General features: G+C 40.1%; 7 protein-coding genes across 7 annotated transcripts; 5 read left to right on the plus strand and 2 right to left on the minus strand.

Moving 5' to 3' along the window:
- Window positions 1–303: 303 nt before the first annotated feature.
- On the minus strand, window positions 304–3,415 carry LOC139475976 (uncharacterized). Its single transcript, XM_071259198.1, has 5 exons — window positions 3,203–3,415; window positions 2,744–2,869; window positions 2,158–2,337; window positions 1,347–1,389; window positions 304–497 (listed from the first exon to the last, which is right to left on the minus strand). The coding sequence occupies exons 1-5, from the start codon at window positions 3,413–3,415 to the stop codon at window positions 304–306; spliced, it is 756 nt and encodes a 251-aa protein (XP_071115299.1).
- A 10,352-nt stretch (window positions 3,416–13,767) lies between these two features.
- LOC139474750 (uncharacterized) lies at window positions 13,768–24,710 on the plus strand. The gene is made up of 8 exons (XM_071257868.1): window positions 13,768–13,948; window positions 17,440–17,561; window positions 18,120–18,186; window positions 19,517–19,630; window positions 19,856–19,949; window positions 20,221–20,309; window positions 22,569–22,679; window positions 23,995–24,710. The coding sequence occupies exons 1-8, from the start codon at window positions 13,778–13,780 to the stop codon at window positions 24,169–24,171; spliced, it is 945 nt and encodes a 314-aa protein (XP_071113969.1). The 5' UTR covers window positions 13,768–13,777; the 3' UTR covers window positions 24,172–24,710.
- Window positions 24,711–28,291: 3,581 nt separating this feature from the next.
- Window positions 28,292–36,368, plus strand: LOC139474253 (uncharacterized). Its single transcript, XM_071257181.1, has 8 exons — window positions 28,292–28,470; window positions 28,761–28,882; window positions 29,541–29,607; window positions 31,903–32,016; window positions 32,381–32,474; window positions 32,720–32,808; window positions 34,130–34,240; window positions 35,041–36,368. The coding sequence occupies exons 1-8, from the start codon at window positions 28,300–28,302 to the stop codon at window positions 35,215–35,217; spliced, it is 945 nt and encodes a 314-aa protein (XP_071113282.1). The 5' UTR covers window positions 28,292–28,299; the 3' UTR covers window positions 35,218–36,368.
- Window positions 36,369–38,725: 2,357 nt separating this feature from the next.
- LOC139474252 (uncharacterized) lies at window positions 38,726–47,037 on the plus strand. The gene is made up of 8 exons (XM_071257179.1): window positions 38,726–39,139; window positions 40,540–40,661; window positions 41,230–41,296; window positions 42,288–42,401; window positions 42,635–42,728; window positions 42,979–43,067; window positions 44,244–44,354; window positions 45,597–47,037. The coding sequence occupies exons 1-8, from the start codon at window positions 38,816–38,818 to the stop codon at window positions 45,771–45,773; spliced, it is 1,098 nt and encodes a 365-aa protein (XP_071113280.1). The 5' UTR covers window positions 38,726–38,815; the 3' UTR covers window positions 45,774–47,037.
- Window positions 47,038–50,986: 3,949 nt separating this feature from the next.
- On the plus strand, window positions 50,987–59,680 carry LOC139474254 (uncharacterized). Its single transcript, XM_071257182.1, has 8 exons — window positions 50,987–51,557; window positions 52,036–52,157; window positions 53,062–53,128; window positions 56,713–56,826; window positions 57,136–57,229; window positions 57,482–57,570; window positions 58,332–58,442; window positions 59,273–59,680. Exons 1-8 carry the CDS (start codon window positions 51,387–51,389, stop codon window positions 59,447–59,449), a joined length of 945 nt encoding a protein of 314 aa, XP_071113283.1. The 5' UTR covers window positions 50,987–51,386; the 3' UTR covers window positions 59,450–59,680.
- Window positions 59,681–65,303: 5,623 nt separating this feature from the next.
- LOC139473721 (mitogen-activated protein kinase kinase kinase 4-like) lies at window positions 65,304–114,537 on the plus strand. The gene is made up of 25 exons (XM_071256440.1): window positions 65,304–65,377; window positions 69,083–70,446; window positions 77,329–77,432; window positions 79,101–79,430; window positions 80,020–80,277; window positions 81,010–81,168; window positions 82,522–82,679; window positions 84,927–85,097; window positions 85,443–85,542; window positions 87,558–87,641; window positions 92,062–92,346; window positions 93,395–93,544; window positions 94,274–94,435; window positions 95,088–95,221; window positions 95,934–96,015; window positions 97,707–97,782; window positions 98,690–98,875; window positions 100,854–101,051; window positions 102,083–102,153; window positions 102,805–102,921; window positions 104,240–104,399; window positions 104,622–104,741; window positions 105,506–105,612; window positions 106,289–106,468; window positions 107,157–114,537. Exons 1-25 carry the CDS (start codon window positions 65,304–65,306, stop codon window positions 107,184–107,186), a joined length of 4,860 nt encoding a protein of 1,619 aa, XP_071112541.1. The 3' UTR covers window positions 107,187–114,537.
- Window positions 114,538–119,643: 5,106 nt separating this feature from the next.
- Window positions 119,644–143,475, minus strand: LOC139475845 (uncharacterized). The gene is made up of 5 exons (XM_071259050.1): window positions 143,453–143,475; window positions 135,340–135,390; window positions 130,175–130,282; window positions 123,615–123,665; window positions 119,644–122,744 (listed from the first exon to the last, which is right to left on the minus strand). Exons 2-5 carry the CDS (start codon window positions 135,377–135,379, stop codon window positions 119,644–119,646), a joined length of 3,300 nt encoding a protein of 1,099 aa, XP_071115151.1. The 5' UTR covers window positions 135,380–135,390; window positions 143,453–143,475.
- Between the last annotated feature and the right edge of the window lie 704 nt (window positions 143,476–144,179).

Raw genomic sequence — 144,179 nt, forward strand, 5'->3', positions numbered from 1 at the left:
TCTGATCAAAATCAGTATTTTCTATTAAAGTCTCCTCTCCATATGACTAAGAAAACCAGAAAGGCGTGTTTAATAAAATATAATGGCATGTATATCAAAGAAACACGAATTCCCAACTCTTCCCAACAATAATATATTACTCGACCGCAAGTGACATGTTTTAATCATCCTTCGGAGTCATAAATTAGGAAAATTGAAGCTAGAATGGTATCTGCTTAATGTTTTTTGAAGGGTCGGATTATTTCTTACTATCAATCCCCAAACACTGGTCCCCAACATCATCTTACCTGTGTACGTGCAGTATCAACACGACAGCTGTACGCCGAAATCTAATAACTTTAATGGAACATTCGTCCGGTTTACAATATAGTTGAGAGCGGGTGTCCAGTCCTGTGTGTAGCCAATGAGGAAAGCAGACACCATCCCCTGTACAAACTGGCGATACTCGTCCAGCCTCGAGTCGTCGGTCGTCTTGCAGAAGTGGATGGCATGGCAGCCTTTGAAATGAACCACTTCATAACTAACGAAGCTGACAATTGTATGGCATCAATGCTAGAAAAGGCCAACAATTGAAAGGGTTATAAATACTAATTCAAAAATTCTTGATTACATCACAAAGCTTTGCACTCGTTTTTTTCCAAAAAGTGCAAACTACAATCCACGCCCATTCACCCTCAACCTACCAGGCCATTGCAACTTACGACAAGCATGGGGTTCTAGAGAAAGGAAGACCGCCTCCGTGGTCTAATGGTAGAGCGTCCGCCCGGAGAGCGGAAGGTCCGGGGTTCGATCAAAAGACGTTAAAAGATGGTACTTGTTGTTACCCTTTCGGGCGCTCGGCATTAAGGGGCTAAAACAAGGACTGGTCGGCTCGGAGTCAGTATACTGTGTCTGAGTGGGGTATTCATGTTAAACTGAGGCATGGTATCTCAGTGAGCTAGCACTATAAATCGGCATCAGCCCGGACTAGTACAAGCAGCCACACAAACACACACACGTACATGCACGTCGCTTTATAAGTGCAATAATCTTGGACGCGACGTTAAACCCCATTTCACCTCACATCTAGAGGAAGGGGGCGGTGGGGTAGCAGAGCGGATAAAGCGTTCGCCTGTCACGCAGAAGGCTCGGGTTTGATTCCGCACATAGGTACAATGTACGAAGCCTATTTCTGGTGTCCCCCGCCGTGATATTGCAGGAATATTGCTAAAAACGGCGTAAAACCATACTCTCACTCGCGAGAAATGCACAACTATCTCATATATAACGTCCTCGCTTAGATAAAAAATCAAAATGTTGAAAGATGTCGTAAGTATATTAAATTAAAGTAACTTTGTTGAACCTACCTTCCCATGGAACAGGGTCAAGGATGTCACAGTGTCCAAAATCCTGGAAAAATGCATCTACTGTCATCCATTACTTCAGAGTATACTGTGATCGTCCAATGTTTGTTTGTTTGTTTGTTGTTTAACGCCTGACTCAGCAGTATTCCAGCTATATGACGGCGGTCTGTAAAATAATCGAGTCTGGACCAGACAATCCAGTGATTGACATCATGAGCATCGATCCACGTAATTGGGATCGATGACATGTATCAACCAAGTCAGCGAGCCTGACCACCCGATCCCGTAAGTCGCCTTTTACGACAAGCATGGTCGCCTTTTACGGCAAGTATGGGTTGCTGAAGACCTATTCTACCCCGGAATCTTCACGGGTCTGATCGTCCAATGACATGTATTAATTCAACAAGCCTCTTTTGATATTACTTGTTGTGTATAAACTCAAATTGACATGTTTAAATCTACAATAATACATCGAGCTGACTTGGTTCATACATTGGCTCGATGCTCATGATATCAATCACTGGATTGCGTAGTCCAGATTCCATTACTACGAGACCGCCGTCATACAGCTGGAATTTTGCTGAGTGCGGCGTTTAATAACTAAAACCAATCTGACTTGGAAACATGGTAGCTTCAGAGTAACGTGTCATGACAATCAAGCAGGTTACACAGTGTTGCCACCCAATCCACATGTAAGTCGCCTCTCGGGACAAGCACCGGTCATTGGCCATATAAAAGTAGCCACTCAAAGTGAGCCACGTGGACGATGTACTGGTGACATGAAATGTACAAATCTACTTTCTGATATCCTCACCGCCACTTCCATTTTTATCTTTGGGCACTGCCAAATTTCGAAGAACTTTTGGTAATCAAAGCCCCGTATACAGCACGTGATCACTCCTTCCTCCGCCAGCTGGGTGCCGTACATCAAGGCCGGGAGCGTCACGTTGATTGGTTTAACGTCAAAACTCATGGGCTCTAGAAACACTGTAGCCTGAAAAGGTACAATTAAAATACGTAAAAAAAGTAAAAGAATATTCCGCAGCATTCAGCCTTATTCTTGCTTAATATCACGGCGGCATGTATTGTGTTTGTTTGTGTGTTGTTTAACGCCGTGCATAGCAATATTTCAGCTATGTGACGGCAGCCTGTAAATAATCGAGTCTGGACCAGACAATCCAGTGACTAACATCATGAACATCGATCTACACAAATGGGATAAGATGACATACATCAACTTAGTCAGTGAGCCTGACCACCCGATCCCGTTACTCGCATTTTACAAGCATAGCCGCCTTTTGTGGCAAGCATGGGTTGTGGAGACCTATTCTACCCCGGATCTTCACGGGTTGGCCTGTAATTCCACAGGGGAGTTTTAAAGAAATTGGCGACCGACCAACCTGAAATAAGGAGCTGTTCATCCGTATCATCCGAATCGTGACGTCACATCCGGAGGAATGACACATCAGAGATGTCTGGTTCCACAGAATATTTACTTGGGTTAAGTTCTTCAGGTGTGCTTTCAACTGAAAAGTATCGAGTTCAATTCACTTCATGATTCGAATTTGTTTCTAAAAAAAACAAATGACACAACGAATACAATTATATTTCTAACAGAAAGAAATGTCCCTCTTGTTAGGAAAATAACTTATGCATAACGCTTCACTCGGGTGCTTTTTGCGTGCTTGGAAACCCCTCAATGAATGCCAATGTTCAGTGTGAAGTCACCGCGTGAAGCCCTTGCATGTCGTGCGTGTGAGCAATAGACATGCGCATTACTACGAAACAGAAGCTGCAGGTGTTCTCCAAATCTTGAATTTAGGGGCGATAATTCATATTTAATAAAGAATTCAACAAACCCAAGTTAATTCGTCGAAAAATTTATTCAGGTCCTGACCAAGTTCTTCCTTATGTTTAAGAGATGAGTTTCGCAAGACGGGGAATTTGTAGTCGACCCCAATGACGACAAAACCATGGGAGGCGATCTTCTTTTGGACGATCTGATATGCTTCTACAATGACGTAGCCATTAAGACCTCCCACGAAGAACACGGGTGAGTAGTTCCCCTTCATCACGGGAGAGAACACTGAACACACGTAAAACAAATAAGAACATGTGGCATACGTATATATCTGTTTGTTTTCATTTTATTCTTTAAAAAATGTTCCGATTTTGTTTTTTTATTATTTGCTAAGGCGAGTCACACAGTATAAATACAGACAACATAAAATTCTGGTATCTTTTCAAATATCTTTCACAAAAGAATGTTTTGTCAAAATGTAATAGTAGGTATATATTTGTTTAAGCAGGGATGTGTTTAGAGTAAGACAATATACTTGTACAAGTGTCGATCACGTATTCGTTTATCGCATGTTCTCCTAATTTTTTTTTTGATATTTCACGCCACTCCTGAAAAATCGCCTTTGTCAGGTCACTCGATGCGATAAATATGTCATTTGAAAAGAATCTACAACTCCCCTCTCCCTATATGTACTTAGATAAGCTTCCCTTCATCATAAGATATGGGACCACCTCCGTGGTCTAGTGGTAGAGCGTCCGCCCGGAAAGCGGAAGGTCCGGGGTTCGATCCCCGGCTGCATCATACCAAAAGACGTTAAAAGGTACTTGTTGTTTCCCTGTCTGGCGCTCAGCATTAAAGAGCTCAAACAAGGACTGGTCTGCTTGGAGTCAGTATACTGTGTCTGAGTGGGGTATTCACTTTAAACTGCGACATGGTATCTCAGTGGGCTAGCACTATAAATCGGCATTAGTCCGGACTAGTACAAGCAACTACTTACACACACACACAGATGCACGTCGCTATGTAAGTGCACTGATTTTGGACGCGACTGCGGAGTATACCTTTCGCATGTAGTGGGGAACCGCCTCCAGAATTTGAGATGGTCTGCTCTTGTATTTTCAGAGGTCCGTCATGATATGGGTTGCCTTGATCTTGGTAGCCACAAGTTCCTGCAACAGATGGACGATGTGGATATTCATATAATAAAGTACTTACATATTTTGTAGTTACGTATTGACAGTCAAAAGAGGGGGGATATGTTTTTATTTGTATCACGGCCGTTACTTATTCGTGTCAAAAGCCGTTACGTACCGGTGTCACTTCAGTGCTGCGTCATTGTATGAAATAATTTTAAAGTTAGGGGCTGAGGGAGTGAGTGAGTTAAATTTTAAGTCACATCGGCAATATTTCAGCCATATCGTGACTATCAAAGTTTAAACATTATAAATACTTTGCCAATAACTGCCAACGAAGGACAGTAAAATAACTTGACTTATCACAGACAAATATTTGAAACTAGTATGGAATCATAAAATGGATATTACGATACATAACAATACATTATAAAAACAGGCTATTGCTCCCCAACAACTGAAGCTTAATTAGGGAACAACCCTTTAACTTTCAGTGGGGATAATAAGCGGGGGTTTGGCGCTGTTTTGGTTTGACAAATGCTCAAAAATGGTTTTTTTAACTAATAAGTAAAAATAAGAAACTTTATCCGTTGGACACATGTCTGCAAGAAAATGACACAATATTTTCCCCCTACAATGCGGTTCATAGATATATTTGCTCCCAGTTCAAAAACGGGATGAAAGAACAACCGTATCCACTCTTCGGGTTCTCTATGATATAACAAATGTTATTTAGCGTAAACTCATACATTCTAATGTGAAAACTCAACACCTTGCAGAAGTGAAATAACCAGGAATACCAGTAAGCATTTGCTCTGACAACTATATGGTCATACTTTCAACCCAAACCATATTTCTAATTTCAATATCACATACAAGTCATAAAAATTGTAAACAACGAAATAATTCTTCAAAACATATTGTACGAGCAGTGCGGTTTTGAATAATGATAAATTGCACAAAATAAACAAAACGTGAAACATTAAACAAACTTTTTCAGATCTGAAACATACGAATGTAAAACTAACTTACCTTCCCATATTACAAACACACAGTAGAGGGAACACAACAGCCTTGTCCAGCGCATGTTGATGGTGAGTTTCCCCTGCACAATGTCATCTTAGAACGGGTTGCTTGTTTTATAGATGAGAACTCGTGTCTCAGTTATCTGATGTGAGATAAATGCGGAGTGGCGATAACACACTTTCGGCAAATGTTCAACGACCTAGAGAACATGGTGCCAGGTTGTTCAGCAGACAACCATTAGTCTGTCTACATCTTATGCAAGATATCGAGTGTATATAGGGTATTATTAAGTTTTCTATTTCACAAAGAACACAGGGACAAATATATGTCTTCTCAAGTCTATGGAGCGATACTGCTGACATATGACAACAGTAGTACCGTAACTAACAACCAACGGATGAAAATTGTATGTGATCAAAAACTTACTATTACACAGCAGTGTATTTTATGTTTAATAATGATTGTAGTCGTGTTATAATGTTTGTATTGAGATTCGGTAGATGTTCATTGCATTGTATTAAGGTAGTGATCAGTCGTTAGGAATGTAGTACTATTTATGGTAAGCAGTTGTCAGAACGTTACTATATTTAGTCTTGAGTGGTGTGGTAACGCCTGGAAACGGCGAGACTTGTCCAGCATTGTCTTGAGCATTAAAGCATTGTCATGAAGGTTCTAGGGAGAAGCTAGGTAGGTTGTATATAAGGAGACGGGAGCGTGTTTACGTATCTCTCATACATTTCATATATCACGTATTTCATCGCTTTGGAACCAGCTTTCATGTGAAGATCGCCCATCTTCCTGATTCCCTGCTTGGACATTCACGGAAGCCTGACTACTGTCGCCGCTGGATGAATATATATCATTACCACTAACGTTTGCTATCACCACTGTATTCTTGTATTTTATACTGACCACTGCCATCATATTATATACTGTCATTGAATATAGTACTACCACTCTATTGTGTACTGCCATTGTAATTACCGTGCAGTAATTTGTATTGATTTGTAATCCTAGTTAATGTTAATACATTTGTTGATTGAGACCACTTGCTGGTTGTGTGTTGGTTTCACACTAAGTTCTTTTATGTACAGAATTCTAGATTAACATATTGTTTCAACTTTGAATCGACGCGTAACACATACACATGTTATCAAATAGTATCAGGCTGAAATACCGTCGCCGAAACACAGCAAACGTAAGGTCGAAAACACAGCTATCAGCGTATCAAATACATCACCATCGAATAACCATTTCTTGTTTGTTTCAATTTTAGCCATCAAACTTGGGAGAATACTTTCTTTTGCCCGAGTAAAAGCTGTGGTGAACCTGTCGCCAAGGGTCAAGTGGCCTACGGCGATGGAGTCAGGATACTTTGGTCGTAGGTTCAAGAATATGGTCCTCGTATACAATATCTGTGCTTGCTTCTTAAAGTTGGGGAGCGTTAACTAACTGGGTAATTTCCGTCTTACTCTGAAATGCAATACGTATTGCGTATGTGTAGCGGTAGCGAGCACTAAGGCCTTATTACAATGTGATTGCTACTATCTTCAGTATCTGGTTTTGAATATACAACCAAGTGAGCTATTATACTCGGGGGCTATTTTTTAATTAGCTTATCAGTGGTACCATTAACATGGTGGAGGTGGTATTTTACAAATATTCTATTACGATACAGGCGATGTATTAAGGATTTGGTGTGGTCAGAAAATGACATAAATTGTGAAATACGGCAATGGTACGAACAAATCGAACCGATTCTTAAACTTAACTGTTAAGTGTCAAATTGATAACCTTTTCCACAAATGTCTCGGTCACCGTATATCTGTCGAAATAAGTGTAACTTAATTTCCCTGTAACAACGTTATAACCACTTTAATCAGAAAATTAAATTATTTCCAACAACTAGAATAAGTATAAACATGGACGATAGTCGTCCACATGTCACTCTGTGGCTGACTAATAAACTCCTGTTTATTCTGCAGGTCTACGAGGAATGGCAGGTAACCTGTCCCGTGTGAATGACTTGTATCTGCCCCGAGCTCCACCAAGGGTGTTTTCGCGAACACCTGGTACCATCACAATTTGATAGTTATTTAATAAACACATGCTCATGTTATATCCGGAATCGTACCGTCGACTCTGCTCTTTGCAGAGATCTGTTGGATGTGGAAAGTGTTTTGTCGCTTTATTAACAACGTTAATTCACGAGGGACAATTAACCGCTTCTAGTGAGCTGTTCTATTTATCATAACGAGTTTTCAATGCGATAAACCCATCCTATACACGTCGTATCAGGATCCAATAAATATGCAAATGACGTCATCTAGGAACTACTTTTAAAAAGCTCCATGCATCGATACAATGTCGACCTGCGTTGCCTCCCGCCCCCATTAAGTTTAGACAGGTGTTTAGATGTTTAGATGTTTCTGTACACAAACATGGCTTAAAATCATTTTCTGTATGTGAGTGATAATTGGGGCGGTACTGACATTGACACCCATGTGCGGAACTCGATCTGGTTCTTCAGCGTGACCAACCAGCGATACAGAATTCCCTACCAAGAAGTTGTCTGATGACCGCGACCTCAACATGGGTTGGTATGCACATTACTTTGTTAGGGAATAACATTCTTTCCCTTGTAAAATACCAACTGCCACTGACTGATACAAGATCAGACTTTAAAGGTATTCTCCTTCATAGGAAAATTCGACATTCGTATAAAAGATGCCATTTATCACACGATACTATCATGGAGATAAATCGGGCATTAATAAAAACGGAATTCCCTTAACAGGTATCGACTTTAATAGCTCAGTCAGAATAGCTGTCGACGAGAATCCTTCTGCACATATTATATAAAGATGCTGCTGCGCACGCAAACCTTTGAAAGCATGGGGTCATAGAAAAGGTAAGGGCATTAATGTAGCCGGGGCCCAGGTGACGAATGGTGACGCGCGACATCGAATGTAGATGTCAATTAATCAATTATTTTAATCAGGTGACTAGGACGAATTGGTGCATGTATATAGACACACTATTTATATATAAGCACATCAAACTACATGGGTAAAAAAATCAAAACTCCGATATATGACTTAAGTCTTTAATTGCGTGCAAACAGCGTTCCACGCATAAGTATTATTGCGTGTGGGTTGCGTGTGAGTTGCGTGTGGGTTTCCTATATATCCCAAGATAACGTAAGGGTGCATGTGAACTCTACGCCCGTTTGTCCACAGTCTGTCTGGAAGTTACGTTATCTGTTCAAAGCTGTGAGATGTAACAGCCAGGACGGACGCATGTTTATATGCTGCCAGGATAGACAAGGACGGAGAATTTATCTTGTAGTACGGTGCATATGAACTGTCGGCAGCACCGACAAATGTGGGACTGTCTGTACTGAAATAGATTTTGTCTGTTATACAACTGACTCTTTATCGGGAGCTATAGCTAGGTACATGTTGTTGACCGATGTGTGTATACTCAAATTACCTTATTTGTACACATATATTTCCGAGACACGTTTAGTCACCATGGGAATGAATACATAACATATTTAGACAACCCTAATGACACCAGTATACACTTTTATATGTAACAGAATTGTGAATCATCACCAGTAAAATCTATGATTTAAATGTAATAAAGATGTTCTAAAGATTATGTAGTTTACTCAGTTACACAAGAGGAGGTCAAACAAGTGTGATGCAGATTGTGTCGACCCGGGAGACAACGATAGAGGATCATGTACCTATATCATGTATTTACATAACACAATGACTTGTAAAATATTTAGTGATCAGCCCGAAAACATATTACAGGAGGCAACAAAATAAATATAAATATAACACGGACTAGATTACAATGACATCAGTCTGTAAATAATCTTTTTAAATCAATGGATACCTTTTCACTTGCAAACCAACGAACATATCCGATCATTGATAAGCAGGTGGAGACTGGAGCTGTTTTAAAATCAATTAAAAGTGTCAACAGATCAACTGAACGTGATATTTGCCTGTATTTGTGACGAATGAGTGATTGGGTTTAACGCCGGTTTGAGCAGTATTTCAGTTTTATCACAGCGTGTCAACTTGATGTCATCTTCCCGAGGCAATGCAGTTAACTGTCTATAAGTCCAGATTCCACCCTTGCCAAAATAGGCTGGAATTTCTGGGCTCGATCGTAGCGCCACCAGTGGCTATTACGAGTTATGTACTTTCGATGTCCCTCCTATTGACCAATCAGATCCATCTCTCATATCAATTGCATTTGCTTCAAACAAAATGGCGACGCCCATTCAAGACGAACTGATCGATAATCAAAATCTAAATGATAAAACAGGTCTACACGTGCTTTGCATATCCAGCAATCGGCTGAAATCTGGACGGCAGTTGACGAAACGGATGTTTATTTTGTTATGCGATTTTGATTGGACTATGCATAGCCTCGTTAGTTCAGTCAAAATATAATTCCATAATTTTTGCCTAGTTCGGCAAGTGTGGAAACTGGACTTTTATACTCCCGAGGTAACCCCGAAGTGAAGACAGTCTCATACGTATATACCACTTTGGTATAACCCGCGAGCACGGGTATGGTGCTGATAAACCTAGAAACATAATCTGGACGAACCGGGATTCGAACCCACGATCATAGGTTTCTGACGAGCCCAAGTAACACAACTCTAGACAGCGAATCGCGGCACCCGAGACGACTGGGCCACCCGTGCCCCCGTACTTGGGACGAAGTCAAGAATTGTCACTTGAACTAATCAGTGTAAAATATATGGACTCCCTGCTTCTTGGTATTTTCAACATCCCTCATATGCATCACTGCGTTCACAACACGTTCTCTCCGTACCCTCCGCTGCTGCATGGTAATCTCGACATACAAGACATACAGAATTGTGTTAACAACGCATTCTATCAAAACACCCATTGGTTCTTGGTGTTTTGAACATCCCTTATGTGCAGCAATTTGATTCTCTCCGTACATCTACTGCTTCACCATACGCTCAATATGAGTATTTAGGAGTCAAGAACAAATAAGACATTAACTGATAGTGGTCCATAAATACATGTTTATGAAACAACTAAACTAAGACAATATTTCTTTGTAACAACATACCGGGTATATGAATAATTACGTCGCAAACACCAGTTATCACCACTATTTGATAGTGGCTCATAAGTACATGCTTATGAAACAGTCGGAATCGTACAATGCACTCTGTACAGAAAGGTGAACGACATATCATGTTTGTATATGGGTCAGGGACAATATCCAAATATTATTGTCATAGTAGGTTGAAATGTGAATCGTTCATTGTTGGTCACTCAAAACTGATGCGATACCCCAACCTTCTGTGTAGGTGTCGCCAATCTTCACCCAGAGAGAATCCTATGGGAGTAAAATATCTGAGTTTAATGAGATTGACCACTTGTCTGAGGTATCGCACTTTCCTCTGCAGAGGTCTCTCCTAAGTCATGACTAGTAGGTTCTCACCCCCATCCTTTATTGGAAGACAGGGATGATTCATGCCAATGCGTCAATATCGTACAGAAATGGGTTGAAGACGACAATCTCATAACTCTAAACAAGGGCAGTCACACACGTCATGACCATGTTCACAACACATGGAGCTGAATTGATATCACAATTGCCACCAACAACCTTGCCTCACATTGATAATGGCAAATCCATGATGGTACTTGGGGAAGCGACCACCTTGATATACTCACCTGTATAGGTAGTCCACCTCAATTAGAGGAACATCCCAATCCTCAGCTCAAACGGGACTATCTAAAAGCAGATTGGCCTAAATTCAGGAAGGAATGTATATTATTCAAATCCTCAGAAATTGACACGGATAAACCTTATCCTTTTTGCCAAAATCTGACCTCAACAATTACTGCCGCAGCTGAAAAATCAATTACAAAATGCCAATAAAACTGACAAAACTCCGGTACCATGGTGGAACAGGGAAATAGCAAAAGCTTGGAGAGTGACAAAGAAAGCCCCTAATAGGTCAAATCAGCCTTCGTCAGAGCATCCAGGACAGAACTAAGCCAGCTCATAGACAATTTAAAAAAAGAGTCATGGCAAATTCTTTAAATCTCTAAATGTTAAAACAAATTCTAAAACAGTCCGAAGCAAAATACATAATCAGAGGTAAGGGTAAACCTACAAAAGTTCCCAAGTTAGCCAACGTCAATACAGCCAATAAAAAGCCAACATTCTAGCTGAGGACTTTTCATCTGCCAGCAGCAACAACAATTGCAGCAAAGAATTCAAACAGGAAAAAATGCTTATGCCTTAGATATCAAAACAGCCGCAAAGCAAGCATCTGGTATACAATATACCATTTACTGTGACAGAGTTTGATGATACAATACAACATAAAAAAGGCACTGCACCTGGTCTAGACACAACCAGTTACGAGATATTGAAAACCCTACCTGATCAAACAAAGAGCTTACTCACTGTGTTGCACAACACGATATGGTCCACATTAGAAGTCCCCAAAGCACTTCAGCAAAGCCTTCGACATTGTATGGCATGACTCCTCACAAAACTAGAACACAATAGAGGGAACATGGCAAATGTCACAGACAGCTTCCTGCAAGACAGGTCGCTATCAGTTTAAATAGGGAACAATCAATCTGATCCTATGTCACAGGACAATGGCACGCCACACGGCAGCATTATAAGCCCAACCCTGTTTAACATCATGATCAATGATCTATTTGATCATATCAACTCTCCTAAAGAGACTTGAGACCTGAAGGAAACAGTTAACTTTACACCAGGAAATGCTTAGGTATTTAGAATTGTTAATTGTCAGGAATATGCCAGAGAATGTTACTTTTTGCTCACCTGACCGAACGTCAAGAGAGCTTATGTCATGGCCCTCTTGTCCGTCAGCATCTTGGTAAAGATTGCTCTTCTTCTGAAACCGCTTGTGCTGAATCTAAGCATTAATGTTACAACACTGATGACACTTGAATTGTTTCAAGATGTTTAAATTTCATTTTCAATATGGCAACCATCTTTATGGCCGTAACTCGGAAATTGTATTTCGAAATGAGGTGAAATAAGAATAAGAATAGCTTCTTGTGGGTTCAACATATATATGAATTCGTTTTTAGGCAATAGTTTGAAATCTTGACCTGTAATTTGCACATACACATATAGTCTACAAAGCTGAAACTTTGAGTGAGTATTTATGGCTATAAGAAGAATAGTGTTTGTTGAAGGCATTCAACGTTTGTGCGGCATACAATGTTGCAAAAATGCCCTCCTTTCTCTTTTTGTTTGCACCAAGTGTTCTCAGCTGAAATGTGTGTAGGTATAATTACATTGGATTGTTATAACATCATCATGTTTAATAACAATGGAAAGGAATGAAACCTTCAAAGTTCTCAAAATCAAGCTCTTGTGTTGCTTGGTCGTGCCAGAAACTTGTTATCATGGGTTCGAATCCAGGTTCGTCCTGATTATGTTTCTAGGTTTGTCAACATCATATCCGGTACTGTCGGTTTCACCAAAGAGGTAATAATCTCCGACCTGCATCACCTCGGGCTTTAATCCCTTATAAAGCAACATTCAAACAATATCACAATATCACAATACTGAATCCATGTGAGGAATCGAACCCAGACCTCCGGCGTAAAGAGAGAACGCCGTAACCTCCAGGGTACCTCAACACCCTAGGTCTTTAATTTTGTTGCACCAAGACTTCAAATTGTCATCTTGCTAACATTATAATATTAAAACTACATTCTATATAGGACAATGTTTGCTAAAGGTCCACTCTGACCTACGAGGTATGCATAAATTACGAAATGAAATATGGCACGTTCGAGACAATATTAAAGACATCAGTAAAGGATATTTTAGAAGTTTTAAACAAGAATGCTTTTGAATGTTTGAACATGAGCAGTCTTTAGCCCAAGTTGAATTTCTCAGGCGATTTATAAACAGGTATGGTGAATGAATTATCTTTGGGAAAGGACTTTTTTACAATTAGATTTATATTTAAAGTTGCGAAAAATCGGCATTTTGTTTCTTATTGAGGCCATACTAATGAATGGCATAAGTGCAAACCATGCAAGCGTAAGAAAGACAAGTGTCTACAGGTCAGCCGTATGAACATGTCTGATAATTATCATACAAATATTTCAGGCTTCCGCAACTTTGTGGACCACATAGGGCACTTATCCTAACACAAGCCTTTTACGTTTCTTTGCAAATTCGTGTCCAGTTGCTAGTTGACACAGTATAATGTTGTTCTATTACAGGCGTGGCTGGTGGATGTCAACGTTCGTCTCATTTTTTACATGAATGCAAACAGTGGAACGATCTTAAGCCTTGTCGAGTTACCATACCTTTAAAATAAATTAAGGTCGCACAGCCGTCACATATTTGCCACTTCACCTGGGGGAGTTGTCAGTTGGCAATCGAATCGGGCGGCCATGGCGACGTCTGCTATTCCAGTTGTTGATTTCCAGAAGTACGGACTGAATGTAGCGGACCCTACATCCGTGGCGAGTGAAGTTTTGGAGACTACGGCCAGGGAGATATATGATGCCTTCAGTACAATTGGCTTTGTGTACCTGATCAATCATGGCATTGAGCAGAGGCAGGTAAGTAACATGTCCTGTGTTTATACAGGTTAGGCACACTATCCGAATGTTTTTGTAGTAAAGATTATGAATCATATTTGTCTACAGGAAGGCCGAAATGCCTCATCAAAGATTCTTCTTCTATTAGAAGTTACGTCCCTTAGTTGTGATAGGATTTGCGCGATCGTGGGTTCGAGTCCAAGATTGGTACTGATTGCGATCGTTGTTTCACCAAATTGTTAAGTGTCAATTATCTGCGTCACTTTGGGCTTTTCTCTGACAGTGCGATCACGCTTTTATCACATCTTTATTTGAATAGCAATCTAATGGCCCTGTCACACTACAGCGTTTTAGAGTAACTTTTAGAGACAGTTAGTACGCTGTCATACGTCGAGCTTTCATCGAAATACCATGGTTTTGGCGTATCCATAGCATATACATAACGAGTTCACCGTATGTGAGTGAGTGAGTGAGTGAGTGAGTGAGTTGGGTTTAACGCCGCTTTTAACAGTATTCCAGTCATATCACGGCGTTCACCGTATATGTAACACATGTCTAACGTATGAGTAGCCTATCACCGACTTAGACATAACTGAAGAAGAAGAAGAAGAAGAAGAAGAATATTTTATTATAGTGTCACCCGCTGTACATATAAAATGACAAGGCAAGAATGTAAAAATTCAGCGGCCGGCCAAAATGGCCTACGAGACACTAAAAGACTCATAAAAACACTATTTTATATATGTACACACCACATTTAATAGCAGTTATGAAAATAACATTCATAATATTATCCCCCATACGAACATCCTATGTACACACAACCACATCCATTCCCACATCCAGGTCTTCACTCACAGCAGCTTACGCAAACCACGCGAACACACCCGCACATTCAGACACACCCAAACCCTCATTAACATCACTTCAATCACATCCGAACCCTCGCTCGAACCCTCACCGTCACACATCACTCTCACACACACCCTATTTCTTAGACACACCCTCACCTGTATCCATTCCCGCATCCACACCAACTCCCTCATCCGCACCCGTCAACCACGTCCTCACTCGCATCCACATCCCTCCCCGTCTCCACGAAAAAGAAGCACCAACCACGCACAAAGACACCAACAAAGTAACAATCTACCGCCGCATACACACACTCCCTCCCAACGACGGCCCCCCCCCCCCCCCACACACACACACACACCCACACCCGCGACAACATGAAACAAGCACCCATCACAGCCCCATAACTAATGCCGGCGTGTGTCTGGCGTGTTCAAGGTATGCCCAGGGTATCAGTAAAGCATGACTAACGCGCTCAGCGGGCCGTATGGCCATATGTGGCGTTTAACGAATGTAGAGTCATCCACTAACGTATGCCTAACGTATAATTCATACGTTCGTACGTTTCCATACGCCGAAAATGTTTTGCATGCACAAAAATGTTTTTAAGCTTCGGCGTACTACAACGTATACCAGCGTGCTTTTAACGTATACAACTTACACCTTTTGCAGAGCGTGTTTCAGCGTTGCCGGTGTCCCGGTATAAACTCTCCCCCGTACAAATTCTCCCCCCGGAGATTTTATACCGGTACAGATTCTCTCCCGGAGAATCTGTTCTGAAATACAATCTCTCCCAGAGAATCTGATCTGAAATACAATCTCCCCCGGGCGGATATGTTTCGCGCCCCCCTCAGTATAAAGTCTCCCCCCTGATTATTCGGTTTGTTGCAATGTCTTTCAGTACTATATTCTTTAAATAGTTATCTTTAATGTAAGGAGGGTTACTTTAAAAAATAGATTATGAAATATGGTCATAATGAATTGATATTTCAGCATATTTTATTTGGGAACTGTACCTTCCATCCTAAAATAATTATAAGACATAATCATACCAAACAAATTTGAATGAAATGACTTAATGTAACAAATACATGTACGGTTACTGTCGTAACTGAAATTCAGAAATCTTATTAATCCTCGCAAACATTCGGTTTTAACACTAACTACTTAAAAACTGTCAACATATCCACGCGCGCCTCTAGCTCAGGCTGTCCGTTATACTCTGATTTAAGATCTAAAATATATTCCTTAATACAGGCTACGATTTGAAAATGGTATCAGTGTAATATCAGTGGCTAGGATATCAAGGTGCCAGCAGGTTTCTGTTAAACATACAACATCATAACTATCTAATTCAGCACTGATAAAATCTACTTTGTCTTTAAGACTGCGTACGTTTAGATATATAATCTTTACATCTGGACTATGCAAAGGTCCTGGATTCGGATGGATGGAAGTAAAACTAAGAATGATAATCGGAAATTAGATAAGCAAAGTAACCCAAAATATAGAGAAATGTGTATTATCTTCCCAAAATGATTAGCATATAGAATAGATTCAATAAATTGAATAACATCAACCGGCATCGTCAAAGCAAAGTGTACATGTAATTGTTACAATCGGGCTGGCGGTGAATCTTAATGAAGAACACCTTGTTAAAAAGACACACCGAAACTGATTTGCATAACTGATGACCACAACCATCAAAATAGTAAAAATGATACAGTTTAACCTCATACTGAAGAGAATACAAGAAAAACACAGAGAAGTAAAAGCACGTCATATAGAAATGAGATATAGTAATCTGAGAAGGGATTCATACGTTATATACAACTTAAAAAAAATAATATTATGAAAAACGAAAGGAAAAGTGACCCCCCCCCCCCCCCCCCCCACACACACACACACACAAAAGAAAGAAAACAACCACACACACACAAGTAACTAAATATATATCTAGATAAATATATAACCCAGAAAAAATAAAGGAGAGATAAAAAATAATAAAAAATACATAAACAAATAAACATTAAAACCTAGAGGAATATGAAAAGCCAATGTGTAATGCTAAAGCACGAAGACACGATAAACTGTACCAACATTACAATGTTCACCGATATGCATGCTTTACCTGGGCTACATACGGGTGATCTAAGTTAGAAATATATGACTGATATAAATTCTTTATACACGGCAAAACATTCTAATATGTCGTCGTCCGTTACTGCTAAACGTTGTACCGCCTCCGTGGTCTAGTGATAGAGCGTCCACCGGGAGAGCGGAAGGTCCGGGGTTCGATCCCCGGCCGCGTCATACCTAAAGACGTTAAAAGATTGTACGGAGCTAAATTAAGGACTGGTCGGCTCGGAGTCAGTATACTGTGTCTGAGTGGGGTATTCATGTTAAACTGAGGCATCAGTCCGGACTAGTACACGCAACCACACAAACACACACACGTACATGCACGTCGCTATATAAGTGCAGTAATCTTGGACGCGACTTTAAACCCCATTTCACCTCACCTGCTACACGTTGTAGTGTGACAGGGCCATAATTTATTGATACAGTGCCGTCATCATCACACATTGTTCCAGTTCGATGACATGTTCACAGTGTCACTCGCTGAGCCATGGAGGGTTATTGTACTATTGCTATTGCAGGTGGATGACATGTTCACGGCGTCCAAGTCCTTCTTTGATCAACCTGTGGAGGAGAAGAGGAAGTGTGCTCGAGTCCAGACAGACCATAATGATCATGGTTGGGTTGCCCTGGAGAGCGAATCGTAAGTCACGAAAATAATTATTGGGTTTTTGGTACCCCCGCCAAATATTTTCTGATTAAATTGCTAAATACTATCTAAATTTGATTTTAATTTGTCCACACTTGCACAGACAACTAATTATCTGAACGGGGATATTTTATACTATTTCTAATGAATCTGTCAAAGGCGGGTCACGGGGAAGCTTTACTTCAACGAAATCCTTAGTAAACTTGTTGTAGACTACAGTGGTAGATAGACCCAGAGAGCAGGCACTAGTAACTATAGTGTGTGCAGGCAGAGCATGTGTAAGGATGACAATAACCGTAATGTAACAGAGGTATTTATTATTAGAATTGATCCCCAGCAACATATGCCTGCCGTACACGGACCGTGTGGTCAAGCTTGGTGACCGCGTGATCGCTGCTCATAATATCAATCACTGGTTTTACTCATCTCGAGTCGATTATTTACAGGACGCCACACTTTGGGCTTTCCTACCACATTGATCTAACATCATTGTATAACTGAAATACAAAGCGGCTCAGTATAGTGACACCTCTTTGTCTATTTCCTTACAAGGCTGAATCCCGAGCAACAGACTGGAGACCTGAAGGAAGCGTTCAACTTTTCACCAAGGGATGATGGGGTATTTAGAATTTTGTTATCAGGAATGTAACTTTTAGCTCACCTGACTGAAGGTAAATAGAGTTTAATAGTATATAATATTCTGCTGCTCCATCGGTATCTCTGTAAAGATTACTCCCCAGAAACCACTTGTGCAGAATCTTGGCTTGATCGTTACTTCAGTAATGACACTTGAATGTTTTTAAGATGTTCAAATCTCATTTTCAATATGGCCACCGTGCAGCCATATTGAAAATTACTTTGCTATAACTAGCAAATTGTATTTCGATATGTTCAACATACCTGTATGTTCCGTTTTTCGGCATTTATTTGCATATTAACCTGTATTTGGCCTTTGTATGTAAACATACAATCTACAAAGATGAAACTTTGTGTGAGACCCATGTGAGACTTTTATAACAATGAAAATACATGAAGAATTCGAAAGTTGTCAAATTCATTTTTCTGTTCGTCATCTAAGGCTCATCCCTTCTCTGTGCACAGTTGTCTCCCTTAGGCATACCATTGACCTATTATTACGAGTTCAAATCCCGCTTAGTCCTGTGTCAGCAACATATCCGTTATTGTGGGTTTCCCGAAAGTGGTAAACATCTTCGACATGTATGATTACTGGGCTTTCATCCCTTATAAAGATGACAAGACCGCCTCGGTGGTCTAGAGGTAGAGTGTCAGCCCAGAGAGCGGGAGGTCTAGGGTTCGATCACCGGCCACAACATATCGAAAAGAGGTTAAAATACGGTACTTGTGGCTTGTGGATGCCCTGTTTGGCTCTTGACATTAAGGGCCTAAAAACAAAAACAAGGGCTGGTTGACTCAGATACAGCATACTGTGTCTGAGTGGGGTATTCATTCATTATTCATGTTAAACTGGGGCATGGTATCTCAGTGTGCTAGTAATCAGTCCAGACTAGAATGAGCAGCAACAACCCCCCCCCCCCCCCCACACACACACACACACACACACAAAAACCACACACACATTCACGTCAAATATTTAAGTGCAATAGTCATGAACGTCGATTTCACCTCACCTCATAGATCGTCACGATATGGCTGAAATACTGCCGATGTGACGTTAAATCTTAACTCACACACTCACCTCATAGAGATGACCTCTCTGTTCTGTGTTCGAATCGAAAAACGACGCAGGGGACGTTGCTTGACATGTTATTCTTGAACTATGTGTCTTTTGTTGTGCAAATAGATCACTTTTATTGGATATCAATGAGATCAGAAGTGGGAAGTGCGTTTCGTTGGAACTTAGAATACATTTCTTTTCAAATTCGTGTCCAGTTGCTCGATGACGCAAGTAAACTGTTGGTCTTTTACAGGCGTGGCCGGCGAATGTTCCCAATTTTAAGTCAACTTTCGTATCCTTCTTTGACGAATGCACACAGATGACAGAGCGGATCCTTGATGTCCTGTCTATCGGCCTCAAACTTCAGGTATGACCTTAATAGTAGCTTCATGGGATGGATGTAGGTATGTAGGTATAAACAGTTTGCTGAGCGTTTCTTTGATGTTTCTGTGTTGCAGGATCAGAATTTCTTGCCAGGTTTCAGGATCGAAGAAGTAAATTTCTCCCCGTGCTGCGGGAACAGAGCTCCATTTATCACCGGATCAGAATTCAATTTCTTGCGTGAGAGTCCCAATTTCACCCTGTGTTTCAGGATCGCTATTACCTGCGTGAGTGCCACAACCTGATGGACAAGAAGGGCGGTGCCACCACTCTCAGAAGTCTGTACTACCCCCCTGTGTCTGGAAGTAAGCGTTGTTTCTAATCAATGTAACATGGGTAAAGCAGTTGCTGTTACTTTATATACAACGTTGAGGTGAGCTACGTGTTTTAGTGGGGGTGGGGGTTGGTGTTGGGATGGGTGTAGGAGTGAATGTGGATATGAATGTGGATAGTGAAATTTATGTTATTGCAATTTAAAATGGATAATTGTCTCTTATGGGCACATTATTAGAATTAATATAATAATATATAATTATAATTATAAGATATCAAGAGTTTCCACGTCTGCTGTTGCAGCCGTGAAATCAGGTCAAGTTCGCTGTGGAGAACATTCCGACTACGGAACAATAACGCTGCTATTCCAAGATGGCGTTGGGGGCTTAGAGGTAAGGTTCTCAATGTGTTCCTGGAGGAAAGCCAAAATGAAATAATTATGATGACTTCTTGAACTTTTGCCAATTTGAAAACAAAAATACTATAAATACGCAGCGCATAAGCAAACCGAATGCATATATGACTTAAAAAATATGTTCATCTTTCCTCAGTGTATACATTTAATGTCGTATTTTGATCTGTAGAAGAAATTAAAATACATAAGGCAGCATGTCTATTCTCATTAATATTCTCATTCTACAACATGGTGATAAATAGTTCCGTATACCCATAGTGTGAAGTCATTGCCATCCAACAGTTCCATTACTATACCCAAGACGAAGGTAATATGGGAAATAAGGCCTTTCGAGTTCACCTTTCTGCTTTGCAATTAGTTTGTTTGTTTGTTGTTTAACGTCACACTCCCCATATCCCAGCTTTATGACTGCGGTCTGTAAATAATCGAGTCTGGACCAGACATTCCAATGATTGATATCATAAGCATCGATCTTCGCATTTGGGATACCATGACATGCTTCAACCAAGTCAGCGAGCCTGACCACCCGATTCCGTTAGTCGCCTCCCACGACAAGCATGGTCACCTTTTAGGGCAAGTATGGGTTGCTGATCGATGAAGACCTATTCTAACCCGGATCTTCACGGGTCGTTTTGCAGTTAGGGACATGTAAACTACAAACTGCGTTCTCCGTGGATTTGTCTGAAGGCTAATTAGATATCAAGTTTATCAAAACCTTCTCACCTATAAAAAACATCTGAAACAATTGGAATAAGGATATGCCATAATGTTACACAACCAATATGTCCTTTGGTTGTCATCTTGGTAACATAAAAAAATGTCTTTCTGTCAGCAGCAACCATATCTGATTATAACGATAATTATGATGGGTGTGGTATGACCTGTTTCATTTGATGAATACTGATGACATGTATGTGGTATGACATGTTTCAGGTGATGAATACTGATGGCATGTATGTGGTATGACATGTTTCAGGTGATGAATATTGATGACATGTATGTGGTATGACATGTTTCAGGCGATGAATATTGATGGCATGTATGTGGTACGACATGTTTTAGGTGATGAATACTGATGACATGTATGTGGTACGACATGTTTCAGGTGATGAATACTGATGGCATGCATGTGTTATGACATGTTTCAGGTGATGAATACTGATGACATGTATGTGGTATGACATGTTTCAGGCGATGAATACTGATGACATGTATGTGGTATGACATGTTTCAGGTGATGAATATTGATGACATGTATGTGGTATGACATGTTTCAGGCGATGAATACTGATGACATGTATGTGGTACGACATGTTTTAGGTGATGAATACTGATGACATGTATGTGGTACGACATGTTTCAGGTGATGAATACTGATGGCATGCATGTGTTATGACATGTTTCAGGTGATGAATACTGATGACATGTATGTGCTATGACATGTTTCAGGTGATGAATACTGATGACATGTATGTGGTACGACATGATTCAGGTGATGAATACTGATGACATGTATGTGTTATCGCATGTTTCAGGTGATGAATACTGATGACATGTATGTGTTATCGCATGTTTCAGGTGATGATTACTGATGGCATGTATGTGGTATGACATGTTTCAGGTGATGAATATTGATGACATGTATGTGGTATGACATGTTTCAGGTGATGAATACTGATGACATGTATGTGGTACGACATGTTTTAGGTGATGAATACTGATGACATGTATGTGGTACGACATGTTTTAGGTGATGAATACTGATGACATGTATGTGGTACGACATGTTTCAGGTGATGAATACTGATGACATGTATGTGTTATCGCATGTTTCAGGTGATGAATACTGATGACATGTATGTGTTATCGCATGTTTCAGGTGATGATTACTGATGGCATGTATGTGGTATGACATGTTTCAGGTGATGAATACTGATGATATGTATGTGGTATGACATGTTTCAGGTGATGAATACTGATGACATGTATGTGTTATCGCATGTTTCAGGTGATGAATACTGCTGGCATCTGTGTGGTATGACATGTTTAAGTTGATGAATACTGATGATGAATACTGATGACATGTATGTGGTACGACATGTTTCAGGTGATGAATACTGATGACATGTATGTGGCATGACATCTTTCAGGTGATGAATACTGCTGGCATGTATGTGGTATGACGTGTTTCAGGTGATGAATACTGATGGCATGTATGTGGTATGACATGTTTCAGGTGATGAATACTGACGGCGTATATGTTCCGGCCAAGCCTGTTCCCGGCGCCATCGTAGTCAACATTGGTGACCTCATGCAGCGATGGACGGCAGACAAGCTTAAAGCCACAGTGAGCAGATTCCTCTAGAATCAGTCTTATCAAACTTCTCTTGAATACATGTGAAATAATGGGGGAAAACATTTTATTACGGACAGTTTAACCCCAATTAATCTACATGGTTCCTACCAAATTAATGTTAAGCCCAGAATACGTTGTCACCAAAAATACTGTTTATTATACACTTCAGTGTGAACGACTGAGATTTCCGAAGTTGAGAAAAGTGATATTTTCACTGCAGTGAACATATCACTTTGACGGAACTATTGTCATACAGGAGTTAATTAACTCCCCTTAAATTGTATCCCTTTGTCGCAAGTGACGAGCCCGTTCACAAACTGTTCACAACTGCAAAATAATGACAGACGATCGTTTATGCAGTTAATATCGCTTCTTGCCGAGTGTTATTCTCGTAAAAGATATCTCCCTCCCCCCCCCCCCCCCCCCCACCCCCCCCCCACCCCCCGTCACTCGATTAGAGAAACATGATATTTCACTCGAGACATGAAATATCCTCTATATTACTATATGCGTGATTACACTGTTTCAATTGACGTCATGAAATATAACTCTCTTCACCATTGGTGTTCAGCAACCCCTGCTTGTCGTAAGCGACGACTGAGGGGAAATGGGATCACTGGGCTGCCTGGTTCAGACTCAATTATTTTCATACCGCCGTCTATGGCGTTAAACAACTCTCATCAGAGGTTTTATATAGCGGAACAAGCCGACTGAACCCGAGGGCGGACGAATGTTCCTTGATACTACATCCTCTGGGCTGTTCGCTTTCATTTACATTTACATGTCGTTTAGTTCTGTGTTATGTCTGTCCGAGTAAAGATCAATGAATTGTCGACAGAGTCAAATCAATGCACGAATGGTGTGACTGCTTCAGTTTTTTGACGTAACTGTATGAAGGATCTGATCTGGCCCGTCACAGTTTGGCTAAAATCCAGGTGACAACGTCAGAGTGGTGACATGTGGAAGATAGCCCCCTGTTCTGATGTCACTTGCCATAGATCAAATCTGAGAATACGTTGCACCAACACAAGACTGACTAGAACTGTGGATACATACTGCTACATGTCTGGTGAGCATGACATATAAACGCCAAGGTCTTGTACGTGTTGGTCAACTGTTCATCTGATTATGCTTGTGAAGATGCACAGTACTTGAATAGGTAAATCTTGGAATACCATCTGTTACTCTGATCTGATGTGGTTCAATGTTCACACAAACAGTCACGGGTAGTGTTTAGATCATCAGGCAATGGGTTAGTGCTTAGGACAATTGTGTCACGTACATCATGAATCTTTGTTATTTTCAGAAACACCGGGTCCTGATTCCTGAATTGGAACTGAAGAAACATCAGAGTCGACAATCAATTGCTTTCTTTGTCAATCCAAATAGTGACACCATGATTAAATGTCTCGATGGTTCAGACAAATATGAACCCATCTCGTGCCTGGATTATCTGAACTATAAGATCAGTCTGACTTATTAGTTATCGAGGAAGCACTTGAAATCATGGTTTGAGAAAATGGATGGTAATTTTATAGGATTGTCCATTTATTGTTTTAAAAGTTTCGCCATGTGCATTTCATTGCCTTCTTTAACACCATGGTGATCCTAGGAGATAAAGGGACAAGTAATATAATCATACTGATCATGATATGTATTTAGCATCATTTGATGTATATGAAGTAAGATAGATTTGAGGATAACGTAAACTTCTTGTGTATTGAATCTTGATCAGAAACTGCCCTATAGTACTTGACTGATTAATTCTAAATATATACATGCAGGTGATTATGTGTAACTTTTATTGTTAATGTATAAGGTAAAAGTAATGGCTGTGTATACACAAGAACGCTTTTTTGTCCGTCCCTGTACCCCGACGGGAGGTTTCTCTTAACATCAAACACTTGTTTGTTTGAACATGAGGAAATATGTTTAACAATATGGTTTATCACATAAAGTTGTCAAGAATATATCTCAGTTGCACATAAACATTATAGTGACGTATCTTAAGGGAGCCGGTATTATGGGTGATTATGGGTTCGAACTACAGATTGGCTCTGACAATAATCACTGGTTTGTCAGCATCGTACTCGTGTTCTTGTATTTCACCAATGTGGTAAGTATTCACTCACTCACTTGGCGAACAATGCACAATTGGCTCCTTAAACAGCCGTTTTGGAGTTAAGATTCTCCAGGAATTAGACTACAAAAGAAGAAAAGGGTGATTGATTCAGGGGTACCGATGTGTTCGTCGTTGCCCTGCACTTGCGTGGAACAATAAAACTAATTCGCACGGAGACCTGTTCAGAAACAAAATATTAACGTACTAACCCTTTTCGCGAACACCTAAAAACATAAAAACGACAAAACCTTTTCTATATTCATGAAAAGAAAATCACTGCCGAAAGCAGACTTGACTGTACAGTTCCGACTATGTAATGAGCATGTGTTTTATGAATAACTATCAATTAATGATGGTACCAGGTGTTCGCGAAAAGGTGGCACCCATCACAAACACGAGCAAAGGCAAGTCAATTGTTCACATGATAAAACATAGAAGAACTTGTAGGCAATAGAGATAGAACAAAGTAGGCAATTGCATGGGACATCATTTTATTCACTGATGCGTCAATGTGCGTACATAATATCAGAGCTTAGAGCGAAAAGGGGCCAAAATGCCCTTTTTGCATATTATTGCATATATAACATCTATGAGGTCTTGTCCACTTGTAGAAAAAAATATTGTATGTTTACATTGGTGCATTTTTTATATAGCTACTTAAAATTCTATAGAAGGGCCAAAGTCAAGTTCCAAAAGGGCCAAGTCACTTTGCTGGATTTTGTCCCTTTTCGTTCTGACTTCAGTGTGTGGTTGAGACTGGTTGTCTGAGAGAGAGTTTGAACGTTTGGACACATTATTATGTTTCAAATATTTCAACAAAGTTGGCATGAGTTTAAATCATTTAAAAGTACTTCAATAGTATGTGTTTGTACTTTCAGTAGTAGTTTATCAATCTCACATGTTAAATCCCATGCAAATGTCGGAGGGTCAAAAAGGGCCTTTTTAATGTTTTTTATAACAACATTTATTTCTCTGCTACAATAAAAGTTCCTTAACATGCATAAAGTTATGTTTTTTATCACTTTTCTCAAAACAGACTCCACGTGACATTGGCCCTTATGGCTCTAAGCTCTTCAATTATGTATACCATAACACTTTTTGAAAGCTGTACTGAGACCTTCTTGTAGCCTTGATCAAATAACAAATGAGCAAGAGTCGTGTGGCGCTCTTCGAAATCTTTGTAGAAAGAGCATGATCGATTGTACCTCAAACGTTGTGAAATGTCTATCAAGGCTCTTCAGGAATATTGCTAGACATAAAGGGAAAGTAGACTACTGGAAAGTTGAGGTCATACCTCTTGTCATTCAGTCTTGTGGACAGTGTTTTATCACACTGAATCTTTATGCATAGATCTAGATATGAAACAGATGAGGCGGTCTCACTGGTATCCTTTATTCATAGTTCAGGCGAGTAAATCAGTGGAAGGGAATTTGCCTTTTTATGGCTAAATGAACGATAAAAGATCATTGATAAACCTAGAACTCAAGTTCAACTGGCGAATTTACTTTGTTTTAACTTTGTTAATCCGAGCAGAAATTTCGATTCATAAGCAAAAAAGCAGATCAGCAAGAATGAGAGAACAATTGGAGATGCTTTTTTTTTCCTGAAAGTCTTACCCCCAAATTTTACACAAATGTTATCAAATGAGGTAGTCCAGCATTTCACATATCGTATTGGTTCAGTCACTGGTGGTCTGAACCAGATAATGCGCAGAACGTAATGATGTAGCTGGAATACGGCAGAATGCTCCGTTAAACAACAATAACTCTCTCCCAATGGTGTATGGCATACTTACATATGCATGTCATATAATATAAAAGGTAGATTTGTGTTATGAGCCAGTATTTCAGTTATATAACGGCTGTGTAAGCTTATAAGAGATGGGAAACTGATGAGTGTGAATTGTTGTACGCCGCTTTTATCAGTGTCCAAGCCATATCACGGCGGGGGACACCAGAATTTGGCTTCACACATTGTACCTTAGTTGGGACGTGAACCCGGGTCTTCGGTGTGACGAGCAAACAATTTAACGACGAGGTTACCTGACCGTACCTAACCGTCCCGAGAGCCTGATGCAGGTTTTAGACATGTGTTAATTTGGAGAAATCGGAAAATTTAAGATTCGAACGTTGGTAGCGATTCAAAAACGGATGTTGATGAGAGTAAGTTAGTAGTTATGGTCATCAGACCGCTCACTCCCTTATCTTGCGAACCTCCGATGGCCAGGCGAGTTGCAGAGTAATGGCTTTAGTGCCCATGACGACACGGAACAACAATACATTAAGGTAACTGTTGTAGGGTCCGTGAGCACCCCGGGACGCAGTTACAACACTACCGGTAGGGCAGAAAATGATCACCCTCTTTGAAAACACCTGGTATCACAACGGATTTTCTGGGCTTTCCATTCATTTAATTTTCACAGCTATTTTGCCCCTTGAGCTCACTGGAATCTGTTTCGGCGGATAATCTACATTACTGAATGACTATTCTCTAACATTGATAATTTATATTTGGTTTATCCAACTTTGGCAACATTCAACAAGTATTATACATGACTGTTTCGATCGACATGTTTTGTTACAGTTCACAAATCTTTTCGACATTTATTACTATCCACACACCTAAAAACTCAAATATTGGCATGTTGCCCACCTTTTTTCTGTCTCTTTTCAATCCGAGCACGTAGGCCTCGTGTTGACGAGTGATCATTCATATTCAACTCACGTTATCTGGCTTTTTTATACGTTAATGATAACAGCTAACAAGCTTCTACAATAAAGCTCTGAACCGAGATCTTCTCATTCAAGATAAAGTTTATACAAGTCTTTTATACAGTCTTTTAAAGTTCTGCAGAAACTATTTCACGGTGGTTTTTTAAAGATGAGTGAGATGTTTTATTGTCAATCTGGCTTCCACCATTAAATCAGGGAAATAGAATCAAAACATTAAAAAACAATGGATTAGTCTACTACTCCACTATCAAAACATCATAAATACACAATCCGTTTGCACCATTCGTGTTGACTGTTTGTCCACAAGTGGTGGCCGTTTTCACTTACCCTTTTGGAGTTTTTCTCTTGTGCAGTGACTGTTTTTCTCTAATTACCCTTTGGTCTCCAGTTCCAAATATCAACCGGAAGCTAGTGGGTTTACGCCGCTTTGGTGATATTCCATGTACTCCATGTAATGACATGCGTCTATTAACCACTATTATAGTAAGAAATAGCACTGGTGTATCACCTATTGTACTTGTAAAATTAGGAACAAATGGCACGATTTGTATAATCTATGAGTTGTATACTATTTTGATTAACTAGTTGAAGAACGTACCAAAATGTTTGCTGAACGGTGTGTGAGATATTGGTTTACGAAACAAGTGTCAGTATGTTTATTTCAAGTATTCATGAACGCTCGAAGCCTTCAATCAGGAGTCACGTGTTTGCCACTTGACCTAGGGGAGTTGTCAGTTGGCAATCTAATCGGGCGGCCATGGCGGCGTCTGCTATTCCAGTTGTTGATTTCCAGAAGTACGGACTGAATGTAGCAGACCCTACATCCGTGGCGAGTGATGTTTTGGAGACTACGGCCAGGGAGATATATGATGCCTTCAGTACAATTGGCTTTGTGTACCTGATCAATCATGGCATTGAGCAGAGGCAGGTAAGCAACATGTCCTGTGTTTATATTATATGACATATCAAATGATAGTCATCTATCACACATGCAATGTGTATGTGCCAACATCCATCACACATGCAGTTCTTGTTCCAGGTGGGGCGGTCGAGTAGCCTAGTGGTTAAAGCGTTCGCTCGTCACGCCGAAGACCCGGGTTCGAATCCCGACATTGGTACGATGTGTTAAGCCCATTTCTGGTGTCCCCCGCCGTGATATTGCTGGAATATTGCTAAAAGCGGCGTAAAACCAAACTCACTCACTCATTCATGTTCCAGGTGGATGACATGTTCACAACGTCCAAGTCCTTCTTTGATCAACCTGTGGAGGAGAAGACGAAGTGTGCTCGAGTCCAGAGTGACCTTGGTGATCATGGCTGGGTTGCCCTGGAGAGCGAATCGTAAGTCACGAAACTGATTATTGTGTTTTTGGTCACCCCGCCCAATATTTGCATACCTAATTTATCAGTGACAGTAACAGTAATACTTGCGGCAACCACTTCTGTCTGCGGATCTTTATGGCTCATTCACACCTGTATTTGGTGTATGTTCTAGGCCATACGATCAAACATATTATCATGACGAATCATGACGGTGTGTCTGGACTGGGTTATTTTGCAGAGCCCCACGGATCCTTATCATTATTAAAGAATATGCACTTGCCCACCCATTTAACAATAACGCTCCGTGTACACTGTACACTGTGCAGCGGTGCATCTCGTTGTGTTGCTGCTTTTGGTTCGAATCCAAGACTCGTTCCGATTACAATGCCACCACCCTACCCGTGGTCACCCGGCTACGATCATCGCGGGCATTTACGTGTTAGAATTGATTCCCAGCAAAATATGCCTGCCGTACACGGACCGTGTGGTCAAGCTCGGTGATTGCTTCATCGTTGCTCATAATATCAATCACTGGTTTGTTTCATCTTAAGTCGATTATTTACAGGACGCCACACTTTCAGCTTTCCTACCACATTAATCTAACATCATTGTATAAGTAAAATATTACCCAAAGCGGCTCAGTATAGTGACACCTCTTTGTTTATTTCCTTACAAGGCTGAATCCCGAGCGACAGACTGGAGACCTAAAGGAAGCGTTCAACTTTACACCAAGGAGTGATGGGGTATTAAGAATTGTTTATCATCAGGAATATGCCACAGCATGTTACTTTTAGGTCATCTGACTTAAAGTAAATAGATCTTAATGATATGCAATGTCATGCTGCTTGTTAAAACAATGATTACCTTTGAATAGGTTTAAGATGTTCGAATCTCATTTTCAACGAGGCCACCGTGCAGCCGTGTGTGTGTGTGTGTGTGTGTGTGTGTGTGTGTGTGTGTGTGTGTGTGTTATTTCGCGAGTACTGTATGCATATGCTGTTACTACAATTACCTTTGAATTGTTTTAAGATGTTCGAATTTCATTTCAATGTGGGCACTGTGCAGCCATATTGAAAAGCCCTTTAATGCCATTACTCGGAAATTGTATTTCAAAATATAATAAAACTCGGAAAATAAATAGTTTCTATTGTAAATGTTCCGTTTTTCGGCAATTACATGTATTTGAATATCAACCTGTATATAGCCTGTGCACGTAAGCATAAGGTCTTGTGTGAGGCCAGTGATACTGGTTATAAGACGATATGGCAAGACCGTCTCCGTGGTCTAGAGGTAGAGTGTCCGCCCTGAGAGCGGAAGGTCGGGGGTTCGATCTGTGGCCGCGACACACCAATAGACGTTAAAAGTCAGTACGGGTTATTACCCTGCCTGGCGCTCGGCTTTAAGGGGTACTGGTCGGCCCGGAGTCGGTATACTGTGTCTGAGTTGGGTATTCATGTTAAAATTCGGCATGGTATCTCAGTGAAACAGATGAGGCGGTCTCACTGGTCTCTGGTAAATCAGTGGAAGGGAATTGGATATTTGAACGATATAATCGATATACCTGAAGCTTAAGTTCAACTTTTTGGCCAGATTATCTTGTTTTGACATTGCCAATCTGAAAAGAAATTCCAATTCATACGCCTAAAGCAACAGATCTGCAAGAAGGGGAGCACAGATGGTGTTCATGGCGATGCCTACCTCTTGCCTAAATGTCTAACCCCCAAAATGTTACATAGATGTTATCACTGAGGAAGTCCAGCATTTCACATACTGTTTTCTCAGTAAACTTCAGATGACATTTGCTTTCATGTTTCACAAATTGTCCTCAACCTCTGAATATAGATACGTAAATGTATCTGTGATCACCACGTATTTTAACAAAGCCCCAGTGGTCAAGGAATAAAGTTCAGCACATACATGTATACTAGGTGGCTGCATAGGAACAAGCCCCAGTGAGTGAATTAATATTGTTTTATGCCCCTTAAATAGCAACATTCCAGTGGTATGAGGCAAGGGGACACCAGAACTGGGGTAACATCTTTCTACACTGTGATACTTCATCTACAAAGGACAAAGTATACTAAGGGTCCGTTCTGACCCCCAAATGGATAATTGTGTATGACATGTTTGAAACAATATTATAGACAAAAGTAAGATTTTGACCTTGGAATAGGTCTTCGTCTTACTTAGATTTTCATTTCAAGTTCGAAACATCGTCCTGTTGTTACTAATTTGGGCCATACCAACGTGCCTAGTTATGTCACAAGAACAAGACTTGCGTAAGAAAACAACCTTGCTGCATGTCAGCAATGTGAACATGTCTGATTATTTTCATACCAATATTTCAGTCTTCCGCAACTTTAACATTAGGGTCCTTATCCCACCTCGTCCTTTATATACTTAATTCCAAAACCAACGCACATCCTAAAGCATTGGTGTCGCAACCCAAGATTAGCTGTTGACAACCGACGAACTATGTTTGCCGACACGGGTCTTTTGTGAGTTCTAATGGTCTCCTGGCAGTGGTTGACGCATGTTCTGTTTGTCTGTGCATTATGAGCAATGAGACGGTAAATCGTAGTGTAGTGACCCTGTCGGTCTAATTCCATTTTTTCCAGCTCCAATCTTGATCAATACTCGATGACGATTGTTTGTGCCTTATCTGGACTTGGTTCATTCCGTAACATGTAAAAAACGTCGACCGGAAATTTGCTACGCTTCACTATCATGGGTACTTTCTGCATGGAACAATACATTTTTCATGTTAAAAGCTGTGAAAGACACTTTCTTGACATTTTGTCTCATATATATGGATATGAACAGTCTCTGCTCTGTTAGAATCTAACACCGATGCATGGAACGTGTCTAGACATGTTATTCTAGCACAGTGTGTCTTTTATTGTGCAAATAGATCACGTCTTTGGATATCAGTGAGCTCGGAAGTCAGAACTGCGTTTCGTTTGGAACTGAATATACATTTCTTTCCAAATTCGTGTCCAGTTGCTAGATGACACAAGTAAAATGTTGGTCTATTACAGACGTGGCCGGCGGATGTTCCCAAATTAAAGTCAACTTTCGTATCCTTTTTTGATGACTGCACAAAACTGGCAGAGCGAGTCCTTGATGTCCTGTCTATCGGCCTCAAACTTCAGGTAGGACCTTAATAGTAGCTTCATGGGATGGATGTTGGTGTGTTGTTGTAAACTGTAGGTGTAAACAGCTGACAGAGCTTTTCCTTGTCTATCGGTATCAAACTTCAGGTATGACCTCGATAGTAGGTTCATAAGGTGAATGTAGGTATATATAGGTATAAACAGATAGGTGAGCCTTTCTTTGATGTCCTGCCTATCGCATCAAACGTCCGTAATAACCTGCAAGGTATGCTTGCAACTTCGCTGCAGGATCAGAATTCAATTTCGTCCCGGTGTTGCGGGATCAGGGCTCAGTTTCTCCATGTGTTATCGGATCAGAATTCAATTTCTTGCGTGAGAGTCTCAATTTCTTCCTGTGTTGCAGGATCGCTATTATCTGCGTGAGTGTCACAACCTGATGGGTAAGAAGGGCGGCGCCACCACTCTCAGAAGTCTGTACTACCCCCCTCTGTCTGGAAGTAAGCGTTGTTTTTATTCAATGTAACATGGGTTAAACAGTCGCTGTTACTTTATATACAACGTTGAGGTGAGCTATGTGTTTTAGTAAGGGTGGGGGTTGGTGATGGGATGGGCGTAGGGCGTAAATGTGGATATGAATGTGGATATTGAAATATATGTTATTACAATTTAAAATGGACAATTGTCTCTGAAAGGCACACTTTTACAAAAATAAAATATAAAGTTTCCATACCTGCTGTTATAGCCGTGAAACCAGATCAAGTTCGCTGTGGAGAACATTCCGACTATGGAACAATAACGCTGCTGTTCCAAGATGACGTTGGAGGCTTAGAAGTAAGGTTCTCAATGTGTTCCAGGAGGAAAGCGACATAATGTCATATTGCCAAAATGAAATACATGTGATGATTTTTTGCCAATTTGAAAATATAAATACCATGAAAACCGAATGCATATTTGACTTTAAACGTATGTTCATCTTTCCATAGTGAATACATTTTATTTCTTATTATGATCTGTAGAAGAAATCAAAATGCATAAGGCAGCATGTCTATTCTCATTATCATTCTCATTCTACAACATGTTGAGAAATCGTTCCGTATACCCACAGAGTGAAGTCAATGTCTTCAAATAGTTCCCTTTCCAAATCCAATAGAAATCTCTGCATAAAGCAGAGTTGATTGTACGATTCCGACTATATCATGAGCATGTGTTTATGAATCACAACCAAATAGTAATGATACCAGGTGTTCGTAAGGTGAGTGTATCCTGTCCCACCGGTGGCACCGAGCACAAACACATGCAAAGGCAAGTTAATTGTTCACCTGAAAAAAAACACGGGAACGTATGATACAAGTCACAATAGGGAACTGCATTTTTGTTACTGATGCGTCAAATTTTGAAATGTCCTCGACATGTCTACCATACCTTTTGAAAGCTGAGGCAACCATATCGGATTATAACGATAATCATGATGAATACTGACGACGTGAATGTGATGTGAAATGTTTCAGATGATGAATACTGACGACGTGAATGTGATATGAAATGTTGCAGATGATGAATACTGACTATGTGAATGTGATATGAAATGTTTCAGATGATGAATACTGACGACGTGTATGTGGTATGACATGTTTCACGAGATGAATACTGATGACATGTTTGTGGTATGACATGTTTCAGGTGATGACTACTGATGACGTGTATGAGGTATGACATGTTTCAGGTGATGACTACTGCTGGCATGAATGTGGCAGACATGTTTCAGGTGATGAATACTGATGACGTGTATGAGGTATGACATGGTTCAGGGGATGAATACTGATGACATGTATGTGGTATGACATGTTACATGTGATGACTACTGATGACATGTATGTGGTATGATATGTTTCAGCTTATGAATACTGCTGGCATGAATGTGGTATGACATGGTTCAGGTGATGACTACTGATGACGTGTATGAGGTATGACATGTTTCAGGGGATGAATACTGATGGCATGTATGAGGTATGGTATGTTTCAGGGGATGAATAATGATGGCATGTATGTGGTATGACATGTTTCAGGTGATGGCTACTGTTGAAATGTATGTGGTATGACATGTTTCAGGTAATGAATACTGCTGGCATGTGTGTGCTATGACATGTTTCAGGTGATGAATACTGATGGCGTGTATGTTCCGGCCCAGCCTGTCCCTGGCGCCATCGTTGTCAACATTGGTGACCTGATGCAGCGATGGACGGCAGACAAGCTTAAAGCCACAGTGAGCAGAGTTAACGCTGAGAGAATCAGTCTTATCAAACGTCTCTTCTGAAATAATGGGAGAACATTTTCTGACACTGTTTATCCCTAATCTACATGGGCCCTACCTAATTGGCGTTAAGCACGGAATATATCTTCAAACATGCTCATGCTAATGGTCATGTCTTCGTTTCCAAATTGTGTACAACGACCCACATGATGTCAATCACTGGACTATCGGGTTCAGACTGGTTTAATTACCGACCGCCTCTATGATGATAAACAACAACAAACATCAGAGGTGTTATGTAGCGGAACAGGCCGACTGAACCCGAGGGCGAACGAGTGTTCCTTGATACTACATCCTCTGAGCTGTTCGCTTTCAGTTATATTTACATGTCGTTTAGTTCTGTGTTACGTCTGTCCGAGTAAAGATCAGTGACTTGTCCATTCAATACACGAATGGTGTGACTGCTTCAGTTTTTGACGTAACTGTATGAAGGGTATGATCTGGTCCGTCACAATTTGAAGACAGAGTGGTGACTTTGAAACAAGCGATACGTGTTCGTGTGTCACATGCCACAGATCCACTCTAAGAATAGGTTTCACCAACACAAGACTGACTAGCACTGTGGGTACATAACACTACATGTCTGGTGAGCATGACATATAAACTCCAAGGTCTTGTCGGTCAACTGTTCATCTGATCATGGAGACAGGGTGCTTGTGAAAGGGGGCAGCACTTGAATGGCTGAAGCTTTGGGGTAAGGCAATTGTGTTCACAAGTGTGTAACGTACGTGATGAATCTTTGTTATTTTCAGAAACACCGGGTCCTGATTCCTGAATTGGAACTGAAGAAACATCAGAGTCGACAATCAATTGCTTTCTTTGTCGACCCAAATAATGACACCGTGATTAAATGTCTAGATGGTTCAGACAAATATGAACCCATCTCGTGCCTGGATTATCTGAACTATAAGTTCAGTTTGACTTATTAGTTATCGAGGAAGCACTTGACGTCATTGTTTGAGAAATTGTACAGTAGTTTTAAACGATTGTCCATTTATTGTTGTTAACGTTTCGCCATGTGCATTTCATCGCCTCCTTTTACACCGTAGTGATCCTAGGAGATAAAGGTACAAGTAAAATAATCATACTGATCATGATATGTATTTAGCATCATTTGATGTATATGAAGTAAGATAGATTTGAGGATAACGAAAACTTCTTGTGTATTGAATCTTGATCAGAAACTGCCCTATAGTACTTGACTGATTAATTGTAAATATATACATGCAGGTTATTATGTGTAACTTTTATTGTTAATGTGTGGGATAAAGGTTATGGCTGTGTATATACATCAATGCGTTTTTGTCTGCCCATGCACCCCACGGGACGTTGCTTTTAACATCAAACATTGGTTTGTTTGAAAATTAGAAAATATTTTTAAACAATATCGTATATCACCTAAAGTTCTCATGAATATATTTATATCGCACATGAACATTACAGCGACGTATGTTAAGGGAGACGGTATTATCAGGTAAAAGTGGGTTCGAACTACAGATTGGCTCTGACAATAATCACTGGTTGGTCTGCATCGTACTCGTGTTCTTGTATTTCACCATGTGGTAAGTATTCACTCACTCACTTGGCGACCAATCCTCAATTGATTCCTTAAACAGCCGTTTTGGAGATACGATTATCCCGAAATTAGACTGCAAAACACAAGACAAATTGGTTTAGGGGTAACGATGTGTCGCTCGTGGCCCCGTACTTTCGTGGAACAATTAATACAACTAATTCGCACGGAGACCTGTTCAGAAACAAAATACAAACGTACTAACTATTTTCGCGAACACCTAGTATGATAATTATTTAACAAAGATTCAAACATAAAAACGACAAACCCCATTCTATATTCATGAAACAAATCTCTGCCAAAAGCAGAGTTGACTGTACAGTTCCGACTATATGATGAGCATGTGTTTATGATTCACTATCAATTGATGATGGTACCAGGTATTCGCGAAAAGGTGAGCGTATTCTGTCCCACCGGTGGCACCTATCACAAACACGTTCAAGGGCAAGTGAATTGTTCACATGATGAAACACAGGAAGAACTTGTAGGCAACACAGATAGAACAAAATAGGCAATTGCATCTGACATAATCCTTTTACTGATGCGTCAAATTTGGAAATGCCCTCCATAATTATGTCTACCATAACACTTTTTGAAAGCTGTACTGAGACCTTCTTGTAGCCTTGATCAAACATCGAATGAGCAAGAGACGTGTGGCGCTCTTCGAAATCTTTGTAGAAAGAGCATGATCGATTGTACCTCAAACGTTGTGAAATGTCTACCAAGGCTCTTCAGGAATATTGCTGGACATAAAGTTGACTACAGGAAAGTTGAAGTCTTCCCTCTTGTCATTCAGTCTTGTGGAGAGTGTTTTGTCACACTGAATCTTGAGATGCATAGATCTTAATATGAAACAGATGAGGCGGTCTCACTGGTCTCCTTTATTTTTAGTTCAGATGAGTAAATCAGTGGAAGGAATTGGCTGTTTTATGGCTAAATGAACGATATCAGATCATTGATAAACCTTGAGCTCAAGTTAAACTGGCCAAATTACCTTGTTTTAACTTTGCCAATCCGAGCAGAAATTTCGATTCATATGCATAAAAAGCAGATCAGCAAGAATGGGAGAACAATTGGAGTTACTTATATTTTGCCTGAAAGTCTTACCCCCCAAATTTTACACAAATGTTATCAATGAGGTAGTCCAGCATTTCACATATCGCATGGGTCCAGTCACTGGTGGTCTGATCCAGATTATTCCCAGATCGTAATGATGTAGCTCGAATACGGCAGAATGCTCCGTTAAACAGCAATAACTCCCTCCCAATGGTGTATGACATACTTACATATGCATGTCATATGATACACAGAGGTAGATTTGTCTTGAGATGTCTTTGTAGATGAGTATTTCAGTTATATCACGGCATGTAAGCTGAGATGGGAGCCTGAAGAGTGAGTGAGTATTGTTGTACACCGCTTGTATCAGTATTCAAGCCATATTAGGGCAGGGGGCACCAGAATTTGGCTTCACACATTATACCCATGTTGGGACGTGAACCCGGGTCTTCGGTGTGACGAGTGAACAATTTAACGAGAGCCTGATGCAGGTTTTAGACATGTGTTAATTTGGAGAAGCCTATTTTAGACTCTCTTTGAATTAACCATAATCACACGGGTATGTGGTGCAGACAAACCAATGCTCGTAATCAGAGAAAATGTAAGATTGGGACGGCCAACCGATCCTGGCACGTCCATCCAACAGCTAGTTGCATGACTGGACCTGCGACTCTCAGCGTGATCATGAGGGAGAGTCCAAAGTGAGTTTCACCAACGTGAAAACACCTGGTATCATAACGGATTTTCTGGGTTTTCCATTCATTTAATTTTCACAGCTATTTTGCCCCTTGAGCTAAATAGAATCTGTTTCGGCGGATAATCTACATTACTGAATGACTATTCTCTAACATTGACAATTTATATTTGGTTAATCCACTTTGGCAATGTTCTCGTGAAAATAGAGAGTCCCATTGAAAGCGACCAACGTTGGAAACGGCCACCACGCAAAAGAAAACAGGCAAAAGGGTTAGTGAAAACGGCCACCACGTTTGGAGAAATTGGTCTCTGGATTTATATTAGAAAAGGAAGTAACAATATGCTCTTAAATAGCTTTTTTGACATTCAACAGTGAATCTAGAATATTTTAGTTTACATTCAACAAGTATTATACATGACTGTTTCGATCGACATGTTTTGTTACAGTTCACAAATCTTTTCGACATTTATTAATATCCACACACCTAAAAACTCAAATATTGGCATGTTGCCCACCTTTTTTCTGTCTCTTTTCAATCCGAGCACGTAGGCCTCGTGTTGACGAGTGATCACTCATATTCAACTCACGTTATCTGGCTTTTTTATACGTTAATGATAACAGCTAAGAGCTTCTACAATAAAGCTCTGAACCGAGCTCTTCTCATTCAAGATAAAGTTTATACAAGTCTTTTATACAGTCTTTTAAAGTTCTGCAGAAACTATTTCACGGTGGTTTTTTAAAGATGAGTGAGATGTTTTATTGTCAATCTGGCTTCCACCATTAAATCAGGGAAATAGAATCAAAACATTAAAAAACAATGGATTAGTCTACTACTCCACTATCAAAACATCATAAATACACAATCCGTTTGCACCATTCGTGTTGACTGTTTTGTCCACAAGGGGTGGCCGTTTTCACTTACCCTTTTGGGGTTTTTCTCTTGTGCAGTGACTGTTTTCTCTAATTACCCTTTGGTCTCCAGTTCCAAATATCCACCGGAACTGTGTGAGTGTGGGTTTACGCCGCTTTGGTGATATTCCATGTACTCCATGTAATGACATGCGTCAATTAACCACTATTATAGTAAGAAATAGCACTGGTGTATCACCATTGTACTTGTAAAATTAGGAACAAATGGCACGATTTGTATAATCTGTGAGTTGTATACTATTTTGATTAACTAGTTGAAGAACGTACCAAGATGTTTGCTGAACGGTGTGTGAGATATTGGGTCACGAAACAAGTGTCAGTATGTTTATTTCAAGTATTCATGAACGCTCGAAGCCTTCAATCAGAAGTCACGTGTTTGCCACTTGACCTGGGGGAGGTCAGTTGGCAATCTAATCGGGCGGCCATGGCGGCGTCTGCTATTCCAGTTGTTGATTTCCAGAAGTACGGACTGAATGTAGCGGACCCTACATCCGTGGCGAGTGATGTTTTGGAGACTACGGCCAGGGAGATATATGATGCCTTCAGTACAATTGGCTTTGTGTACCTGATCAATCATGGCATTGAGCAGAGGCAGGTAAGTAACATGTCCTGTGTTTATACAGGTTAGGCACACTATCCGAATGCTTTCGTAGTAAAGATTATGAATCATATTTGTCCACGGGAAGGCCGAAATGTCTCATCAAAGATTCTTCTTCTATCAGAAGTTACGTCCCTTAGTTGTGATAGGATTTGCGTGATCGTAGGTTCGAGTCCAAGATTGGCACTGATATCGATTGCGATCGTTGTTTCACCAAATTATTAAGTGTCAATTATCTGCGTCACTTTGGGCTTTTCTCTGACAGTGCGATCACGCTTTTATCACACCTTTATTTGAATAACAATCTAATGGCCCTGTCACAATATAGCGTTTTAGAGTAACTTGCACCTAGCGTGTAAAAGACAGTTAGTACGCTGTCATACGTCGAGCTTTAATCGAAATACCATGATTTTGGCGTATCCATAGCATATACATAACGAGTTCACCGTATATGTAACACATGTCTAACATATTAGTAGCGTATCACTGACTTATAAATAACTTATGACGGCGTGTGTCTGGCGTGTTCAAGGTATGCCCAGGGTATGAGTAACGCATGACTAGCGCGCTCAGCGGGCAGTATGGGTAACGCATATGTGGTGTTTAACGTATGTAGAGTCATCCACTAACGTATGCCTAACGTATAATTCATACGTTCGTACATTTCCATACGCCGAAAATTTTGTGCATGCACAAAAATGTTTTTAAGCTTCGACGTACTACAACGTATACCAGCGTGCTTTTAACGTATACAACTTACACCTAACTTTTCCATAGCGTGTTTCATCGTTGCCGGCGTTTTGGCACAACATTCTTATATGTCGTCGTACGTTACTGCTAAACGTTGTACCGCCTCCGTGGTCTAGTGATAGAGCGTCCACCCGGAGAGCAGAAGGTCCGGGGTTCGATACCCGGCCGCGTCATACCAAAAGACGTTAAAAGATGGTACTTGTTGTCACCCTGTCTAGCGCTCGGCATTACGGAGCTAAAACAAGGACTGGTCGGCTCGGAGTCAGTATACTGTGTCTGAGTGGGGTATTCATGTTAAACTGCGGCATGGTATCTCAGTGAGCTGGCACTATAAATCGGCAACAGTCCGGACTAGTACAAGCAACCACACAAACACACACACGTACATGCACGTCGCTATATAAGTGCAGTAATCTTGCACACGACGTTGAACCCCATTTCACCTCACCTGCTACACGTTGTAGTGTGACAGGGCCATAATTTATTGATACAGTGCCGTCATCATTACACATTGTTCCAGTTCGACGACATGTTCACCATGTGTCACTAGGTGTGAGTGTATAGTACTATTGCCATTCCTGTTCGATGACATGTTCAAAGTGTCACTCGCTGAGCCATGGAGGGTTATTGTACTATTGCTATTGCAGGTGGATGACATGTTCACGGCGTCCAAGTCCTTCTTTGATCAACCTGTGGAGGAGAAGAGGAAGTGTGCTCGAGTCCAGAGTGACCATAGTGATCATGGTTGGGTTGCCCTGGAAAGCGAATCGTAAGTCACGAAAATAATTATTGTGTTTTTTGTACCCCCGCCAAATATTTTCTTATTAAATTACTAAATACTATCTAAATCTGATTTTAATTTGTCCACACTTGCACAGACAACTAATTATCGGAACGGGGCATATTTCATACTATTTCCAATGCATCCTATCTGTCAAAGGCAGGCTAGGGGGAAGCTTAACTTCAACGAAATCCTTAGTTAACTTGTTGTAGAGATCCACATTTACAGTGGGAAGGTAGATCCAGAGAGCAGGCACTAGTAACTATAGTGTGTGCAGGCAGAGCATGTGTAACGATGACAATAACCGTATTAGGTATTTATTATTAGAATTGATCCCCAGCAACATATGCCTGCCGTACACGGACCGTGTGGTCAAGCTCGGTGACTGCGTAATCGCTGCTCATAATATCAATCACTGGTTTGGCTCAGCTCGAGTCGATTATTTACAGGACGCCATCACTTTGGGCTTCCCTACCTCATTAATCTAACATCATTGTATAACTGAAATACAAAGCGGCTCAGTATAGTGAAACTTCTTTGTCTATTTCTCTACAAGGCTGAATCCCGAGCGACAGACTGGAGACTTGAAGGAAGTGTTCAACTTTTCACCAAGGGATGATGGGGTATTCAAATTTTTTTCATCAGGAATGTAACTTTTAGCTCACCTGACTGAAGGTAAATAGAGTTTAATAGTATATAATATCCTGCTGCTCCGTCGGGATCTCTGTAAAGATTACTCCCCAGAAACCACTTGTGCAGAATCTTGGCTTGATCGTTACTTCAGTAATGACACTTGAATGTTTTTAAGATGTTCAAATCTCATTTTCAATATGGCCGCCTTGCAGCCATATTGAAAATTACTTTGCTATTACTAGAAAACTGTATTTTGATATGTTCAACATACCTGTATGTTCCGTTTTTCGGCAATTATTTGCATATTAACTTGTATTTGACCTTTGTATGTAAACATACAGAGCTGAAACTTAGTGTGAGACCGATGTGAGACTTTTATAACAATGAAAATACATGACGAATTCGAAAGTTGTCAAATCCATTTTTGTGTTTGTCATCTAAGGCGCATCCATTCTCAATGTGCAGTTGCCTCCCTTAGGCATACCATTGACCTATTATTACGAGTTCAAATCCCGCTTAGTCCTGATTATGTTTCCAGATTTGTCAGCAACATATCCGTTATTGTGGGTTTCGCGAAATGGTAAACATCTTCAACATGTATAATTACCGGGCTTTCATCCCTTATAAAGATGACAAGACCGCCTCGGTGGTCTAGAGGTAGAGCTTCCGCGCGGAGTGCGGGCGGTCGGGGGCTCGATCACTGGCCACGTCATACCAAAAAATTAAAACACGGTACTTGTGGATGCCCTGTCTGCCTCTTGGCATTAAGGGCCTAAAGACAAGGGCTGGTTGACTCGGAGTCAGCATACTGTGTCTGAGTTGGGTATTCACTATTCATGTTAAACTGGGGCATGGTATCTCACTGTGCTAGTAATAAGTCCAGACTTGTATTAGCAGCAACACACTTAGAATACATTTCTTTGCAAATTCGTGTCCAGTTGCTCGATGAGATGACACAAGTAAACTGTTGGTCTTTTACAGGCGTGGCCGGCGGATGTTCCCAATTTTAAGTCAACTTTCGTATCCTTCTTTGACGAATGCACACAGATGACAGAGCGGATCCTTGATGTCCTGTCTATAGGCCTCAAACTTCAGGTATGACGTTGATGGTAGCTTTATGGAGTGAATGTAGGTATGTAGGTATAAACAGTTTGCTGAGCGTTTCTTTGATGTTTCTGTGTTGCAGGATCAGAATTTCTTGCCAGGTTTCAGGATCGAAGAATTAAATTTCTCCTTGTGTTGCGGGATCAGAGATCCATTTATCTCCGTGTCACCGGATCAGATTTCAATTTCTTGCGTGAGAGTCTCAATATCACCCTGTGTTTCAGGATCGCTATTATCTGCGTGAGTGTCACAACCTGATGGACAAGAAGGGCGGCGCCACCACACTCAGAAGTCTGTACTACCCCCCTGTGTCCGGAGGTAAGCGTTGTTTTTATTCAATGTAACATTGGTTAAACAGTTGCTGTTACTTTATATACAACGTGGAGGTGAGCTATGTGTTTTAGTAAGGGTGGGGTTGGTGTTGGGATGGGTGTAGGCGTGGATGTGAATATGAATGTGGATAGTGAAATACATCGTTATATATTGTTATTGCGATTTTAAATGGACAATTGTCTCTAAAATGCACATTTTAAAAAGTACTATAAAGTTTCCATACCTGGTGTTACAGCCGTGAAACCGGGTCAAATTCGTTGTGGAGAACATTCCGACTACGGAACAATAACGCTGTTGTTCCAGGATGACGTTGGGGGCTTAGAGGTAAGGTTCTCAATGTGTTCCAGGAGGAAAGCGACATAATGTCATCTTGCCAAAATGAAATAATTATGATGATTTCTTGCCAACTTTTGCCAATTAGAAAACAAAAATACTATAAATACGCAGCACATAAGCAAACCGAATGCATATATGACTTTAAAAATATGTTCATCTTTCCTCAGTATATACATCAAATTTCGTATTATGATCTGTAGAAGAAATTAAAATGCATAAGGCAGCATCTCTATTCTCATTATCATTCTCATTTTACAACATGCTGATAAATCGGTCCATATGCTCATAGTGTGAAGTCATTGTCAACCAACAGTTCCATTACCACACGCAAGACGAAGATAATATGTGAAATAAGGCCTTTCGAGCTCACCTTTTGTTTTGCAATTAGTTTGTTTGTTTGTTGTTAAACGTCGCACTCAGCAATATCCAAGCTATATGACGACGGTCTGTAAATAATCGAGTCTGGACCAGACATTCCAATGATTGATATCATGAGCATCGATCTTCGCATTTGGGATACGATGACATGCATCAACCAAGTCAGCGAGCCTGACCACCCGATCCCGTTAGTCCCCACCCATGACAAGCATGGTCACCTTTTACGGCAAGCATGGGTTGCTGAAGACTATTCTACCCCAAATCTTCACGGGTCGCTTTGCAATTAGGGACATGTAAACTGCGTTCTCCGTGGAATTTGTCTGAAGACTAATTGAATATCAAGTTTATCAAAACCTTCTCACCTATAAAAAATATATGAAACAATTGGAATAAGGATATGCCATAATGTTACACAACCAATATATCCTTTGGTTGTCATCTTGGTAAGATCCAAAAAATGTCTTTCTGTCAGCAGCAACCATATATGATTATAACGATAATTATGATGAATACTGATGACATATATGTGGTATAACTATTGATGGCATGTATGTGGTATGACACGTTTCAGGTGATGAATACTAATGACATGTTTGTGGTATGACATGTTTCAGGTGATGAATACTGATGACATGTATGTGGTATGACATGTTTCAGGTGATGAATACTGATGACGTGTATAGGGTATGACATGTTCAAGGTGATGGCTGCTAATGACATGTATGTGGTATGACATCTTTCAGGTGATGAATACTGATGACAAGCATGTGGTATGACATGTTTCAGGTGATGAATACTGACGGTGTGTATGTTCCGGCCAAGCCCGTTCCCGGCGCCATCGTGGTCAACATTGGTGATCTCATGCAGCGATGGACGGCAGACAAGCTTAAAGCCACAGTGAGCAGATTCTTCTAGAATCAGTCTTATCAAACCTCTCTTGTATACATGTGAAATAATGGGACAATATTTTATGACGGACAGTTTAACCCTACCCAATTAATGTTAAGCCCAGAATACGTTGTCACCAAAAATACTGTTTATTATATACTTCAGTGTGAACGACTGAGATTTCCGAAGTTGAGAAAATTGATATTTTCATTGCAGTGAACATAACACCAGATATGTCCCAACAGTGAACATAACACTTGGACGGAACTATTGTCATACAGGAGTTAATTAACTCCCCTAAAATTGTCTCCCTTTGTCGTAAGTGACGAGCCCTAACACAAACTGTTGACGTTCAGGTCCACATTGACAAGGCAAAATAATGACAGACGATCGTTTATGACGTTAATATCACTTCACTACAATGTAACCTTATAAACTGTAAATTTCTCTTCAACTCGTCAATCGAGACTGTTCGTTTCGTCTCGTGACGGGGGAAAAGAAGATATATTCATTGATATTACATCCTCTGGGCTGTTCGCTTTCAATACATTTACATGTCGTTTAGTCCTGTGTTACGGATGTCCGAGTAAAGATCAGTGAGTTGTCAACAGAATCAAATCGATACACGAATTGTGTGACTGCTTCAGTTTTTCACGTAACAGAATGAAGGGTCTGATCTGGCCCGTCACAGTTTGGTTAAAATCCAGGTGGAAACTTCAGAGTGGTGACATGTGGAAGATAGCCCCGTGATCTGATGTCACTTGTCATAAATCAAATCTAAGAACAGGTTTCACCAACACAAGAACTGTGGGTACATACTACTACATGTCTGGTGGGCATGAACTCCCAGGTCTTGTTGGTCAACTGTTCATCTGATCATGGAGACTGGGTGCTTGAGAAGGTGCACAGTACTTGAATCACTAAATCTTGGAATCACAGCTGTTACTCTGATCCGATGTCGTTCGATGTTCACACAAACATGCGATCAACCATAGATTAGTTAATGTCCATACTGACTGTTTTGGATTAATGTTCACACAATCAACCACACGTTAGTGTTTAGGACTGACTATCATTTGTGCTCTGCTGTTAAATATATACTAGCACGGTCACCCACATTTCAAACCAAGGCATCACGTCCAAGACCTGACCAAGACAAACAGAAACTCTTGATTGTCGGAGAGAAGCCGCGTGTAAGACAATTGTGTTCACAAGTGTGTCACGTACATCATGAGTGTTTGTTATTTTCAGAAACACCGGGTCCTGATTCCTGAATTGGAACTGAAGAAACGTCAGAGTCGACAGTCAATTGCTTTCTTTGTCAACCCAAATAGTGACACCGTGATTAAATGTCTCGATGGTTCAGACAAATATGAACCCATCTCGTGCCTGGATTATCTGAACTATAAGTTCAGTCTGACCTTTTAGTTATCGAGGAAGCACTTGACGTCATTGTTTGAGAAAATGGAGGGTAATTTTATACGATTGTCCATTTATTGTATTTAACGTTTTTCGTCATGTGCATTTTATCGCCTCCTTTAACACCATGGTAATCCAAGGAGAGAAGAAGAAGAAGACCTTTTATTTGCATGAAGGCCTCAGGCCCATATACAATTACAGTTCACAATATACCAATTGTTCACAGATGCAACGGTAAAGTAACGTGACAAATGACTTATGTCATAATTGAATTGTACTACTTGTTCTTTTTGCATAAGCGTAATATAGGCAACGTGATAAACTATTTAAGACTGCTTCATTGTTATTACACATGATAGATTTGAAATGGTTCAAGCTAGGATATCGGCAAAGTTTTGCCGGTAAGTATTCTTTCCTGAGATCATTATAACATGAACAAATGAGTAAAAAATGAAATTCATCCTCTATACCATTATAACAGACTGGGCATATTAGAAGAGACTTTTCTATCGACAGATATCTGCCTTCATTATTCTTCAATTTTATAAGACCTGCTCTAAATCTTACATTTATGTTTCTAAATTTTCTTTCATACAAAACTGAAAGATATTTTTCAGGTTCTAAAAGACTTTTAAACTCTGTATATAAATGATATCTTGAACTAGAGTTTAAGACTGATCTGATTGTTTTGGTAAAACATGTTTATACAAGTATCCTTAAAAAGTCTGTTTGCGATATCCATACAAAACCAAAGCCATGAGAAAAAAAAGACTTAGTAAATGAATGTTAGAAGCCCATGTATGGCGTCCACAGTTATCTAAATAAATAACATATTATAAGCCTTTTTTGGTCATCTGTCTTCATTCATATGAATTAATTTAAGCCAAAACTTAAGTGTTCTAACATAGGAGTTGATGTACAGTGAAAAGCGACTCATTTCCCCGTAGATATAGCATTTGGGGTTTGTTGTCCTACTTGCAGGAATTTCCTACAGGCTAATTGATGAACTTTTTCCAATTTGTCATATTGCTGAAATCCCCACACTTCATAGCCATATAAAAGGATAGGTGGTATTTGCGAATCAAATATCTTAAAGAACACTGACTTTGATGTAAGATAAATTTTACTTTAAGTTGCAATCAATTCGACCAAAGCTCTTTTTGCTCTTAGTGCTAGATCAGATATACTATTACTGAATTTTCCTGATGAATAAAAAGGTAAACCAAGATATTTGTAGCTTGACACTACCTCAACCTTTTCCCACCTATAATACCAAATATCCTTTTTTGAAAGCACCCCACCTCGTCTGAATACAATAACTTTTTTTTTTTTTAAGATTTACCGTCAAATTCCATTTGTCTCTGTGGGTTTCTAGACTATTCAACCGAGTCTGTAGCCCCGGGACACTATCTGATGTTAAAATAACATCGTCGGCAAACAACAATAACAGTATCTCTCTTAAATCAGGGAATAACTGTACACCATGCTTTCCATTTGAAATAACTTCATTTGATAATTCGCTTATGAAAAGTGAAAACAGTAATGGACTCAAAATACATCCTTGTCGTAGACCAGTAGGGCAGTCAAAATAATCTGTGAAACCTAGATCACATTTTACACACGATTTAACACTTTTATATAAACTTCTTAAAGCTTTTAACATTTTACTACTTACACCATAAGACATTAAGAGATTCCACAACTTATCACAAATCAAAAGCCTTTCTAAAATCTACAAATGCCGGATAAAGTTTTGATTTCTTTTTACATAAACATTTCTGAATAATATTTCAGAAACTGCCCTATAGTACTTGACTGATTATTTCTAAATATATACATGCAGGTTATTATGTGTAACTTTTATTGTAAATGTGTGGGGTAAAAGTTATGGCTGTGTATATACATCAACGCGTTTTTGTCTGCCCATGTACCCCACGGGACGTTGCTTTTAACATCAAACATTGGTATACAATGTCGTATATCACCTAAAGTTCTCATGAATATATTTAAATCGCACATGACCATGACAGCGACGTATCTTAAGGGAGACGGTATTATCAGGTAAAAGTGGGTTCGAACTATAGATTGGCTCTGACAATTATCACTGGTTGGTCTGCATCGTACTCGTGTTCTTGTATTTCACCATGAGGTAAGTATTCACTCACTCACTTAGCGACCAATCCTCAATTGATTCCTTAAACAGCCGTTTTGGAGATACGATTATCCCGAAATTAGACTGCAAAACACAAGACAAATTGGTTTAGGGGTAACGATGTGTCGCTCGTGGCCCCGTACTTTCGTGGAACAATTAATACAACTAATTCGCACGGAGACCTGTTCAGAAACAAAATACTAACGTACTAACTATTTTCGCGAACACCTGGTATGATCATTATTTAACAAAGATTCAAACATAAAAACGCCAACCCCATTCTATATTCATGAAACAAATCTCTGCCAAAAGCAGAGTTGACTGTACAGTTCCGACTATATGATGAGCATGTGTTTATGATTCACTATCAATTGATGATGGTACCAGGTATTCTCGAAAAGGTGAGCGTATTCTGTGCCACCGGTGGCACCTATCACAAACACGTTCAAGGGCAAGTGAATTGTTCACATGATGAAACACAGGAAGAACTTGTAGGCAACACAGATAGAACAAAATAGGCAATTGCATCTGACATAATTCTTTTCACTGATGCGTCAAATTTGGAAATGCCCTCCATAATCATGTCTACCGTAACACTTTTTGAAAGCTGTACTGAGACCTTCTTGTAGCCTTGATCAAACAACGCACGAGCAAGAGACGTGTGGCGCTCTTCGAAATCTTTGTAGAAAGAGCATGATCGATTGTACCTCAAACGTTGTGAAATGTCTATCAAGGCTCTTCAGGAATATTGCTGGACATAAAGTTGACTACAGGAAAGTTGAAGTCATCCCTCTTGTCATTCAGTCTTGTGGAGAGTGTTTTGTCACACTGAATCTTGAGATACATAGATCTTAATATGAAACAGATGAGGCGGTTCACTGGTCTCCTTTATTTTTAGTTCAGATGAGTAAATCAGTAGAAGGGAATTGGCTGTTTTATGGCTAAATGAACGATATCAGATCATTGATAAACCTTGAGCTCAAGTTAAACTGGCCAAATTACCTTGTTTTAACTTTGCCAATCCGAGCAGAAATTTCGATTTATATGCATAAAAAGCAGATCAGCAAGAATGGGAGAACAATTGGAGATGCTTATAATTTGCCTGAAAGTCTTACCCTCAAATTTAACACAAATGTTATCAATGAGGAAGTCCAGCATTTCACATATTGCATGGGTCCAGTCACTGGTGGTCTGATCCAGATTATTCCCAGATCGTAATGAAGTAGCTGGAATACGGCAGAATGCTCCGTTAAACAGCAATAACTCCCTCCCAATGGTGTATGACATACTTACATATGCATGTCATATGATACATAGAGGTAGATTTGTGTTATGAGTATTTCAGTTATATCACGGCATGTAAGCTGAGATGGGAGCCTGAAGAGTGAGTGAGTATTGTTGTACGTCACTTTTATCAGTATTCAACCATATTAGGGCCGGGTACACCAGAATTTGGCTTCACACATTTTACCCATGTGGGGACGTGAACCCGGGTCTTCGGTGTGACGAGTGAACAATTTGACGAGAGCCTGATGCAGGTTTTAGACATGTGTTAATTTGGAGAAGCCTATTTTAGACTCTCTTTAAATTAACCATAATTACACGGGTATGTGGTGCAGACAAACCAATGCTCGTAATCAGGGAAAATGTAAGATTGGGACGGCCAACCGATCCTGGCACGTCCATCCAACAGCTAGTTGCATGACTGGACATGCGTCCCTCAGCGTGATCATGAGGGAGAGTCCAAGGTGAATTTCACCAACGTGATACATCCCCCTTCCCCCTCTTCCCTCAAAAACGCATGCTGATGAGAGTAAGTTAGTCGTTATGTTCAACGGACCGCTCACTCCGATGGCCAGGCGAGTTGCAGAGTAATGGCTTTACTCACCATGACGACGCGGAACAGCAATACATTAAGGTGACTGTTGTTGGGTCTATTAGCATCCCGGGACGCAGTTACAACATTATCGGTAGGGCAGAATATTCTTACCCTCTTTGCAAACACCTGGTATCATAACGGATTTTCTGGGCTTTCCATTCATTTAATTTTCACAGCTATTTTGCCCCTTGAGCTAAATAGAATCTGTTTCGGTGGATAATCTACATTACTGAATGACTATTCTCTAACATTGATAATTTATATTTGGTTAATCCACTTTGGCAATGTTCTCGTGAAAACATTGAAAGCGACCAACGTTGAAAACGGTCACCACGCAAAAGGAAACAGGCAAAAGGGTTAGTGAAAACGGCCACCACGTTTTGAGAAATTGGTATCTGGATTTATATTAGAAAAGGAAGTAACAATATGCTCTTAAATAAGTTATTATGACATTCAACAGTGAATCTGGGATATTTTAGTTAACATTCAACAAGTACTATACATGGCCGATTCGATAGACATGTTTTGTTACAGTTCACAAATCTTTTCACCTTTTTCAGACTTCTCACATCACTTGATTGATATCTCACAAATATAGTATGACTAGAAAAAATATGAAAATATTTCAAACATAGACGTATATTAAATTGTGGTGTGATGTCCACATTTACAAATATCCACACACCTCAAAACCCAAATATTAGCATGTTGCCCATCTTTTTCTGTCTTCTTGCAATCCGAGCACGTAGGTCTCGTACGCGTGTTGACGAGTGATCATTCATATTCAACTCACGTTATCCCGCCTATATATATACGTTTATGATTACAGCTAACTAGCTTCTACAATAAAGCAATGAACTGAGATCTTCTCATTCAAAATAAAACTCTACATTGAATTAGTCTTTTAAAGTTCTGTAGAAACTATTTCACGGTCGATTTTTTAAAGGTGAGTAAGTTACATTTTCAAACTGGCTTCTACAATCAAATCAGGGAAATAGAATCAAAACATTAAAAAGCAATGGATGAATCTAGTTCTCGACTATCAAAACATCATAAATACGCAATCCGTTTGCACCGTTCCCGTTGACTGTTTGTCCACAAGTGGTGGCCGTTTTCACTTACCCTTTTGGGTTTTTTTCTCTTGTGCAGTGACTGTTTTCTCTAATTACCCTTTGGTCTCCAGTTCCAAGTATCAACCGGAAGCGTGTGAGTGTGGGTTTACGCCGCTTTGGCGATATTCCATGTACTCCATGTAATGACATGCGTCAATTAACCACCTTTATAGTAAGAAATAGCACTAGTGTATCACCATTGTACTTGTAAACTTGGGAACGAATGGAACGAGTTGTATATCTGTGAGTTGTATACTATTTTAATTAACTAGTAGAAGAACGCACTAAAATGTTTGCTGAACGGTGTGTGAGATATTGGGTCACGAAACAAGTGTCAGTATGTTTATTTCAAGTATTCATGAACGCTCGAAGCCTTGTGAAGTTACCGTATATTTTTAAATACATGCAGGTCAATCAGAAATCACGTGTTTACCGTTTGACCTGGGAGAGAGGTCAGTTGGCATTTTCATCGGGCGGCCATGGCGGCGTCTGCTATTCCAGTTGTTGATTTCCAGAAGTACGGACTGAATGTAGCGGACCCTACATCCGTGGCGAGTGATGTTTTGGAGACTACGGCCAGGGAGATATATGATGCCTTCAGTACAATTGGCTTTGTGTACCTGATCAATCATGGCGTTCAACAGAGGCTGGTAAACAACATCCCTTGTTTTTACATCATCACACATGCAATGTATCAAATGATACAGTCATCCATCACACATGCAATGTGTATATGCCAGCATCCATCACACATGCAATGTGTATATGCCAGCATCCATCACACATGCAATGTATCAAATGATATAGTCACCCATCACACATGCAATGTGTATATGCCAGCATCCTTCACACATGCAATGTGTATATGCCAGCATCCATCACACATGCAATGTGTATATGCCAGCATCCATCACACATGCAATGTGTATATGCCAGCATCCATCACACATGCAATGTGTATATGCCAGCATCCATCACACATGCAATGTGTATATGCCAGCATCCATCACACATGCAATGTGTATATGCCAGCATCCTTCACACATGCAGTTCTTGTTCCTGTTCGATGACATATTCACAGTGTCATTAGGTGAGCCATGGAGGGTTATTGTACTATTGTTATTGCAGGTGGATGACATGTTCACGGCGTCCAAGTCCTTCTTTGATCAACCTGTGGAGGAGAAGAGGAAGTGTGCTCGAGTCCAGACAGACCATGGTGATCATGGCTGGGTTGCCCTGGAGAGCGAATCGTAAGTCACGAAAATAATTATTGTGTTTTTGGTTACCCCGCCCAATATTTCCATATTCAACTTATCAATAAAACTTAAATTCGAATTTATTCTGCTCATACGTAGAGTTGTTTACAGGCAACTAAATATTTGAACGATTTTACTTTCATACTGTTTCCAATGAATCCTATCTGTGAAAGGTAGGTTACGGGTTAGATTTACTTTAACTATCCGCAGTAGACTGGTTGTAGACTAAGTTGCTGAGATCCACATTTACATTGGGTTCATAGATCCAGGGGTCAGGCACTAGTGTGTGAAGTATATGTGTAACGATGACAATAACCGTGATGTCACAGTGATGCTTGCGGCAAACCCTTCTGTCTGCGGATCTTTATGGCTCAGTCACACCTGTATTTGGTGTATGTTCTAGGCCATACGATCAAACATATTATCATGACGTATCATGACGGTGTGTCTGGACTGGGTTATTTTGCAGACCCCTACGGATTCTTAACATCATTAAAGAATATGCACTCACTCATTTAACAATAACGCTCCGTACACCGTGCAGTGGTGCGTCTCGTTGTTTTGCTGATTTTGGGTTCGAATCCAAGACTCGTTTCCATTACAATGTCACCACCCTACCTGTGCTCACCCGGCTACGATCACCGCGGGGATTTACGTGTTGGAACTGATCCCCAGCAGCAACACTTGCCTGCCGTACACGGACCGTGTGGTCAAGCTCGTTGACTGCGTGGTCGTTGCTCATAATATCAATCACTGGTTTGTTTCATCTTAAGTCGATTATTTACAGAACGCCACACTTTCGGCTTTCCTACCACATTAATCTAACATCATTGTACAAGTAAAATATTACCCAAAGCGGCTCAGTTTAGTGACACCTCTTTGTTTATTTCCTTACAAGGCTGAATCCCGAGCGACAGACTGGAGACTTAAAGGAAGCGTTCAACTTTACACCAAGGAGTGATGGGGTATTTAGAATTGTTTATCACCAGGAAAATGCCACAGCATGTTACTTTTAGGTCACCTGACTTAAGGCAAATAGATCTTAATGATATGTAATGTCATGCTGCTTGGTACTACAATGATTACCTTTGAATAGGTTTAAGATGTTCAAATCTCATTTTCAGTGTGCCCACCGTGCAGCCATGTGTGTGTGTGTGTGTGTGTGTGTGTGTGTGTGTGTGTGTTATTTCGCGAGTACTGTATGCGTATGTTTATGGACTTGACCTAAATACTATAGCATGTCTTTGGGTAGATGGCTGTGAAAGCGAGTGTTGTGAGTGAGATGTCACGCAAGTACGTGATTTCGGCGAGATCATGATAATAAATGAGTTTTCTACATTAACGAAGCAACACCAAATAATTATCTCCATTGCCACACTCGTTGTATTTCTATCACATGGGTTTTCATTTCTCAAACTACTTTGTCCAACTAATTGTCCAAATTACACAATTATTTCTCTAAGCCAAATATTAACTTTGAAAGTTGTATACGTATTTGGTTTGATATATAAGTATCTTTTTAACGGTATACGTCTTAAAATTAAATTTGAATCTTCTTGAATATTTTTAGAGTATTTTGACAAATGCGACCTTAGGTATCGTTCCTGGACTCGTGAATCACATACCCTATATTATTCATATGACCGCCTCCGTGTTCCAGTGGTAGAGCGACTCGTGAAAATCCAGGGTAGAATCGGTCTTCAGCAACCCATGCTTGCCCTACTAGGTGACTCTGCTTCTCGTAATAGGCGAATAACGGGGTGTGATAGTCAGGCTCGCTGACTTGAATGATGCATGTCATCGTATCCCAATTGCGAAAATCGATGCTCATGATATCTATCACTGGATTGTCTGGTCCAGACTTACAGACCGCCGTCATATAGCTGGAATGTTGCTGACTGTGGGGTTAACCAACAAATAAACAAACAAACAAACAATAGTGGTGGAGCGTCTGCCAGGAGAGCGGAAGGTCGGGGGTTCGATCTGCGGCCGCGACATACCAATAGACGTTAAAAGTCGGTACTTGTTGTTACCCTGCCTGGCGCTCGGCATTAAGGGGCTAAAACAGAGTACTGGTCGGCCCGGAGTCAGTATACTGTGTCCAAGTGGGGTATTCATGTTAAAATGCGGCATGGTATCTCAGTGGGCTAGCACGATAAAATCAGCATTAGTCCGAACTAGTACAAGCAGGCGCACGCACGCACGCACGCACGCACGCACGCACATACACACGGCTGCACGGTGGCCTCATTGAAAATGATATTTGAACATCTTAAAACAATCCACTGATTCACAGATGGCACTCCGTGGTATAACTGAAATACTGTTCATTGTAGTCTTAAACCACACTAAATGTTATCATCTAAGTGTTAATTATTCCAGACGCATGAATTTATATTGACTTCCACATGCTTGCTATAAAATGCTGAAAGTACAAGATGATAATGGTAGTGTTAATTGGGCATCTCATGTGAGAATGCTTTTGTTTGAATCTGGTTATGGTTACGCCTGGATATCGCAGGGTTCTGGAATTATTCAAGAGAAGATGTATTGACATTGTTGTTCAAACCTGGAGTCAAAAGACTAACAATTCTGTTTTCTTAAATCAGAAGGCGTAATATAATTCACTATTGAAAATTGAACTCAATAAAACCTCATGCTTTGATAAGGATCTTGTAAGAGTCTTGGCGAAATGTCGATGTCATACAGTCTTGTGGAGAGTTTTGTGACACTCTTTATTCATTGATCTAAATATTAAACAGATGAGGCGGTCTCACTGGTCTTCTTTTTTTCTAGTTCAGGAGGGTAAATCAGTGGAAGGGAATTGGATATTTGATTGTTATTGAACGATATAATCGATATACCTTAAGCTTAAGTTCAACTTTTTGGCCAGATTATCTTGTTGTGACATTGCCAATCCGAACAGAAATTCCAATTCATATGCCTGAAGCAACAGATCTGCAAGAAGGGGAGCACAGATGGTGCCCATGGCGATGCCTACCTCTTGCCTAAATGTCTAACCCCCCAATTAAACGTAGGTGTTATCATTGAGGTGGTCCAGCATTTTACATATTGTTTTCTCAGTAAACTTCAGATGGCATATGCTTTCATGTTTCACAAATTGTCTCGAACCTCTGAACATAGATACGTAACTGTATATGTGGTCACCACGTATTTTAACAAAGCCCCAGTGATCAAGGAATAAAGTTGAGTGAGTGAGTGAGTATGGTTTTACGCTGCTTTTAGCAATATTCCAGCAATATCACGGCGGGGGTCACCAGAAATGGGCTTCACACATTGTACCCATGTCGGGAATCGAACTCGGGTCTTCGGCGTGACGAGCCAACGCTTTAACCACTAGGCTACCCGACCGCCCCGAATAAATAAAGTTGAGCACATATACTAGATGGTTGCATAGGAACAAGCCATAGTGAGTGAATTAATATTAAAATGCCCCTTAAACAGCAACATTCCAGTGGTATGAGGGCAGGGGACACCCGGAATGGGGTAACATCATTCTACAGTGTGATACTTCATCTACAAAGGACAAGGTATGCTATGGGTCCGTTCTGACCCCCAGATGGATAATTGTGTATGGCATGTTTGAAACAATGTTATAGACAAAAGTAAGATTTTGACTTTGGAATAGGTCTTCGTCGTACTTAGATTTTCATTTCAAGTTCGAAACATCGTCCTGTCGTTACTAATTTGGGCCATACTAATGGCTATGTCACAAGAACAAGACTTGCGTAAGAAAACAGCCTTGCTGCATGTCAGCAATGTGGACATGGAACATTTGACATCTCTAGTGGGTCACATAGGGCCCTTATCCCACTTCGTCCTTTATATACTTAATTCCAAAACAAAGGCACATCCTAAACATTGACGTCGCTGCCTGAGATTAGCCGTTGACAACCGACGCACTCTGGCGACACGGGTCTGTTGTGGGTTCTAATGATCTGACTGGCAGTAGTTGACGGTGGTAGGGGGCGTTGGCCCAAGTGAGAAGGAAAAATAACCACGTCTTTACGTTAAGACATTACACGTTGACGTCCGCTCCTTGGGCAACCTTGCTCTCTGTTTGTCTGTGCATTATGTGCAAGGAGACGGTACATCGTAGTGTGGTGACCCTGTCGATCTCTTTCCGTGTTTTCCAGCCTCTGTCTTGATCAATACTCGATGACGATTGTTTGTGCCTAATTTGGACTTGGTTCATTCCGCCTCACGCAAAAAAACTGTCGACCGGAAATTTGCTACGCTTCACTTTCATGGGTACCTTCAGCATGGAACAATCCGTGTTTCATATTAAAAGTGTACATGCTGCTCTGGACATTTTGTCTCATGGATATGAACAGTCTCTGATGCATGGAACATGTCTAGACATGTTATTCTAGCACTGTGTGTCTTTTGTTGTGCAAATAGATCACGTTTTTGGACATCAGTGAGCTCGGAAGTCGGAACTGCGTTTCGTGTGGAACTCAACAAACAATTCTGTCCAAATTCGTGTCCAGTTGCTAGATGACACAAGTAAAATGTTGGTTTATTACAGGCGTGGCCGGCGAATGTTCCTAAATTTAAGTCAACTTTCGTATCCTTCTTCGATGACTGCACACAGCTGACAGAGCGAGTCCTTGATGTCCTGTCTATAGGCCTCAAACTTCAGGTAGGACCTTAATAGTAGCTTCACGGGATGAATGTAGGTGTTTTGTTGTAAACTGCAGATATGAACAGCTGACAGAGATTCTTTCCTTGTCTATCGGCATCAAACTTCAGGTATGACCTCGATAGTAGGTTCATAAGGTAAATGTAGGTATATATAGGTATAAACAGATAGGTGCGCGTTTCTTTGATGTCATGCCTAGTGCATCAAACTTTTGTAATTATCTGCAATATGTGCGTGCAACTGCGTTGCAGGATCAGAATTCTTCCCGTGTTTCGGGATCTAAGAATTCAATTTCTCCCCGTGTTGCAGGATCGCTATTACCTGCGTGAGTGTCACAACCTGATGGGCAAGAAAGGCGGCGCCACCACACTCAGAAGTCTGTACTACCCCCCTCTGTCTGGAAGTAAGCGTTGTTTCTATTCAATGTAACATAGGTTAAACAGTCGCTGTTACTTTATATACAACGTTGAGGTGAGCTATGTGTTTTAGTAAGGGTGGTTGTTGGTGTTGGGATGGGCGTAGGGCGTGTATCGTATGTGGATATGAATGTGGATATTGAAATATATGTTATTGCAATTTAAAATGGACAATTGTCTCTAATGGGCACATTTTAACAAATATAAGATATAAAGAGTTTCCATGTCTGCTGTTGCAGCTGTGAAATCAGGTCAAATTCGCTGTGGAGAACATTCCGACTACGGAACAATAACGCTGCTGTTCCAGGATGACGTTGGGGGCTTAGAGGTAAGGTTCACAAATATGTCCTTAGGTGGCCATCCTGGTAAGTTACAGAAAATGTAAGATAACGATAATTATGATCGATACTAATTACAAGTTTGTGGTATCGCAGGTTTCAGTTGATGAATACTGGTGACATGTTTCAGGTGATGAATACTGGTGACATGTTTCAGGTGATGAATACTGGTGATATGTTTCAGTTGATGAATACCGGTGACATGTTTCAGGTGATGAATACGGGTGACATGTTTCAGGTGATGGATACTGGTGACATGTTTCAGGTGATGAATACTGGTGACATGTTTCAGGTGATGGATACCGGTGACATGTTTCAGGTGATGAATACCGGTGACATGTTTCAGGTGATGAATACTGGCGACATGTTTCAGGTGGTGAATACTGGTGACATGTTTCAGGTGATGAATACTGGTGACATGTTTCAGGTGATGAATACCGGTGACATGTTTCAGGGGATGAATACCGGTGACATGTTTCAGGTGATGAATACCGGTGACATGTTTCAGGTGATGAATACTGGTGACATGTTTCAGGTGGTGAATACTGGTGACATGTTTCAGTTGATGAATACTGGTGACATGTTTCAGGTGATGAATACTGGTGACATGTTTCAGGTGATGAATACTGGAGACATGTTTCAGGTGATGAATACCGGTGACATGTTTCAGGTGATGAATACCGGTGACATGTTTCAGGTGATGAATACCGTTGACATGTTTCAGGTGATGAATACTGGTGGCATGTTTCAGGTGATGAATACTGACAATGTGTATGTTCCGGCCCAGCCTGTCCCTGGCGCCATCGTGGTCAACATTGGTGACCTCATGCAGCGATGGACCGGAGATCAGCTTAAAGCCACAGTGAGCAGAGTTAACGTTGACAGAATCAGTCTTATCAAACGTCTCTTGTACTCATGTGAAATAATGAGACAACATTGTCTGACAGGCTGTTTAGATGTCGTTTAGTTCTGTGTTATGTCTATCCGAGTAAAGATCAGTGAGTTGTCAAATCAGTACACGAATGGTGTGACTGCTTTTAGTTTGTGACGCAACAGTATGAAGGGTCTGATCTTGCCCGTCACAATTTGGTTAAAATCCAGTGGAAACGTCAGAGTGGTGACATTGTAACAACCGAAATGTGGAAGATAGCCCCGTGTTCGTGTGTTACTTGCCACAAATCCACTCAAAGAATAGATTGCACCAACACAAGACTGACTAGCACTGTGGGTACATACTACTACATGTCTCGTGAGCTTCACATATCAACTCCAAGGTCTTATTGGTCAACTGTTCATCTGATCATGGAGGCTGGGTGCTTGTGAAGGTTCACAGTACTTGAATAGCTAAATCTTGGAATCCCAGCTGTTAGTCTGATCCGATGTGGTTCGATGTTCACACAAACATTCACGTATAATGTTTAGACGATCAACCATAGATAAGTTAATGTCCATACTGACTGTTTTGGATTAATGTTCACACAATCAACCACACGTTAGTGTTTAGGACTGACTATCATTTGTGCCCTACCGTTAAATATATACTAGCACGGTCACCCACATATCAAGCCAAGGCATCACGTCCATGACCTGACCAAGACTAGTAAAAACTCTTGATTGTCGGAGAGGAGCCACGTGTAAGCCAAATATGTTCACAGGTGTGTTACGGACATCATGAATCTTTGTTATTTTCAGAAACACCGGATCCTGATTCCTGAATTGGAACTGAAGAAACGTCAGAGTCGACAGTCAATTGCTTTCTTTGTCAACCCAAATAATGACACCGTGATTAAATGTCTAGATGGTTCAGACAAATATGAACCAATCTCGTGCCTGGATTATCTGAACTATAAGTTCAGTCTGACCTTTTAGTTATCGAGGAAGCACTTGACGTCATTGTTTGAGAAAATGGAGGGTAGTTTTAAACGATTGTCCATTTATTGTTTTAACGTTTCGCCATGTGCATTTCATCGCCTTCTTTAACACCGTGGTGATCCTTGGAGATAAAGGGACAAGTAATGTAAACATACTGATCATGATATGCATTGAGCAACATTTGATGTATATGAGGTAAGATAGATTTGAGAATAATGTAAACTTCTTGTGTATTAAATCTTGATCAGAAACTGTCCTAAGTACTTGACTGATTATTAGTGTGTTGGGTATTGGGTATTGCTGTGTATACACATGAACGCGTTTCTGTCTGTCACTGTGCCCCGACGGTGGGTTTCTCTTGACATCCATCAAATGAGGAAATATGTTTAAACAACATGGTTTATCACATAAAGTTATCAAGATTATATCTCAATTGCACATGAACATTACAGCCACGTATCTTAAGGGAGCCGGTATTATCAGGTGATTGTGGGTTCGAACTACAGATTAGCTCTCACAATAATCACTTGTTTGCCAGCATCGTACTCGTGTTCTTGTATTTCACCAATGTGGTAAGTATTCACTCACTCACTTGGCGAACAATCCACAATTGGCTCCTTAAACGATTCTCCAAAAATGTGGCACAAAAGAAGTAGAAAAACGTGATTGACTCAGGGTGAAAAAAGTGTTCGCTCGTGGCCCCGCACTTGCAGGGAACTTTACAACTCGTCCACACGGATACTCGTTCAGAGACTAAATACCCACCCTTTTCGCGAACACATGGTATCATCATTATTTAACAATGATTCATATATAAAAAAACCCCGACAAAAGCCTTTCCAAAGTCAAAAGAAATCTCTACCAAAATCAGAGTTGATTGTACAATTCCAACTACATCATGAGCATGTGTATAACTATAACAACAAAAAGTGATGGTACCAGGTGTTGGCGAAGGTTGAGCGTAGTCTGCCCCAGCGGAGGCACCCATCACAAACAAACTCAAAAGCAAATCTGTTCACCTGAAAAAACACAGGAACATATGGTACGAGGGCTGGTCAAAAGTTCTGAGCCAAACAAACAAAACCAACAATTGTGAAAGTGATTTTTATTTTATTTTTCAACGTGATCGTCCAGCTTTTCACATTACGTCTCATACCGATAGTGAAGCTTTTCATTTCCAGTCAGGAAAGGGTTTTCTGAAGCCACTCTGAAAAACCCATTGACTGCAGCTGTGAGGGCATCGTTGTCGTCATAGCGCTTTCCACGAAGATGTTCTTTCAGTTTTGGAAACATGTGGAAATTACTTTGTGCAGGTCTGGCGAGTATGGAGGGTGAGAAAGCTCTTCGCACAGCGGCCTTTTCAAGTCGAGACGTGTGAGAAGAGGCATTGTCATGGGTCATCAACCAGGCTTGCCCAACGTGTAACTAGCTAGGGCACCTATCCACATACACTTGTGTCATGCGGTCATGAATTTCTTGGGAAGTCCTTTTCTCTAAAGTAATAAACGTGATGACTGCTCGGTATCTATTTGGAGCCGTATGACATCAACTGGCTGTCACCAATATGCAAACGGCATTAACAGACCAAATACGCTTGCAATGAACTACTCAAATAATGTACTACATTGACTACTTCACTTTGTTATTGGCCCATTGATGCAAGTTAAACAGGCTCAGAACATTTTGACGAGCCCTCGTACAAGTCAAAACAGGTACTTGCATCGGACATCTTTCTTGTCACTTTGCTTCAAATTTGGAAATGGCCTCTATATGTCTACCATAACACTTTTTGAAAGCTTTACTGAGGCCTTGAATGTTATAACCTTGATCATACAACTTCTGAGCAGTGTTGTGTGGCGCTCTTTGAAATCTTGGTAGAAGGAATATGCCCGATTGCACCTCAAAAGTTGTGAAATGTCTACCGGAGCTGGCGCTTCATTAGTATTGTCGACATAAAGGGAAAGTTGACTACAGGCCGATGTCATCCCTCTTCTCGTACAGGCTTGTGGAGAGTGGTTTGTGCCACGCGTTATTGTTATTGAAACATGTGACAAAGAAGGCATCAAACTGAATACATTTGCAATCTCCAAAAGTATCGCTGGTGTCTGTGGAGAGGTTACAAATGACACAAACCTGCTCTCTCCTTGCAGAATGTGCACGGAGACCGCAGTTTGTCAATCTGCTCATATTAAACGAGTTTGTCAATATCAAGGTTGCTGCATCAGTGCCTGTCAAGACCTGCCAAGACGTCCTGGCAAGTTGTCAAGATGATGCGCTGAGATGCCAGTGATTGCTCCAAGGCTCAGCTGGACCTCTTTATTGTTCTGCCTGTGGTCATTTCAGAATAAAAAAGATCAGTGGATTCGTTTCAGTCCTTTTGTGGCACCATCAGTGTGAGGTCACTTTCAAGTTAACATCGCTAGCCCTGTCGATGCCTACATTGATTTGAGATTTGTTACCTCCGTGTCTGTCTGAAAGTCAAGAATACAAATGGTACGAATGCGTGTCTGTCTGAAAGTCAAGAATACAAATGGTACGAATGTGTGTCTGTCTGAAAGTCAAGAATACAAATGGTACGAATGCGTGTCTGTCTGAAAGTCAAGAATACAAATGGTACGAATGTGTGTCTGTCTGAAAGTCAAGAATACAAATGGTACGAATGCGTGACGGCGATGATGGACTCAACGTGCCCACTGTGAACAACATGATGCATTCTCTCTTTCGAGTAGTATGTGTGCAAGTGGGTCACAACCAGTTTAAAAAAATTACGCCCTCTGTTGGAACCTACCCATACCGAAATATTTGGAAGCGTTGCTGGGTTATGGGGATTTGTCAGCACCATACCCGTGCTCGTGGGTTTCACCGAAGAGGTAAACGTCTGAGACCTGTATCACTTCGGGCTTTCCTCCCACATCAAGCTGACACGCCCTGATATAACTGGAATACTGTTAAAAGTGGCGTTAAACCCAACTCACTCACTCACTCAACATATTCACTCAATACAGAAACAACATGTGAAACACATGTCACCAGGAGTGATGGCAAAATACTCTTTGACCCGAGTCCAAGTCCCAGCCCATGACATCCCTGGAGGAGAGCGCGATTTCAACAAAGATCAATTGATTTAGAGGCCAGGTGCCCAAACAGGTGGTACTGTTACTTGTGGACAACAGACCCTTCGTTTGCAGCAAGGAAAAGAATCCCTTCTATTTCCAACATTTTAAAGTGACCAGCTTCAATTTTAAACTCAATGGGCGGGTAGTCCATGCAACTCAAATTAAAAGTGACTTGGAGGACAACAGTCCAGGGCTCAAACAACACCACATTAACCTGTTCCGGCGAGATCCCATCACTTCTGGTTGGAAACCACCACTTCCGGTGGAATCTCATGAATTCCTACAAGATGTCGTCACTTCCCCCTGAGAGATCCCGTCAAGATGGCAGCGTATCCGGTCACGTGATTGAATGTGACACCGTCTTGTCGGATATGGCGTCTCAAGCTCCTTCTCAGCGGGTGACACCTTCGATACACTCTCGGTAGTGGTGCCGTCAGTGTGGGCGCGGTTATTACAATAATCTTGAAATTTACCCCCTAACCCCAAATGTAGTCACGTTTATCTTTTTGTTTATGTATTTGGGAATGCCACCATAGTGAATAGACTGACCAGATTTCCCAGATGAATTTAACTTTTTGTTTGTTTAATCATATCGGTTCGAGATTGCAGACTACCGGAAACTCACTTCCCCGTTACATTCTTACAATACCAATCACGTGATAGTTTGAATGAAATAGAAATTTAAATTGACAAACAAAGAAACTAATTAAGCCGGGGTAAGAGTATTCGGCGTCGCGGCAGTCACCACTTATTTGTAAACATAACGGTGAGTCGGTTGTGATTTCAACTCCAAGCATGGTTTGTTGGTTACCGACTTCATATTGTTTTTACAGACCGCTGTCATATAAGTGGAATATTGCTGCGTTATAAACAACCACAAAAAGTTGTAGAAAAAAAAATTAAAAAATTCTGAGTTTGTGTTTTTGGCATGTTGGAGTACCATTATCATGGTATTGTTTTTATGGTTATATTGTTAGGAAGCCATCACTTAAACTAGTGAGCAATAAAATATTAATAGATAACGCTGAGTGGAAAAAGAAACTATGACTCTCAGTTGATTTTCTCGCATGCTGAATTTTCTAATGTTTGTTGTTTAACGCTGAACTCGGCAGTTTTCCAGCTATATCAGTATATGTCGGCGGTCAGTAAATAATGAGTCTGGACCGACAATCCAGTGATTGACATCATGAGCATGGATCCACGCAATTGGGATACGATGACATGCATCAACGTGAGCAAGCCTGACCACCCTATCCTGTTAGTCGCCTCTTACGACAAGCATAGTCGCCTTTTACGCAAGCGGGATTTTCTGTTGAAAACGTCTTAAGTTAGCCATATTATATCCAAAACATTAACTGTATTAACATTTAGTCAGATCGCAAAGAATACTTCTAAAATGTTTCATTATTTTATATATAATTTGATTTAAAGCTTTTATAATAATTTTTTTTTTAAAAAACCCGTGTCATACACAACTGCTAGCTGATAGGTATCTTGGACATCTTATCTTTGAGAATCAATGCATTTGCTGTTTCCGGCACAGATTTGCAACATTCCATGGTGGGGTTAATGTGGTTGCAAATTCATTTCCTATATTTACCCAAAATACTCCGCCATGGATTACTTTTCACAAATTGTTGCAGGAATTAGTGGTGGATATAAATAGATATAATCAAATTTAACAACAGTAAAACTGTTATTTCAACCAAGTCTTTGAAAAGGATTTAGAAGTGATACACATGTATAAGGAAGAGAATTTATGGATGTCACCTTCTTCATTATGAGGAACACAACGTTTCGGAGTATATGCTTACTCCTTTATAATTCACCCGATGAAGGAATAATTATAAGCATATACACCGAAACAGTGTGTTCCTCATAACAAAGAGGTCGGCATCCATGAATTTTCTTCTTTATGTTATTTCAATATTCAATAACATAAAAAAAACAACTCAGGTTTACTTTCTTTTGCCCTTCAGTATATTTTTGCTATGGTGGAATATCTTCATCATGTGATTGTTCTAATGCCAAATAAAATACACAGTCAATCGATACTTTAGTTGAATAGTTTTTGTTTGTTTAACGCAGTACTCAATATTCCACCTATAAGACGGTCCTCTGTAAATGATCGAGTCTGGACCAAGCAATCCAGTGATTGACATCATGAGCATGGATCCACGCAATTGGGATACGATGACATGCATCAACCAATTCAGTGAGCCTGACCACACGATCCCGTTAGTCGCCTCCTACAAGCATAGTCGTCTTTTACGGCAAGCATGGGTTGCTGAAGACCTATTCTAAACCCGATTTTCTCGGAAAAGGTATATTCGCACATTCTTTCATAAAAATGTCCATGTCATTATATTAAAGTTTACGTTATAAATATTCCTCCCCACTGTTTGTAATGTGAAGCCTATTTCTGGTGATATCCGCCATATTTCTGGAATATTGCGGTGCAAAACCTACTCACTCCCATAAATATTAACTTTCTATTATTCGTCATACAAAATGCCCCATAGAATACAGCGTTTGCCTAATGCGTTATCCATATTTCCTTCTACGTCAAATTGATAACTTGTTGATATATGTTGGACTTTGCGACTGTCTACCAACCTTTTTGAAATTGGCGGGATTCAAGCTTGTTTGGGTCAAAGTTCATCCTGGGCACCTGCAGCTTGTCTCGCGCAGCGACCTCGAGAGAAGGTGTGATACCACGATATTTGCATTCCAACATGGCGGACGACGAAGACGATGCAAGGTACTCTCGGTCACCTCGCGAAGACTACGACCCCTTGAAGGACGATCGGTAGGTGGCAGCTAGTGCTACTGATTGTCGAAAGTTATTTTTATATCATGCGTGATCAATGGGAGCTGCAGCCGTTTGCAGTTCTGCAGAATCAATCAGTTTGCGGACAGACATTCTTCCTTCGCTTTTGTTGTGCGATATGGGCCCGATCGTCATGCAGAAGCCCCATACCTGTTTACATGACAGTATTCCTAAAGACGTGGCTTTCAGAATTATTTGACAATAAATGCCATCAGATTACATTAACACTTTGCTGAAATAGCCATGGATACGTATTTGCTTTTGAGCATCGCCCCCCTTTCTATTGTTGGGGTCATGTCAATTGAGTTGGATAATGACGTTTGTGACACTGGGGCCTCCACTGTCGCCTACACTTTCTTCCGTGTTCGTAACTGATTGTGTGAGTATCCTAACTTTAGCCTCTGAATTGTGCGTAATCATATTGACCCAATTGATGCACTGTTTGTTACAAGAAGCTTGATGGTCACTTCCTAATGACATTTTTTGGTTATGTCAAAGGCACAGGTAGGCTCGTGCAATGAATGAATTAAAAGGACTTATATTATATTTTTAGGGTTATCACTTTAACTTTGCAATTCATTTACTAGACAGCTAGAGCTTTATGAATTGTTTGATAGACATTTCTTAGAAGTTGACAGATGACAAAGTAGATACAATTTGTGGAAGGAAGCCTTGCTTGACAATAGTATGAGGATATATACCGTCGCCTTTACAGTAAATAAAGAAGTTGTTATCCACAACTTGTGTCTACTTTGTAGAGCTTTATGACTTAATCAGCTGTATTAATATATTGGTTGCAAGGGATTCCATTGTATTTGATTGGCTAAACAAGAATTTTATTTGCATTTATGTTTCCATAAACCATGATAAACCCAAAAGAAAACCATGCCACTCCCAGTACAGACTGCTGATTTTCTGATTGGCTTATATTGGAATGGGCGGGGCATGTGTTGCAATATTTGTTTCACAATGTCACTGATTTCGTACTGTTGTCTACAGTTTTTTGTGTTAATGATCATATATGCAGCCTGTGAAGTTATTGTTGCTGTCATTTATAATGCACCGATTGTCTTTAAATGTAATATCCAGTTATGTATGACTGTTTAATAATCTCATACCAACTTTGACTGGAGTAAGCCCAATAGTTTTTCAGATATTGTAGTGAATGTTGGTACCTTAAATCACCTTCCAGACTATATTAAGCTATGAAACCTGAACCTGTCTTATAGGGCTGCAACGAACACGCTATGAGGTGAATACGATTCGTATCACGAAAATATGGTAACGAATATGAATATTTATTCACGAATACAGTAACCGGTTCTCAGTTGATGTATTATTTATCATATTCAGTGAAACAATATCAAAATATATTATTTGACATGTTGATCATGTTGACAGTGTTAATGATTATTATAATATTATACATTCATATACTGCACTTATCCAGGTACTAGTACCCCTAGAATGCGACAATGACCAGTGACCACATTACTGTCAAATTAAATATATGAGGGTGAAGTCTTTGAAGAAATCTACACATGCATATTATTAGTTCTTATTGATATTTTTTGTTAAGGAACTCATGTTATTTTTGTCGTAAATATTTGATTCTTGTGTCCCCAAATAACAAATTCAATTCATGAAAGGATACAGTTTGATTCACCAAATACACGAGTGAATCGTACCAGCCCTACTGGCTAGTAACTTTTAAGGCTAGGTAGCCCGCCTAGCCATCAATATTGTGAGACTATTTCACACACTGTACCTTACTGCCTATCATGAAACCAAATGCTAAATGTGATTGCATAATACTAGTACAATGAACCTAGAAATACCAGTCATGCAAGTTTACACAAACTGGTTGATACTATTGCCTGCAACAACCTCTTGTTAGCCATGGAACATACAGAAGTTCACACAACATTTTGCAAAGTAAGTGTGTTAAGTATCTGACTAGGTAGCATGGCACTCAAATATTGTGATATGTATCAACTCGTGAGACATGTAGGCACATACAGCGGCGCCAATCTTTGTTAAATTGCTATCATCAGTGTTTCCTTGTTTGAAGGGGGGCACGGATGGCCAAGTTGGCTATGGTGCCTCAATTTGCTATGCTGATTTGCATCACTTGTCCATGCCAGAAACCTATGATCACAGAGTTCCAGATAATCTGCGTGCGTATCTGCGTAAAATATGCATAAAAAATGCAGAAATACTCAGTAAAATAAAATCCAAGCGTATCAAATACGCAACAAACATTACAGATTCGCTACAAAAATAAAACTTGTGCGTATCATCAAAATATTGTGAAGTAATTCGCAAATTCGCAAATCAGCAACTTATTTTGAAATTATAAACAGACATTCCGTCAACCTTGCCAAACTCAACGATGACAGTTACATCATGATCATTTGCCATCACACTTTCTTGTGGAAGTATCGTGGTATTTTTTAGTACTATAAAGCTCTCGAACCCACACAACACCAGTTTGCAGGGACTAGTTGAATAGTGTTTTTAAATATTTAACTTAAATACCCACATGTGTAAAAACTAGTGGGTAACAGAAATTTGAATACCCAGATAGAATTACTGATACCCAATGATTTTAAAATGCATGGGTAAAATAGCCACAACACCAAAAGCTTATCTGAAGCTTATCTGGAGCTCTGGATCATCTGTTCGAATCTCAGCTCTCTCCGAATACGTGTTTTGGTATGTCAGCACCAAATCCGTTCTTGTGGTATCACTAAAGTGGTAAACGTCTGAGATCTGCAACACTTTCGGCTTTCCTTCCACACGAAGCTGACATGCTGTGATGTAACTGGAACAATCAGAATGTTTAACCATTTAGTGTAGAACTTCAGAGAAAGCACAATGTTTCACATATTACATTATTAAGGTGAAGCATGTGTTAAGTATGGTTTTGTATTTCACCAGCCTGTAGACATGGTAGATGTCAAGTAGGCAGCGGTTTATCTCAAATTCTATACTAAGTGCCCTTAAACACAATGTTGGAGGGCAATTTGGGAAAACATTTGAATGATTTTGTTCAAAATTGGAATTTTACTCTTCATTTTTTTCTTAAATTCTTAATATATAAGAAATTTTTAATACAAATTGGGACTTTTTGCTGTCATTTGCTGCAGACTTGGGGCCGAATAGCTGCCTCAGAAAAGGTCTAGATAACTCCCTGAGTAGGTCACAATGGTCAACACCTGTTTTCAGCCTATGACCAATGCTAGTTTACAGCCTGGTGGTTAAGCTGTTCACTTGTCAGACTGCAGGCCTGGGTTTGGCACCCAAGATTGGTACAATGTGTGAAGCCCATTTCTGTTGTCTCCTGTCACAGTATTGCTGGAATATATGTAAAGGCGGCATAAAAACAGTCTGACACACTCTCTTAGTGACTCATGGGGATTTGGAATTCCGGGTTAGAATTGGTCTCCAGCAACATTTGCTGGTTTGTAAGAGGCCTCCAAATGGATTGGGTGATTGGGATTCGTGACTTGGTTGATGGCTTGCATTGTTGCTCACAATATTGATCACTGGATTGTCTGGTCCAGACTGAATTATTTACAGGCTTCATGGTGTCATGTAGCTGGAATATTGCTGAGTGTGGCATTAAAAGACAAACAAACACTACAATGAACTGTGCTATAACCTTCCTTTTATACCCCACAGACGCAACTTCGTGCAAGCTGACGACGGAGAGGTCAGTCCTGGAGAACAGGACAGCAATTTTGATAATGGGGGTTTCGATGATGATGATTACAGCACCCAAGGGGCCTTTCAGTACAGCGTGACCCCTCCGTCACAGCCGAGGATGAGGAAGAGAGCCAGCAGGAAGTTGTCTGGGAAGGGGAAGCAAGGCACTGATTCCTACAAAGAATGGAAGGAATACTTGGGCATGAAGAAGACCCAACCCCAACCTCGGACACCCGTCAATATCATCAAGGAGCAGTACGGAGATGATCCGGGCTTATGCAAACTCAGCGGAACTGATTCAGATGACAATCTTGACAGAGACATCCAACGAGAAAAGAAGGACAAGAGACGGAAAGATAAGGATTCCAAGCGGTTGATGACCAAGTCCCGTGGACATGAACGCTTTGTTAAAAGGCTTTCTGATGATTTCACGGAAAGCTCCGAAAATCAGCTCAATAAGAAAATTGTCAGCATGTATGCGAATATTGATCTAAATAAATCTAATACCTTCAGCAGCCTACAGATGCCAGTGAATCCAATTGCTATTACGCCAAATAATCGAATGCAGAGAGAAGCTGCTGTGCCAATTGAATGTCCGAAAGAGAGGTTTGACTTCTACAATATCTTTTCTACTTTGATTAATATGGGTTCGCAAAATAAGAAGGACAAAGACAGACAGTTAGCTAGCTGCTACAAACGCCAGTTGAGCTCAGAACAAGAAATGTGGCAGAACAGGGTCAATGATGTTATTTGGATAGAACTTCATGCATGGTTTAGATTTTGTTCCTTGGATGAGGCTAAGGAACATCTGAATTTCGAAAGGGAAAAAGTTATGGCGATTCTGGAGGAGATCATCAACTTCAAGATGGTGTGCCAGGATATGTCGGATGTCGATGATGACACGTTTCATGAACATGAGGTGTCCAAGACGTCTCCTGTGGACAAATTGTGTGGTCGGGTGTCGCCAGGTGTTTCGGCATCATTTCAGTCACTGAATCTCACATCAGATATGGTGGATTGTCAACGAGAGGCTCTTAGCTGTGTGAAGAAACTCTTAGATGACTTGGACGATTGTGAAAGTCTTTATCCAACCACAAAAGCGTTTGCTAAAGAAAATGACTTGTATGCTAGTGAGCAATTTAATCAGAGGGTGAAATCTCTGTGTTTGTGGTTGAACATTACTCGAGATCTGTGCCACAAGATGAAACTGTTAGGACGTGTGCTTGGTGTTCAGAATGTTCATGGTCTAGACTGGCCCATGATAGACTATGAGAGTCCACGTGCGTCGGAGTCGGCCTGTGTGTCACAGAGACCCAGTATCCCTAACATACTGGAGACGGGTAAGTGTTCGGCAATTTGGATTCCGGTTTATATCATGAAACAAAACAGTAGAAACAGCCCTCTAAGTAGCGACCAAAATGGTCGCCAATGCGACTTAAATCCACAGTAGACGACTTAAATATATAAAAGGGTGGGGGTATAAAATTATGCGAAGGAATCCCGTTTTTTTGGTGTATATGTGTGACCTATAACTTGAAAACTTCAAAATACCTGTATATTGATTCTTTTTAAACTTAGTGAATACTTTTTGTGCCTATAGGAGAGGTGCAGTGGAAAGGTGGATTTCAATATTTGGATCTTGTTTTCATTTTTTTGCTTAGAATGTTTTGGCTGAAACATTGGTGCAACCTATAGCTAGAAAACTACTTCATGGATTCTCTTCAAATTAGGGAACAGTTTCCATACTAATAGAACAGGTGCATTGCAAAGTGTAATTTTGATATGTGTATTTTCTGAAAAAGAATTTTTTTTTTCATGTTTTGAACTTAGAATATTCTTTTACTTCAACATGTGTGACCTATGACTTAAAAACTACTTCATGGATTCTTTTCCAATTGAGGGTACAGTTTCTATATACCAATAGGGGAGGTGCAGTGCAAAGTTTGATTTTGATAAGTGCATTTTCTAAGTAAACATTGCCATTTCACGTTTTGAACATGTTGAACTTAGAAATGTTGGAGTCGAAGTCAAGGGTATTAGTGAGCCCTGTTCAGTTTTTGCCTTGTTTATTTACAGTTAATACAACTGCAGGGGTTTCATTAATAGCTGGGGTATTTTGTACCCTGTTGCAATTGCATGAACATATGTGATATTGTACCAAAAGGAAGTGTTACAGTTGAATACCTATCTTTAGCCTTCAGACAATTATGCCCCAGCAAACATATATCCTACCTCAAATGAAACTTGTGCGAAGATGTGTCCTATCTCAGATACTCAGTCTGGCTCATTGGAATATACAGTCAAGTCTTGTTAATCCGACAATCAGCACAGCAGACACAAATGATGGGAACCAATTAAATCAGTGCTGAATAGGGCTGCAACGATACAGGAAGGTCACGATACGATACGATACGCATCTCGATATTCTGGTCACGATACGATACGTATCTCGATACGCAATGATAAATAAAACAAGACTTAAAGCATGTCAAGATTGAACCTTTCATGATTTTGGAACAGTCAAAATTATTTTATAATAACAAGACTATTGAAGTTGGAACTTTCTCTAACTTTCCTTAAAAACAATTCAAAGTTCAAACACCAGAAAATAATTAATGTACTCCACCGGTGATACAACTTCAAAGAATTTTATCAGGAATAATATATTCCAATATCGTGTTACCTTAGTTGCAGCTTTTACTATATATATATATATATATATATATATATATATATATATATATATATATATATATATATATATATATATATTTCAAATTATAAGAACCACAAGTGTAGCATTTTGGTACTGGTGATTGCTGTTGCAGGATATTTTTACGTATGGAACAATTTGATCAGTCACCCTAGGGACTTCCCGTGCTACATGTATTTCGATTGTGAAAACCTTATGTTGACATATATTCGCCAAATTGCCACACACATGACTTTTAAGGAGTCAAAGTATGGCATTTTTAATATATGTATCCATTCTCTAGCAACTAAAGTTCGTTTCAATACGTCAAAAGCGGTAATCTGACCGTGGTTGCAGTATCTCTTCACACACGATTTCACATAACTTAATGAAAAAAATATTAAATGAAATTTTGAATAAAATTAATAAAATATATTACAAACACAAGTCCAGATATATAATGAACACGTTTTAATAACAAGATAGTATAGTAATGGTATTTAATTGCGTACTTCAGTTCGGATTTGCTGACAGGTATTTCCGGTGTTATGTGCTTGCGGGGATCAGCTGATAATGTTTTTTGAGATGGGGAAAAACATGTCGGTGTAAAACCTGAGCTTATTAAAAATGTAAGTACGTTTTGGGGAGCCATGCGTTACCGCGCGCTATAACCAATTTAGCGGTTTATTGAAAGGCACAATAGCGAGGAAACGCTTTACTTGAGATTTGCGTTCCGTATCGTGGCGTATCGATAAATGGGCCCACGTGTATCGTATATCGTATCGTGGGTCAAGTATCGCGATGCATCGGAATATCGGTGTATCGTTTCACCCTTAGTGCTGAAGTAAGACGAGTTCTATGGATGAACAACTTCTTTATTACAATTTAGTGCGACGTTTCGGTGTAGATTCTAACACCTTTATCAAGCAATAGATGGATAGGGCTAAACAGCATAGGTATATATACACTTATTGACATCTAAGTTGTTACAGTGACTAGTTGGTGGACACAGAGAGGTGATTAAGCTTCCATCATCTCCATCTGTCTGCTTGTTTACTCTGTGTTCATTAGTCATCCACTGGCTTCCAATTAGCTTAATCACCTCTCTGTGTCCACCAACTAGTCACTGTAACAACTTAGATGTCAATAAGTGTATATATACCTATGCTGTTTAGCCCTATCCATCTATTGCTTGATAAAGGTGTTAGAATCTACACCGAAACGTCGCACTAAATTGTAATAAAGAAGTTGTTCATCCATAGAACTCGTCTTACTTCATCACTCCAACTTCTAAATGCCACTGAAAGAAGTTAAATCAGTGCTATTTAGACCTGTTAATCCGCCAGTCTCACACTCCGACTCCGACACACCTAATTTGCAACGAATTGCTGAAATCACTCATTAATCAGTCTTGTTAATCTGACACAGTGGTCATCTCCGTGGTCATCTGCCCGCGAGTACACAGCCCCGTGTTTTGATGCGAGACGAGTCGGCGAGTAGCGGCTGCAGAGATAAACTTGCTTAACAATAAACAATTACTGCTTTAAAAAAACAAAACAGGATTAATCACATGCCTAGATTACCTCAATCTCATTTAACTCTGATACAAGTTCTGGCTACCGCTGAGGACATCCCATTACAGGTCACGTCAGAACGACCTTTCGCAAACTTTGACCGACTAATGAAATTACTTAAAGGAAGTCGACATTAGCCACTAAAAAAGTAGCTTTCTTAAGCATTGTGGCACTAGTTTGAAATTAGCGACTTCCATTCCAGACTATGCTTTAAACATCAGTCAATTTTGAATCAGTCATACAGTTCCTTAACAGTAGTTTTGTGTTAAACTTTAGTGGTTGCATGATTAGAAAACATATTCCTCTGACAATATGCAGAGCTCCAGATAAGCTGCGTATCCTCGTAAAATATGCATCAGAAATGCAGGAATACGCAGTAAAATAAAATACAAGCGTATCAAATACGCAACGAACATTACAGATACGCTACAAAAATAAAACTTGTGCGTATCATCAAAATATTGTGAAGTAACCCTGCGTATTTTATTAGCAAATCAGCAACTTATTTTGAAATCATAAATGCGCATTCCGTCAACCTTGCCAAACGATGACAGTTACATCATGATCATTTGCCATCACACTTTCTTGAGGAAGTATCGTGGTAATTTTGAGTCCTATAAAGATGAATAGTGTTTTTAAATATTTAACTTAAATACCCACATGTGTAAAAACTAGTGGGTAACAGAAATTTGATTACCCAGATAGAATTACTGATACCCAATGATTTTTAAAGGCATGGGTAAAATACCCACAACACCAGAAGCTTATCTGGAGCTCTGAATATGAATATTTCATTTTTCCTTCCTACGTGTTCTTATCGCTATCTATCGTGTAGTTATCTGCGTTTTGATCACGAACGATTATAATATCTAATTTTATTTATCCTACATACTCGTTAATCCAACATAATCATATGCAACCAACAATGTCGGATTAATGGGACTTGACTGTAGGTTGGCTCGTAAAAACTTCAGTTTGACTCCTTATACATTCATGTTATGAGCTGCTTGGCTCCTTAATTAAAAAGTTAGACTTAGAAGGCAGGAACATCTTGAAGGATGTACTTGTAAGCCAGGATAAGTTGAGTTGTGACCTGACAGTTCACTTTGTGTGACTATGTATGAGGTTCGCCTACTGGCGTGTGAAGAAAGGGTAGTGGGTGGTCCATGAAAAGACTTGGGCTAATGAAACTACTCTCGCCTTTGTCACGAGGGATACCTCTGCTCTGGTGCGCTTTAGTGTAGACACAGACAAACCCTGGCAATGTTAGCTTTTGACAGTGCTTGAGATTTATTGGTACATTCTTTCTCCATGTAATGTATGACATTACTGGCCAATTCTCAAGCCTGAGAATGTATGATTTGGCCATGCTTACCTAACTTTGACATGTTTATTTGTTTGTAATTAACTTCTATAAAGCAACTTTTTGAGGATTCTGGTATTGACTTGTCACACCGACCTCTTAATAGTATTATGAGCAACAGATGTGTCCACGGGAGTGTAGTCAATTTCATTATCAAGACGTGCATGTGCACATCATGCGTACACCCTCTCTACCTGTAACCATGGTAACAATCAAATATGTTTGCTCAAACCCTCTGCGCTGCCTACTTGTCTCAAACATGTTTTGTGAGTTGATTCAACTTATCCTGGATTACCAGAAGTTTTGTCTGTTGATCAAATGCATGATTCATACGTGATTTTGATATTACATTTTACCTGGTTAAAACAGGGTTAATATTGGAGTTTGAATGGACTGTCATTGTTTCAATAATCAGTAAACATGATAATCATGATTAAGTTGCCATGGTTACAGTAAAAAATGAATGACCCTGAACATAGAGAAAATATACAAATATTTGTGGTTCTGAGGCAGGGGTGTCACGGTTCAATGATGATGTACTGGTGTGTTGGACAGGGGTTTATCTAGGATTCCAGAAAATGTGCTCTTGGTACTAGTGGTGGGCCATTTTGGACTTTTTAAAATATTTTTGTTCAAAATTGGTTCATATTTTCTCAGACATGTTAAAGTGTTTTTTGAGTCTTTGAATGGCATATAGAAGTGATACACATTAGAGAGAAAATATGGACGTCACCTTTTTTATATGAAACACATTTTGGAGTATATATATGCTTACTACTTCATCAGGTGATGAACATGATAAAGGAGTAAGCATATGTTCCAAATAGTTGTATTCCACATAACAAAGAGGATGATGTCCATAAATTCTCTCTCTTAACTTTTTATTGGTCCAGATATTAATGAAGTACAATTCATGTCTGCAGAGCCATTACATTGTCCCCTTTGAGAAGCGGGTGGACGGATGGACAAACTCCGTTACTCCCGCCCCGCTTTGTGGCAGGGATGAAGTAATGGAGTTTGTCAATCCGTCCACCTGCTTCTCAAAGGGGACAAATTTTCTCCTAAACTGTTAAGTTAGAGAAATGAAATTTTACATACTGAAATTACTGGTCATCATTTTCAATGAGTTAAAAAATAGGCGTCATAAATTCATTTTTTACATACAGAGTTATTGCCCTTGCACAGTGCTTTTCAACTTACCATGCTTACAGTGATGTGAAATCTCTGCGGAAAAGTGGAAAATTGTATTTTTTTAAACCGTAGTCCTTGGAAAAAATTATCTTCCTTGTAAAAATATAATGAAAGATTTAAAAAAATTCTCCAAAAAATATAATTCGTGTTTTCGGACAACCGACTTGACTTGACTTTTGCCATAAACTTATTACATTTCTTGGTTTGAATGTTGTCCAAACTGCACGAAATTGCTTAAAATACAACCAAAGTAGTTTTCCTCTCTTTTGGGCAAAACCCACTCACATCTCTGAACTTAGTGCAAGTTTTCTCAGAAACCACTGATGCTACATGAATGAATCTTTGCATGCTTGTTAGGGCTGGGACGGGTAACTCAGGGACACAGGTCAGATGGGTACTGAGTAGGACCGGGAAACCCACAGGACTGCCCAGACCCGTGGTTAGTCACAAGATACAAACTCTATGGTTACACTCCAAGTCACTATTGTTGGCATTTCTTTCTGACTTTGCACCCATTCCTGCCTACCTTTATGGGTTTGAATAAAGATAAAACTTCAGTCAACTTTTCAGTGTATGCATGACAAGACGTTTAACTCATGTACTGTATCTAAATACATTTTGCCTGGGCTTCGATAAAACTATTCCCAATCGGACATGTTGTGCCTAACTCTTGTGACCTATAGCGGGTATCTGGGTAGGGTCAGGTAATAGTTGGGTGGGTACCCGGGTAGTAAATTTGGACTCATCCCAGCCCTAATGCTTGTCTATGAGATCCTCGTCAAATTATTTTTTCCAGAGTTACTTCCCTTACTACATGCTTTTAGATTTTGAGCATACACAGTTACCATGGTTACAACCCTTGATCCATGTTATTTTACAAAGTGCATAGTGTCTCTACAATGGGGACAGGTTTTCTCAAAGACTACTGAAGCTAGTTTATGTAAGAGATACTTATCAAGTCTGAGTTTGAAAATTGGTACCATACATTATTTATTCCAGAGAAGGGGCCTTTTGTGTGCAATAATTTCACATTTAATTCTTTTTTTTTCTGATGACATAAGCGGCCGAGTGCCTATCACTTCTTCAGGCTTTATAGGACTCTTTTTCATAGTTTATGTTCACTACTATATGAACAAACAACATTCTAATGTGCCCCATGGCAGGGGATAGTGAAAATGTCTTTTTCTTCTTTTGTATCTGTAATAATAGCCATAACATGAAATTTGAAATTATTAATTTCAATTTGAGAATTATTATTATAAAATTCTGAACACTTGGGTCCGAATATCTGCCTAAGAGTAGGTCTAGATACTTCGCTGTAAATACAGAATGTATGGTCCATGTACATGAATTACCGTGGTAACAGTGGGTGTGATGAAGACATTTGGTGATTTGCCTCCAGTTCCGTCGGACTCGGATGCTGATGATGAAGCAGAGGAGGCAGCTGGTGGAGGCAAGCAGTTTCTCAGCCCCACTGACGATTGCAAGAAGGTCAAGTTTGTCGGGGTCAGTAAAAGCAGTGTTCAAAATAAGCGTCTGCCCGTAGGCCCGTGGCAGGTAGATCACGTGTCAGGCCGTAGTTTCAAATTTGTATGGGTCCATATGGCCTGCAGTAAATTAATTTATGTGTTGATTTGTTTGTCATAATAAGTCAGGGCCGGCAGCTTCTAAAGTCTGTGGGTCCTGATGGTAGCCTGGCAATTTGTTTTGTTTCAAACATTGGTAGAACACTTTTCAGTTTGTTATTTGGTATTATTTAGATTTAAAACTTTGAATTTCAATTTTGGGATTTTTAATGACATTTGCTGCAGACTTGGGACCAAATATTAGCGTCAGAGCAGGTCTGAATAAATCCTTGTATTCTGTAGTCTGCTAAACGGCAGGGAGCATTCTGGAGATTAATTGGGTGTACATGAAGACTATTTATAGTACACCAGGGTTTTATGCGATTTTGTGCGTCCAGTGCAAACAGATGTTAACATTGGCTGCAGGAAAAAAATATATTTCATCCCAAGGGATGCACAATATTACCCATTGTACCAACATAGTGTCCAACCCAGGCCGCGCGATTGCACGATTCACGCTGAAAAAAATGAAATCGCCCCTCATAAAAGAATCAAAGCAGGATCTGTCGCGTACAGTTATTTCTTGTACAGTCACTTACTTTATCAGCTGTTTATCCCTACCTTTAGACAGTTCACAGCAAACATTGTAAACAAATGTCGAAGACCGATCGATAACAACCGGAAGTTCGAACACGAGTGACGCCCCTTATGTTGCTGAATAAATTATCGATAGGATTGGCATAGGTAACAAAATTTGATTTACTTTAGTAGAAAACGTATCAAAACTTTGATCAAAATAATGTTGTATTTTGTTGTTTAGTAATCAAAAACCTTTGACAAGATGTTTAAAGATAATAAATATTCTATCTTGAATAGTTCTGAAAATATTTTTGAGCATTTTAGTTCGTTTTAGTTTCGTTTCTGAAATTCACACAATATGAATCGCCGACTGTCATAGCAGACGATCTTTTGAATAGTGAATGACCATGTCGCGCAAAAACAAAAGAATTACAGACTTTTTTAATCAAAATAGAAAAAAGCACAAAGCATTGTTATTCATTTCAGTTCTTTATTCTGATCTGTTACACTTTTATATGATGATGTTCCAGTACATAATACAAAATAAGACATTTTTGAAGAAAGCAATTATCCCCCCTACTTTTTCAAAATCCCTCCTATTTTCTACATGATGGTGGGACAAGTCCCCCCTTGATTTTCAATTCTGGGTTGGACACTGCCTATAGCACCTCAAGACCAGTTATGGGTGCCTGTCATTTCATCCATCAATCACGCAGGGGGTGGTCGGGTAGCCTCGTGGTTAATGCGCTCGCTCTTCGTGCCGAAGACCCGGGTTCGAATCCTGACATGGGTACAATGTGTGAAGCCCATTTCTGGTGTCCCCTGTCGTGATATTGCTGGAATATTGCTAAAAGCGCCATAAAACCATACCCACGCACTGACACACTAACTCAAACACTCAAACATTGCCAGCTCTGACCCTTAAAATTAATTAATGGGCTCCCCTGGACCCCAAATTTTGTAAGTCAGTGTAAGTCAGCATCAAATATTATGTCCTGTTCAGTCAGATTTAACTGCTGTATTTCTTCAGGTCTACGAAGGTGATGAGAAGTCTTCGAGACCCGAGAGCCCCTGTATCAACGAGAACACCCTCCCACCCCTGGGTACATCTACCCCTATGAAAAGAGGAAACATCGGCTCCTTCGCCACATCAATATCTCGGGAGTCAAGTGAGGTGAGCCTGGAGGAGCTGAACAAGACCTCAGTCTACCGGCACTACGTGGACAAGTGTCTCAAGAAGATGGGCATGCAGAAGTTGGTCATCCGGCTGAGGGATGTGCTGGACCGGTCATTACAGCGGGCTCGGGAAGCCCTGGAGAAGCCCAAGCTGACAACGTGTGAGGGAGGAGAGAAGGACAAGGTAATCATCCTTTGTGACAGTTAAAGTATTCACTCATCCAGATTGGTTGGCTGGTTGGTTTGTTGTTTAACGCCGCACTCAGCAATATTCCAGCCAAATGACGGCGGTCTGTAAATAATCGAGTCAGACAATCCAGTGACTGACATCATGAACATCGTCCATGCATTTGGGATCGATGACATGCATCAACCAAGTCAGCGAGCCTGACCACCCGATCCCATTAGTCGCATTTTACGACAAGCATAGTCGCCTTCTACGGCAAGCATGGGTTGCTGAAGACCTATACTCATCAAGACAATAATATGACCAAATCTTTATTCTGCTGCTAAAGACAAGCTTCAACATAAATATCAGAAATGAAATATTGTTTTTCAAAAAAATATCTCAAATTAGCTGTTGTAATAGGGCAAAGCTTTTCTATGTTTTTATTTTTCAATTTAGGTGTAATGCATTTCAAGTCAAATCTCTGTTAAACCCAGATTGTACTAAAATAAACAAATATGTTTCATGAAATCGTCTGATCAAGGGGAGATTATTGAACAAAAGTTATCTCCCCTTAACACCTCTGGTCTAATATCCTGTCATTCAGTCCCCCAGCGCCAGTGACCTAGCATCTTCCCCGTCCCTCGTCTTGCTCCCCGAAGTGAAGGACGGCATATTCTACCGCAGCACAAGTTTGTCGGAGCACGGAGCCTGGAGCCAAGAGTTCATCAAGATGGGCCTGCCCTCCTTCCGACCCAGCTACTTGTTCCTGGTTCGAATCCCACTGGATGTCAGCCACGAGTGTCTTCGGTTGAGACTGGAACAGCGGCCCTTGGGAGACCCTTCCTTTCTCAGTGTCAGGCAGGTCAGTGTTTGTCGGACTCTTTGGAGCAGTCAGAAAAAAACAGAATGTATTTCAGAAAAAGAAAATGTATTTGAAAATAAAGAATCCTAATTTTGATGACAGATTTGATAGTGAATGTAGATGTCCAACTTGAGTATATGTGATGGATGATGTACGGAGGTGATACAGTGTTATGGTGTTTACTGACTGATACGTTGGTGTAGTGTTCAACAAGAAGTAATGCTATTGTTGTACTACTTCATGGCGCTAGCAGGGAGCACGGGTGGCCCAGTTGTCTAAGGCGCCGCGATACGCTGTGCAGAGTTGCGTCCCTTGGGCACGCCAGCAACCTATGATGGTGGGTTCGAATCCCAGTTCGCCCCGATTATGATTAACTTCTGAGACATCACTTCGGACTTTCCTCCCACATTATGCTGACACACCGTTATATAACTGGAATACGGTTAAAAGCTGCGTTAAACCCAACTCACTTACTCACTCACAGCAATTGTGACCCTTGAATAAATTATGTCAAATAATATACTTAATTTCTATTAACCATTAAAAATTGTCTCTTGGTATCTGTCATGTTTTAAGAAATAATTGCAGAGCGATTGCTCAGTGAGTGAGTAAATATGTACCACAGGTGAAATAAATGAGTGTGATGCTGACAAACCAATGATTATAATCCAAGCAATTCTGTGAGTCCAACCCATGATGTTGCACTGAGTGGTAGCCTGGTGTCTGTTGCAGCTGATCCGGGAGTGCAAGGAGGTGCTGAAGGGGGCGGTGCTGGTCAAGCAGTACTACCAGCACATGGTGGCCTCCGTCATGTGGGACGACAACGAGGCCGAGGAGAAGTTCGCCACGGACCTGGAGCAGTTCGATAATGACATGAAGGCAATGCTGGATGTACGTCAGTCAGTGTAATAATGGGTGGCGGAGTGTTGTGCAATTCTGAGTTGTAATTGAGATCTACCTTATGTTTCTGTTATAATGTTCCCAATGATGGTAACTACACTGTCATTCACTCAATCAGTTCTCATTGTCCATATGGCTCCTTTTGCAGTGTTCCCGCTGGCTTTTGAAACAACATCAACCTGAAACAAATTTGTCAGTCCCAACTTTCAGCAAATAAAAAAACGAAAATTACCTGGTTTTAGTTCTTTCAACGTCATGTTCAATGCAATTACGTCATCTCTGAAGTAACTTAGATCATTCACACAAAGTTCAGTCATAAGTTTCTTTTTTTGTGTGTGTCAATATTGCCAGGCTGACTTCGTTTGAAAAATATACTTGTCTAAATATCGCCTATGTTTTGTTCAACAACAAAGATTTATAAGATACTTTATTTGCCAGTCCACAGGGACTGGCAGTCACGTGAATTACCGGTCCAGCCTAATTTTACCAGTAAAAAAGTGGTAATTACTGGTAAACGGGAACACTGTCATTTCAAGACCAATTCTTCAGAGCCTCTGTTATGATGGAAAATATTTTATTTGAAGAAAACAAACAATAAAAAAGATATTATTCTTACACATGATGCATGTATTGAGTTATGTAGTTTTCCTGTGTGCCACAGGTCAAAATAGGTATGTTTAGGTGTGCCCTTTGAAACTAGAAATTAGAAAACTAATAAATATCATTTCACCAAGGCAGTTGTAATGTTTAAAGTTTGCCTTCTTTCTTTTTACTGAGATTGATGAACCCCTTTTCATTTCTAATTATCCAAATCTATTTTAAGAATCATTCTGTACATTAATCATGTCCATACATACATCATGTTCCATTTTCCATTTTCCATATTCCATATTCCATGAATAAACATTGTCCCAAGGCATTGTTAAAATAATATTATGTTTTCTAAGTACACCGTTCAGGCACTGGAAGTTTTAGCCATGATTTTATGATTTTCACCATGCCATCAGCAATAAGATATAAAGCATTTCGAACCCTGTGATGTAAGGTGAAAGGGACAAAAGAGAAAACATCAGACTTGCATTTTTTTACCTCCATTTAAATGTGTTTTGGTTCCAACTACTTTCTTATTCCTTTGTGGAAAAAAGGTGAACACACTTATGTAGTAATCACAACTTCTCTATATTAATGTGAACGTTTTGTGTTATGTTCTGCAGTATTAATAAAGCAACTGGCAGAACTTTGTAGAAGGTTAAGGAAACTGATGAACATGGTACACAGGCTTTGAAGGTTTATGATTTTGAGATGATTTCACTTGTATTTGATTGTGGATTCTGTGTTGGGCAGGACTACTTCAAGTATCTGCAGAGTTGGATCAGCGCGCTACAGTCTCTGCCCGAAGCATCCCGGAGCCTGAAGAACGCCCTCGAGGAGGAGTGGATGTTCACCAAGTACATTTGTCCCCACGTCATTGGAGGGGAGGCGGAGGCTGGCAAGAAGTTCAGGTACAGCGTTAGAAATTGGCACTAGTCCTGTAGTCCTTGCCAGGCTGCCCAATAGTTTTGTTTGTTTGTTTGTTGTTTAATGCCATACTCAGCTGTATGTCGGCAGTCTGTAAAAAATTGAGTCTGGACCAGACAATCCAGTGATTGACATCATGAGCATCGTTCTTTGCACTTGGGATACGATGACATGCATCTACCAAGTCAGCGAGCCTGACGACCCGATCCCGTTAGTCGCCTCTTACATCAAGCAAAGTTGCCTGTTATGGCCTGTTGCTAAAGACCTTTTCTAATCCGGATCTTCATGGGTCGCCCATTAGTTAAGGTATTATGAGGACTAATAGAAATTTTTGAGGGTTTTTCCATATGGAGTAGTGTTAGTTTCTTCGACTGAGGTAGAGATGTCACTGCCTCAGGAAGGTATACATTTATTATACCCCCGACAAAATGTCGGGGGTATATAGTTATACCAAGGTTCCGTCCGTCCGAAAACTTTGTCCGCGCGATTTCTCTTCAACTATTCAGGGGATTCATCTCAAACTTAGTAATATAATCTGTGTCATATGGAGGGGTGCAGTCCAAAGAAAAAAATTGTTTTTATTAATTTTCCATTTTTTTATGAATTTTTCAAACCCTAGGCTAACCCTATCCTAGCTATTTAATTTGTAACTACTGACACACTAGGCGGGTCGGGGGTATTAGTGAGCCATGCTCACTTTTGCACTTGTTAACATTATCATGGTTAAGATGGACAGTGAGAAAGAAGTTCTATTTTAATCATTTAATGGATCGGCCTAGTTCATACTGAGCCTAAAGTTGATTAATTGCAAGTGTACATGGGTAATTTTTATCTATACACATACACAATAAGTAAGTTGTTGTTATGGCCAGGCTTTTTTTATTTTTAGGATTACAGATTTTTCAGCCCAAAGTCCAGGGTTAGAGCAGGGAAAAAAAGCAGCGAAAAAAAACCAGATGCATTTTTTTTTAATGCAGAATGCCTCTGGCATATTCTGTGCTCAAAAGACCGCCATTTGTGACGATAAAGACCCTTGTAACAATAAAAATTCTACCACTTACAACACAGACAATTGTCAAGGGATCGTTTATGTGTCTCTTTACTAGTTAACAACGGTAAATTCATATGTTTTTTATTAAAAGGTGATGGTAACAAATAAAATAACTGACTACGCGGCTATCGGCGGGAAAAAAAATGGAATTCCGATTTTTAAAAAAATTTTTTTTCAAAAATTAGAGTCTGCGGGTCCGTAATCCGAAAAATACAAAAGGCCTGGCCTAAACCATATATGGACTTATTGTGACACTTTTGAGTCGATATATCGATTCAAGATGTACCGTGTGTAGTCAATGATACCCAGAGTTCAGATGACTTCACTCACTCAAGTATAACATTAGTAACATAGACTAGACTACAGTGTCTGTATGAATAGTTTGTAGGATGTCACGTGGACTGTAGAATTGTATGGTGGTAGAGTGATGAGGAACAATAATCGAGGCCTCCGTACAGCACTCTCTTGTGTCTAGTTAGTTCTTTTGGACAAAAAGTTAAAATAATGAAATAGATGAAATAGATGAAATAGATGGTGTAAAAGGAGTCTTTTTCATGTTTTTGAAACACATAAAATAATATACTGGTTTAGATTAGGTTTTGGCGTATTCAAAAGACACTTTATTAATGGTTTGATTTAATGTGTTATGTCCTGTTTCTTATTTAGAAACCTAGAGTAATAACCTTCTTGCATCTGTTCTTCCTCTGTCCTGTATTGTGCCCGTGGGGATTCCGGGTTAGCATTGATCCGCGGCAGCCAAAGCTGGTGAGAGGCGTGGCCTGGCTTTGTGACTTGGCTGAAGCACGTCCTTGTACCCCGATGGTAGGATCGTTGTAACGTCAGTCACTGGATTGTCATCTGGTGAAAGAACAAACACACATACATTCCTGTATTGAATTGTCTTGACTATTGAATTGTCTTGACTATTGATTCGTCTTGACTATTGATTTGTTTTGACTATTGAATTGTCTTGACTATTGATTTGTCTTGACTATTGATTTGTTTTGACTATTGATTTGTTTTGACTATTGATTTGTCTTGAATATTGAATTGTCTTGAATATTGATTTGTTTTGACTATTGATTTGTTTTGACTATTGATTTGTCTTGAATATTGAATTGTCTTGAATATTGATTTGTTTTGAATATTGATTTGATTTGACTATTGGTTTCACTTGCAGCACCATGGTTCTCAGTTTGCTGCTGAATATTGCGGACTTCCTGGAGAATGGCATTGATGACTGTACATCTGACCTGTACGACCTGACGGCCTACGATAATGACCGCAGTGACCAGGAGTATTCTGATGACTCGACCACCACGTCTAACAAGGAATGGGTTTCCGACTACAGGTAGTTGGTCTCTACAGACTCAAAGATACAGCTTTGATAAGAATCTACTAACAACTTGTGTGAAAAAATGTTTTTCATTTGTAGGTCTCATCATCCTCTGCATTCTCTGTCTCAAGGATTTAAACATTTTAATGATTTTCATGAAACTTTGCCCTCACATCAATCAAGCATTGAAATATTTCCCTTTACAGTACAGAGCTCATAAAAGTAAATACATTAGGCTAAAAAAAAACTAGTTAAGAAACAGCCAATGTGCTTATCTTGCGTTATACATGTAATAGGGGACAATATGCTGATCACGATTGAGAAGTGATACAAACTCTACTTTTGTTTTCTTTGATTCAGACACACCATTCAGCACACATGTAGGAACTTTAAGATACTGTTTCATGAGGCACGGGAAAGAGCTTCAAAGGCCCTGGGCTTTGCTAAAATGTTGAGAAAGGTAAGCAATCAACGTCACCTCTGATGAGGCCACCTGAGTTTTGCAAGCTGTAAATTTGAAGGGAGGTTTCTGCTGCTTCCTTTTGTTTGACTGAACTGAATGTCAGGAGGCAGTTTTACTCTCTCCAGTTCATTAGTTTGTGCTCACTCATGGAATGTAATTCAACAAACTTAGACTTCCTCCTTTACTGAAGCTGACATAAATGTTAAACAATGATGCTTAACAGTGCTTTAGCTTCCCTACCTTAGACAGACAGACAGTACTGGAACAGAGAGACAGTCGAAACAGACTATAGCCCGTGTCTATGTATCTACAGTATTGCCCAGACTCCATCACCGTTGCGTGATGCATGGCTTTCCTTAAACAGTCTTCATTGGACCCTCCTTTAAGACTCGGACGAGCGGCAACCCTGGTCTGGGGGTCCTATATTCTTCCACAACCCAATCTCTAAGTTCTGGATCCCATGGAAGCCAAGAGTTACTTCGTGTCACCAACTCACTCTCATGAATGGCCTCTTTTTGACAGACTGCAAGTTCCGTCAGATCGGTTTGAAGCCATCCAATCTGGGGTCCAGCGAGCACAATACAACCCTTCGACCTATGCCAGTGACAGACTCTCCTTGGGCTCTTACCTTCACGGTCGCCTTCAACTGCGTCCCCTTCAGATGTTTCTCCTTCCGTTTCTGCGCTTAGATGTGAAGGGCTACCACCTTCACTCTCCCAGTAGAGGTATGCCTGTTTCTGGCTAGCCCCATCCAACGTCTTGAGTGGTACCTCTGTAACAAGCGCTGAGGCCACCCAGCATCTCCGAGGATGAGGCGCACATCCTCTCCCAGACCATGCGGTCTTTGGATGACGACTGATGACCTGGTATATCAACAACCTGGATTTGGAAGCATTCATCAGGGCCATTCGTCATTTCGAGCGATCCTCCGCAACAGCTGTCTACTGATTGCCTCTACGAACTACACGGTGATGGATTACATCCACAATCGGGACGCCATGGTCTGCGTCTCTGTTGGAACAGACATTTTGCCTGTTTCTCCTGATGGATGGTCTCCCTCTTTAGATCTGGACCCGTCACACACCAGGATGTCGCAACGTGTCAGCAGACTCCCGGTCCCGACTAGACAGGGTCCATCTCTGGTTCTTGTGTGGCTGTCTGGGCTCTCCAAACGCTGATCTCATCGCAACAGTGAGCCACCACCAATTGCCGATGTACGTCTCTCAAGTCCCGGACCCAGTTGCTTGGGAGATAGACAATCGTACACTGTACTGGGTCGGCCTAAGCACATACAAGTTCGCCTTCTACCCCACTCACTCAGCTGTCGCCTGCTGACAAAGTAGTACCACACCTTGTTTCAGATCCTCTTTAAACATTCTGGGTTGCTGGGTACTGTTCCGTTGGTACCTGGTTAAATAATACCGTATTCCCCCTCTCTCTAGCCGGATGCAGAACACCATTCTGTTCTGAGAGTGCTTGACCTGAGTCATATCCCCTGGCCTAACGTGGTTGGAGCTGCTACCTTGCTGCCGTCAGTTGAATAAATCACTGTGTAGCGTCAGGTAAAGTAAAACATGAGCATTTCCAGTACTGTCTGTTTGTATGAGGCAGGGAAAATAAGGCACTACGTAGCTTCAGGTGAGTATTAAACATTGCATTTATCCCGAACTGCTCACTTTATGAATTTTTGTCTTGGTATGTTAAATTTCTTAAAATTTATATGCTACCGGAAACCATGGAAACTGAAATTGATGAATTGGTAGGAAGATAATGCTTCTTTAAAAAGTTGTTTATTTCTTGCGTTGAGCTCTGTATAGAATTTGTATATATATTTGTACATTGATTTTAGTCTCTAATTTATTTAATTGGTGATAAGATAATTTAGGCATAAATAAACCTTCCATTATGTTTGAGTTTTTTTAGGTTAATTATGTACATGGAGAATATGCCATGTATATATTAGGTGTCACCTGTGCCATGGTCGTAGTTATTTTATCTTCATTTCATATAAGGACCTTGAGATTGCATCAGATTTCAACATCTCCGTGACAACCAGAGAAATCCTGGATAAGCTGGAAGAAAAGAATCATGTCCGGGTAGGTACTGGTAGTAGACACGTCCCACTGATGTAGGGAGAGTAGACACGTCCAACTGATGTAGGGAGAGTAGACACGTCCCACTGATGTAGGGAGAGTAGACACGTCCCACTGATGTAGGGAGAGTAGACACGTCCTACTGATGTAGGGAGAGTAGACATGTCCCACTGATGCAGGGAGAGTAGACATGTCCCACTGATGTAGGGAGAGTAGACACGTCCTACTGATGCAGGGAGAGTAGACATGTCCCACTGATGTAGGGAGAGTAGACACGACCCACTGATGTAGGGAGAGTAGACACGACCCACTGATGTAGGGAGAGTAGACACGTCCCACTGATGTAGGGAGAGTAGACACATCCAACTGATGTAGGGAGAGTAGACATGTCCCACTGATGTAGGGAGAGTAGACACGTCCCACTGATGTAGGGAGAGTAGACACGTCCTACTGATGTAGGGAGAGTAGACATGTCCCACTGATGTAGGGAGAGTAGACACGTCCCACTGATGTAGGGAGAGTAGACACGTCCTACTGATGTAGGGAGAGTAGACATGTCCCACTGATGCAGGGAGAGTAGACATGTCCCACTGATGTAGGGAGAGTAGACACGTCCTACTGATGCAGGGAGAGTAGACATGTCCCACTGATGTAGGGAGAGTAGACATGTCCCACTACTGTAGGGAGAGTAGACATGTCCCACTGATGCAGGGAGAGTAGACATGTCCAACTGATGTAGGGAGAGTAGACATGTCCCACTGATGCAGGGAGAGTAGACACGTCCCACTGATGTACCGTATATGACCGCGGATAAGCCGACCCCGTAGATTAGCCGAGGTGTTAACGTGACCATTGAAATACGAAAGAAAATTATATGACCCGCAGATAAGCTGAACCAGGAATTAAAAGGCAAAAAACACTGCGATGTCGGACTGCAAGACATGTGCCGGTATTCGCAGATATTAAAAAATATAAGATGAAAAACGTTGTAATTATATTGAAAAAGTCATTATTATTTCTAATAAAGATTTAACAAACCAGTCATCCACTTTCATAATGTGGGAAGCTGTTTCTAGTGGGTTTTTTAAATCTCATAATGATCGTTATATGTTGCCATCAACAACGAAGCGCCATTTTGTGAATCGGTGTATATAGAATTATGTACCCGTGAGAAAATATATCAGCTAGTTTGAATTCAGCATCGTAAGCATGGCGTTTTCGTTTCAAACTCATGATGAGTTACTTACTTACTTACTTTGGAGATTTAACGTGCGCTTTCCGACTGATGCGTATTTCGCACACGGGCGAGGGTACTTACTTACTTACTTTGGAGATTTAACGTGCGCTTTCCGACTGATGCGTATTTCGCACACGGGCCCGGCCAGGCCATTTAATGTGTTTCCGAAAGGGGCGAGGGTGGTCTGTGCAACCCAAGAGGGGGCTTTAGGGGTTGCTTATATAGAATTTGGGAATTTTGAGATTTGGAATAGATGCCGATGGGGTTGGGGAGGAGAACTAAGGGAGCTGGGTATGGTGGATGATTGTTTGTTTTTGTGATTTTGATTTGGTAGGTTATTATGGTTTTAGATGCGTTTTATTAGTTCCGTTTTTATTAAGAATACGCCTAAGGCCTTGAAGTTTTCTAGTTTATTTTGTGGGTTTAGTATTGCTTCTAGAGTGAGAGCCTTGTTTAGATTGAGGGTGGTTTGTAATGCGGTTCGATGTGTTAGGTAGTGTGTGCAGTGGATGAGTGCGTGTTCTGGGGTTTCTGGTTGTTTGCAGTGTGGGCAGTTACCTGTAGTGTGTTTTTTAAATTTTTTTAGGTGGTTATTTAGGTTGGTGTGTCCTGTTTGGAGTTTAGTGATTACTCTGTCGATTTTTTTGGATGGATGGAGAATTTTTGGTTTGGTTAGTGGTTTGCTGAGCACTCTTTTGATTTGGCTATTTGAGTTTAGATATAGGTTATGCCATTTTTTTGTGATTTTTTGTTTGTTTACACTTTTAATTTCTGATTTTGAGATGGGTAAGTTTAAGCTTATTTCTGGGATTTTGAGGGATAGTTTAGCTGCTTTATCGGCGTTTTCATTACCGTATATTCCTACGTGGGCGGGTATCCACAAGAAGGTTATTTGTTTGCCTGCTTTTGTTAGGTCGTTGGAGCTTTTAAGTATTTGATTTATTAATTTAGGTCGGTTTTTGGTATTTTTGTTTTGGAGGGCTTGTAGTCCACTTAGGGAGTCAGTAAGTATTAGGATTTTTTGGTTGTTTTTGGATTCTTGATTGTGGAGGGCTGAGGCCATGCCCATTCATGATGAGAATGTCAGTCAGTAAAAATATGCCAACTTTTGTAATCCCCTTTACACCACTATTGTATGTAAATCCAATTGAATTAAATAAACTATCATACTATGAACACATTGAATGACCATCACTTACTCACAGGCTTCTCCAGTTTATTAAACTAATCTCTCGAAAACAAAGGAATTAAGCCCCTACTCCCAACACGATCGCTAAGCACCCACAACTTGAAAATGTTTGTGTAAACAACATGACAATACCAATCGGCCCATTATTATCAATGCTCATTTCCTTGTGTACCGTGTTGCTTTTTAAACAACAGGAAGTAATCACAGTGGTCACCGTTTTATGACGTCACAGGAAACAGCTGATCACATGTTTTTGCAAATGGCCTACGGAATAATTCGCCGATACAGTTGTTTATTTCCCTCTTTCAATAAAGGTAGACACTTGTTCACTATCAATTTATGAACTTTGCAAAACGTACATAATAGCTATTGGCAATTTCATCTGGGGATTATATATTATAGCTGTGAATTACATATATTGTTACATGTAAAGATCGCGGAGTTTACGAAGAACGATAAACTTTGAACATTCAATTGAAAACTTATCGGAAGTAGTAACATGCATGACATTTTTTTAATAATGACAACAATGGTGAATAATAATAACTTTATTGATAATTTATAACAATAATGGCTCTAGTCGTGGCAACTTCCAAACTTTCGGGAAGTTGTAATCTATCGGACTGTCATTCAGGCAATGTTTCTGACAGATCACGATCTGAAAAATACTATCATGATAGTGTATCCCGTGGATAAGCCGACCCCTTTCTACAGAATCTTTTTTCTGGTCCTCAAGATTCGGCTTATACACGGTCATATACAGTAGGGAGAGTAGACATGTCCCACTGATGTAGGGTAGACACCTACAGGTGATAGCCCCTCTGAACTGACACAGTATAGACCTCATCAGTGATGTTCTGCTTGTGTCCCTACAGGTGTTAGCCCCTCTGAGCCGACACAGTATAGACCTCATCAGTGATATTCTGCTTGTGTCCCTACAGGTGATAGCCCCGCTGAGCTGACACAGTATAGACCTCATTAGTGATGTTCTGCTTGTATCCCTACAGGTGATAGCCCCTCTGAGCTGACACAGTATAGACCTCATTAGTGATGTTCTGCTTGTATCCCTACAGGTGATAGCCCCTCTGAACTGACACAGTATAGACCTCATTAGTGATGTTCTGCTTGTATCCCTACAGGCGATAGCCCCTCTGAACTGACACAGTATAGACCTCATTAGTGATGTTGTGCTTGTATCCCTACAGGTGTTAGCCCCTCTGAGCTGACACAGTATAGACCTCATCAGTGATGTTGTGCTTGTGTCCCTACAGGTGATAGCCCCGCTGAGCTGACACAGTATAGACCTCATTAGTGATGTTCTGCTTGTATCCCTACAGGTGATAGCCCCTCTGAACTGACACAGTATAGACCTCATGAGTGATGTTCTGCTTGTATCCCTACAGGTGATAGCCCCTCTGAACTGACACAGTATAGACCTCATTAGTGATGTTCTGCTTGTATCCCTACAGGCGATAGCCCCTCTGAACTGACACAGTATAGACCTCATTAGTGATGTTGTGCTTGTATCCCTACAGGTGATAGCCCCTCTGAACTGACACAGTATAGACCTCATTAGTGATGTTCTGCTTGTATCCCTACAGGTGTTAGCCCCTCTGAGCTGACACAGTATAGACCTCATTAGTGATGTTCTGCTTGTATCCCTACAGGTGTTAGCCCCTCTGAGCTGACACAGTATAGACCTCATTAGTGATGTTCTGCTTGTATCCCTACCGCTGATAGCCCCTCTGAGCCGACACAGTATAGACCTCATTAGTGATGTTCTGCTTGTATCCCTACAGGTGATAGCCCCTCTGAACTGACACAGTATAGACCTCATTAGTGATGTTCTGCTTGTATCCCTACAGGTGATAGCCCCTCTGAGCCGACACAGTATAGACCTCATTAGTGATGTTCTGCTTGTATCCCTACAGGTGATAGCCCCTCTGAACTGACACAGTATAGACCTCATCAGTGATGTTGTGCTTGTATCCCTACAGGTGATAGCCCCTCTGAGCTCGGGGTACATGATGTTCATCCCCCACGAGATCATGTGCAACACCCGCCTCATCCTGCAGCTGCTCAACGTCACCTGTGGTCGGGAGGAGAGTACGGCCAAGAAGTGGACAGATGAGGATGGCCAGTGTCTCGTCAACGAGGGCTACCTCCTCATGCTGCGGTGTGAGGGCGGCATTGACCATGTGTCACAATGTCCACTGTGGGAGGGGGAGAAAGTCCACATGGAGCTCACTGCTGAGACTGCTATTGCTCTGTCTCATATTGAGGTTAGTCAACTGGAAATAATAGCTTGACTGGAATGTCAATAATAGACAGACTGAAAATAATAGTTTTTACATGCTTTACACTGACAGACTCTTCTGAACTTCTACAAAGACTGTTGCACAGCTCATGAGGAATACAAATTTACACCAAAAAGGTTGCAAATTTTATTTATCAGTTTCTGAGAATAATCAACAAACTTCAAGGAATCTGTTTCAAGGGAATGATCTGACTTGCAGTTATTCTATGTGCTACCCATTGCCATTTTAAGCAAGTAAATAAAGAAAGTGTATAAAGATTTGGAGGACATGCAAAGCTTCAGTATGTTGATAATGCTGTGTTGTCTGTAGGGAATGTCATGAACAATGGATGATCATGTTGTGCTCAGCAGCTGTCTCATGAGACACTGCTTCATCAGGGTCAAGCAGCTTTAAGAGCATCTTCCTGAGGCAAAGTCTATAAAAGTGACTACAAAAGTCCAGTTGCCACCCTTGCTGAACTAGGCTGGAATTTCCAGACTCGATTGTAGTGCCAACAGTGTCTATTACGAGTTACGTCCCTTCTATATCCCTCCTCTTGACCAATCAGACTCCATCTCTCATATCATTTGCAATTGCTTCGAACAAAATAGCCTTACCTCGTGAAGTGCATCGAATCACTTGAGCACCTTTACATAATATCTGTCGACTTCCAGTTGGCATACACATGCTTTGCAAATCCTTCAGCCGACAGAAATTTGCACTTTGAAATCCATGTTGTCTACGAACCAGATGTCTTGTTCATCATGTTCATTACGAGAGTTTGATTGGATTATTCACAGACTTGTTAGTCCAACGAAAATGTAACTGTGGAATTCCATCCTAGTTCTGCAAGGGTGGAAAATGGAATTTTTAGTTGGTTTACGTCTTTACGTCGGGAAGATGTTTTAACAGTCACTAAAATTTACATGTGCAGATGATCTTCCAACCCTTCTTTGCAATAGACATGTGGCATCATGACACATATTACACTCTGTGTTGTTAGGCTTCTAGTGAGAGTTGGCTGATGTTTCAGGTGGAGTCTCTGTTGCTGGTGGTGATCCACTCATCACAGCTGTCCAGTCAGCGCAAGGAGTTCAACTACAAGATGGGAGACACCATCAGCCTGGTCAATGAACAGACATCCTGCCATCAGTCTATAGCAGAGTCCCTGGCTTCCCTCAAGGTAAGAAGAGTACAGCAATAGTAAAAATAATAATTATTACCCCGGTCAATGGATAAGTGTACACACGGTTTTCATTCTCAGCTCCCTGGAGAGTATACACAAGCCTGGCTGTGAGGCTCTATAGGCCCATTGGAATACAGATATATTCTTGAAGTTGGTTTCTTTGTTTGTTGTTTAACGCCGCACTCAGCTATATTCCAGTTATATTCCAGCTATATGACGAGTCTGTAAATAATAGAGTCTGGACCAGACAATCCGGTGATTGACATCATGAGCATCGATCCACGCAATTGGGATATGATGACATGCATCACTCAAGTCAGCGTGCCTGACCATCCGATCCCGTTATTCGCCTCTTACTACAAGCTTAGTCGCCTTTTATGGCAAGCATGGGTTGCTGAAGACCTATTTTACCCTGGATCTTCACAGGTCTTATTCTTGAAGTAATCATTTTAGAATACAAGGGTCCTGCATGTCCGGAGACTGAGGGTGGTGGGGTAGCCGAGTGGTTAAAGTGTTTGCTCATTACGCCGAAGACTAGGGTTTGATTCCCCACATAGAAACAATGTGTGAAGCCATGTCTGGTGTCCCCCACCGGGATATTGCTGGAATATTGCTAAACGCAGCATAAAGCCATACTCACTCACTCACTCCAGAGGCTTGAATGTTGTGAGAAGGACATCAGTTTGATGCCCCAGTTGGAATATTTTGAGTCCCTGTTTGTTGCAGAACACAGCCATCGAGATGAGGGAGAATGTGGCGACAGCCATTAGCCAGGTGGATGAGAAACTCAACTTTGATGACATTGCTAAGCTGGAGGACAGTGAGAAGAATCACATACTTAAACTGTACAGAGAGACTATGCTGCAGTGCTATAACTTTGGGTTTGAGGTGAGTTTGCAGGACTAGTGACAGTTCAAATGTTTTGTTTGTTTTGTGTGTGTTTTTTTTGTTGTTTACACCCAGCAGTATTCCAGATGTATGACGTCTGTCTGTAATTAATCAAGTCTGGACCAGACAATCCAGTGATTGATATGATGAGTATCAATCTGCACAATTTGGGTATGATGACATGCATCAACCAAGCCTGATTCTGACCTACCGATCCCATTAGTCACCTATTGCTTGAAGCATGGGTTGTTGAAGACCATTTCTAACCCAGATCTTCACAGGGAGATATAAGCAAACTATAACAGTCAATATTATATCATGAATAGTCATGACTTGGTTCTTAATTACAAAATGTAAAATTGTGTTAATGTCAGACAAGACTAAAGTTTAGGGGCCTCTGGAGTTGTTCACTTGAGTTTTCTTGAGTTTGATACGTTGCCCTCATTTCAACATGGGCATGGAACAGTGTGTTATTTTTTGCATGAATAAGTTTGTTGATAAATACAGATTATGGATTTCTATTTTTTAAGGATATTTGATGCGGTACAGACATTTGATTATTGATTAGGCCTAGGTCCATGGTTTAGCCACCTTTGTTTGTGATAATCCTCTGTATACCTTGGATAAGAGGACCCATGTTTTGTGTGTGCAGTACTACAAGGAGGTGTCCCGTCTTGTGTCTGGGGACCAGAGGCAGAGACTAGGCCGAGGACTCGTCAAGTTTGCCAAATCTTGGATGAAGTTTGTGTCGGAAAAGTGTGAAAGGGGGAGGGGAATGAGACCCAGGTGACGTATTGCCAGCATATTCTATCAGTAGAACATCAAGGGCAGTCAGAGATAGGTCCTTGTTAGATACAGTGCTATCATTTTCTATCAGTTGAACATCAAGGGCTGTCAGAGAAAGGTCCTCGTTAGATACAGTGCTAACATTTTCTATCAGTTGAACATCAAGGGCAGTCAGAGATAGGTCATACGGTGATACAGGTCCTTGGGTGATATAGTACCAGCATATTCTATCAGTAGAACTTCTATGGGCGGTCAGAGATAGGTCCTAAGTGATGCACTTTAACGTAGCTAACGAACTGGAGATTGGGTTGTCACATTGACTACAAAAATGGCTGATGCTGTCTTACGTAATGTAGACCCACCCGCATTGTTTGTGTAGCACGTTGTTTCTTAAACAAATGTTGACAAACAGTAGCATTTGTTGGTAATACATGTTAATCTCAGATCCATTTTTATTTTTTCAATGTGTAGTATTGTTCCAATATATGGTAGAGTTTACTACATAAAGGTACAAGCAGTTAGAATTTAGAAATTCCTGTCTACATTTTCTATGGTAATAGATACAGTGAATAAGGAAAGACAGAGGCTTTGTGTAATTAGCCACACATATAGGTGTTGAGTAAGAGGAAGTTCATATCATTGCAATTTAAGGTGTGATACTGAAATTATGTTTCAATCAGTTGGGAAAATGCAACGTAGCTGTCTTTTCCAGGTGGGCAAATCAAGGCCTAGATTTCCTCACAGTAGCCTGTGAGCCGAAGGTCCTAGCTTGTTTATCTGAAGATGAGTTTCAGGTATGTCTGTGTGTGAGGCTGAAAAAAGAAAAAAATTCTTGGGCACTTTAAATCCTGCGTATCTGCCATTTTTATTGCTGCAGTGTACAGTCCATTCATTCATTTTATTTCCAATACATATAGGCCACAGGCCTTTGTGTACAAAAGTTGAGTACAGACAGGTTTTAAGATTTCAGTTTCGCATTTCTTACTTCATTTGCATAATATAGATATTTTGCTAGATTTGTAATAATATATGTATCTGGTGATGACAGAAGCACATTAAATTTATGAATGTTAGGATGACAATAGAAATTTGCTTTGAGATATAGTTGCCGTAACTTGACATACGATGGACAAATAAGGAAGTTGTACTCGGTTTCAACAGTCTAATTTACAAAGTTTGCATTTTCTTAAATTTCTTGGGATTTTATGATGACGTCCATTCTCAATTTCCAAAGCATGACAACTCAGTTCAGTGTACAGTTGTATGAAGCAGATTCTCCTGACCATAATGAAAACACAAATGACATTAAGTTGAATCCAGTACAATAGGTGTTTGTTAGATATTGCCGGCGGATCAAATATAAAGTGTTCCTCCCTCCTCAGTTTTGTTTTGAACAAATAAAAAACAAGTTTCATTTTCTTCCACCAATATGCATGAGATTTTTTTAAAGATTTGCAGCATAAGGTTCTATGTATCTGTTCTGGGAAGCTCCAGCTGGTTATAGTAATTTCAATAGCGCAGAGAAAGTTGTTGAAGGAACTTTTGATACACATGACTACAATACTTGGGGTTATGTTGTCCTATGTATATCAATGTTTGACTTTACATGTTGCCTGAACAGGTTTGAAGGTATAGTTAGTATTCTTAGTGGGCGGTCTGGTGGCCTAGTGGTGAAAGCGGTCGCTTGTCACTCTGAAGACCTGGGTTTGATTCACAATATGTGTACAATGTGTGAAGATCATTTGTGGTGTACCCCGCCGTGATATTGCTGGAATATTGCTTAAAGCGGCGTACATACACACTATGTCATTCACTCACTAGTATTCTTAGTTGCTAAAATGTATGAGCAGAGTTACATCCCTTAGGTGTTTCAGGATCTGTCTGTTATCTGTTTGAATCCCATTTTCTCCCATATTATGATGCTCTGTCAACACCTTATCTGCGCTCATCTCTTTTAAACAAAATGGAAAACATCCACAACCTTTATCACTGCAGGCTCTCTCCCACAGGATGAGAGTGAGTGAGTGAGTGAGTGAGTGAGTTTAACGCCGCTTTTAACAGTATTCCAGTTATATCACGGCGTGTCAGCTTGATGTGGGAGGAAAGCCCGAAGTGATGCAGGTCTCAGACGTTTACCACTTTAGTGAAACCCACGAGCATGGGTATGGTGCTGACAAACCTAGAAACATAATCGGGGCGAACCGGGATTCGAACCCACAATCCTAGGTTTCATGCGTGCCCAAGGGACACAACTCTGAATAGCGAATCGCGGCGCCTTAGACGACGGGGCCAGCCGTGGCCCCCACAGGATGGGAAGCCATGACAAGACTAAAATACTGTTCAAAGCGGTGTTAAAATCAAACTCACCCAACCGCTCACTCAATCAGCAACCTAGCAATGCATCCACCCAAACCCACCCACTCACCCACCCAAACCAAGAACATACATTGGATATATGGTAATAATTGTCCAAATCTTATTTCAGGAGCTAAAGAAAAACATCAACGACTGTATCACCCATGTTATAGGATCAGCAGACAAGGGTGGACATTGGCCTCATGGTAAGCTGCACCTAAACTTGTATCTAACAGGAAGGAGTCTGATGTATTGAGACTTTTCCACACAGAGGTCCTTGTGGTCAACCAAGTACCTCTGCCACAGGCCAACGAGATGGGATGATTATCACATTTTACAAAGTCCTTTCCACAAATTGCACACCTTTTTTATTTGTTTCATGTTATAGACTTACTGCAGGCCTGGGTGTTCTGATTTCAGAATAAAATGTGGGTTTTTCAAAATAGCTTGTGGCACTGTCGAATGCTAAGTCATCACTGAGGCGGAGTGTGAGATTTGCTGTGGATATGGTCCTTGTTGGGATCGTTACACAGGCTACACGCCGGGTACCAAGACTTGTCCTATGTGTCAAGTTAGAAGAGGAATTAGTGCTTCTTTTGAGTTTTTGATTAGGTCAGACTAATCTGTGAAGCCAGACAATGAAATATATTTATTTATTTCCCTTCGAGTTAATAAACATTGTATGTGCACTATCAAATATCACTTCATGCGCACCAGTTTATTGTTTAGGTCATCCGGCTGCAGATGGGTTTGTTCACGTCTTTCAAAGCTGGTTGTAATGTAATGACGGAATGACGTCACACAAGCAATGACGTCATAGCTGAAGACTCTTGCTATCATTGACAGTTGTGGTTATCTAAGACGGTGGTCCTGATCAATGCATTTTTCTAACGGGGAGCTCAGAAGAATTTAGAAATAAGGGGTGATGAAGAAATTATGACACTCGCATGTGTGTCACACTGATTTTATAAAACCTGTGTAAGAATTCACGCATTACCCTCTATCTTGCTTTGAAAATCCAAGAATTCTGACACTTGATTAAAAAGATCAGTATGACACAGGCTCATGTAATAATCTCTAAATATGTATAACATGTATGAACATTCTCTGCAGGTAAGTCAGTTGCAGAGGGCAACTTCCGTCACCCGATGCAGAGATTTCCATCGTGTCCGGAGCCGTCCCTGAGTCAGAAGATGGTGCGCTCCAACTCCAGTAGATCCACCTTCAGTGAGGGGATCCCACATGTCTCATCTGGCCTGTCCACGCCCTCCACGCCCAGTCCCAGCATCTTGGATGCGTGTAAGTATACAAGCATGTCAGATATCCTCCTTGTGTAGAGGAATTGATGAAGTCACCATTCTCTGTTACATATCGCATCGGCCATCAGCTCACTCTAACAAATCTATTTGTTTGTTGTTCAACTCTGCACTCAACAATATTCTAGCTATGTTGTGTGTGATGGCAGCCTGTAAATACTAAAGCCTTTGTGACAACCTCTTCACCTCAGAAGCTATCGTTTATGGTGTTTTCAAATTTTCATAAGATCCTACCTTGCATCATATTTTGAACTATTCAAATGTGATATTACACACGCACAGAAATATGATATTTGTGATTGATTGTATATCAAAAAATTATCATACTGAAACTCTGTAAACATCATCTCACCAAAAACCACTGGACCACAGAAATTGAAATTATTACTAAATTTGTGCAAGATTTGTTTTTCATATGGCCTGCACAGCAGTCATATACTCACTTTAGCTTTAGTACATGCTGCAGCCTGCCAGTGTTAATCTCTGTTATTTATGCTGCAGCCTGCCAGTGTTAATCTCTGTTATTTATGCTGCAGCCTCCCAGTGTTAATCTCTGTTATTTATGCTGCAGCCTCCCAGTGTAAGTCTGTTATTTATGCTGCAGCCTCCCAGTGTAAGTCTGTTATTTATGCTGCAGCCTGCCAGTGTAACTCTGTTATTTATGCTGCAGCCTCCCAGTGTAAGTCTGTTATTTATGCTGCAGCCTGCCAGTGTAAGTCTGTTATTTATGCTGCAGCCTGCCAGTGTAAGTCTGTTATTTATGCTGCAGCCTCCCAGTGTAAGTCTGTTATTTATGCTGCAGCCTGCCAGTGTAACTCTGTTATTTATGCTGCAGCCTGCCAGTGTAAGTCTGTTATTTATGCTGCAGCCTCCCAGTGTAAGTCTGTTATTTATGCTGCAGCCTGCCAGTGTAAGTCTGTTATTTATGCTGCAGCCTGCCAGTGTTAATCTCTGTTATTTATGCTGCAGCCTGCCAGTGTAACTCTGTTATTTATGCTGCAGCCTCCCAGTGTAACTGTTATTTATGCTGCAGCCTGCCAGTGTTAATCTCTGTTATTTATGCTGCAGCCTGCCAGTGTAAGTCTGTTATTTATGCTGCAGCCTGCCAGTGTAAGTCTGTTATTTATGCTGCAGCCTCCCAGTGTAAGTCTGTTATTTATGCTGCAGCCTGCCAGTGTAACTCTGTTATTTATGCTGCAGCCTGCCAGTGTAACTCTGTTATTTATGCTGCAGCCTCCCAGTGTAAGTCTGTTATTTATGCTGCAGCCTGCCAGTGTAAGTCTGTTATTTATGCTGCAGCCTGCCAGTGTAAGTCTGTTATTTATGCTGCAGCCTCCCAGTGTAAGTCTGTTATTTATGCTGCAGCCTCGCAGTGTAAGTCTGTTATTTATGCTGCAGCCTGCCAGTGTAACTCTGTTATTTATGCTGCAGCCTGCCAGTGTAACTCTGTTATTTATGCTGCAGCCTCCCAGTGTAAGTCTGTTATTTATGCTGCAGCCTGCCAGTGTAAGTCTGTTATTTATGCTGCAGCCTCCCAGTGTAAGTCTGTTATTTATGCTGCAGCCTGCCAGTGTAACTCTGTTATTTATGCTGCAGCCTCCCAGTGTAACTCTGTTATTTATGCTGCAGCCTCCCAGTGTAACTCTGTTATTTATGCTGCAGCCTGCCAGTGTTAATCTCTGTTATTTATGCTGCAGCCTGCCAGTGTAACTCTGTTATTTATGCTGCAGCCTCCCAGGTAAATCTGTTATTTATGCTGCAGCCTCCCAGTGTAACTCTGTTATTTATGCTGCAGCCTGCCAGTGTAAGTCTGTTATTTATGCTGCAGCCTGCCAGTGTTAATCTCTGTTATTTATGCTGCAGCCTGCCAGTGTAACTCTGTTATTTATGCTGCAGCCTCCCAGGTAAATCTGTTATTTATGCTGCAGCCTCCCAGTGTAACTCTGTTATTTATGCTGCAGCCTCCCAGTGTGAGTCTCTGACCAACTTGTCCAGGAAGGAACGCATCAAGCTGGGGTGTCGTCGTCTGGAGGAGGAGCGCAACCAGAAGATGCGGGACAAGAGGGTGATCGGTCGGACCACGTCACGCCAGAGTGAGATTGACTACCACATCAACGTCAGGAGAGTCAACTTCAGATGGCAGAGAGGAAACAAGATAGGTGAGCTACATTAGGAATTTGACGTAGGATTGGAAAATGGATTTGTTCTTAGGTTTGGACATTACATCTTGCAGCAACTGGATCGTTGTTGAGAACTTGTAAATTTAAGGTCAGACATGGTACAGTGGAGTATTACCGACAGTGATTTGAAATGGTTTTTGTTCTATGGTGGGCAGAGAATATTCCTAGTTGCTTCTCCCTGTAACCCGTGAAGATCCGGGTTAAAGTAGATCTTCAGCAACCCTACTTGTCGTAAAAGGCAACTATGCTTGTCGTAGAGTTTTTCCAGTTTTACCAACTTTTGCAGTTTGTAGACAGTAATAAGCAGTGTCTTAAGTGGAAGAAGAACTGCTAACAGTTTCAGGAGCATAGCCATTCGTGATGTCATTTAATTGTGACATCATGGTAACCAATGACGTCTGCAATGATCTGCAAAACATTGTGATGCAATTTCATTGCGGCGATATCTACTATGTAGATATCGCTTGATCTCACCCAAGCGATATCTCCTGTGGGAGCCAGTTTTGGATGATACCCGTGAAGATTCCGGGGTAGAATAGGTCTCAGCAACCCATACTTGCCCTAAAAGGCAACTAAGCTTGTCATAAGAGGCAAATAACGGGATCTGGTGGTCAGGCTTGCTGACTTGGTTGATACATGTCATCGATCCCAATTGCGAGGATCAATGCTCATGATGTCAATCACTGGATTGTCTGGTCCAGACTCGATTATTTTACAGACTGCCATCATATAACTGTAATATTGCTGAGTGTGGCGTTAAACAACAAACAAACAAACAAAAAACTTTTGGATGATACAATAAGATATCCCTACAGGAAAATGTTACTCATAAAGATGACACTTTCCAAAAAAAGATGAGATTCTTTGAATTCTTATAGTAATATTATTATAGAATTTTTGCAAATTACAATTACCAATTGTTTGCTTGATCAGGTGCATTGGGTGAAGATAAGTCCTGTAGTTGAGGATGGTTATTTGCCTGATGAGACACATGACACTGGGTGTTGTAGGTGAGGGTCAGTTCGGCAAGGTGTACACAGCTGTCAACATGGAGACAGGGGAGCTGATGGCACTGAAGGAGGTGAGATAGGAGATAACTATATGTAGTCATGGATGATGATGGAGGAATGTGAATACAAGACTGTAGCTTGATGATGAAATCACAGCTGAAGTCAGATTGATCTTTAGATCTGATTTTTTTTTAGCTCTTTTCAAATGTATATTTCAGTATATTTGGCCAGAATAATGAATTCGAATTCACCTATAAGACATTGCTTGTTTACATACATATATATTCTCCTGTGAAGATCCGGGGTAGAATAAGCTCTTCAGCAACCCATGCTTGCCGTAAAAGGTGACGATGTTTGTCGTAAGAGACGACTAATGTGATCGGGTGGTCAGGCTCATTGACTTGGTTGATGCATGTCATCGATCCCAATTGCATGGATCAATGCTCATGATGTCAATCACTGGATTGTCTGGTTCAGACTCAATTAATTTACAGGCCTCGGTCATATAGCTGGAATAATGCTGAGTGCGGCGTAAAACAACCAACCAACCAACCAACCAGCATATTTTGAGACAGTCAGAGCTTCAGAAGGCATAAAAAGAACTAAGTGAAACAGGTCACACATGGGAATTGTTCTAACCATATGGAATGAGAATGCTGGTGTACTCATGCTACAGCTGAGATTTATTGTTTCTTTGGAGCTAAAAGAGTTTGTGATTCCAGATGAAGATGCAGCCGAATGACCAGCAGGGTTTTAAGGAAATTGCGGACGAAATCAAGAATTTTGAGGGCAATCAGCATAAACACCTGGTCAAATACTATGGGGTGGAGGTGCACAAGGTATGTTGTACATGGTCACTATGGGGTTCTACAGATAGATGCATCCACAATAGGTCCCCAGAACCCTTTGCTTCCTGTAAGAGCTGACTAGAACGTACTTGTGCCTCCTGTAAGAGCTGACTAGAACGTGCTTGTGCTTCCTGTAAGAGCTGACTAGAACGTACTTGTGCTTCCTGTAAGAGCTGACTAGAACGTACTTGTGCTTCCTGTAAGAGCTGACTAGAACGTACTTGTGCTTCCTGTAAGATCTGACTAGAACGTACTTGTGCTTCATGTAAGAGCTGACTAGAACGTACTTGTTCTTCCTGTAAGAGCTGACTAGAATGTACTTGTGCTTCCTGTAAGAGCTGACTAGAACGTACTTGTTCTTCCTGTAAGAGCTGACTAGAACGTACTTGTGCTTCCTGTTAGAGTTGACTAGCAAACACTCTTGCTTCCTGTAAGTACTGACTCGAAAACACCCACACTTCCTGTTAGAGCTGACTAAAAAACACCAACGCTTCCTGTAAGAGCTGACAAGCAAACACGTATGCTTCCTGTAAGAGCTGACAAGCAAACACCCATGCTTCCTGTAGGAGCTGACAAGCAAACACTCTTGCTTCCTGTAAGAGCTGACAGGCAAACACCCATGCTTCCTGTAAGAGCTGACAGGCAAACACCCATGCTTCCTGTAAGAGTTGACAGGCAAACACTCTTGCTTCCTGTAAGAGCTGACAGGCAAACACTCTTGCTTCCTGTAAGAGCTGACAGGCAAACACCCATGCTTCCTGTAAGAGCTGACAGGCAAACACCCATGCTTCCTGTAAGAGCTGACAGGCAAACACTCTTGCTTCCTGTAAGAGCTGACAGGCAAACACCCATGCTTCCTGTAGGAGCTGACAAGCAAACACTCTTGCTTCCTGTAAGAGCTGACAGGCAAACACCCATGCTTCCTGTAAGAGCTGACAGGCAAACACCCATGCTTCCTGTAGGAGCTGACAAGCAAACACTCTTGCTTCCTGTAAGAGCTGACAAGCAAACACTCTTGCTTCCTGTAAGAGCTGACAGGCAAACACCCATGCTTCCTGTAAGAGCTGACAGGCAAACACCCATGCTTCCTGTAGGAGCTGACAAGCAAACACTCTTGCTTCCTGTAAGAGCTGACAGGCAAACACTCTTGCTTCCTGTAAGAGCTGACAGGCAAACACCCATGCTTCCTGTAAGAGTTGACAGGCAAACACTCTTGCTTCCTGTAAGAGCTGACAGGCAAACACTCTTGCTTCCTGTAGGAGCTGACTAGAAGACACTCACTGTGTGAGCATATGTTTGTGTGTTTCAGGATGAGATGCTGATCTTCATGGAGTACTGCGACTGCGGCACTGTGGAGGAGGCAGCGAAAATCGGCCTCCCGGAACACATCATCAGGAAATACACCAAGCAGATCCTTATCGCTGTGAATCATCTCCATGAAAACAGCATTGTGCACCGAGACATCAAAGGTAACTCCTTGCTGGGGCGGAAGCAGGCTGCAGCATACGATGCTGTATTGTATACTGTGTTTTGTCAGTTGTATACTCCCTAGGGAGTTGAGAACGAAAACTGACCGATTTTTCAGGGTAATAATGTAGCATGATTTAGGGTACAGATTTGGCGCATTATGAATATGCACTTTATGTGTCTACACGTTTCTTGCAACATATTTCTTGTACTTCCACTTTCAGGGGCAAATATCTTCTTAACGTCCAATGGAACTGTGAAGGTTGGTGACTTTGGGTGCTCGGTGAAGCTGAAGAACCACACCACCATGTTGGGTGAAATAAACAGTCTGGCGGGGACAATGGGTGAGTGATAATGCTACCCACCACCATGCGCTAACATGACATTTGTGGTACAAGGCCTAGCACTATAGCTGTCACAAGTCTATGTTAAAGTATGGGAGTCCAGAACATCTTAATGCTACGGCTGTCACAAGTCTTTGTTAAAGTATGGGAGTCCAGAACATCTTAATGCTACGGCTGTCTCTAGTCTATGTTAAAGTATGGGAGTCAAGAACATCTTAATGCTACGGCTGTCACTAGTCTATGTTAAAGTATGGAAGTCAAGATCATCTTACTTACGGCTGTCACTAGTCTATGTTAAAGTATGGCAGTTATGATCACCTTAATGCTATGGCTGTCACAATTCTATGCTAAAGTATGGGAGTTACAAACATCTTAACGCTATGGCTGTCACAAGTCTGTGTTAAAGTATGGCAGTTATGATCACCTTAATAGTATGGCTGTCACAATTCTATGTTAAAGTATGGGAGTTATGAACATCTTAACGCTACGGCTGTCACAAGTCTATAGTCTTAAGTATTGGAATTACATTTATGGGATTAAACAAGGACTGGTCAGCTTTGAGTCAGTATACTGTGTCTGAATAGGATATCCGTGTTAAAACTAGGCATGACATCTTAATGAACTAGCACTATCAAAACAGCATTAGTCCGGACTAAAACAAGCAACCACACACGTACACAGATCAGTACATAAGTGCAATAATCTTGGATCAGTTTCCCCTCCCCAGCATATATCTAGGGTTGTAGTGTAGATGGATGTTTCAGCCTACATGGCCCCGGAAGTGATCACCCAGAATGACAAGGAAGGCAGCGGCCGTGCGGCTGATATATGGAGTCTGGGTTGTGTTGTCATCGAGATGGCTACCGGGAAGGTGAGAGCTTCTTACACAACGGCATGTTGCTTTGTTTTCTGAACATGAAAATTTAAGTTTGGATATTTCGTTTGTTTGTTTGTTGTTTAACACCACACTCAGCAATATTCCAGCTATATTACGGCGTCTGTAAATAATTGAGTCCAGACCAGACAATCCAGTGATTGACATCATGCACATCGATCCACACGATTGGGATACGATGACATGCATCAACCAAGTCAGCGCGCCTGACCAACCGATCCTGTTAGTCGCCTCTTGCAACAAGCATGGGTTGCTGAAGACCAATTCTAACCTTGAATCTTCATGAGACTGGATACTTCGTACACAAATGAGTTGAAGTCTATTGTTCTGTCAAACAGTGCTGAAACTTATATGCCATCTGTGCTAAATAGTGTGAGACACTGGCCCCAAACTTTAAACTATAACCTAAATACCGCACCAATAGATATTGTACAAGCTCTTGCTTTGGAGCAGAGTGAGATTTTACCTGTTGATGTCGGACTGACTGTCAAAGAATGGTTGATTTGAACGATTTACATTTCCTTAGATCTATATACATGTCTGCATATCCTGACATAACATCCATCCTGCTCAAGTAGAATTTGAAGTGCGTTCTCTCTGATGACTTCTTATTTCCTGTACTGAAAACTATGTGTGATGTGTGTGTTGCTAGCGCCCCTGGCACGACGCTGAGAACAACTACCAGATCATGTTCAAGGTGGGGATGGGTGGGACTCCGTCTGTCCCTGAGAACCTAAGTGCTGAGGGAAAGGATTTCCTATTGTGTTGCTTCCAGCATGACCCTCAAGCCAGGTGGACAGCTAGCAGGCTACAGGACCACCCCTTCTCCAAGGTAGGTCTTTGCTCTAGAAGTGTACATTCCATTCTTTTAGCAACATTCTGACTGATCACATGTCCTGTCAGGATTCTAGTTAGAAATTAATTGTATTTTCACTTGTACCCACAAATGATCTGCTACAGAGTTGCCTTCTAAGTAATGGTAAAGTGATAGTCGACAGGGAAGTAAGTAGATAGCAAGTGATTACATCAAGCAATTTATATCCCCCACCACGAACTAGAAGGGGGATATAGGAATGGGTCCTGTCCATCCGTCCGTTCCTACGTCACTTTTCGTTCTCTCAAAACCATGAGAGATAACCAAACTTGGCACATAGATAGGTCTAGTGGTGAAGTGGTGTTTTTCATAGTTTGGGATTTAAAAAAAATTGTTTTTAGATATTCCATTGCAATGATTTTGACATACACTGAAAATGGCGGTAAAAGGGGGATATTAGTATTTCATGCGTGTACTTTTTACGCCCTGGCTGCTGTTTCCTGATTAGCATATCAGGATGGATGGGGCTTGTGTTTCATTCATGCGCTGAACGATGTCACTGATTGTGTATTGTTTACAGTTATTTTTGTCTCGCTCCCCCCCCACCACCCCCCATAAAAATTACCAGTCCCTTAGTGCTTACTGTATGTTTCTAGTCTCTGACAATGGAGTGTTCAATACAAACTCTGCATTTTGCTTATTTCAGGTTTATGAAGAAGCTGATGGCGAAAGTTGATGATAGTATTCTCTAGGCGGTGAAGTTATATCCTGTTACCATGGTTACAGCTAAATTCTGTGATTGCTGTCCGGCAGCTACATGTTGTATTTTTCTTGACCTGCTGCAACATGACCGACGCTGCAGGGGATGCACTACAGGGCAACAGGGCAACAGTGAATCTTACATCTACATTTTATACAGTGATTTGTGATTTGTGTTTGCCTATGTGATCATTGCAAAGCTGTAGGGAAAAGCGTCTCAGTAGCAAATCAGAGAAAAAAAGGTTGAATTGTCTTGTATCATTTAGCTGGAGAGTATTTTGCAAGTGTTATTATAAGCATTTTGCTCACTGCATTTACGGTGTACTTAGTAATATATTATTTTGACATGTCAGCATTCTTCATCCAGGAAACAACAGTGAACCTGGCTATGTTAGATATGCTGAATGTAATCTGAAGCAATATTGCAAGCAGTATTCAACATGAGCAGTTTAACAGTACGCCATTGCTTAACTAAACTGATTGCCGCGAATAGCTGCAAAATTGCTGATGCGGCGTTAAGCAATATTCACTCACTTAACTAAACTGACATGCTGCTTTGCAGATCACATATAGGTCAGTGTGATTAGGGAGCTTGAGTATGGCTCAGCAAATGCTTGATTTGACCTTGACCTACATAACTAGGGTCAAAGGGACCCCCATTAATCAGTTTCATGGGTCCTTACAGGAAATATGAGTCCTGAAAAGAAATGGTGTGTACTGTGAGTAGGGATTGAAATTAGCACCTACCCATTAGTCTGATGCAGTTTCACTAATGTCAAAGGTACCCTTTGGGTTGGTAGAAGTTCATTTCAGGAATGTACAGAGCTACAGAAAAGCTGCTTAATTGCGTAAAATACTCCCCAAAAATATTCAAAACCCAATTACTTTCAATTATTTTGCGTACAGAAAAGCCTTCATTAAATGAAAAATTCAAATGCATAACAACAGCACGCGTAAATACTCAATGAAGCTTTTTCAGCATGCGTACAACTTAGCTAATTTTCAAAACACAATTATGAGCTAATTTACTTTCTGAGCCTATATATATCTAAAAAGATTATTTAATTTTTTTTAAATCTTAAAATGTTCACTTATTTGGGGAAAAACCCAATAGAGTGATGAATGGATGTGTGAAAAAATATTGGTTACCCAATAAAAAATGTAATAACCGAATTAAAATAGAAACCCAAGAGTAAAAACTCAATTGCTCAAAAAGTTATCTGGAGTTCTGAATGTATCATTTGATAATTACTGCAGTTACAAGACCTGTATATTTCTTATCAAGAATTTGGTACAATGAACTATGTTTTTTTCTGCGTACTCGACAGGTATTTCGATGTCGTATCAAACCCTGAATGTGAAAGTTGGTATCACATCAGCAGTAGTTATTGGACATATTTCCCAGTTGTTTCCAAGAGTATTTACAGATATTGGAGAGTCAGTTTGACTGGTTGTGTGAGGTGACAACTTGTATGTTGAAATGTGCCGAGTTGTGATATTGGCCGAGAGACATACTGCATTGATTACATTGACGTTACTGTTATTGAATTCAGCTTCTACCTAAATGGGTGCACTTTGGAGAGTTGCCGTTATTTATATACAAGTCTTTTGTTGTAGTGACAACATGGTCTCTCCATGAGAGTCTTTGCTATTCTATACTGAACAAAGAAAGTTAGGGATCATGAATATATTTTGGGATATATTGGGTGGTAAAAACTGAGTACACAACTTCTTAAAAATAATCGCCAAAATATTCATGATCCCTAATTTTTTTTGGTTCAGTATAGTTTATCATTCAGCAGCTTAGTCCGTGTTTGTTGTTATAGTTGGTCAACACAGAAAAGGACTATTGTTTTTTATAACTTGTTTTACAAAGTGTTTTGCTCAAAATTCAACGTGATGTAGGGAAAAAAATGTATAAGTGTCAACATTTAAATGAACTTGCTATTGATGTTTGAAAAACCAAGTGATAGCTTGTCAGGACATTGAGTGTAGTGTTGGTAGTTGATGGTTTAGAAACTAGTTTCATCCAACTAATATAAAATAACAATGGATAGCTGTAAATTTCATCCGACTAATATAAAATAACAATGGTTAGCTGTAAATTTCATCCGACTAATATAAAATAACAATGGTTAGCTGTAAATTTCATCCGACTAATATAAAATAACAATGGATAGCTGTAAATTTCATCCGACTAATATAAAATAACAATGGTTATCGGTAAATGCTTTGAAATGTTTGATATTTTCTCAGATGGGCATTTTAAGCAAAAGCATGCAACATAATGAGATTAATGAATGAATGAATGAATGGATATCCACACATACCACATGATACTATTTGCAGTTTACTCAGGGGTCTGTTATGGCTGTTGCCAGAGAACGGGAGTCTGAAGAAGTCGGACCAATGCAGGACGGGCTGTGGCCTGTTGTCCAGTTAATCTCTATTTATTCACGAGGATGACAATGTGTTTGATAAAACATTTAAAACACTATCATTTTGATGACGTAGAATGAAGTTAATGCTCCATTCAGAAAAATCCACATAAAGTATGAAAAATAGTTGTTGTTTATGTCTTCAGAAATTATCATTGACTATAACTTAAATGGGTGTAGATCAATGTTAGTGATATACCCAAAGGGAATTGTGTTATTTCAACTTGCATATGTTAATCTGTATCTTGAAACTTTGGCTTTTGACTTCATATTTTTCAGTAATGCAGGTCTGCTTCAACATGCATTGTGACATTTGACCACAAAATTAGCTTTAGTTGAATTTTCTGTTTCATTTATGGGAAAGTATATGACATTATCCATTGTTGGATGATGCCATTTTGTGATGATGCCATTGTTCAATATCATTGTTTAATGATGCTATTGTTTGACGTTGTCATCGTTTGATTGTGCCATAGTTTCATGATGCCATTGTTTGAATAATGTCAAAGTTTGATGATGCCATTGTTTGAATAATGTCAAAGTATGATGATGCCATTGTTTGAATAATGTCAAAATTTGATGATGCCATTGTTTGAATAATGTCAAAATTTGATGATGCCATTGTTTGAATAATGTCGAGTTTGATGATGCCATTGTTTGATGATGCTATTGTTTGAATAATGTCGAGTTTGATGATACCATTGTTTAAATAATGTCGAGTTTGATGATGCCATTGTTTGAATAATGTCAGAGTTTGATGATGCCATTGTTTGAATAATGTCGAGTTTGATGATGCCATTGTTTGAATAATGTCAAAGTTTGATGATGCCATTGTTTGAATAATGTCGAGTTTGATGATGCTATTGTTTGAATAATGTCGGGTTTGATGATGCCATTGTTTAAATAATGTTGAGTTTGATGATGCTATTGTTTGAATAATGTCAGGTTTGATGATGCCATTGTTTGATGATGCCATTGTTTGAATAATGTCAAAGTTTGATGATGCCATTGTTCGAATAATGTCAAAGTTTGATGATGCCATTGTTTGAATAATGTTGCAGTTTGATGATGCCATTGTTTGTTGATGCCATTGCATTGAAGAGAGACTATGTCAGTTTCACAGCATTTACATACTATACTACAGCAATATTCCTTGTCAATAACCATTATGCATATCAGATGTAAAGTTATACTGAGTGTGTGATGTGACGACAATCACCAACTGCTTCAATTCCAAAACTTAACTTCTGGGTATTGAACATACAATAACACCCTCATATCTGAAAATATGATCTTTAATTTCAAATGAAGCTTGGATGTTATGCTCTGCAAGGAAGCATTTATGTCAAGAAGTGCGGCGGGTGCTGGCGGTAGAGTGGAACCTACTTACACCTTTCGCAAACACCTGATTTTCATGTGATTTTCATCACTATTTTGCCTTTTATGCCAAATGGAATCTGTTTCAGCAGATAATTGGTAATTGATAATTGGTTATTCTCTGGCATGTTGAATTTGCTTCCTGATATGGGCGTATTAATATATAGTTTAGGCTTCTACCTGGTAAAGCAAATATAAGTCTCAGGGTTATGTTACTAAGTCTCTCCAAGGAGTACGGTGATAAGTGCACCCATTTAGTTAGAATTAGGATTTCCTTGGTATAGTCGCTATGTTGTACATATTGTATTGATGACTAGCAAACATCCATGTCTTTCACCAGATTGTTGTTAAGAGAGGAGATATTTTTAGATAATCATTGTTTGAGAGACTGCATGTTGAGATCAGTGGGAGATATGAGATGATGAAAGCCAACATGATCTAATACACAGATTGTAACTTTGTTATTCCCGTAACTTCTGTATTTTGGTGGTAGCTTTCACATCATGGTCTACATATCATTGATGGATTAATATGTTCAGCTGTTACAAAATTTATCATCCCAAACACATTGATAAAAGCCCATTTTATTTAATTATTCTTAATAGCCTCTATGGTGTTTTAGCTCTGACTTAATACATCTATCAATGACAACTTTTAGGGGTGGTCGGATAGCCTTGTGGTTGAAGCATTCGCTCGTCACGCCGAAGACCCGTGTTCGATTCCGGACATGGGTACAATGTGTGAAGCCGATTTCTGGTGTCCCCCGCTGTGATATTGTTGGAATATTGCTAAAAGCAGCGAAAAACCATACTCACTCATTCACTCACTCACAAATGTTTACATTATTTACAAAAGAACTTTCTAAAGGATACTGTTTTGTTTCTTTCAAGAACATGCACTCCATGAATCACCTGCACAATAAATAAGTGCATTATTCTACTACTAATATTTAGCAAGTATTTCTTCTTGTCTCTCAAATGTGTTTGATTTTGAAGGGACACAATGATGTTGTGGTTAGTATTAACATTTTAATCTAGGTGACATTTGAGGTGAGAGGATTGTGTCAAAAGTATATTATAGTGTTTTTTTAGAAATTGTTTTACCTTCTTAAATTATTCTCAAGTATTTAAGTCACAGATACTTTTTACAGAATTATTGTTTTACACATATGAATTGCTCTGTTTGAGCCGGATTACAGCTGGAAAATTGCTGAGTGCGTGTAAACAACAAAGAACGAAACAAACAAACAAACATGATCTGTTTGAGGACATCGTAAGGACATGAAGCTGTTGGTATTTTGCGGGAATTTGAACTGCTTAAGTTTTCAAATTACATGTTATTAGTAAGATATTTATCATTTCAGTTTATGTTATCAAATGTTCTTGTGACTTACTGGAATTGTTTTTACTGTTAAACAATGTGAAAATGAATTTGCTTAAACAATCAGTATACAGGGATGAGAATTTTCTGTGAAGTTCCACAGATTTCCTTCTGTCAAGGGTCACCTTTGTCACACATGCCATTATAAAATACACATAAATCATATTGTACCCCTGATACCCAGCTAATTCTTTTAGAAATTCTCATACCCAAATTCTAGTTTACACATTAATGAAATCAATAGACCAAGATAGAGAATGCAAAATGCAAGGTTTGATTTAAAGTCTTTTATAATGAAAAAATATAATGAAAAAATATAATTTTTAAAAACAAGGATGTTTTGGGATTATTTTTTTTCTAGAAATACAGGTGGATCAATGCATTTAGCAGAATTTTGACTATATGGATATGAAGTGGAGGTTTATGATCACCATACTTGCCATCAAACAGAAATTTGTTTTACTTCTGAATTATTAACTTCAGGACCAGCAAACATACGGTTTAATCTTAATGTCAGTCATGTTTTGATGCCAAATATTCATCCGTTCTATTTTATGAAGAGATGATCAGTATATTATGATAATTTTAGCTGAGCAGATAAGATTGTTGCCATTGTTGCAAATGGGCTTAAACTCACAAATTTTCTTCTGCAAATAGTCATACTTTTCTGCTCAATTCCTGTACACAGCTCTGTTTGAGATGTACATACTAGAACAGAGATCCTGGAGCTGGGTGTATATTTATTCCTCGAAGAAGACACATCATGAATGTATTTTCACTGAAATCTGTGATTAATTTCAGTTTTTAACCTGGGAGCTATCTGTGATTGCTGTGATCAGGGCCTGTATATTGCCGATCAATTTCAGAGGAGGTCCCTTTAGTCCACCTGTTCACTGGGAACCAATCAGATTGTTAACTTACTTTTTGAAAATAAGATTAACGTTGTATTATTGTTATTAATCCTCATTGAATGGAATCAATTTTATGAAAATCAATAACAGTTAATATTTGCAATATGATTTAGTTGAAACTTGCCCAATAGCATGGTCAAGTTTCATGCAAATGATATTGATAAATTTTTTACTGGACTATGCATAGTTTTTTATTCCGGATACATTGATTACCTTGTACAATAAGCATACGGTACGTCTGTGTTTTCTGTCAAAATTGATGGTATTGTCAGAACAAAGTCCTATTTATGTTTTGCAAAATTATTATGCTTGGTTTCTGTGACTTGAAGGTGGACCGGACCTTTCTTGATTTGATCTTGACCCCCTAGTGCTGGACACAAGGCCTGTACATAGTCTACTCTTATAACATGTATAGAATGGAGTGCCAAGATGTTACCCACTCAGATATATTTATTTGATGAATGTGTGTTTTAATAAAACTATTTGTGGATATTCTGTATCAAATTTTCAGTCATTGTTTTGCTTGCTTAAGAGATCGTATTGGTTTTGTTTTCGTCAGGTAGGGGTATGGATGGACCACTGGACTAGGGTATAGAATTGTGTTCTTTTAGTGGGTTGTAGGTTTGAAATTCCAGATTTGCCCTGTGTATGATCCTTGGGCTATGTATTCTAGACTTGCTCTGGGTTTTCACTGAAATGGAGGGTGTTTATAGCATGTGTCACTTTTGGCCTATGTTAACATACATACCATGATGTTACTTATAATATGATGTTAAAGGGTGGGAAACCTAGGCTAACACGATTGCTTCAAGGATATTGTATAAGAAATATTCCTTGAGCTTACATTGATATTCAGAGTAGCCTTCCTAGCTTCATTAGTAATGTATGAACATTTGAAGTGTTGCGGAGATTTCTCGTTTAACTGGTTAATATCTTATTGAACAAAAATAGGGTTTGGCATACATTTTGTTATCATTTTTATGCTATAGATTACAAAATGGTTGAAAATAATAATCCTATGCAATCTGCTTTCGAAATCCAGACATATATATTTTGTGCCTTTTTTGGTATGCAGAAAATATTGCTCTGATACAGGTGACCCTGTGTGATATTTAAGTGTTCATCCTGACTTGGCTTTAATAGCTCTTGAAACATATTTGCAAATCTGTAATTTAGTTGTTTAAGATACAACTGAATTTGACTGAATTATTTTGATGATAAGAAGAGGAATGCAACTGTAAACATGCGGGCCATGTTGATTCGGTCACAGCTAAGGACCGCTGAAACTAATACATCACATTAATAAATGTGTATATAATACGTTGTGTTTCTGTGTTTTGTTAAACTGTAGGTATCAGTGATTGCAGCTGGGTTCATACAAGCCCTATTTTTATTAGGATATTTTGGCATGTTTTGGTTTCTTGTTTTACGTCGCACTCAGCAATATTTCAGCAATATGACGGCGGTCTGTAAATAATCGAGTCTGGACCAGACAATCCAGTGATTTACATCATGAACCTCGATCCACGCAGTTGGGATCATTGACATGCATCAACCAAGTCAGCGAGTCTGATCACCCGATTTTACGACAAGCACAGTAGCCTTTTACTGCAAACATGTACTTCAACTTGTTCATTACAGTGTTTGTTCTAGTTAAGTGTGGGTTCGAATCCCAGACCAGACTCAACCTATTAAAGTACAAGAATCTGTACTTGTGTTATCCCAAATATAACATTTGTTACATTTGACCAAGTTCTAAACTGCATTGTGTGTTCATAGTTAAGTGTTGTTCAATGATCTGAGAAAAAGAGAAAAATTTGTTCCCCCTTCTTCGTCCGCCCAACTCCTTATGGTAATTGATTCCTGACACCCCAGGTGAGCTGATGTACCTGACCAAGCCTGGCTACATCTGTTTTCACAAACAAGGGTTGTGTGAATCCCAATTATTTATGAAACAATTTGCATTTGGTAGTCTAACACCAAATAATTTTATTATATACTCTTCAAAAAAAGAAACTTGACACTGACTTTCAAAATGTATTATAATGCGATTGTTTCAAAATAGGACACAGAAACCATAATTGAAACACTGTTCGAAGATCAATGTACACAATGTTCAAAACATTAATCATGTCACCTAGACAGATACAGTTAATGTCACAGGGGTACAGAAAATGTCAGTATCGGTTGTGCCCACCACATGCATCAATCACCGCTTGACACCGACGACCCATAGATGCAATCAAGTTGTCAATAACACACTGTTGGATGTGCTGCCATTCATGCTGAAGTGCATCAAGAAGCGCCGGAAGTGTTTGGGGCAGTGGATTCCTTCTGCGAACACGATGAACCAACTCGTCCCACAGATGCTCAAATCTGGTGACCGGGCTGGGCAAGGTAATGTATGGATGTTGTTGTGCTGTAAGAAGTCCTGACAAACACGTGCAATATGCGGTCGAGCGTTGTCTTGCTGGATCTGTCCGCCATGAATGTTGACGTGAGGAAGAACATAAGGCTGTAGGATCAAGTCTCTGTAACGCACACCTGTCAATGCACCTGCCACATGCACGAGAGGCGTCCTACCGCCGTGATGAATTCCTGCCCATACCATGACACTCTCGCCGCCAAATGGGACAACATGCTGCACACAGTTTGGGGTGTAACGTTCACCCCGACGTCTGTAGACACGTGCGAGCCCATCAGCACGTGTGAGTAGGAAACGTGACTCGTCAGTAAACAGTACATTTCTCCACCTTGCACGTGCCCATCCAACCCTCTGTTGGTACAAAAAGCAGACGGTCCGCCAGATGACGTGGGGTCAATACATGATGTCGAACAGGTCTTCGTGCAAAAAGTCCAGCCTCCCTCAGTCTGTTGCGTACCGTTTGATCTGATATTCTGCGTACCCCAGGGATCTGTGTGGTTGTAGACGTGGCTGTGGTAGTGCGGTCTCGGAGGTTTCGCAGCCGGATGTATCGATCTTGTGCTTGGGTTGTCACCCTGGGTCTTCCTGACCTTGGTCTTTCGTCAACTCTGTTGGTGTTGTTGTATCTGGTGCACAGTGCAGAGATTGTGTGTTTGGATACGCCAAAGTGCCTGGCCACTTCTTGCTGAGTTGCTCCAGCTTGTAATCTTCAAATGGCGTTGTTCCGTTGAGCTGCATTCAGTCATGGCAGTCTGTCACCGCCTCTACTGCCGTTATAGACAGCCGTTGATGTGGATGTGGATTTTTATACCCATTCAGCAGGGGGGCCTGTGCTTTGCATGTGTTTTCGCGAACTATAGACACATCATCTTTCTGTTTGACTTATTTGGTTCTCATTTAATGTAATTATTTTAGATATTTGGCAAAAAGTGGTTTTACATCTATGTCAAGTTAATTTTTTTGAAGAGTATATATGTTTATGTATTTTGTTTGCTTAAAAATGGATTGCTTGATCCAGAATACTGGCCTCTGTTTGGAGTATATCCTGGCATAAATAAATGACTGACTGGTTCGGAATCATTATGTGTCTGAGTAGGGTATTCATGTAAAGTCCAGTTAGTACAAGCAGACACACTTATGCATGCATGTCGCTATGAATAAAATAATCATGAATGAAACGTTAACCCCATTTGAACTCACTTCACCTCAGGTCACCTTAATTGTATACACATGTGACTTTGTCCTTATTCCTGATGAAAGTATTAATTAATTCTGAAATTAATCACTGTCTGAATGCTCAGCTGATGTTAAGCCAGATTGTGTCAATATAACTTTGAAGAGGAGGTTTTGATCTCAAAACAAACACGGTCATAGATAAAACTAAAAGCATTGATTGTTTCAATGCATAATCCAAATACTGTTATTGTGTTCTTGGAGCTTTTACAAACAGAAATTGTCCTGTTTCCCACAGATATCATGTTTGGTCTACACTGAATGATAAACATACTTGTATATTTTGCATCTTTTTTTATAAGTACTGACTTGCATAGTCAACAGTTCTTCAGGGTTTCAGGGGGGCAAAGGTGGCTGAGTCACCAAAGGGGGCCGTGATTCGCTGTCCAGAGTTGCGTCCCTTGGGCATGCCAGAAACCTTTGATTGTGGGTTCAAATTGCAGTTCGCCCCGATTATGTTTCTAGGGATTGTCAGCACCATACCCGTGCTAGGGGTTTCATCGAAGAGGTAAACGTCATCACCTGCATCACTTCGGGCTTTCCTCCCACATTAAGCTGACACGTTGTGATATAACTGGAATACTGTTAAAAGCGGCCTTAAACACCACTCTCTCACTCACTCATCTTCAAGGCTTCAGTGCAGCTTACACTATAGGTCCCTATTACCCTATGCCTGCCATTAGAAGATCAGGTGGTCACAGTATGTGTGACCTGGCTGATTTTGTCATCATACCCAACTCAATCAACTGTTTCTATGCTTTCAGCCTGCAAGGCCCAAATTTTATTATTATTAAGCCAGTGTGATATTGCTAAAATAAAGTTGATGGCAGCAAAAACAATATTCACTCTTTGGACAGATGTGGTATTGGTGAGCTACAATGTATGTACCTTTGGTACTTTTGTTTTCATAAAAATCTGAAACATATCAGTCGATTGCAATGTTTTATGTAACATAAATCTAACTGTTGCATCAAACATATATTGAACAATATGTACATTTAAACAACTTTGATACTTTTAAGTATTGAAGTTTTATTTGTTGACATTCATCAGTTGATGAGGACTCAAGTAAGCCAATATTTAAGGAAGAACCACGCCATGTTGTGCAGAGCGCTTCATTGCACAATGTCTCATGTGAGGCACTGTCTTCATCAGTTAATTAACGTCAACAAATACAACTTGAATCCTTTTATTGACAGATACATAAATCTTAACAAAACATACCATACAGACACCAAACATTTTGGTGGCGATGTCATCAGTCCCAAATTGTCCATTGGGAATTACATCCCTTGGTCTTACAAAAATCATTAAATGGCGGCTTCATTCACTTGAAGTGAAGGGGGTGCCGGGTAGCCAAGTGGTTAAAGCGTTTGCTCGTCATGCCGAAGACCCGGGTTTGATTTTCGACATGGGTACAATGTGTGAAGCCCATTTGTGGTGTCCCCCGCCGTGATATTGCTGGAATATTGCTAAAAGCGGGGTAAAATCAAACTCACTCACTCACTTGAAGTAGAAGTTGCACCCAGTTAAGTTGGAATTGGAATGAAAGCCAGACCCTGTGGATGCTGAAAATGCATTAATATGAACATTCTGTGAACTTTTGGTGTATGTTCGAGTAATACTAGGGCTGGATAAGCTGATGGTGGTGGGGATTACCGCTTGAGGCGGGGCGGTTAGAGGATTCTCTGTTGTAGCTCCTCATGGACACTTCATTTCAGTCACCCACCATGTCCACATGATCTGTCTAAAAGGAATTGTCATATGATGATACCGTCTCTATTTGACCCTAGTTTTAGACATTGAAGAATTCCCCAAAAGTAGTTTTGAATCTCTCTACGCTTGATTGACAACATAATCATACTGACATACTGACGTTCATCGGGAAAGAATGACATTTAGCTTGGTAGTGTTCATCTAGGCAAGGTCACCCGGCACTGTCAATATTATGTAATAAAAGGGTAAAAACATTACAAATGACTTCATCAGTAGGCATATTGGACACTGAAACAATTATTTCTACTTTTAGTTAAAGTTTTCACAGTTCGCCCAGTCGACCAATGTGCCATAATTTGATGTTTAGAGTTCCTTAGGTGTGCCATAATTGGATGTGTGGAGTCTGTCATCTGTGCCATATCCTGGAATCATGGGTTTGAATACCAGATTTACTCTGATTATGATTAGTGGTTTATCAGCACCATGAACGTTCTGGTGGGTTTCACCAAGTGGTAAATGACTACAACCTGCATCTCCTCAATGTTCCTCACACATCAAGCTGATACCCAATAACATATCTGAAGTTCTTGAAAGTCGTAAAAAACTCACTCACTCTATTGCTAAATCACTAAACTGATTGACTCAGTGTCTTTTGTGATCACAATTTTCCTCAATTTTACAAACAGGACATCTTTTTATGACAAAGTGATTTGAAGTAAAAAAAATGTGGATTGAGGAAGATGGATTAATGTGATAATGTAAGTTGTGTGTAGTAATGTTATGTTAATTTAAGATAACTCGATTCAAATCCACAGTGCACACAGAGGTTAACCTGAACATACAAGGCGCTGTCAGGAAAGCGTATGGACTTTGAAATAACCATGTTCAGGATCACCAGAAACAGTTTTATCTGGAAGTGCTCAGGTACTCGTTTTTGTAGCGCTTATGCACGATTCAGTGAGTATGAGTATATACGCCATCAAGATTCCTTTCAAACCAACCATGAAGTGATGGTATCTTCTTCTTATCATAAATGTTAGTATCGGCTCCATTTTGAATCAAAGCATTCACTAGCTCTGCCCTCATCATGTAATATCTTTCCTTGTACTCGGCATGGTCACCCACAAAGAAGGCAAGCTCTGGTGGATCACATGCTTTATGAAGAGGTGTACGTCCTGAATTGTCCTGACAGTTTATGTTGGCATCGTGTTCAAGCAGGTACTTCACCTTATGCAGTTGAGCATTGTGCAGCAATTTGAGGAATTTTTGTGAATCTGGCATATCTGCGAAATGGTAGCCACGATCACAGGCACAATGCAGAGGAATCTGCCCAGATTTGTCTTGGACATTTACACAGACTCCTGTGTTGATTAAGATAAGGGTGATGTCTTGTTTTGCCTTTGGTACAGTTGTAGCCTGAACAGGATAACATGCTTCGTGTAATGGAGTCTTACCATTGGTGTTACTTTCCCTTAAGTCTGCTTTCTTTGATACAAGTAATCTGACAAGGTCAACGTGCCCTCTTTCACAAGCAAGGAACAAGGGTGTCTCACCATGTTTGTTTGTTGCATTGATATTCAAACCCTGATTCAGTAAAATCTTTGTGATATCTGTATGGCCACCATGCACGTGACGTGCAACTATATGAAGGAGAGAGTTTAGATCTGAATCTAAAATATACACATTTGCATTTCTCTCCACGAGGAACTCTAAAAGTTGTAGTCGCCATGCTTTGCAAGCGATGACCAAAGGTGTTACTCCTTTGTCTTTGTCTTCAATGTCCACTCCTGCATCAAGAAGGATGCGCACAGTACCGACATGGCCATTGTAGCAAGCTAAATGAAAAGGCGATGTGTTCCAATCCCTGTGGTGAATGTCGGCACGAAAGTCTATCAATATCTTCACACTCTCCTCATTTCCGTTTTGACAAGCAAGGTGAAATGCTGTTTTCTTGTCTTTGTTCAACATATTCATGTCTGCACCTCTCTGTAGTAGAATGCGCACGACATCCTTGTGGCCAGCTTTTGAAGCAAGGTGGAGAGCAGTATATCCATACACATCCTGTTTCATTATGTCTGCTTTTCTGTTAAGAAGGACTTCAACGATGTCAAAGCTTCCACTGAGAGATGCGCTCATCAATGGACTTGTTTTGCTGTTGTCCTCTGAATGGGGATAGGCCCCTGCTTCAAGGAGGTATTTCACCGTCTCACCGTTGCTTGACATAACAGCTTCGTGCAATGGCGTGGCACCTCGATTGTTTTTCACGTTAATTTCAGCGTTGCTTTCTATTAGCAGCTGTACACACGCCTGGCTACGATCTGACTGATGCCTGGCTGCTTCATGAAGTGCTGTATTTTCATTATGTCCAATTTTGTTGATGTCCTCGATCTTTGGGATCATCATTTGTACACCCTTTAAATGTCCCCTGGCGCAGAGATAATGAAGGGGAGTCGAATTCCATCGATTGGTAGCATTAGGATTTGCACCATGCTTCATCAGGAGATCCAAAATGTTGATGTTTCCAGTGACTGAAGAAGCAATTAAAGGTGTATCTCCTTCTGGAGCCACAATGTTGACATTGACATTTGGGAAATGAGTAAAAATGAACGTGACAGAACTCTCTGCATTGTTTTGGCATGCGCCAAATAGCAAGTTCTCAACTGCAAATTTGGGAAGTTGAAATGCTTCATGGATGAGCCTCAGTAGATGGTCGGAGGTACAGCTAGTGCAGAGGAACAGGAATGATTTTTTGTCTATCAGTGTTGTAGATCCTGTGCCCAAATGTGCTTTTGAAATAGACGTTGGTGGACGGGTCTCTTCAAGGTGTGATGACATGTTTTTCACATTTCGGGAGTATAACAGGTCCTCCCAATTGTAGTGGTCTTTAATGAACTGAAAAATGCCTTCAACAAAGTCTTTATCATTGAATATATCATGCCTAAGTGTGTATCTCAAGTTTCCCCTGTTGAGTTCCTTCGCAACACGTTGTGTGATGTCTGCAATGTATTCTCTTCCAATTTCTAATATGTATTGCTTGGTGTGTTCAGCATCTGTACGCTTTAGTTTTAACTGATGATTCCAAAACTGCATGCTACAACATTCGATGACAAACAGGGGATCAATTGTTCCTATAACCAAAGAAACTGTTTCAAATATTGAGGGGTGCTTAAACACAACACAGTCATATTGTTCTTCAATGAAACTTCCTGTCAGTTCATTAACTGCCTTCCTCCTCTCCACATCTTTCATAAGTGGCTTCCTTTGCCCGATAGTCGCATGGTCCAGCTCTCCATCCATTTGGATTATTTCCTTAAATAACCGCTTATATGAAGCGTTTTCAGCAATGAGTACTTTTGTAGTTTGCATCAAAAACCTAATTGGATTTGTGAAAAACTCAGTCGGCTTTAACTTCCTTTGCTTCATCATGCTGAAAAACATTGTGCAGCAGTTTGGGAATCCATGTGGGGTGGACAAAGCACATACTTCATCCCTTGTTTTTTCATCAATCCGTTTTTCACTGTAAACTTCAAAGATCTGTACTTTTTCTTTAAAGGACAGTTTATAAGATGGAGAACTTAGGTCAACAAGATTGTCTTCAGCAATCACGAGGGCCTCAAATTTACTTAAGTGACCCCTAGCTTCTTGAAATACATTGGTTCTGCCAACAAGAAGAAGTTTGATATGCATTGGATCATGTCTCCTTTCAAATCGATCAAATAAGACATCTTTCAAAACGCCACTCCATTCTTTGAGACTCTCCTTCTCAAACACACACATCCCAAAAACATCATTTATCATGATGTAGGTACATGCATCTTTGGAGCACTTATCAGACGTGATGGTGAAATATTCCTTGGCAGATTTTATTGCAAAAACTTCAGAATGGTGTTGAAGTTCACTCAGTGCCATGTAGGCCAAAGTTGTCTTACCATCACCTGGGAGGCCAGTGATGGTCACGCATTTAATGTTTCTTTGGCATTTTCTGAGAACTTTAGAGAGGGAGTGTGTCTTGATGCAGTGAGGTGTTTTGTTGGTTATTTCATGTAGTGTACGCACTGAAACAGAGTACCAACTGGTTAATAAATTGTTACAGCACAAAAGCATTCTCCTCGCAATGTATTTGAGGTTCAGTTTTAATTCATGTATAAGTACATGTACAAATCATTTTCATTCTTTTTGAATATGAATATGTTACATATGTAAAAGTAGATTTAATTCCCAGAGGGAATCAGCTCATGCAAATGGTAATGAAGCACAGGTGTCGTTTTTGCGAGTGTATTGTTGAGAAAGAGGAAGTCAGTATTGACCATCTTCCCGAGGCAAGAGAGTTAACTTACTATAAAAGTCCAGTTTCAACCCTTGCCGAACTTGGCTGAAATTCCTGGGCTCGATCGTAGCGCCACCTGTGGCTATTACGAGTTATGTCCATTCTATGCCTCTCCCATATGGACCAATCAGATTCCACCTCTCTTATCACATGCATTTGCTTCAAACAAAATGGTGGCGCCCAGTCAAGACGATCTGATCAACCATCAAGATCTATTTTGTGATAAAACGGTTCTTATTTCGCGAAGTACATCAAATCACGTGAGCACCTTGATTAAAAACTTGAAAAGATTTGGAAAATATCTGTTAACAACGAGTTGGCGATGCACATGCTTTGCAAATCCTGCAATCGACCGAACTCTGCATGACAGTTTCCGACCCGGATTTCGATTTCGGTGCGCGATTTTGATTGGGCTATGCATCGACTCGTTAGCCCAGCCAAAATGTAACTCCATAACCCCAGCCTAGTTCGGCAAGCGTGGAAACTGGACTGTTAAAGTCATTTAACGCTCTAGCCTCGGGAAAATGGTATTGACCTGCTTGTTAGGCTCCTGTGGAGTGAATTTTGGACATTTCTTGATTAGATTCGTTGGTCTTACCCTGAAGTGGTTCTCTATCCGAGCCGTTGCTTTTACAGACGAATGTATTAACTGAAAATAGCAATAAAGAACAATATAACATGTCCTATAACATGAATGAATTGCAAGTTGTGACTTAAGCACTGTATCCTAAACTAACATATATTACAATTGAAATATTGTTCCCAGAACGTTTTGCAGGGGCGACTTAGGTTAATTAATATGTTTACTCTAAGGCATTTTACTATTCTTGTAGGACCAGTTCAAGTATCTTTATCACTCACCAAAAACTTGACCTACACACGGTGAACCCCTGATGAACGAACATAGCCCTGTTTGTCAAAATAATTGTTTTTACCCTCTCAGTTCTTTTCTAGTACCATGAAGCAACTACAATACTGTTATAGCCCCATATCCCCATTATAACAGATTAAATATTAGTCTTGATGTTAAAAAAAATATCTTTTTAACTTATCCTATCTCATACTGTGCATTCTTCTTCCTTCTTTCGATTCTAAGTGGAAACGTGTCTGAAATAAAGTATTCAAGTTTCTAAATCCATACATACTACACATTGCCATGGCCACCTCCCAGATCTGGGTCATGCGCACTATGCAAATTGGTTGACCTACTTGGGCTGATCATGTGTCTATTCCAGTGAACTCATTCTCTTTCAAATCTCAACACAGTGGTGACGTGATGTTATTAATAGGGAAAACACTGGGTTTTTTCCTTGCAAGCAATATTCATATTTGTGTCATCTTCTTGCCCACTTATATTCTTGTTTGGGATAGTTATTCTTCATAATGAACGAGCAGTCCCCTCGGAGATCAGTCTCCACTTCATGGCAAAATGTTTTCTCTTCGTCCGACTCTTATCCCTAGTGTTCAGCCTGTCGTGTAATATGCAGTTATACTTTTGAGCTCTGCTCTGATATGAAAGATGAAGCCTGACCTGCACAAATGTCGGCGTCAGTTGTCAGATCATCTCTCCAAGACAACAGAAAAATTCACGAAAATCACGAAAACACCCATCAATAAAACCAGATCGGTTCTATCACGCTCACCGGCGGGCCAGGATACTAGGGATCCCTGTGGTCTACACGTCTAACGTTTCCATGAATCCATCTTCGAAGCCGGACCTACCGTCAACAGCTTGAGACTCGTACCTTCTCCCTTGACATGAGCGTGGATGATCGGCTTACAGTAGCAACATTGAACACGATAGAGCATCGTACTTTCGTCTTGGAGCTTGTTCCTGTTATGCCTTCAGAGGGTACACATAGTACTGGTACCTCGGCCAATGTTACGAGTTCTGTCCCCCGTTTGAGATCTCCCATTCGACAACCTTCGCAGGATCAATCTTCCTAAGACCACCATACTGAGACGTATCATTAGATCAAGGCTCACGAACCTTCCATTCCCGACAGTGTTCACCAGACGATTGACATTCATTCCAGGAGAATTGTCATGCGACATTGCGTCACTGAACTGATAGACTAGTATCGAGTCACTGTAGTTTTTTTAGTGCAACCATCGAGGGATCGACATTCAGACCGGGACAAACGGATTTCTCACTCACGAAACAGATGATTCACTGGACCACCGACCATCAAAAAGCCTCAAACTTTTGAACCTCAAAAACTCGACACTACGAAAATCGAACCTACGAACGTCCTTGAAACCCTGAACCTCATCAAACCTCCAAACATCACAAAACCTTGTTGAACTTCCGATGTGTGACAGTCGAGTTCGAACCGAACATCTTCGGACAAGCAATCTTCATCCAAACCTCATCGAACCTCAGCCGTTCAACGAACATCATCAAACCGTACCTTAAAGGACATAAAGACTCCTAAGAATCAACATACTTCAAAGGAGGTTCAACAGGATTCGAGAGATCATCGAACCTCCAAAGATTGGATACTTTCGAGAGACAAGCATTTCCCTAAGATATGACCCATGCTTGCCGTAAAAGGTGACAATGCTTGTCGTAAGAGGCGACTAACAGGATTGGGTGGTCACGTTTGCTGACGTGGTTGCTGCATGTCATCGTATCCCAACTGCATGGATCAATGCTAATGATGTCAATCGCCTGAATCACCTCGATCATATACAGACCGGTACTATATAGCTTGAATATTGGTGAGGGGGCTAATCAACAAACAAACAAAAACAAAACCTAAAGATCATTACTCATCTTATGACAGACTAGCGGTTATAACTCATCCACTTATCATGTCTCTCGCTGAAACTATTCACACTCATCACGTCTAGGCTAGGATGAATGCTACAACGAGTTTAGTCTTTTATCCTACATATCCTTCACCTACGCCGCCGTCCTGTTTCCTCTGAACCACAGACTCCATCTGAAGCTATCCTTACATCATTGATCCCTAACCACAGGCTGTCAAAGCAATCTTCCACAACCGACAACCGCTCTACCAATTATGGTACCTTCATCTACATCAACAGCCGCTACATCCCTTTTTTGTTATCAACCACCCGAATCTTTTCCCCATAGGTGTAACACGAGCCATCGTCTTCGAAACATACATTGACTGCATTCAAGTCAACGAGGATTCCTAGCATCAGCAAAAGCCCTCACCAAGCGGGGTCAACTTCACTTACGGCCAATCCAGTGCTTCCTCAAGCCCTTCCTTCAGGATGACGATTGTCAGGTCCTAATCTCTCTTCCAAACCAAAAGCACCCACACCTCCAATGGTGGTTATCTCCATCGAATATCTGCGGCCTTATCCTTGCAGCCATTCTCCCAAACCCTCCACTGTTTGTCGACTGTGGGATGAAGTGCTCATTGTAGCAGGGTGGTGATCACTAGACGGAAGCCAGCTTCACGTCTAGAATTGAAAGCAGTGATTCTGACAGTGTCTCATTGGTCAACACTCCTTCAGTATTTCACACCAATGAATCAGAGTTAACAGAGTGGGATTCGAACGTACTGCACATAAGAACGCTTTTGGGACTACGATGGGATTTAATCGCCAAAAATTCACCATCACACCGTTGACGTCCATTTTAAACCCTTGCAGTCAAGAAGACGAATCGTTGTGTCCAGTAGTGTGCTTCGAATCCATCTGGGAGCGGTGAAGCCACTTCGTCGATTATGTAAGTTGTTATTTATCCCGCTCTCCACTGTAGCTACATCGGAGGTATCCCGTACCAAAATCTCGTTTTGTATACGCTCAGTAATCCTTCGAGCCTACACCTTTGCTGGCCTACCTGCTCCATTCACATCTAACCCTCATGAAACCCATGCTGTGTCCCCCAACATGGCATTTCCTGGTAATTACTCCTTGACCTCAATTACGGAGGGATGATTTGATAATCTGATACCGTATTCGCATCCCATTATCTCCGAGACATCTCAGTGACGGACGTTCAAGGTCTTCACCAGTTTGGTCCCTTGGTACTCGTATAACAGAACTCCAAGACACACATTACAACCATCTCTATTTAAAATAAACCCTTGTCATGATTGTTTGTGTTTATTGCATGCATTCGGGTTTTCCAGCATATCCGGTTGGAGGATATAATCACTCGGCTGTGGAGACCTTGGTCGTCACTAGACGCGGCCGTTCTCGGTATGCTGATCCCTTATTTCACACACCCCTTCTTTAGTGGATATTGTCGACCGTTTTCTCTTTTCATTTTTTACCCAATGATTCAATCACTGAGCACGAGTGAGGGTTTGACAAAGTGATAAAAGAATTGCCAAGATGGTCCAACCTTAGAATGATTAAAGGTTTTGACGAAGCGATAAAAAATATGAAAAGCGGGTCCAAATTATCGTCCTCTGGAGATAGGAATACCCCGTCTTCTAGATTCGATGACTTGATACCTCCTCTCTCGAAAATAAGTCGTACTAGTTCGTTGTACGATTGCGCGTCCTTACGTTTGAACATGTTACCCATATTGTACCCGTCTTAATGTGTCTCAGCTGTTCATGTGTCAGGATCTCAACATTCTTTGAAAGTGTTTTTCTTATACTGTCTACGAGTCTTTTGGTCTTACGACACTTAACTGTATAGATGTATTAATTATTGTACCACTGTTAAGTTCCAGCTTCCTCGTAATTATCATATGATTGTGATCTGTAAACTAGGGAGTTGCGCCCCACCATCCAATCGTGGGATAAAACGCATAGTGTGAGATAGCATAAGTTTAAAAATTTGAAAATGTTATGATAAATTGTATATTTATATACTTATCTTGTGAATTCCATCCATTTAGGAGATAAATATTTCGTTTTGTAAGATTTGCGTGATGTTATGCTGAATGGATGTACGGAAATTTCATTTGAACACGACGCCGTAAGGCGGAGTGTTCAAATGAAAAATTTCCGTACATCCATTCAGCATAACATCACGCAAATCTTACAAAACGAAATATTTATCGACATTGTAACATGAACGTTAATTAAATCGATATTTAGGAGGAACTAATTTACTGAGCGCATGACACAACAAAACTGTCGTTAGTAATACGTCTCCTCGTGCTCACCTTCGAAAAGATGCATGATATGGGGTGCCGCGAAACCGATCAATGGTTTCGAGGTACTCCAATAATGAGGGTCCATTTTACGAAAGGGGTGGTCACATGTTCAAGCTCATTTCTCAGAAAATAAACAAACAACAGGAAATATCACAAATTCAATTCTTTATCACAGTTCCTCATCTTACTTGTAATTTGTAGTTAAGCGTAACTATGAAATACAAATAATCAAAATTAGAAAAGACGTACATACTGTTTGGCCCCTGTACAAGATAGTGTCAACTCGCCTGAAACTGAGGTGGTGACAAGAGACGTCAAACGTGCGAAATTTCAGACATGCAGCTTAGCTGGGATTGAAAAAAGTTGTTTACTGTTACAGTGGAATAACATATGTGAGAGAGGCCGTGGAAATTAGCAGAAGAATTAACCTGGAAATCACTCACGGGAGCAGTGGACAGTGGCAGGATATTTGTATCTATGACAGGTACCAAATTACGTTCGTTAGCGAGCTGCTCCAGTCTCTGAAAAATGTTCGAATAATGTCGTTTTTGAGACGAGCACGAGTCAATGGAATACGACTTCAACGATTCATCGGATTTGTGGCCGGTAATTCTGCAAATCTCGCGATTCAATACCTGCGTTTGACAGTAAAGTGACGGCAGTTTGCAGTGTGAAATTTCCGGTCTTGGATAATGTTTATGCTGCGCTCAAATGGCGGCCCCCTGATGTGCCTGTGTATGGCAGCACGCAACCCAACAAAACTCGATTTTGAGTAAAGTTCTCCCTCAGCATTTCTGACTTCGGCATAAAAGAACCTCAGTCTCTCATTCAGTTGAAAAGCAGGAAGCTCTTCGAACGTGGGTTCAAAACCTCGGAAACCAAGCCATTCTGGAAGTGAAAAGATTGCCGTGTTCAGGGTACAAATGTGACGGTAAGTGGGAGTATTTCGTTATTATTACGGTGTCGTGTTTAAATGAAATTTCCGTATATCCATTTAGTATAACATATCTCAAATCTTACAAAACGAAATATTTAATTTATGTTAAGATTTTGGTCAATCTCGTTATATTATTGCCAATTTTTGCGATGACACATTGGTCACGCTTTACATTGCTATTATGGCAATGGTGTAAGGGAGGTAACTCTCGCTGATGTTGATCGAATCTGCGTAGGAATTTTTTTTTATTTGTTTATGTATTCTTTTATGTTTCAATGGCTTACGTCGAAATATTTTAACTCCCAGTAGATTTGGAGAGGTTCCTATCCACGATGTCCTGTACTGCTTTTGTATCAAGGGACGCGAAGCGGTGACTGGACGCTTGAACTTTGGGCTCTACGGAAACGCTGGCTGTATTTCCTAGTTCGGGGGCCATCTCAGAACGGTTTTCAGCTTCAACAGCTTTTTGTGGGTTATAATAAGAACAAAATTAGGTGGATGTATGAAAGTCATTATAGAGTTGCAATAAATGTTTTTTACTCTGTTAAAAATTGATTTTGTTTTGTTTTTTCCTTTGGCCAAGCCCAAGAAAATTACATTATTTATGATTATGATTTTGTAATTAATGGAAAAAGGTAAATTTCATTTACCTTCAAATTCTTGTATTATCTCAGAAAATGTCTCGTCGCCCCATTCACTCAATATTTCATCGAAATCTCCGATGTGGAAGTCAGGGTAAATTTCCATCTGTTCCTCCATGTTGATGATTTCAAAAATAGTTCCATTAATTAATGTATACATACACGGTGATGAGACCCCAAAAATTCAGCGATGTTATGCTCATTCGACAACACTTTTTAACCAATCAGATCAGGGAACATACCTACATTTATGTTACAATTACTTTTAACTCGCGGAGCCAAAAGATTGCAATAGTTTGCCCTCTGAACTAACTCATGGATTTCAATCCATTTGGTGAAACATGTCATGATTGAAAATAAAAGTTTCTGCCTAGGCTAGACTAGACTAAGTTGAAGGAAAGACGATTGGCCCAGGGTTTCAGTTAAAACCAGCATTCTCGCGTCATGTTTCAATCATCTATCAACACAACTATTAAATATGAAATACCAACTTGTAGCCTGCGATTCAAAAGAACACCCAGTTGTTTGAGCATGTGTGACAGATCCTCCTGCAACTCCAACTACCCGGATTTCCGTATGAGACATTTTCTCAGGCACACCTATGGGGAAGAGAATTAAAATTGGCATCCAACTCATGTCATTTATATGTAGAATCTTCTGGAGAAAATATATCTTAACAGTTTTCACCAATAACATTATTGACCTTCAGTTGTTGTGTTGTCTTTCCCTGAATACTTAATAAAGTGTATATGTTCTCCTTCCAAAGAGATAATTCCCGAGATACGAAAAGACAATCACAACCCTGTGTCATGTGATGCTACTTTCTCAAACCGACTTCTCAAATATGGTGGCCTACACTCACCACAAACTTTCTGCAGTAATAGTTTTGTATATGCACTTTCCATGATCTACTGTATAGTAATCAAAGACATGTGCGGATGTCCAGAAAGAATCTGAATAGTTATAAGTTAGGAGCGATTACTCAAAAATGGTTCAGCTGATTCAAATTGGAATGATAAACACATACAGATACTTAATTCAACATAAGGCATCTGGCTCAAACTACATTCAAAGCACATGATTTATAGGACACACTTCAACAGTTTGTTTCATTGATACAAAATAAGCATAATTATGGATCATGTGGGTAGCCAAGTGGTTAAAGTGTTTGCTCGGCACATCAAAGGCCAGGATTCGATTCCCCACATGGCTAGTTTGTGAAGCCCATTCATAGTGTCCCTCGTCGTGATATTTTTTGAATATTGCGAAAAGCAGCATAAACCCATACTCACCCACTCAGTTAGATTTGTAAAATATCTACTTCCATTATCAAGAAAAAACCTGTTTTCTGGGCGGGTTGTAATGATAACATAAGTGAGTCACAAGCAGGTTGTAGAAAGAGATACTCTAGCACTGGCAATGAATTCATCCTACATTCTACAATACAGATACAATTATAATCTAAAAGGGGAAGGTATATATCTGTAGATTTTGAAAAGGCCTTCAACTCGGTGAAAAGGCTTAACTGGTGATCCCTATTTGAAATAATTAAAGCGACAAAACTCTTTCCATATTCATATCAACAGTATGTACGATTCCGACGATATCATGAGCCTGTGTTCACAAATCACTATTAAATAGTGATGATAGCAGGCGTTCGCGAAAAAGGTAAACATATCCTGCCCCACCGGTGGCACCCGTCACAAACACATTCAAAGGCATGTCAATTGTTCACCTGAAAAAAACACGAGAACATATGATACAAGTCATATTAGGGAATTGCATCTGACATAATGTTTGTCACTGATGCCTCAAAATTTGAAATGTCATAAACAAAACTTTACTGATGCCTTGAATGTTGTAACTTTGATCAAACAATGTTTAGTGCTAATTTGGCAATAAAGTGACAAATACCCATTTTGTGTTTGAATATGCATGGCAAAGTGTAAAGTCAAGAAGGTGGTAACGTAAAAATATCTTTACAACAGTCATGTCAGTCATCTATGGGTTTCCATTTAGAACACAATGTGTTTTGTTCTCGATAAGTTACCACCTTGTTAAAAAAAGTGCAACTGTGGTTTTATCCATATTTACAGTGAGTTTCGACCCGTCATAAGAATTCTCGAATACATTTATTTGCCTTTGAAAGCCAGGTATTGTGTTCGAGAATATAACTATAACATCAGCGAAAAGAAACAAACATAATTTGATAGTTTCGACAAGTAGTATACTAAAAGTGCAATTATTTTGCATTGGATATGGTAATTCGTTTATGAAAAAGGAAAATAGAAAGGGTCTTCATATACTCTCTTGGCGGGCACCAATGTTAATTATAAAATCATCCGACGTAGCGCCATTGTTCCTAACACACGCCCTCACATCTTTATACAAAGAACACAATAACTTCCCAATCCTTCTACTAAGACCAACGTGGACGTGGCAGCTTATGATGTAAATTCTACTCCTTGTCGCTGCTAAGACTCATCACAGTGCTACCAATCTGTAGATCATGTAATCACAGGTGACTCCTCTATTGTTTACAATAACAAGTTTCTTCAGTTATTGCATTGTGGACTATTTGACAGTTATTCATTAACACATGTCCTAGTCGGAATCGTACAATCGACTTTGTTTTTGGCAGAGATTTCTTGTGGCTATGGAAAAGTATTTTGTCACTTTTATTTACATGTATTTTATAGGAAAGAAGCAGTTAGTCCTTGTGATTTATTAGCAAAGGTGTTCGAAGAACACCTTACGATTTAAATTGCTATTTCAATAGGGGTCACCAGAAATTGTCGATACAGACATTAATAGGATGTTTTGTTTGTTTGTGTGTTGTTTAACGCCGCACTCAGCAATATTCCAGCTATATGACGGCGGTCAATAATCCAGTGATTGATATCATGAGCATCGATCCACGCAATTGGGATCGATGACATGCTTCAACCTAGTCAGCGAGTCTGACCACCCGATCCCGTTAGTCGCCTCGTACGACAAGCATTGTCACCTTTTACGGCATGCATGGGTTGCTGAAGACCTTTTCTACCCCGCAATCTTCACGGGTCAACATTAATATGAAGAAACAGCAACACTTCTTCAACTTGTCACTTTGATTGGTAAACGTTTGAAACGAGAAATAGCTATGTGACGATGTGAAAAACTAATTGTACCTTCCACCTCATCTCAGTACGTCTCAGTGTCACATTTTCATTCTTGTGAAATGATGCACATCATTGAATGTATCAAGAAAAACATATTGATCAAATACTTTCTTTTTTGTTTTATTTCTGAAGAGGCATTTATTACAGTTCAGTATACTGGCCGTTATCATATTTTCTGAATTATGATTAACAGTATTTGCAGTAACTGTTATATCAATTTTTGTTGGTCTCCTTCAAAGCATGGCTAAATCATTACACGTGTTTCAAACCTACGTGTAAATATATTTATGGAATACGTTATCCATTTCTTGTTTATTGATTTACGAAAACGCTTTACAACAATACAGAGGGCATGTTTTTCTTCCCAATAGGAAAACACAAAATTTAAACATATATTTGAGATACAACTAACATTAAGAAAGAAGCTGCACTACCTTATCTAGCGTGTACCTGTACAATTTACTTTACTTAATCTTTTAGCGTTTCCATCAAAATGGTAACATGTTCAAATATGGTTGGGTATTTGAATACAACAGTGTTACATCGTTCTTCAATGAAACTGCCTCTCAGTTCATTTATTGCCTTCCTCCTCTCTTCGTCTTTCAAAAGTGGCTTACGTTGACGAATTGTGCTGAGGTCAAGCTCTCCATCCATTTGGATTATTTCCTTAAATAACCGCTTGTAGGCAGATTTTTCAACAATGAGTACTTTTGTAGATTCCATAAGAAACCTAATTGGATTTGTGAAAAACTCAGTCGGGTTTAACTTCAATTGCTTCATCATGCTGAAAAACATCGCGCAGCAGTTTGGGAATCCATGTGGGGTGGACAAAGCACATACTTCATCCCTTGTTTGTTCATCAATCGATTGTTTACTGTAAACTTCAAAGATCTGTACTCTTTCGTGAAAGGACAGTTCATAAGATGGAGAACTTAGATCGACAAGACAGTCTTCACAATTCACCAAGGTCTCAAATTTACCCAAGTAATCCAGAGCCTCGTTCACCACATTTTGTCTGCCAACAAGAAGAAGTTTGATGTGTCGTAAGTTCGGAATATGACTGTCTGTTGCTTGATCAGTTACCACATCTTCCAGAACATCACTCCAGTGTCTTAACCTGTCCCTCTCAAACACAGACAATCCGAAAATATCGTTTATCATGATGTAGATATCCTGAGAGCATCTCACAGACGTAATGGTGAAATAGTCACTTGCGGAATGCACTGCAAATACTTTGGCATCTTGTTGAAGTTCTCCGAGTGCCATGTAGGCCAAAGTTGTCTTGCCATCTCCTGGGAGGCCAGTGATTGTTACGCATTTTCCATTTCCTTGAAATATTTCCAGAACTTTAGAGAGAGACCGCGTCTTGATGCAGTGGTGTGTTTTGTTGGTTATTTCTCGTTTTGTGCGTTCTGAAACAGAGTACAATTAGTTTAAAGTACTTAACTATACAAATATGATATATATCATAACTATTTATACACCTTATTCAGAGTGTAATGACAATTATAATTATATGTTAAGTGCGTTTAAATCCCCATTCGGGGGGTTTAATTGACCTCCCCAACTACTGACTGAGCGGTTGAAGCTGCACACAAGTTTAATAATCTTACATGAGTGGCCAAAGCAATAAACAATATCCCATTTACGTTGCACAGTACATATGTAGATTAAACCAATACTGTTGCTGGAGTCTGCAGGGGTACCGATCGAGAGAGTTGCCAGACACGTTTACTTTAAACTAAAACTTCACATTGCAGCATATACCTTGCAGTGAATCCACCTTTTCCTCGTTCGGGTTCCAAGTTTCATATTTAAATCTGTTGACTGAAATGAAAGGAAGACGAAAATTATTTAGTGAACATCCAGTTTTGTCACTGGATATGAATAGATATCAGTAATATTCGACGAATATAAATGAAAAAAATATATATTCTACTTACTGGTAGCGCCAGGTCCAAATGTGCACCCAGAAGTTTCAGCACGTAAAACGGAACCACCTTCTACTCCCGTTACCTTGACTGTGATGTCAACTCCACCTTATTTACAACACAAAACCATCTTAAAGAAAAAAGTGATTCTCCTCTGTGTTTACTGAATATGTAATTCAAGTATCAACGTCAATGTTAATATTTTGATACAGTCAAGTCGCGTCAAACTGGCGATTTCCATTCCAGACTATTCTTTCAAAAGTATTTTGAATCAGTCAACAGTAGTTTTGTGTTGGGTTTTAGAGGTTGCATGATTAGAAAACATATTCCGCTAACAATGTAACAATAATATGAATTATTATATTTCCTTTTTCTATAGCAACGTGTAGATCTCGTTGTCCGATTTTCGATCACGAACGTTGATACAACTTAATTTCGTTTATCCGACATACTCGTTTATCCGGCATAATAATGTAATTAGATTAACTTGCACATTTTGATATTTTGTCATGATTCTACCAGAGGCGGTATCAGTAAATTGCGAGTAAATTGATGACTACTTACTTTTCCCTTGGAGACCCGAATCCTCCGATGATGACATCATTTATAATTGGCCTGAAGGATAAATGGTAAAGTAAATTGAACGCAAGAGAATGTGCGAACGTAAATCTATATTTATATTTATCAGGTGAAAACACCAAGTCCGAATGCAATGTACTCGTTACCCAGTTACCAAGTGTTATATCATGATACTAGTATATGAGATAGCTACACGAAAAATCGCACACGAAGCGTTATTTCACGATAAAACATTTTTCTATCATGGCGTCACTTGATGACGTCATATATTGAACGGCGTTATTTTGGAGGGAAGTGTCCAGTAAGTTGTTCCCCATAGATATAGCTGGACTACGCATATTTACGCTGTGGCCGAACGATCACATCCAAAAGTGGGAGAGATATGACAATCGGCAATAGAGGAAAAGGTGCAGATGATCGACTTAACCCACATGTTCGTAAAATGGACATTTTCGAGGTCGGATTCTATACAGGGAGTCATCATTATTAAAATTTGGGAAAATGATTTTAAAGTTTGTACATTTTGTCAACATCCTTCAAGAGGATATACATAATGTTGATATCTCATGTAAGAAATAAACAACGCGTGGTCGTTGTTTATTGTACAATAAAACACCGCAGGAGAAATAAACCACTCGGGGCTGCGCCCCTCAGGTATTATTCCCCCTGCAGTGTTTTATTCAAGCACCTTCCCAGCGCGTGACACCTTCGTTACACTCTCGGTAACATCGCTGCCACCAGTGTGGGCGCGGCCATTACAAGAATCTTGAAATTTGCCCTCTAACCCCAAATGTAGTACCGTTTATACTATTGTTTATGTCTTTGGGAATGCCATGATATTTCATTTTGAAAAGGTTTATGACTGACCATGTTTTCCAGATGAATTTACTTTGTTGTTTTAATAATCACTAATCAGATTGGTTCGAGATTGCAGACTAACGGAAAATCAACCAACTTCTCCCTTACATTCTAACTATATCAATAACACGATAGTTTTAATAAAACAGAAATTCAAATTGACAAACGAAGAAAGTAATTTAGCTGCGATAAGTGTATTCGGCGTCACGACAGTCGTCACTTGTTTGTAAACATAACGGTCATTCGGTTGCGAGTTCAACTTCAAGCATGGTTGTGGCCACCTATTCACAGTGGGGAGTTTTGATTGGTGGCAGCGATAGTATAGAGTGCTCCGCGAACGGGCTATCGCTGTGAGGAGCTTGTGTTTTATTGTACGATAAACTACTCCTGCTCCTTGTTTATTGTCAAAGCGATCTCTGTGCATAATAAGCTCATAATCTATGCGGCACAAAGATCGCTTTGACAATAAAAGTAATCCAATATGACTAAAAATGAAATCGTCCTTACAAGTCAGATTTAAGATTAATTATATCTTTCATATTTAAGGAACCAAACTATGCCAGGTTTTTTTTAATCACCTACAGATCCAAAATCAATTTCCGTAAAATGATTTTATTTTATGTTTTCTTTATAAAATCCTTAAACCTAAAAACCCCATGAAAATGAAAATTACAAAGACAGCTTTTTAAAATAACGGTGAGCAATGTGATCAGCTACATGTATACGATAGTTAATAATAATAGTATTAATAATGATAACTACTACTACTACTACTACTACTACTACTACTACTACTTGGAAGTAATAGCAGGAAGTAAAACAAATGAACTTCGATCACACTTATCTGCCTTAAGTTTGCTCTCGTTAATCCGACAGAAATGTAACAAGGACAAACTACTATTACATTTGGGGAAGGCAACGCTGTTTAAATAATTTAAATGCTGATGAGGTTACAAGTCAAATGTATCAGTATATAGTTTCAAGAAATGAATTTAACCACAATGGCCATTTACCTGTATTGAAGGTTGCGTTTGTATTTATTATTCGTATGCGATAAGGGTGCGTCGCACAAATAAATATTCTACCTCTTATTTCATTTAATGCAAAGTGGTTGGAGCGTACATAATTTTCATTCATATCCTAGTTATATTTAGCTTTGCTTGTCAAACCACTCACCTCATTCTATGCCATTCAACATTCTTTCCCCTTCAACAAGTGCAGCTTAGCAGTGGTAAGAGTGAGTGAATGAGTTTAATGGGTTTAAGGCCGTTTTTAACTGTATTCCAGTCATATCACGGCGTGTCAGCTTAATGTGGGAGGAAAGCCCAAGGTGATGCAGGCTTCAGACGTTTACCACTTCGGTGAAACCCACGAGCACGGGTATGGTGCTGACAAATCTAGAAACATAATCGGGGCGAATCGGGATTCGAACCCACAATCTGGCGTGCTCAAGGGACTCAAGTCTGCACAGCGAATCGCGGCGCTTTAGACGACTGGGCCACCTGTGCCCCCAGCTGTGGTAAGATGAGTTATGACTTTAAGCCAAACATATTTTCAATAACAATAATGTGAAAACAACCACTATGGTTAGTATTATATAACAGCATCTTAATGAGAATAATTATGTTTTTGCGATCAACAGTTATGCATATCAGTTCATGTCTGTCTGTTTTGTTTACAGCTGAAGGAAAACAAACGAAGCTGTCCTTTCTTTCTGTTAACATTGGTACGGTAATCATTAGATGGAATTAGTATAAACATTTCATAAACACGCGGTGGAATTTGCTCACTTGAGGCACTGTCTTCATCAGCTAATGTCAATAAATACAACTTCAGTCCTTAAAATACATCTTCAGACATAAACTTCAAACCCCTAAAATAGACACATCACTCTCCAAAACCACCACACTAGCATACGTACGCCAAATCGATGAGACATCTACACAGACAGGGCCTTTCACCCGGGCTCAAAACATAATAGGTTTCGGAATCCATATATCCCAACCCATAAGGGAATTGAAATCTTATAGGCTCCAAAATAACCAGTCAATCTTCACGGCCGAGCTAATATGTATGGCTACAGTCCTACACAACCCCCCTACTAAAACCCCCCTACTAAAACCAAACAAACAACAAAATCCTAATGTTAACGGACTCACTAAGTGGGCTAGAGGATATTCAAAAAACAAAAACACAAATAACGACCTAAACTAATAAACTAAATACTTTAAAGCTCAAAACAACTCAACTAGGGAAACAAATAGAATTCCTTCCTTCCTTCCAGCTAACACAACAAACACTCCTACATCCGCTAAACGATACACAAACCCTCAAAGCATAGGCATCTTATTAATTAAAACTGGCCTACTAGGCCGCATATAATTACCCTAAAAATGAAATGACCACTAACCTAAAAACCTAAATACACAAACCCTAGCGGTAGGACAAGACATGCTTATAGTCCGGCAGAGAGGACAAAATCCAAGAATTGGGGGATAAAGGTTTTTTTATTGCTGGATTTGTTTAAGTACAGATTCTAGGTTATGAAATTGACTGATGACACTCTGTCATCTTTGGGCATTTTAAAATATTCAAGATGGCCGCCAAGATGGCCGCTAAAACATGAAAATATCTCTTCCGTGCTAATTGTATGGAATATGGGACTACTTTTGGTGCATATCACTATTGTTTTGCCATCAACATATTAGAATATGTTATTCTTAATGAAATAGTTTCATTTGGAAATGTATCAAAATCAAAATAATAGGCAATATTGACTATGAAAAACCCCAAATCAGTATATATCGTTATATATACATTTGTTATTATATTATTCAGTGTCAACTGGGATGCTTGTGGATTTTCTAACGATTGTTAATGTTCTATAGTTACAAAATAAGATAAATTCCCACTGCATTTTGAAATCAAATTATAAAAAACAATAAAGATAAATAAAAATAATAGTAACCTCAAAAGAGGTGCAAATAAAGCAAAACCTAGTATGTCTGTTATACACATGATTATGTTAAATTGTGTTAAATACTTTAAAGAAATTCATGCCCAAACAAACTGTGCCAAAAAAGATTGGGCCAACTTTTTTGGAAAAAAAGAATGGAACAATTAATGACTGGTCCCTTTCAATGGCTGCCTCAAAGCTTGAACTTAACATCTCAGCATGCACTGCAAACACGAAAACGACGTTTCTTTCCGTATATGGTCATTGGACGGAAAAACGACTAAAAATTCATTAAAACTGATTAATTGGTTAGCGTCTAGAAAGTGTCCGAAAAAGCGTCGAGTTTTTCAAGCGTAAAATGGACGGAAAAACGATGCTTTTTGCTCAGCCTTGTACAACTGTTAACGGCCAATCAGATGGCGCTGGTCCACCGACGCACGTGATACCCAAGGCTTCTTTTCGGAAGCATTAGGTTTCGTATTTCTGGCATGCCTTGCTCTAGTATCTGTCGCGCGCAGTGCAGCGAGATTTGCTGATAAGTCAGTTTTAGGATATGTAACATGTTAATGGAATTCAGACACGTGCCAAGAAGTCAAACCAAACCATGCTACCAAGTTTATTGAGATAACATATCCCTCCGCTATGCACAGTTACCTCTATCGGATAATGGGTTGTGTTTCATTTGGTTATAACAGTAACTAATTTTGTAATGTGAAGTTTACACGATATACGGCTTTTCCATGGGACGAGAGGTGGGTCACATGACGTTTATCAGGTGAATGTATTCTTGAAATTACGTAAACACTGACTACTTCCACATTCCTGGGGAAAACCCTGGGAATTCCCAAGTAAGAATTCATACAGAAGCGTTGTTTTTCATCATTTAGACCCTTTAATTTTGAACGTAGCGTCTTAGCATACTCTGGGATAAGTCATAGAGTTTGGTTGCATGCCGTTCAAGGATACCCATCCTAGAGTAAAAAAACAACCCAAAAATCCAAACTATCGTAGTGACAATCTACAGCAATCTATGAATTTACCTTAGTATCTATTTGACACATCTTTACAATCACCTTTCAATGATCGGCCAATTGATCAGTGATCACAAAGGCTTGAAATCGTCACAGGTTAATTAACAACTTCGGAAATATCTCCCGTCACGTTTATCGTGTCGGCCTTTTTGTACTTGATGTAAATGTATTACAACGCTCTGTCATTGTGATTGACTTACTGAGGTAGTTCTTAATGGACCTTCTCATCTAATGAGGATATTTTTTGGAATACATTTCTTGTAAACAAACTAAAACAGATGTTCCTCGCTTTGGGGGGAACTATTTTATTCCGGAATGGCCTATTAAAGCTAATAGTAAGTCAAGGCACAATGCGTGTATATGATCTGTTATTATATGTGTTTAACAAATACGGTTTTGGGCGTTAATAAAATACACTGACGCAAGTATATTCTAATCAAATCAATTGGATAATTGAATATGCTTTATTTTACATATTACATAACATCACTACACAAAATTTGGACAGTTGCAGTAACACACTACGGTGATCGCATTAAACACCACTTTGAACAGTATTTTAGTTATATCACGGTGTATCAGACTGATGTGGGATAAAAATCCGAAGTGGTTCAGGCCATCCAACGGGTGTTCGCGAAAGGTGAGCGTATTCTGCCATACAGGTGGCACCCGTCACAAACACATGCAAGGACAAGTCAATTGTTCACCTGAACAAAGCACGGAAACACACAATGATGCCCGTCCTCACTATTACCGAGCATGTAAATTATATTGTCCTTCAAAAACATGGACGAGTATAAGCAATATGTTCCTACAGGTAATACATGTCATAAATTTGACAAAATGTATTGGCTCAGAGCATTATTGTTCATCACAGCGTGTAGACTCGGCATGCAGATGAACTCATCAGCGCATTTTTACACTTTATCTTTTAACTGGCATGTTAAACTTCTATTTCATAACTCAGTTTTATTTGCACGCATCACTATGGAATCTTGAAAGGGACATTGTCGCGTTTTCGTATTGCCGCATTGACGCCTTTACAAAAACAAGCAAAATGTGTCGAAATTAACCAAAGCGCGACAATTCGACAACGCGATATTTTGGCAATTTGTCGCATTGTCGCGTTGTCGCTCTTTGAATAATCTTTTTCTATATTTTACAAAAGGGCGACAATGCCGTAACGCGACATTTTTCAATGTCAAAATATGTCTCGTTGTCGCATTGTCGCCCCATCACAAATATGTATAAAAGGCGTAATGTTCAGTTAATGTTACAGTTAGGAAGCGGTAACCAAGTTATAGCTGTCGTAGAAGTTCAACTTGATACATGTACGTCTTGAACTGAAAACACAAGTCCGTCCGCGAGTCCATAACGTTTTATGGTGAGCTCTTCTCTATAAGTGTTTGTGTTCAACTCCCAGTTTCAAACACGTTGTACCTCATCAACAATCCACATTCCTCTAGTGCAGTGATAGTCCGGAAGATCCTACTCTTGACCGTATCAGACAACTGACGAGTGCACGCCTGACCTGTGACCTCATTACACCCCCCATGAGGTGTTTGCCGAAGGGAGAGGGGCAGGAAATGTGTGCTCCAGCCCAGCGCGGAGCTCGCGACACACTGTATACTGCATGTTGTATACAGTATATTGCAGTTGATATACTGTATACTGCATGTCATACTGATTTGCGGAAAAGCTGCAACTTTCAAGATTCAAGATTCAATTTGCATTTATTTCATATACAACAGACCGCCGTGATATATCACTGGAATGCTGCTGAGAGCGGCGTTAAAACAACTTGTTTTCACAATGGAGCGCTGCAGTCATTTAAAATGGAACCGTATACAGGTGTTGTACCAACTCAATCACTCTGTTTCGAATATTCAGCAGCAAAAATATATACTAACCAGCTGTGAGGAGAGATTTTTATAAGCAGTCAAATATGGATGATAAAGGACCCCTCACTGATTAGGTTCTTGTTTACTTAAGAGCAGAGTTGGCCATGTTAGATGATATAACGGTGTCCTCCTAGATCGCCTAATTTCTCCCCACAAGGTACCAAAATACAATTAGGTGATGTGGGTATGCCATGCCTGGATGAGATTTATAATTAGGTAATGTGGGTAGTTGGAATAGTCCACTTTACTGAATGAAGGGATGACAAGACAGCCAGAGATACATAGTTTTACATATTTTAATCAACAATATAGTATAACAAGTAGCCTCTATCAAAAACTATGTGTCTCTGTGTTTCTTGTTGAATTAGCATTAGATAAGGTTGAGAAATAATTTGGAAAGTGTGTCGTCTCCTACCCCAGCTGGCGCCATCACAAATCATCAATCACCCACTGACCCATAGCCCCGACAGCTTTCACAAATTAAACTACCAGCGGCGGTATTGATTTAAACATATTTTATTTCGGAAAACCAAATGGATTAGGCACAAGTGACACACTTACGAGGCCTTCTCCTATTACATTGTAGCTCCAGTGTCTGCTTCAACCAACTCACTAACCGTGTTGTTGATAATGATTGTATGTATGTGAAGAAAACCTTGAGCCAATATTCATTTTTGAAAGTTCAGAATTATCCTTAAAAAGAATGCCGTGCTTGTTGACTTTATAATGTTTCGACAGGCATTTTGCCAGTTATCTTGCTTATTTAAGAATCAAATTATGTTTTAAATGATACCAGTTCATTTAGAATACCATATTCTAATTAGTTGAAATCAAAATATTATTTTTGCTCCAAAAGTGGTATCATATTCCATACTGTTAGCATGGAAGCGATATTTTCATGTTTTGGCGGCCATCTTGTCGGCCATCTTGAATATTTCAAAATGCCCAAAGATGACAGAGTGTCATCAGTCAGTTTCATAATCTAGAGTACATCATTAAACAAATCCAGCAATAAAAAAACCTTTATCCCCTAATTCTGGGTTGGGGGAAAATATTCATTTCTCTGCCGGACTATTATCCTGTTCACGAGCACCTGGTTCCATCCCTTATGTTCATTGATCCATTCAAATTTATTTTCTTTTGACGCCCAATGAAATCGATGAGGAGTACAGCGACGTCCCCTTTATTTTCACCAATAACCGTCAACAGGTCGCCAGAAACATATATGGATGTACATAACTAATTTATCATATGCCATTAGCTTATTGCATACTGATAAGGAATCTGCCCGTATTAAACAATCAAAACAGAAATGACCAATAGACATATACCAGTGTGTGAGACTAAGTTACCTTTATATTGAGCTTGGGCAGGATACATCCACACACTCGGAATCGCATAATCGACTCAAAAATCTGTTATGAATATGGAAAGGGTTTTGTCGCTTATATTTATAACATGATCATAGATTCCTTAATCTCTATATACCAATCTGAACAAGTCACCTTCTGTACTGCACAGTTATCTATATTTCACAGCATGACGATGCATTTTGTTCGGTGCAGATATTTCTTTGTATTATGATGGAGCGACATATCTAATTGAAGCCAAGGCGAAGGTCGATAACTAACCAGACTTCGATAACCAAGTGAACTGACATTCATTTCTATTTACAAGAACAAGACCATTCTGTTTAACTAGCGACTTCAATCTCAACCCCAAAACCAACGTAAACAATTCTGATAGAAAAGACAATATACTCACAGTCAAGCTATAGCTTGTCTCTTTCCAGATCATATATTTATTCCCTGTCCTTTGTAAAGCTCGCTGGAAAAGGTTTCGTGGTGTCCTGTTTTTCCTTTCACGGAAACAGGACGTATGACTCACATTGAACAAAGATGTGTGTAACGTTCTGATTGACATCCGGTTTCTTTGTCCTCACAACGCTGTTTCCTTCTTACATAGTTGCGCCACGTATGTTAATATAAGCCCTTGTGGTCGTTGTATTTACAGCAACGTCAGTCGTATTCAACGTGTATGAACAGATACTTTGTGATAGTCATTATGACCTGTACAGGG

The sequence above is a fragment of the Haliotis cracherodii genome, unplaced genomic scaffold (assembly GCF_022045235.1).
Source record: "Haliotis cracherodii isolate W230 unplaced genomic scaffold, xgHalCrac1.p SCAF_3, whole genome shotgun sequence".
In the NCBI taxonomy this organism is placed as follows: Eukaryota; Metazoa; Mollusca; class Gastropoda; order Lepetellida; family Haliotidae; genus Haliotis; species Haliotis cracherodii.

Bases quoted from the DNA above. Each gene is read 5' to 3' on its own strand.
- LOC139475976 (XM_071259198.1), bottom strand. From the start codon at position 3,415: ATGAAGGGGAACTACTCACCCGTGTTCTTCGTGGGAGGTCTTAATGGC. The intron at 2,338-2,743 runs GTTGGTCGGTCG...GTACCTTTTCAG, and splicing joins TGAACAGCTCCTTATTTCAG to GCTACAGTGTTTCTAGAGCC. The intron at 498-1,346 runs GTAGGTTCAACA...TTCATTTCAAAG, and splicing joins TGACCCTGTTCCATGGGAAG to GCTGCCATGCCATCCACTTC.
- LOC139474750 (XM_071257868.1), top strand. From the start codon at position 13,778: ATGGCGACGTCTGCTATTCCAGTTGTTGATTTCCAGAAGTACGGACTG. The intron at 17,562-18,119 runs GTAAGTCACGAA...TTTCCTTACAAG, and splicing joins GTTGCCCTGGAGAGCGAATC to GCTGAATCCCGAGCAACAGA. The intron at 19,950-20,220 runs GTAAGCGTTGTT...CTGCTGTTGCAG, and splicing joins CTACCCCCCTGTGTCTGGAA to CCGTGAAATCAGGTCAAGTT.
- LOC139474253 (XM_071257181.1), top strand. From the start codon at position 28,300: ATGGCGGCGTCTGCTATTCCAGTTGTTGATTTCCAGAAGTACGGACTG. The intron at 32,017-32,380 runs GTAGGACCTTAA...CCTGTGTTGCAG, and splicing joins CTATCGGCCTCAAACTTCAG to GATCGCTATTATCTGCGTGA. The intron at 32,809-34,129 runs GTAAGGTTCTCA...GACATGTTTCAG, and splicing joins ATGACGTTGGAGGCTTAGAA to GTGATGAATACTGATGGCGT.
- LOC139474252 (XM_071257179.1), top strand. From the start codon at position 38,816: ATGTTTGCTGAACGGTGTGTGAGATATTGGGTCACGAAACAAGTGTCA. The intron at 39,140-40,539 runs GTAAGTAACATG...TTGCTATTGCAG, and splicing joins ATGGCATTGAGCAGAGGCAG to GTGGATGACATGTTCACGGC. The intron at 44,355-45,596 runs GTGAGCAGATTC...TGTTATTTTCAG, and splicing joins CAGACAAGCTTAAAGCCACA to AAACACCGGGTCCTGATTCC.
- LOC139474254 (XM_071257182.1), top strand. From the start codon at position 51,387: ATGGCGGCGTCTGCTATTCCAGTTGTTGATTTCCAGAAGTACGGACTG. The intron at 52,158-53,061 runs GTAAGTCACGAA...TTTCCTTACAAG, and splicing joins GTTGCCCTGGAGAGCGAATC to GCTGAATCCCGAGCGACAGA. The intron at 58,443-59,272 runs GTGAGCAGAGTT...TGTTATTTTCAG, and splicing joins GAGATCAGCTTAAAGCCACA to AAACACCGGATCCTGATTCC.
- LOC139473721 (XM_071256440.1), top strand. From the start codon at position 65,304: ATGGCGGACGACGAAGACGATGCAAGGTACTCTCGGTCACCTCGCGAA. The intron at 93,545-94,273 runs GTAAGAAGAGTA...TGTTTGTTGCAG, and splicing joins AGTCCCTGGCTTCCCTCAAG to AACACAGCCATCGAGATGAG. The intron at 98,876-100,853 runs GTAAGTATACAA...TTTATGCTGCAG, and splicing joins TCCCAGCATCTTGGATGCGT to CCTCCCAGTGTGAGTCTCTG.
- LOC139475845 (XM_071259050.1), bottom strand. From the start codon at position 135,379: ATGATGTCATCATCGGAGGATTCGGGTCTCCAAGGGAAAA. The intron at 123,666-130,174 runs GTTGGTATTTCA...TGCTATTTTCAG, and splicing joins TTTTGAATCGCAGGCTACAA to TTAATACATTCGTCTGTAAA. The intron at 122,745-123,614 runs GTAAGACCAACG...ACTCTGTTTCAG, and splicing joins GGATAGAGAACCACTTCAGG to TGCGTACACTACATGAAATA.